General features: G+C 36.0%; 1 protein-coding gene across 1 annotated transcript; it reads left to right on the forward strand.

The window, feature by feature from the left end:
* Window positions 1–21,100: 21,100 nt before the first annotated feature.
* On the forward strand, window positions 21,101–85,124 carry LOC145271135 (heme A synthase COX15-like). The gene is made up of 9 exons (XM_080126672.1): window positions 21,101–21,494; window positions 41,671–41,831; window positions 50,706–50,828; window positions 54,728–54,920; window positions 63,067–63,225; window positions 67,117–67,198; window positions 76,332–76,486; window positions 78,531–78,644; window positions 84,817–85,124. Exons 1-9 carry the CDS (start codon window positions 21,324–21,326, stop codon window positions 84,946–84,948), a joined length of 1,290 nt encoding a protein of 429 aa, XP_079982798.1. The 5' UTR covers window positions 21,101–21,323; the 3' UTR covers window positions 84,949–85,124.
* The last annotated feature ends 59,055 nt before the right edge of the window (window positions 85,125–144,179 follow it).

Below are 144,179 nucleotides of genomic sequence, written 5' to 3' on the forward strand. Positions count from 1 at the left end.
CCTAACCCTAACCCTTACTCTAACCCTAACCTCAACCAAAACACTAATCATGCTAGATAACATTTTATCATTGGTTATTGTTCATACAAGTGGAGATTAATAATGAAGTTTAAAAAAAAAGATGCTAACCCTAACCCCAACCCTAACCTGAATCCTAACCCTAACCCTTACTCTAACCCTAACCTCAACCAAAAAACTAACCATGCTAGATAACATTTTATCATTGGTTATTGTTCATACAAGTGGAGATTAATAATGAAGTTAAAAAAAAAGATGCTAACCCTAACCCCAACCCTAACCTGAATCCTAACCCTAACCCTTACTCTAACCCTAACCTCAACCAAAACACTAACCATGCTAGATAACATTTTATCATTGGTTATTGTTCATACAAGTGGAGATTAAAAATGAAGTTAAAAAAAAAGATGCTAACCCTAACCCCAACCCTAACCTGAATCCTATCCCTAACCCTTACTCTAACCCTAACCTCAACCAAAACACTAATCATGCTAGATAACATTTTATCATTGGTTATTGTTCATACAAGTGGAGATTAATAATGAAGTTAAAAAAAAAAGATGCTAACCCTAACCCCAACCCTAACCTGAATCCTAACCCTAACCCTTACTCTAACCCTAACCTCAACCAAAACACTAATCATGCTAGATAACATTTTATCATTGGTTATTGTTCATACAAGTGGAGATTAATAATGAAGTTAAAAAAAAAAGATGCTAACCCTAACCCCAACCCTAACCTGAATCCTAACCCTAACCCTTACTCTAACCCTAACCTCAACCAAAACACTAACCATGCTAGATAACATTTTATCATTGGTTATTGTTCATACAAGTGGAGATTAATAATGAAGTTAAAAAAAAAAGATGCTAACCCTAACCCCAACCCTAACCTGAATCCTAACCCTAACCCTTACTCTAACCCTAACCTCAACCAAAACACTAATCATGCTAGATAACATTTTATCATTGGTTATTGTTCATACAAGTGGAGATTAATAATGAAGTTAAAAAAAAAAGATGCTAACCCTAACCCCAACCCTAACCTGAATCCTAACCCTAACCCTTACTCTTACCCTAACCTCAACCAAAACACTAAACATGCTAGATAACATTTTATCATTGGTTATTGTTCATACAAGTGGAGATTAATAATGAAGTAAAAAAAAAAGATGCTAACCCTAACCCCAACCCTAACCTGAATCCTAACCCTAACCCTTACTCTAACCCTAACCTCAACCAAAACACTAATCATGCTAGATAACATTTTATCATTGGTTATTGTTCATACAAGTGGAGATTAATAATGAAGTTAAAAAAAAAAGATGCTAACCCTAACCCCAACCCTAACCTGAATCCTAACCCTAACCCTTACTCTAACCCTAACCTCAACCAAAACACTAACCATGCTAGATAACATTTTATCATTGGTTATTGTTCATACAAGTGGAGATTAATACTGAAGTTAAAAAAAAAAGATGCTAACCCCAACACCAACCCTAACCTGAATCCTAACCCTAACCCTTACTCTAACCCTAACCTCAACCAAAACACTAATCATGCTAGATAACATTTTATCATTGGTTATTGTTCATACAAGTGGAGATTAATAATGAAGTTAAAAAAAAAAGATGCTAACCCTAACCCCAACCCTAACCTGAATCCTAACCCTAACCCTTACTCTAACCCTAACCTCAACCAAAACACTAACCATGCTAGATAACATTTTATCATTGGTTATTGTTCATACAAGTGGAGATTAATAATGAAGTTAAAAAAAAAAGATGCTAACCCTAACCCCAACCCTAACCTGAATCCTAACCCTAACCCTTACTCTAACCCTAACCTCAACCAAAACACTAATCATGCTAGATAACATTTTATCATTGGTTATTGTTCATACAAGTGGAGATTAATAATGAAGTTAAAAAAAAAAGATGCTAACCCTAACCCCAACCCTAACCTGAATCCTAACCCTAACCCTTACTCTAACCCTAACCTCAACCAAAACACTAACCATGCTAGATAACATTTTATCATTGGTTATTGTTCATACAAGTGGAGATTAATAATGAAGTTAAAAAAAAAAGATGCTAACCCTAACCCCAACCCTAACCTGAATCCTAACCCTAACCCTTACTCTAACCCTAACCTCAACCAAAACACTAACCATGCTAGATAACATTTTATCATTGGTTATTGTTCATACAAGTGGAGATTAATAATGAAGTTAAAAAAAAAAGATGCTAACCCTAACCCCAACCCTAACCTGAATCCTAACCCTAACCCTTACTCTAACCCTAACCTCCACCAAAACACTAACAATGCTAGAAAACATTTTATCATTGGTTATTGTTCATACAAGTGGAGATTAATAATGAAGTAAAAAAAAAAAGATGCTAACCCTAACCCCAACCCTAACCTGAATCCTAACCCTAACCCTTACTCTAACCCTAACCTCAACCGAAACACTAACCATGCTAGATAACATTTTATCATTGGTTATTGTTCATACAAGTGGAGATTAATAATGAAGTGAAAAAAAAAAAGATGCTAACCCTAACCCCAACCCTAACCTGAATCCTAACCCTAACCCTTACTCTAACCCTAACCTCCACCAAAACACTAATCATGCTAGATAACATTTTATCATTGGTTATTGTTCATACAAGTGGAGATTAATAATGAAGTTAAAAAAAAAAGATGCTAACCCTAACCCCAACCCTAACCTGAATCCTAACCCTAACCCTTACTCTAACCCTAACCTCAACCAAAACACTAATCATGCTAGATAACATTTTATCATTGGTTATTGTTCATACAAGTGGAGATTAATAATGAAGTTAAAAAAAAAAGATGCTAACCCTAACCCCAACCCTAACCTGAATCCTAACCCTAACCCTTACTCTAACCCTAACCTCAACCAAAACACTAACCATGCTAGATAACATTTTATCATTGGTTATTGTTCATACAAGTGGAGATTAATAATGAAGTTACAAAAAAACGATGCTAACCCTAACCCCAACCCTAACCTGAATCCTAACCCTAACCCTTACTCTAACCCTAACCTCAACCAAAACACTAATCATGCTAGATAACATTTTATCATTGGTTATTGTTCATACAAGTGGAGATTAATAATGAAGTTAAAAAAAAAGATGCTAACCCTAACCCCAACCCTAACCTGAATCCTAACCCTAACCCTTACTCTAACCCTAACCTCAACCAAAACACTAATCATGCTAGATAACATTTTATCATTGGTTATTGTTCATACAAGTGGAGATTAATAATGAAGTTAAAAAAAAAAAGATGCTAACCCTAACCCCAACCCTAACCTGAATCCTAACCCTAACCCTTACTCTAACCCTAACCTCAACCAAAACACTAATCATGCTAGATAACATTTTATCATTGGTTATTGTTCATACAAGTGGAGATTAATAATGAAGTTAAAAAAAAAAGATGCTAACCCTAACCCCAACCCTAACCTGAATCCTAACCCTAACCCTTACTCTTACCCTAACCTCAAGGTAAACACTAAACATGCTAGATAACATTTTATCATTGGTTATTGTTCATACAAGTGGAGATTAATAATGAAGTAAAAAAAAAAGATGCTAACCCTAACCCCAACCCTAACCTGAATCCTAACCCTAACCCTTACTCTAAACCTAACCTCAACCAAAACACTAACCATGCTAGATAACATTTTATCATTGGTTATTGTTCATACAAGTGGAGATTAATAATGAAGTTAAAAAAAAAGATGCTAACCCTAACCCCAACCCTAACCTGAATCCTAACCCTAACCCTTACTCTAACCCTAACCTCAACCAAAACACTAATCATGCTAGATAACATTTTATCATTGGTTATTGTTCATACAAGTGGAGATTAATAATGAAGTAAAAAAAAAAAGATGCTAACCCTAACCCCAACCCTAACCTGAATCCTAACCCTAACCCTTACTCTAACCCTAACCTCAACCAAAACACTAATCATGCTAGATAACATTTTATCATTGGTTATTGTTCATACAAGTGGAGATTAATAATGAAGTTAAAAAAAAAAGATGCTAACCCTAACCCCAACCCTAACCTGAATCCTAACCCTAACCCTTACTCTAACCCTAACCTCAACCAAAACACTAATCATGCTAGATAACATTTTATCATTGGTTATTGTTCATACAAGTGGAGATTAATAATGAAGTTAAAAAAAAAAGATGCTAACCCTAACCCCAACCCTAACCTGAATCCTAACCCTAACCATTACTCTTACCCTAACCTCAACCAAAACACTAAACATGCTAGATAACATTTTATCATTGGTTATTGTTCATACAAGTGGAGATTAATAATGAAGTAAAAAAAAAAGATGCTAACCCTAACCCCAACCCTAACCTGAATCCTAACCCTAACCCTTACTCTAAACCTAACCTCAACCAAAACACTAACCATGCTAGATAACATTTTATCATTGGTTATTGTTCATACAAGTGGAGATTAATAATGAAGTTAAAAAAAAAGATGCTAACCCTAACCCCAACCCTAACCTGAATCCTAACCCTAACCCTTACTCTAACCCTAACCTCAACCAAAACACTAATCATGCTAGATAACATTTTATCATTGGTTATTGTTCATACAAGTGGAGATTAATAATGAAGTTAAAAAAAAAAGATGCTAACCCTAACCCCAACCCTAACCTGAATCCTAACCCTAACCCTTACTCTAACCCTAACCTCAACCAAAACACTAACCATGCTAGATAACATTTTATCATTGGTTATTGTTCATACAAGTGGAGATTAATACTGAAGTTAAAAAAAAAAGATGCTAACCCCAACACCAACCCTAACCTGAATCCTAACCCTAACCCTTACTCTAACCCTAACCTCAACCAAAACACTAATCATGCTAGATAACATTTTATCATTGGTTATTGTTCATACAAGTGGAGATTAATAATGAAGTTAAAAAAAAAAGATGCTAACCCTAACCCCAACCCTAACCTGAATCCTAACCCTAACCCTTACTCTAACCCTAACCTCAACCAAAACACTAACCATGCTAGATAACATTTTATCATTGGTTATTGTTCATACAAGTGGAGATTAATAATGAAGTTAAAAAAAAAAGATGCTAACCCTAACCCCAACCCTAACCTGAATCCTAACCCTAACCCTTACTCTAACCCTAACCTCAACCAAAACACTAATCATGCTAGATAACATTTTATCATTGGTTATTGTTCATACAAGTGGAGATTAATAATGAAGTAAAAAAAAAAAGATGCTAACCCTAACCCCAACCCTAACCTGAATCCTAACCCTAACCCTTACTCTAACCCTAACCTCAACCAAAACACTAACCATGCTAGATAACATTTTATCATTGGTTATTGTTCATACAAGTGGAGATTAATAATGAAGTTAAAAAAAAAAGATGCTAACCCTAACCCCAACCCTAACCTGAATCCTAACCCTAACCCTTACTCTAACCCTAACCTCCACCAAAACACTAACCATGCTAGATAACATTTTATCATTGGTTATTGTTCATGCAAGTGGAGATTAATAATGAAGTAAAAAAAAAAAGATGCTAACCCTAACCCCAACCCTAACCTGAATCCTAACCCTAACCCTTACTCTAACCCTAACCTCAACCGAAACACTAACCATGCTAGATAACATTTTATCATTGGTTATTGTTCATACAAGTGGAGATTAATAATGAAGTGAAAAAAAAAAAGATGCTAACCCTAACCCCAACCCTAACCTGAATCCTAACCCTAACCCTTACTCTAACCCTAACCTCCACCAAAACACTAATCATGCTAGATAACATTTTATCATTGGTTATTGTTCATACAAGTGGAGATTAATAATGAAGTAAAAAAAAAAAGATGCTAACCCTAACCCCAACCCTAACCTGAATCCTAACCCTAACCCTTACTCTAACCCTAACCTCAACCAAAACACTAATCATGCTAGATAACATTTTATCATTGGTTATTGTTCATACAAGTGGAGATTAATAATGAAGTTAAAAAAAAAAGATGCTAACCCTAACCCCAACCCTAACCTGAATCCTAACCCTAACCCTTACTCTAACCCTAACCTCAACCAAAACACTAACCATGCTAGATAACATTTTATCATTGGTTATTGTTCATACAAGTGGAGATTAATAATGAAGTTAAAAAAAAACGATGCTAACCCTAACCCCAACCCTAACCTGAATCCTAACCCTAACCCTTACTCTAACCCTAACCTCAACCAAAACACTAATCATGCTAGATAACATTTTATCATTGGTTATTGTTCATACAAGTGGAGATTAATAATGAAGTTAAAAAAAAAAGATGCTAACCCTAACCCCAACCCTAACCTGAATCCTAACCCTAACCCTTACTCTAACCCTAACCTCAACCAAAACACTAATCATGCTAGATAACATTTTATCATTGGTTATTGTTCATACAAGTGGAGATTAATAATGAAGTTAAAAAAAAAAGATGCTAACCCTAACCCCAACCCTAACCTGAATCCTAACCCTAACCCTTACTCTAACCCTAACCTCAACCAAAACACTAATCATGCTAGATAACATTTTATCATTGGTTATTGTTCATACAAGTGGAGATTAATAATGAAGTTAAAAAAAAAAGATGTTAACCCTAACCCCAACCCTAACCTGAATCCTAACCCTAACCCTTACTCTTACCCTAACCTCAACCAAAACACTAAACATGCTAGATAACATTTTATCATTGGTTATTGTTCATACAAGTGGAGATTAATAATGAAGTAAAAAAAAAAGATGCTAACCCTAACCCCAACCCTAACCTGAATCCTAACCCTAACCCTTACTCTAAACCTAACCTCAACCAAAACACTAACCATGCTAGATAACATTTTATCATTGGTTATTGTTCATACAAGTGGAGATTAATAATGAAGTTAAAAAAAAAGATGCTAACCCTAACCCCAACCCTAACCTGAATCCTAACCCTAACCCTTACTCTAACCCTAACCTCAACCGAAACACTAACCATGCTAGATAACATTTTATCATTGGTTATTGTTCATACAAGTGGAGATTAATAATGAAGTGAAAAAAAAAAAGATGCTAACCCTAACCCCAACCCTAACCTGAATCCTAACCCTAACCCTTACTCTAACCCTAACCTCCACCAAAACACTAATCATGCTAGATAACATTTTATCATTGGTTATTGTTCATACAAGTGGAGATTAATAATGAAGTTAAAAAAAAAAGATGCTAACCCTAACCCCAACCCTAACCTGAATCCTAACCCTAACCCTTACTCTAACCCTAACCTCAACCAAAACACTAATCATGCTAGATAACATTTTATCATTGGTTATTGTTCATACAAGTGGAGATTAATAATGAAGTTAAAAAAAAAAGATGCTAACCCTAACCCCAACCCTAACCTGAATCCTAACCCTAACCCTTACTCTAACCCTAACCTCAACCAAAACACTAACCATGCTAGATAACATTTTATCATTGGTTATTGTTCATACAAGTGGAGATTAATAATGAAGTTAAAAAAAAACGATGCTAACCCTAACCCCAACCCTAACCTGAATCCTAACCCTAACCCTTACTCTAACCCTAACCTCAACCAAAACACTAATCATGCTAGATAACATTTTATCATTGGTTATTGTTCATACAAGTGGAGATTAATAATGAAGTTAAAAAAAAAAGATGCTAACCCTAACCCCAACCCTAACCTGAATCCTAACCCTAACCCTTACTCTAACCCTAACCTCAACCAAAACACTAATCATGCTAGATAACATTTTATCATTGGTTATTGTTCATACAAGTGGAGATTAATAATGAAGTTAAAAAAAAAAGATGCTAACCCTAACCCCAACCCTAACCTGAATCCTAACCCTAACCCTTACTCTAACCCTAACCTCAACCAAAACACTAATCATGCTAGATAACATTTTATCATTGGTTATTGTTCATACAAGTGGAGATTAATAATGAAGTTAAAAAAAAAAGATGTTAACCCTAACCCCAACCCTAACCTGAATCCTAACCCTAACCCTTACTCTTACCCTAACCTCAACCAAAACACTAAACATGCTAGATAACATTTTATCATTGGTTATTGTTCATACAAGTGGAGATTAATAATGAAGTAAAAAAAAAAGATGCTAACCCTAACCCCAACCCTAACCTGAATCCTAACCCTAACCCTTACTCTAAACCTAACCTCAACCAAAACACTAACCATGCTAGATAACATTTTATCATTGGTTATTGTTCATACAAGTGGAGATTAATAATGAAGTTAAAAAAAAGATGCTAACCCTAACCCCAACCCTAACCTGAATCCTAACCCTAACCCTTACTCTAACCCTAACCTCAACCAAAACACTAATCATGCTAGATAACATTTTATCATTGGTTATTGTTCATACAAGTGGAGATTAATAATGAAGTAAAAAAAAAAAGATGCTAACCCTAACCCCAACCCTAACCTGAATCCTAACCCTAACCCTTACTCTAACCCTAACCTCAACCAAAACACTAACCATGCTAGATAACATTTTATCATTGGTTATTGTTCATACAAGTGGAGATTAATAATGAAGTTAAAAAAAAACGATGCTAACCCTAACCCCAACCCTAACCTGAATCCTAACCCTAACCCTTACTCTAACCCTAACCTCAACCAAAACACTAATCATGCTAGATAACATTTTATCATTGGTTATTGTTCATACAAGTGGAGATTAATAATGAAGTTAAAAAAAAAAGATGCTAACCCTAACCCCAACCCTAACCTGAATCCTAACCCTAACCCTTACTCTAACCCTAACCTCAACCAAAACACTAATCATGCTAGATAACATTTTATCATTGGTTATTGTTCATACAAGTGGAGATTAATAATGAAGTTAAAAAAAAAAGATGCTAACCCTAACCCCAACCCTAACCTGAATCCTAACCCTAACCCTTACTCTAACCCTAACCTCAACCAAAACACTAATCATGCTAGATAACATTTTATCATTGGTTATTGTTCATACAAGTGGAGATTAATAATGAAGTTAAAAAAAAAAGATGTTAACCCTAACCCCAACCCTAACCTGAATCCTAACCCTAACCCTTACTCTTACCCTAACCTCAACCAAAACACTAAACATGCTAGATAACATTTTATCATTGGTTATTGTTCATACAAGTGGAGATTAATAATGAAGTAAAAAAAAAAGATGCTAACCCTAACCCCAACCCTAACCTGAATCCTAACCCTAACCCTTACTCTAAACCTAACCTCAACCAAAACACTAACCATGCTAGATAACATTTTATCATTGGTTATTGTTCATACAAGTGGAGATTAATAATGAAGTTAAAAAAAAGATGCTAACCCTAACCCCAACCCTAACCTGAATCCTAACCCTAACCCTTACTCTAACCCTAACCTCAACCAAAACACTAATCATGCTAGATAACATTTTATCATTGGTTATTGTTCATACAAGTGGAGATTAATAATGAAGTAAAAAAAAAAAGATGCTAACCCTAACCCCAACCCTAACCTGAATCCTAACCCTAACCCTTACTCTAACCCTAACCTCAACCAAAACACTAATCATGCTAGATAACATTTTATCATTGGTTATTGTTCATACAAGTGGAGATTAATAATGAAGTTAAAAAAAAAAGATGCTAACCCTAACCCCAACCCTAACCTGAATCCTAACCCTAACCCTTACTCTAACCCTAACCTCAACCAAAACACTAATCATGCTAGATAACATTTTATCATTGGTTATTGTTCATACAAGTGGAGATTAATAATGAAGTTAAAAAAAAAAGATGCTAACCCTAACCCCAACCCTAACCTGAATCCTAACCCTAACCCTTACTCTAACCCTAACCTCAACCAAAACACTAATCATGCTAGATAACATTTTATCATTGGTTATTGTTCATACAAGTGGAGATTAATAATGAAGTAAAAAAAAAACGATGCTAACCCTAACCCCAACCCTAACCTGAATCCTAACCCTAACCCTTACTCTAACCCTAACCTCAACCAAAACACTAATCATGCTAGATAACATTTTATCATTGGTTATTGTTCATACAAGTGGAGATTAATAATGAAGTTAAAAAAAAAAGATGCTAACCCTAACCCCAACCCTAACCTGAATCCTAACCCTAACCCTTACTCTAACCCTAACCTCAACCAAAACACTAATCATGCTAGATAACATTTTATCATTGGTTATTGTTCATACAAGTGGAGATTAATAATGAAGTTAAAAAAAAAAGATGCTAACCCTAACCCCAACCCTAACCTGAATCCTAACCCTAACCCTTACTCTAACCCTAACCTCAACCAAAACACTAATCATGCTAGATAACATTTTATCATTGGTTATTGTTCATACAAGTGGAGATTAATAATGAAGTTAAAAAAAAAAGATGCTAACCCTAACCCCAACCCTAACCTGAATCCTAACCCTAACCCTTACTCTTACCCTAACCTCAACCAAAACACTAAACATGCTAGATAACATTTTATCATTGGTTATTGTTCATACAAGTGGAGATTAATAATGAAGTAAAAAAAAAAGATGCTAACCCTAACCCCAACCCTAACCTGAATCCTAACCCTAACCCTTACTCTAAACCTAACCTCAACCAAAACACTAACCATGCTAGATAACATTTTATCATTGGTTATTGTTCATACAAGTGGAGATTAATAATGAAGTTAAAAAAAAAGATGCTAACCCTAACCCCAACCCTAACCTGAATCCTAACCCTAACCCTTACTCTAACCCTAACCTCAACCAAAACACTAATCATGCTAGATAACATTTTATCATTGGTTATTGTTCATACAAGTGGAGATTAATAATGAAGTTAAAAAAAAAAGATGCTAACCCTAACCCCAACCCTAACCTGAATCCTAACCCTAACCCTTACTCTAACCCTAACCTCAACCAAAACACTAACCATGCTAGATAACATTTTATCATTGGTTATTGTTCATACAAGTGGAGATTAATAATGAAGTTAAAAAAAAAAGATGCTAACCCTAACCCCAACCCTAACCTGAATCCTAACCCTAACCCTTACTCTAACCCTAACCTCAACCAAAACACTAATCATGCTAGATAACATTTTATCATTGGTTATTGTTCATACAAGTGGAGATTAATAATGAAGTAAAAAAAAAAAGATGCTAACCCTAACCCCAACCCTAACCTGAATCCTAACCCTAACCCTTACTCTAACCCTAACCTCAACCAAAACACTAACCATGCTAGATAACATTTTATCATTGGTTATTGTTCATACAAGTGGAGATTAATAATGAAGTTAAAAAAAAAAGATGCTAACCCTAACCCCAACCCTAACCTGAATCCTAACCCTAACCCTTACTCTAACCCTAACCTCCACCAAAACACTAACCATGCTAGATAACATTTTATCATTGGTTATTGTTCATACAAGTGGAGATTAATAATGAAGTAAAAAAAAAAAGATGCTAACCCTAACCCCAACCCTAACCTGAATCCTAACCCTAACCCTTACTCTAACCCTAACCTCAACCGAAACACTAACCATGCTAGATAACATTTTATCATTGGTTATTGTTCATACAAGTGGAGATTAATAATGAAGTTAAAAAAAAAGATGCTAACCCTAACCCCAACCCTAACCTGAATCCTAACCCTAACCCTTACTCTAACCCTAACCTCCACCAAAACACTAACCATGCTAGATAACATTTTATCATTGGTTATTGTTCATACAAGTGGAGATTAATAATGAAGTTAAAAAAAAAAGATGCTAACCCTAACCCCAACCCTAACCTGAATCCTAACCCTAACCCTTACTCTAACCCTAACCTCAACCAAAAAACTAACCATGCTAGATAACATTTTATCATTGGTTATTGTTCATACAAGTGGAGATTAATAATGAAGTTAAAAAAAAAGATGCTAACCCTAACCCCAACCCTAACCTGAATCCTAACCCTAACCCTTACTCTAACCCTAACCTCAACCAAAACACTAACCATGCTAGATAACATTTTATCATTGGTTATTGTTCATACAAGTGGAGATTAATAATGAAGTAAAAAAAAAAGATGCTAACCCTAACCCCAACCCTAACCTGAATCCTAACCCTAACCCTTACTCTAACCCTAACCTCAACCAAAAAACTAACCATGCTAGATAACATTTTATCATTGGTTATTGTTCATACAAGTGGAGATTAATAATGAAGTTAAAAAAAAAGATGCTAACCCTAACCCCAACCCTAACCTGAATCCTAACCCTAACCCTTACTCTAACCCTAACCTCCACCAAAACACTAACCATGCTAGATAACATTTTATCATTGGTTATTGTTCATACAAGTGGAGATTAATAATGAAGTTAAAAAAAAACGATGCTAACCCTAACCCCAACCCTAACCTGAATCCTAACCCTAACCCTTACTCTAACCCTAACCTCAACCAAAACACTAATCATGCTAGATAACATTTTATCATTGGTTATTGTTCATACAAGTGGAGATTAATAATGAAGTTAAAAAAAAAAGATGCTAACCCTAACCCCAACCCTAACCTGAATCCTAACCCTAACCCTTACTCTAACCCTAACCTCCACCAAAACACTAACCATGCTAGATAACATTTTATCATTGGTTATTGTTCATACAAGTGGAGATTAATAATGAAGTTAAAAAAAAAAGATGCTAACCCTAACCCCAACCCTAACCTGAATCCTAACCCTAACCCTTACTCTAACCCTAACCTCAACCAAAAAACTAACCATGCTAGATAACATTTTATCATTGGTTATTGTTCATACAAGTGGAGATTAATAATGAAGTTAAAAAAAAAGATGCTAACCCTAACCCCAACCCTAACCTGAATCCTAACCCTAACCCTTACTCTAACCCTAACCTCAACCAAAACACTAACCATGCTAGATAACATTTCATCATTGGTTATTGTTCATACAAGTGGAGATTAATAATGAAGTTAAAAAAAAAAGATGCTAACCCTAACCCCAACCCTAACCTGAATCCTAACCCTAACCCTTACTCTAACCCTAACCTCAACCAAAAAACTAACCATGCTAGATAACATTTTATCATTGGTTATTGTTCATACAAGTGGAGATTAATAATGAAGTTAAAAAAAAAGATGCTAACCCTAACCCCAACCCTAACCTGAATCCTAACCCTAACCCTTACTCTAACCCTAACCTCAACCAAAACACTAACCATGCTAGATAACATTTTATCATTGGTTATTGTTCATACAAGTGGAGATTAATAATGAAGTTAAAAAAAAACGATGCTAACCCTAACCCCAACCCTAACCTGAATCCTAACCCTAACCCTTACTCTAACCCTAACCTCAACCAAAACACTAATCATGCTAGATAACATTTTATCATTGGTTATTGTTCATACAAGTGGAGATTAATAATGAAGTTAAAAAAAAAAGATGCTAACCCTAACCCCAACCCTAACCTGAATCCTAACCCTAACCCTTACTCTAACCCTAACCTCAACCAAAACACTAATCATGCTAGATAACATTTTATCATTGGTTATTGTTCATACAAGTGGAGATTAATAATGAAGTTAAAAAAAAAAGATGCTAACCCTAACCCCAACCCTAACCTGAATCCTAACCCTAACCCTTACTCTAACCCTAACCTCAACCAAAACACTAATCATGCTAGATAACATTTTATCATTGGTTATTGTTCATACAAGTGGAGATTAATAATGAAGTTAAAAAAAAAAGATGCTAACCCTAACCCCAACCCTAACCTGAATCCTAACCCTAACCCTTACTCTTACCCTAACCTCAACCAAAACACTAAACATGCTAGATAACATTTTATCATTGGTTATTGTTCATACAAGTGGAGATTAATAATGAAGTAAAAAAAAAAGATGCTAACCCTAACCCCAACCCTAACCTGAATCCTAACCCTAACCCTTACTCTAAACCTAACCTCAACCAAAACACTAACCATGCTAGATAACATTTTATCATTGGTTATTGTTCATACAAGTGGAGATTAATAATGAAGTTAAAAAAAAAGATGCTAACCCTAACCCCAACCCTAACCTGAATCCTAACCCTAACCCTTACTCTAACCCTAACCTCAACCAAAACACTAATCATGCTAGATAACATTTTATCATTGGTTATTGTTCATACAAGTGGAGATTAATAATGAAGTTAAAAAAAAAAGATGCTAACCCTAACCCCAACCCTAACCTGAATCCTAACCCTAACCCTTACTCTAACCCTAACCTCAACCAAAACACTAACCATGCTAGATAACATTTTATCATTGGTTATTGTTCATACAAGTGGAGATTAATACTGAAGTTAAAAAAAAAAGATGCTAACCCCAACACCAACCCTAACCTGAATCCTAACCCTAACCCTTACTCTAACCCTAACCTCAACCAAAACACTAATCATGCTAGATAACATTTTATCATTGGTTATTGTTCATACAAGTGGAGATTAATAATGAAGTTAAAAAAAAAAGATGCTAACCCTAACCCCAACCCTAACCTGAATCCTAACCCTAACCCTTACTCTAACCCTAACCTCAACCAAAACACTAACCATGCTAGATAACATTTTATCATTGGTTATTGTTCATACAAGTGGAGATTAATAATGAAGTTAAAAAAAAAAGATGCTAACCCTAACCCCAACCCTAACCTGAATCCTAACCCTAACCCTTACTCTAACCCTAACCTCAACCAAAACACTAATCATGCTAGATAACATTTTATCATTGGTTATTGTTCATACAAGTGGAGATTAATAATGAAGTAAAAAAAAAAAGATGCTAACCCTAACCCCAACCCTAACCTGAATCCTAACCCTAACCCTTACTCTAACCCTAACCTCAACCAAAACACTAACCATGCTAGATAACATTTTATCATTGGTTATTGTTCATACAAGTGGAGATTAATAATGAAGTTAAAAAAAAAAGATGCTAACCCTAACCCCAACCCTAACCTGAATCCTAACCCTAACCCTTACTCTAACCCTAACCTCCACCAAAACACTAACCATGCTAGATAACATTTTATCATTGGTTATTGTTCATACAAGTGGAGATTAATAATGAAGTAAAAAAAAAAAGATGCTAACCCTAACCCCAACCCTAACCTGAATCCTAACCCTAACCCTTACTCTAACCCTAACCTCAACCGAAACACTAACCATGCTAGATAACATTTTATCATTGGTTATTGTTCATACAAGTGGAGATTAATAATGAAGTTAAAAAAAAAAGATGCTAACCCTAACCCCAACCCTAACCTGAATCCTAACCCTAACCCTTACTCTAACCCTAACCTCCACCAAAACACTAACCATGCTAGATAACATTTTATCATTGGTTATTGTTCATACAAGTGGAGATTAATAATGAAGTTAAAAAAAAAAGATGCTAACCCTAACCCCAACCCTAACCTGAATCCTAACCCTAACCCTTACTCTAACCCTAACCTCAACCAAAACACTAACCATGCTAGATAACATTTTATCATTGGTTATTGTTCATACAAGTGGAGATTAATAATGAAGTAAAAAAAAAAAAGATGCTAACCCTAACCCCAACCCTAACCTGAATCCTAACCCTAACCCTTACTCTAACCCTAACCTCAACCGAAACACTAACCATGCTAGATAACATTTTATCATTGGTTATTGTTCATACAAGTGGAGATTAATAATGAAGTTAAAAAAAAAAGATGCTAACCCTAACCCCAACCATAACCTGAATCCTAACCCTAACCCTTACTCTAACCCTAACCTCCACCAAAACACTAACCATGCTAGATAACATTTTATCATTGGTTATTGTTCATACAAGTGGAGATTAATAATGAAGTTAAAAAAAAAAGATGCTAACCCTAACCCCAACCCTAACCTGAATCCTAACCCTAACCCTTACTCTAACCCTAACCTCAACCAAAACACTAATCATGCTAGATAACATTTTATCATTGGTTATTGTTCATACAAGTGGAGATTAATAATGAAGTTAAAAAAAAAAGATGCTAACCCTAACCCCAACCCTAACCTGAATCCTAACCCTAACCCTTACTCTAACCCTAACCTCAACCAAAACACTAATCATGCTAGATAACATTTTATCATTGGTTATTGTTCATACAAGTGGAGATTAATAATGAAGTTAAAAAAAAAAGATGCTAACCCTAACCCCAACCCTAACCTGAATCCTAACCCTAACCCTTACTCTAACCCTAACCTCAACCAAAAAACTAACCATGCTAGATAACATTTTATCATTGGTTATTGTTCATACAAGTGGAGATTAATAATGAAGTTAAAAAAAAAGATGCTAACCCTAACCCCAACCCTAACCTGAATCCTAACCCTAACCCTTACTCTAACCCTAACCTCAACCAAAACACTAATCATGCTAGATAACATTTTATCATTGGTTATTGTTCATACAAGTGGAGATTAATAATGAAGTTAAAAAAAAAAGATGCTAACCCTAACCCCAACCCTAACCTGAATCCTAACCCTAACCCTTACTCTAACCCTAACCTCAACCAAAACACTAATCATGCTAGATAACATTTTATCATTGGTTATTGTTCATACAAGTGGAGATTAATAATGAAGTTAAAAAAAAAAGATGCTAACCCTAACCCCAACCCTAACCTGAATCCTAACCCTAACCCTTACTCTAACCCTAACCTCAACCAAAACACTAACCATGCTAGATAACATTTTATCATTGGTTATTGTTCATACAAGTGGAGATTAATAATGAAGTAAAAAAAAAAAGATGCTAACCCTAACCCCAACCCTAACCTGAATCCTAACCCTAACCCTTACTCTAACCCTAACCTCAACCAAAACACTAATCATGCTAGATAACATTTTATCATTGGTTATTGTTCATACAAGTGGAGATTAATAATGAAGTAAAAAAAAAAAGATGCTAACCCTAACCCCAACCCTAACCTGAATCCTAACCCTAACCCTTACTCTAACACCAAACCTCAACCAAAACACTAATCATGCTAGATAACATTTTATCATTGGTTATTGTTCATACAAGTGGAGATTAATAATGAAGTTAAAAAAAAAAGATGCTAACCCTAACCCCAACCCTAACCTGAATCCTAACCCTAACCCTTACTCTAACCCTAACCTCAACCAAAACACTAATCATGCTAGATAACATTTTATCATTGGTTATTGTTCACACAAGTGGAGATTAATAATGAAGTTAAAAAAAAAAGATGCTAACCCTAACCCCAACCCTAACCTGAATCCGAATTCCTTAGGAGATAGGAAGGATCAATGCGCCGTACCCCTGATTGGTCAGTATGTTGCTAAATAGCACAGGGGAGAGGCATTGATTTGCGGAGGAAGAAAAAAGTTCCGTTTATTTCTGCTACAAGATTTTCTCTGGTCCCAAATTAGAGCCTGTGTTAAAGTACAGTGGAACCTGGATATAAGAAACGCGTGTGTGCGTGTGCTGTGTGTGTGTGTGTGTGTGTATGAAGAAGTCTCTTATATCTGGGTTCCATTGTAGTAGTAGCAGTAGTTGTAGTAGTAGTGGTAGTAAACAACCAACCACATCAAAGCAAAGATGCAAATGCAGACTCTGTAGACAAAGAGACGAGAAGATAAGCCACATAATAAGTGAATGCAGCAAACTGTCCCAAAAGGAATACAAGAACGGGCACGCCCAAATGGGAAGGGCAGCGCACTGGGAATTATGCAAACAGCTGCATCTCAAACGCACAGACAAGTGGTGCAAACACAAGCCGGCAACAGTACTTGAAAACGAGAATCACAAAGTCCTATGGACATAAAAAACTGATAAACCCATCCAAGCAAGAAGACCAGCTGTCGTAATAATTAACAAGAAAGAAAAATCCTGTCAAAGCGTAGATTTTGCTGTTTCAGCTGACCGCAGGGTGAATATCAAAGAAAAGGAGAAACAGAGCAAATACACAGAGCTAGCCAGAGAGCTGTGGGGGGATATGGAAGATGAAGAAAATCAAAATAATACCTATAATAGTAGGAGCACTAGGAACAATCCCGAAAACTTAGAAAAAAGTATAGGAAAAATTGGAATCAGAGGAATGACTGGAAAAATACAACGAACAACAATCATGAAAACAGCTGAAATATTAAGAAAAACCCTTGAATGCGGAAACTAACAGACAGGAGCAACAGTTGCAGGCCAAACAAACTGCTGCAAAGGCAAAACATTAAACACTACATGGAACCAAGAACACTGGAATCGCATTTCTATAAGTTCTCTAACCCAACCCTACCCCCATTGCCACATAACCCCCCCTCCCAAAAAAAGAGCGAGACCAAATAACCAAGTAGAGCCAAGGAGGAAGGAAAGACCGATGAACTGACCAGACCTCAGCCGAGAAGAGAACTGGGACTTTGGGGAAGCTTATTGCCACTCTAATCTCAGCAAAGACCAATAGCTGCTGCCAACGTGAAATCAATAGCAAGCAGCTGTTGCGATAATGCAAATTTATTTGCAAATGTTATCGAAAGAGGTGGAGAGTACTGGAAACCTGGGGAGACTTGTTGTCACTCTGCTTCCAGGGAACACCACAGGCTGTTTTCAGGGAAATATCTCTGAAGACCTGTGTGAAAGCTCCTTGTGAGCCAATAATAATAATAAAAACTAGCAGGACCCGTGGAAATTGCACGGTAGTTAAAATCTTTTAAAACACATCAATAAGAAATTCCTTATTGTTATATTACCCCCCCCCCCTCCCAAAAAAAGAGCGAGACCAAATAACCAAGTAGAGCCAAGGAGGAAGGAAAGACCGATGAACTGACCAGACCTCAGCCGAGAAGAGAACTGGGACCTTGGGGAAGCTTATTGCCACTCTAATCTCAGCAAAGACCAACAGCTGCTGCCAACGTGAAATCAATGGCAAGCAGCTGTTGCGATAATGCAAATTTATTTGCAAATGTTATCGAAAGAGGTGGAGAGTACTGGAAACCTGGGGAGACTTGTTGTCACTCTGCTTCCAGGGAACACCACAGGCTGTTTTCAGGGAAATATCTCTGAAGACCTGTGTGAAAGCTCCTTGTGAGCCAATAATAATAATAAAAACTAGCAGGACCCGTGGAAATTGCACGGTAGTTAAAATCTTTTAAAACACATCAATAAGAAATTCCTTATTGTTATATTACCCCCCCCTCCCAAAAAAAGAGCGAGACCAAATAACCAAGTAGAGCCAAGGAGGAAGGAAAGACCGATGAACTGACCAGACCTCAGCCGAGAAGAGAACTGGGACCTTGGGGAAGCTTATTGCCACTCTAATCTCAGCAAAGACCAACAGCTGCTGCCAACGTGAAATCAATGGCAAGCAGCTGTTGCGATAATGCAAATTTATTTGCAAATGTTATCGAAAGAGGTGGAGAGTACTGGAAACCTGGGGAGACTTGTTGTCACTCTGCTTCCAGGGAACACCACAGGCTGTTTTCAGGGAAATATCTCTGAAGACCTGTGTGAAAGCTCCTTGTGAGCCAATAATAATAATAAAAACTAGCAGGACCCGTGGAAATTGCACGGTAGTTAAAATCTTTTAAAACACATCAATAAGAAATTCCTTATTGTTATATTACCCCCCCCCCCTCCCAAAAAAAGAGCGAGACCAAATAACCAAGTAGAGCCAAGGAGGAAGGAAAGACCGATGAACTGACCAGACCTCAGCCGAGAAGAGAACTGGGACCTTGGGGAAGCTTATTGCCACTCTAATCTCAGCAAAGACCAACAGCTGCTGCCAACGTGAAATCAATGGCAAGCAGCTGTTGCGATAATGCAAATTTATTTGCAAATGTTATCGAAAGAGGTGGAGAGTACTGGAAACCTGGGGAGACTTGTTGTCACTCTGCTTCCAGGGAACACCACAGGCTGTTTTCAGGGAAATATCTCTGAAGACCTGTGTGAAAGCTCCTTGTGAGCCAATAATAATAATAAAAACTAGCAGGACCCGTGGAAATTGCACGGTAGTTAAAATCTTTTAAAACACATCAATAAGAAATTCCTTATTGTTATATTACCCCCCCCCCTCCCAAAAAAAGAGCGAGACCAAATAACCAAGTAGAGCCAAGGAGGAAGGAAAGACCGATGAACTGACCAGACCTCAGCCGAGAAGAGAACTGGGACCTTGGGGAAGCTTATTGCCACTCTAATCTCAGCAAAGACCAACAGCTGCTGCCAACGTGAAATCAATGGCAAGCAGCTGTTGCGATAATGCAAATTTATTTGCAAATGTTATCGAAAGAGGTGGAGAGTACTGGAAACCTGGGGAGACTTGTTGTCACTCTGCTTCCAGGGAACACCACAGGCTGTTTTCAGGGAAAGATCTCTGAAGACCTGTGTGAAAGCTCCTTGTGAGCCAATAATAATAATAAAAACTAGCAGGACCCGTGGAAATTGCACGGTAGTTAAAATCTTTTAAAACACATCAATAAGAAATTCCTTATTGTTATATTACCCCCCCCCTCCCAAAAAAAGAGCGAGACCAAATAACCAAGTAGAGCCAAGGAGGAAGGAAAGACCGATGAACTGACCAGACCTCAGCCGAGAAGAGAACTGGGACCTTGGGGAAGCTTATTGCCACTCTAATCTCAGCAAAGACCAACAGCTGCTGCCAACGTGAAATCAATGGCAAGCAGCTGTTGCGATAATGCAAATTTATTTGCAAATGTTATCGAAAGAGGTGGAGAGTACTGGAAACCTGGGGAGACTTGTTGTCACTCTGCTTCCAGGGAACACCACAGGCTGTTTTCAGGGAAAGATCTCTGAAGACCTGTGTGAAAGCTCCTTGTGAGGCAATAATAATAATAATTCGTCCAAGAATATGATAACTTTATTCAGATAAAATGTTTCGTCAGGAACGCCAAATCAGCTATCACCGTCTAGAAAACAAGGGGAAGTAACGCAAGAATGAAATTTCACTAGAAATAAAGCGGGGGGGGGACGCCATATGTTTAAACAAGCAGGTTTCATTGTTTTTTTTTTTATATATATATACTGAAAAATAAATAGCTCGCCAAACCAATTTTAGGGTCTCAAAAGGTGAAGGACACTTTTTAAAAAATTTTATTTAAAAAAAAAAAAAAGGGGTCAAAGGTCAGAGGTTAAAAAAGTCAGCCTCGTTTTCGTATTTCGTAATATCCAAAATGGCGGCCGCCTTGCTTAGCCGTGCCGTTTGCCATTCTCCATGCTTTTCGACCGTTTTTCGGAGTTTCAGCGCCGCACCGAAATCTTTTCTCCGACCGCAGGGAAACTCGTGGACCAACAGAATACTCACAAGTCAAACATGGACCGCAAAATTTCCAACAAAACAAATGGTAAGTTAAATAAAAACACAAAAAAACGACATTGTTATGTAAAACCCGAAATTCGCCCAAGGTGAAAACATTTCTAATTTCCTGGTTAATTTATTAGTGTTCCTATTTACCTGGCTCCCCACGAGGGCAGAATTGGACACAAGGTGGGTTTTTAATGTGGGGGGGGGGATCCAGCCCCTCCCCCCCCCTAAAAAAAAAAGGAGGCACTCTCTCTGGATAGGAACAAAAATAAAAATTGTCTCAGTCATGAAGGATTTCTCCTGCCCGAGGACAGACAAATTGAAGTGTAGCAGTGAAGATAAAAGGCCAAAACTTCAAATACATAATGGATATTTAAAAAAAAAAAAGATAATTTTTTACGTATTATAAATACACCCAACCTCCCCATGTTAAGAACGGCTTTCGGAATAAACACCTCCAACCTCTCCATGTTTATAACGGTTTTCGGAATAACCCCCCCCCCCCAAGAAAAGTCTCATGTTAAGAACAGCTTTCGAGTTTATGCACGCACACACAAAAAAAAATAATTGTTTTAAAAGTTACGTAACACTTTTTCTTATGTAATCGGGCAAGATACTTAAAACGTTTTCATATAAAATTTGGGGTTTGTATTACTGTACACATAGATTCGAAAAAGTTGTCAAAAAACAAATATATAACAAATAAATGTTATCAAAGGCAAGATAAGTTACTTTTTCTGCCTAACTGGATATATTTTTTGTGTTTTTATTCAATTTAACATGTTTATTCAGCTCGAAAAACATGCAGTGTTTACCGATGTATTGGAAAATTCAAAATGGCACCCGACTCTCTCTTTAACACAGTAAGTTTGGGAAAAGGTATTATAAATAAACTAGACAAAATACTGTTAGAAATTCGCTCAATATATGTTACCGTGACATAGGTTGACATATATTCGTTTTTTTAATAGTATTTTGTCTAGTTTATTATTTAAACAACTTTTCCCAAACTTACCGTGTTAAAGAGAGAGTCGGGCGCCATTTTGAATTTTCCAATATATCGGTAAACACTGAATGTTTTTCGAGCTGAATAAACATGTTACATTGAATAAAAACACAAAAATTATATCCAGTTAGGTAGAAAAGTAACTTATCTTGCCTTTGATAACATTTATTTGATATACATTTGTTTTTTGACGTCTTTTTCGAATCTATGTGTACAGTAATACAAACCCAATGTGACATGTTTATTCAGCTCGAAAAACATACAGTGTTTATCGAGGTATTGGAAAATTAAAAATGGCGCCGGACTCTTTGTTGAATACGGTAAGTTTGGGGAAAGGAGTTAAAAATAAAATAACTATACAAAATACTGTTAGAAACCCACTAAATATATGTCAGCCTATGTCACGGTAACATATTGAGCGAGTTTTTAACCGTATTTTGTCTAGGTTTTTTATTTTTAACTCCTTTTCCCAAACTTACTGTGTCAAAAAGAGATTCGGGCGCCATTTAAAATTTTCCAATACATCGGTAAACACTGCATGTTTTTCGAGTTAAATAGACATGTTACATTGAATAAAAACACAAAAAATATATTCAGTTTGGATACAAGTGCTTGCAGTTTGTCAGAACATTCACGTTAAAGTACTTGTAGAGCAGGCAGAGGGATATATATATATATTATTCCTTAATTGGAATTCATTTTTGAGATGAGCATTATATATATTAATTTATTTTTATTTCGGACTATTATTCTCATCTTTATTAGTTGTTGTTTTTCATCTTTTTTTATTGGATTGTTTATTCACAACGTTTCGGCCAACTAATTCCTCTGGCCTTCGTCAGGTGGTAACCGCGACGGATAGGAACTTTGAATCTCCTAACTGCATTCTCAGCCATCACTGCCATCCGTAGTTGTTGTCGTCTCACCACATACAGTTCCAGATGAACATTGTCTGAAGATAGCGGTTTCAATTCTACCCAAAGCGTGCCAGAGGTTAATTGGCCAAAATAAAAATAAAGTAATAGGCAGAGGGATGCTACATTTCGTCAATGGGACAGAGGCTGAAGCTTGGATGGCAGTTCAGGATCAGGTTGGCGACTCTCTTTTGAACCTTGTCCAGGAGCGAGAGACTAGTAGCAGGTGCACCAGCCCAAATATATATGCAAGATTTTAATATTTTCCTTGCTTGCATGAATGCGAAACTTTTGGTGTAACATAATTTTTATATAATCTTTAAAAATAAAAAATATTAAAAATTAATTTAAAAACAGAAACAGAGAAAAATAGTTTGATTAAAAAATGATAATGATTATACAAATGTTTTTGATGCACATCTGAGGGGGGGGGTGAGGATATTAGCACTCTCTACCTCCCTTTAACTACCTGACATCATTTTCAGACAGCCTTTTGATTTTTGGACATTATGGGCTTCCACAGAATTCACATTTAGACGACTTCCATTTGCTTTTGCTTAAGCAAAGTTAGAATCTCTCGCTTTTGGGGGCTAATTAAGTTATTTTTTTGTACCAATAAGGTGTTTTTTGGGTACTCTTGCATAATTTGACTCCAATTCTCGTAAATTCCCGTCAAGCATGTGTTGGATTGTGTAGTAGACTTTCGGTCAGCGTTCAAGTTGTGGATAACTTGACCAAGACTAAAGTTAATATTTATTTTATTTGATAAAATAAAATTACACAAATAAAAATGTGGCACAAGGCCGAAAAAGGGGGGTGGGGGTTAATGTTGACCTAACTAACATAACGTTAACTTAACTAGATTCTTTCACCAAAATACCAGAATCACTCTGTGGACATCCTACTTAAAACCCGAAAGTTACAAATATATATACATGATGTGATGTGGGGGGGTTGGGGATAAAAATCTTATTTACAAAATTGGATGAAAAATATACAATGCTAAAAGGTGGTTAGTAAAAAGAACCCCCTCACTACTAATTGTGGCGGATAAAAAGTTTTGCCAGTCGAAAAGATGTAGGTCCCATGAAAACTGACTTTATACAAACACAACAAAAATAGCCCACATCTCTGGCAAAACAGTTTATCCGTCACCTAAGGGGCCGGGATTGGGGTTTATCGAACCAAAAGTGGGAGGAAGAAAAAAAAAAAAAAAAAAAAAAAAAAAAAAAAGGGGGACGCTGGGACAGGGAAAACCAAAAAAAGGGGGTTGGGGCGATGATAGCATGCATACTCTAGCTAAGTTAAAAGTCGAACAAAAATGCCTAACTAGCCTACTCTAGGAGGTCCGATGCATGTCTATGTTTGATCAAGTTACCCAAAATCCTTAAAAAACCTAAGCCACTCAAAAAAGAAATTCAAGATTAGCTCCATTCACTTTACACAATCGCGAAACTTTCACCCACCTGTCGTTGAAATTCACAATTGCCGGTGTCAGCCGAGCGTCGTAACAGACGCAGACTAATGAAAAAAAAAACGAATGCAGATAGTCAAAAATAACAAAAAAAACTACCTTGAAAAATGAAAATATATTTATTTCATTTTAGTATTTAATTTTTTTTTTTTTTTTTTTTTTTTTTTTTTTAAATATTTATCAACAAAGTTTTTTTGGGTTTTTTTTTTCTCCAAGAAAAGATTTTTTGGGGTTTGTATTACTGTACACATAGATTCGAAAAAGTTGTCAAAAAACGAATATATAACAAATAAATGTTATCAAAGGCAAGATAAGTTACTTTTCTACCTAACTGGATATATTTTTTGTGTTTTTATTCAATGTAACATGTTTATTCAGCTCGAAAAGCATACAGTGTTTACCGATGTATTGGAAAATTCAAAATGGCGGCCGATTATCTCTTTAACACGGTAAGTTTGGGAAAAGGTGTTATAAATAATAAACTAGACAAAATACTATTAAAAACCACCGAATATATGTCAAGTTATGTCACGGTAACATATATTGAGCGAATTTCTAACAGTATTTTGTCTAGTTTATTATTTATTACACCTTTTTCCAAACTTACCGTGTTAAAGAGAGAATCGGCCGCCATCTTGAATTTTCCAATACATCGGTAAACACTGTATGGTTTTCGAGCTGAATAAACATGTTAAATTGAATAAAAACACGAAAATTATATCCAGTTTGGTAGAAAAGTAATTTATCTTGCCTTTGATAACATTTATTTATATATTTGTTTTTTGACAACTTTTTCGAATCTATGTGTACAGTAATACAAACCCGTTTTTTTTAACTGTATAATTGTTAGGTGTAAGTACAAGTTTTTTTTTGTTTTCTCTTTTTTTCTTTTTTTGTAACTATTTTTTTTTGTTTTTTTTGTTTTTTGTTCTTTTTTTCTTTTTTTGTAACTGTATATTTTTTTGTTGTTTTTTTCTTTTTTTTTGTAACTGTATTTTTTGTTCTTTTTTTTCTGTTTTTTCTTTTTTGTAACTGTATTTTTTTTGTTGTTTTTTTTTGTTTTCAAGACTTGTTGTTCAGTCAAGTCCTTTTGATGGCACTCCCCATTTGTACATCTCCAGGAGAAACCATCCTTTACACACAATCTTTTTTTAAGTAAACATTTGTGTTTACAATTGTTGCTCCTCATTTTTGGGGACAGCAATTTCTTCTCCTGACAATCTGAGATTGTCTGCATCTATGTTTTCATTTCTTTTTCTAACATGTATAGATTTATTTTCTTGTCTGTCATTTATCTGTTTGGCGAGTTTGAAAATATATTTGCTTGTCAGCTTTTCTTTTTTTTTTTTTTTGGTTTAGTCGCTTTCTTCCAATTCGAATGTCTTCTGCTTCCATTTAGATAGCGCTTTTTCATTGGCTAATCAAACTCCCAAAAATTCAATTTAAAAAAAATAAGAAACTAATCAGAAAATAAAAAGTCACCCCCCGCCTTCTTAATATCACCTTAAAAATTACTAAAAACATAAAAGAAAAAAAAAATTAAATAAATAAAATACAAAGTCGATTTAGCGTTTCAACATTTGAACGATGCTCGGCTGACACCGATGATTGCCGGTCTCGCCCGATCCATGCTTGACAGGAATTCACGAGAATTCGGGTCAAATTATGCAAGCGTACCCAAAATTTTAAAAACAAGTTTTTATTTGATCGAACTATTGTTCTCATCTTGAATGTTATTTGTGCAACGTTTGTCGAATTGTCCTTCGACCGTCTTCAGGCATGTTGGTTGTTGATTTTAAAAGAAAAGAGAAAAGTTACTGGCTTTGTAGATATTTTCATATTCTGTGAGTTAATCTATTTTATATTTTTTTTACATAGGAGTCACCATATAAGCGTGAAAGAATGTACAGTAGTTAAGAATTTGTTACCATTGGACTTGAAGATGACTATATTGTAGTCAGCTGGAAAGCAGAAAAATGGACGAGAATTCCACAGGCGTGCACTTCTAAGAGAGAAGCTTTGTTCATGGAATCGACGTTTAGCTTTAGGCACAGATAAAGAGTGGGGGGAATTATTGATAGTGTTTTCAGCTAGACGAGGGTTTCTTGTGAAAGTTCGGTGAGAGGGGACCATAGATTGAAGCTCACTCGAGCACTTGCCATGAAAATAACGATAAAGCAGAGACAAACTCGCAACATCTCTTCTGTGAGATAAAGGTTGCAGAGAAGAGAAAAGGACATCTCCTACGAGGCTACGAAGTCTATTTTAAATTCTATCGGGGCAGAAGAAGTCCTTTCTAGCAGCTCCCGCCTAATGGTGACAACAGTACTCCATCCTTGGATGTATCTGGCTCTTATATAGGTAACATATAGATTTTACACAGCCATCACCACTTATCAGGGCCCAGAGACCACTCGAGGATAAGGGTTAAGAGTGTACAGTAGTCAATTGAACAATATAGTAGTTGTTAGTAATGGAAATTTGGTAAATTTGTAAACTTAAGCATCACCACATTATCAAGGCCAAGAGGCTACTCGAGGATAAGGGTATAAAGAGTGTACAGTAGAAATTGGACAATATAGTAATCATTAGTAATGAAAATTCGGTAAATTTGATAACTTATATGGAACGGCTCATCAAGAACTTATTTACGTTAGACTTGAACACAACCATATTGTAGTCAGCCGGAAAGCAGGAAAACGGAAGACAATTCCACAGGCGTGCAGTTCTAAGAAAGAAGCTTTGTTCATGGAATCTACGTTTAGGTTTAGGCATGTGAGCTGTTTCTTTAAGTTTTCTCACTTTCCAGTGGGTCTCTCTGTTTATTATTTTTACTTCATCCCATGACATGGTTGGCTATACCCGATTTCTCTGTCTCCCCTTTAGTTACTGTTTTTCTGTGTTCTTCCACCCTTACTTTGAGGGGGCGGCGTGTTTCACCCTTGTAAACCTTTCTGCAACTGCATGGGATGGAGTATATGCAGTTCTTGGTCATGTTCTCCTTGATGCGGGGCTTCACTCGTACCAGGTGTTGTCTGAGTGTTGACAGCTCACATGCTCGGACATAACAACCCAGATCACTGCATAAGGTCTTATGGTGTGGCTGCCAGACAGAGTGGCCATACTACTTAAGATAGGACGCACAAGGCTCTTGTAGGGTGGCACAAGGACTGTATTCGAGAGGAAGTCAAAAGTGCGGCGAATGATTTACGACAACTTTATTTGCTTTTGCGATGGATTTAGCTACATTTTCCTTGGAACTCGGTTTGTTGTCAATGTAGACGCCTAGATCCTCCTTTTTAATAAATAGGATTTCCCAATCGAATGGTTCATAACCTGGAAACCGTGACACATGTACATACGTTAATGGTGGTTTCAGCTGGACAAGTGTTTTTCGTGAAAGTTTGGCAAGGCTACCCGGCGTTGCTCGGGACCGTATAAACAATGAAAAAACGAAAGCAGATATTGAACATATGTTTTATTCTTAGGGGAGAGGAATCTTTCATCTCTATGTATTATTTGTTTTATCTACCCTAGGACTGGTATTGTTCATGTTTTATCCCTAGCATAGGTAATTTACAGCATGTATATGAAATTGTTTTACCTTAGGGAGAAGAGAACAGGTAATATACAACATAATGTGTCTATATTACATCCCTGGTTTTAGTTTCAAATTTGTGATGCCAGGTTGAAGGTCAGGTAACTCATATGCTAAAAAAAAAAAAATTACTAAGCAGACCAAGCCTAGATTTTAATAGCGTTTGGGAGCCTCTAATTGTAGGAAGAAAAAAAAAAAGCAAACGTTGGACACCCTTAAAAATCTGGCGATGAAAGGGAGATAACCCACTATCGATTTTTATTAGAGTTGCCTCCCTTTGTCCAGCAAACATATTTCACAAATTCGGAACTAAAACCATAAAAAAATAGATTAACTCACAGAAAATTTGGTAACTTAGATTCCTTAAGGGCAAAGGCTCATTAAGAATTTGTTTACATTGGACTTGAAGACGACCAAATTGTAGTCAGCTGGAAAGCAGGCAAATGGAAGAGAATTCTACAGACGTGCAGTTCTAAGAAAGAAGCTTTGTTCATGGAATCGACGTTTTGGTTTGGGCACAGATACGGAGTTGAGGAAATTATTGATAGTGTTTTCAGCTAGACGGGTGTTTCTTGTGAAAGTTTGGCGAGGGGGGGGGCATAGATTGAAGCTCAGTCGAGCACTTGCCATGAAAATAAATAAAGGCAGAGACAAACTCGCTACTTCTCTTCTGTGAGAAAGAGGTTGCAGGGAAGAGAAAAGGACACCTCCTACGAGGCTACGAAGTCTATTTTGAACTGTATCAAGGCAGGATAAGTCCTTTCTAGCAACTCCTGCCCAAATGTGATAACAGTATAGATTGGAGCTCAGTCGAGCACTTGCCATGAAAATAAATAAAGGCAGAGACAAACTCGCTACATCTCTTCTGTGAGAAAGAGGTTGCAGGGAAGAGAAAAGGACACCTCCTACGAGGCTACGAAGTCTATTTTTAACTCTATCAAGGCAGGATAAGTCCTTTCTAGCAACTCCTGCCCAAATGTGGCAACAGTATAGATTGAGGCTCAGTCGAGCACTTGCCATGAAAATAATGACAAAGCAGAGACAAACTCGCTACATCTCTTCTGTGAGAAAGAGGTTGCAGAGAAGAGAAAAGGACACCTCCTACGAGGCTACGAAGTCTATTTTGAACTGTATCAAGGCAGGATAAGTCCTTTCTAGCAACTCCTGCCCAAATGTGGCAACAGTATAGATTGAGGCTCAGTCGAGCACTTGCCATGAAAATAATGACAAAGCAGAGACAAACTCGCTACATCTCTTCTGTGAGAAAGAGGTTGCAGGGAAGAGAAAAGGACACCTCCTACGAGGCTACGAAGTCTATTTTGAACTGTATCAAGGCAGGATAAGTCCTTTCTAGCAACTCCTGCCCAAATGTGATAACAGTATAGATTGGAGCTCAGTCGAGCACTTGCCATGAAAATAAAGGCAGAGACAAACTCGCTACATCTCTTCTGTGAGAAAGAGGTTGCAGGGAAGAGAAAAGGACACCTCCTACGAGGCTACGAAGTCTATTTTGAACTGTATCAAGGCAGGAAAAGTCCTTTCTAGCAACTCCTGCCCAAATGTGGCAACAGTATAGATTGGAGCTCAGTCGAGCACTTGCCATGAAAATAAAGGCAGAGACAAACTCGCTACATCTCTTCTGTGAGAAAGAGGTTGCAGGGAAGAGAAAAGGACACCTCCTACGAGGCTACAAAGTCTATTTTGAACTGTATCAAGGCAGGATAAGTCCTTTCTAGCAACTCCTGCCCAAATGTGATAACAGTATAGATTGGAGCTCAGTCGAGCACTTGCCATGAAAATAAATAAAGGCAGAGACAAACTCGCTACATCTCTTCTGTGAGATAGAGGTTGCAGGGAAGAGTAAAGGACACCTCCTACGAGGCTACGAAGTCTATTTTGAACTGTATCAAGGCAGGATAAGTCCTCTCTAGCAACTCCTGCCCAAATGTGGCAACAGTATAGATTGGAGCTCAGTCGAGCACTTGCCATGAAAATAAATAAAGGCAGAGACAAACTCGCTACATCTCTTCTGTGAGAGTGATATTGGTTTCAGTTCGACGAGTGTTTCTTGTGAAAGTTTGGCAAGGGGGAGGGGCATAGATTGGAGCAATTTGTGTTGCAAGGTACTCGTATGCTAAAAAAAAAAAGGAAATATTACTAAGCTGACCAGGCCTAGATTTTAATAGCATTTGGTAGAAATCTGATCTTAAATGGAACACATACATTAAATCCGTTGCCAAGGCCGCTGGAAAAATGGTGGGATCTTTCTATCGATCCAGTAGACATCTCATTGCTGATGCAATTCTCTATCTATATAAGAGCCAGGTACATCCAAGGATGGAGTACTGTTGCCACATCTGGGCAGGAGCTGCTAGAAAGGACTTGTCCTGCCTTGATAGAGTTCAAAATAGACTTTGTAGCCTCGTAGAAGGTGTCCTTTTCTCTTCCCTGCAACCTCTATCTCACAGAAGAGATGTTGCGAGTTTGTCTCTGCTGTATCGGTATTTTCATGGAAAGTGTCCGACTGAGCTTCAGTCTATGGTCCCCCCTCGCCAAACTTTCACAAGAAACACTCGTCTAGCTGAAAACACTATCAATAATTCCTTCCCCCCCCCACTCTTTATCGGTGCCTAAACCTAAACATAGATTCCATGAACAAAGCTTTTTTCTTAGAACTGCACGCCTGTGGAATTGTCTTCTGTTCTCCTGCTTTCCAGCTGACTACAATATGGTTGTGTTCAAGTCCAACGTAAACAAGTTCCTGATGAGCCGTTCCACTTAAGTTAACAAATTTACCGAATTTCCATTACTAACGATTATTGTCCAATTTCTACTGTACACTCTTATCCTCAAGTGGCCGCTTGGCCTTGATAAGTGGTGATGCAATTCTCTACCTTTATATTTCTGTCATTAAACCTAAATGGCAAAACCATAAAGTAATCATTTCAAACTACTCAGGAATGTACATTTATTTTTATTTGACCGATCGTGGTTCTGCTTTTTTGTTTATTCATTTTAACATATAACGTACATCATTTCTCTCCGATAGGCTCATAAGAGTAGTGGTCGATTGACAAAAATCAGAGGCCTGCAGTATTAATGCTGGAGTCCCTCAGGGGTCCATCCTGGACCCAACGCTTTTCCTGATCTACATCAATGATCTCCCTAAACACATACTTAAATCATTCGTTGACATCTATGCTGATGACACGATCATCTACGGCAAACACATCAAAGGCTGTAAATGACAAGTTCTCTCTGATTCTCTCTCCTCTGATCTCGAGCGCGTGGTTCAGTGGGGGAAGTCGTGGCTGGTTACCTTTTAATGCATCTAAAACCAAGCTCCTATTTTTACATCATCAATGCTCTGATCCCCATCTGGCATCAATTGAAATGGATGGCTCTCGTCTAGGAGAAGCCCCATGTTTTGACAAGCTTCTGGGCCTGACCTTTACTCCTGAACTGAAATGGAACACATACATCAAGGCTGTTGCCAAGGTCGCTAGAAAGATGGTTGGATCCTTCTACCGCTCCAGAAGATATCTCATTACTGATGCAATTCTCTATCTATATAAAAGCCAAGTACGGAATACTGCTGCCATATCTGGGCAGGAGCTGCTAAAAACAGCCTATCCTGCCTTGACAGACTACAAAATAGACTTTGTGGCTTAGTGTGGGATGCTCTTTTCTTTTCCCTGCAACCTCTCTCCCACAGAAGAGACGTTGTGAGCCTATCTTTGTTTTATCGTTATTTCCATGGCAGGTGCTTGTCTGAGCTCCAGTCTCTAGCTAGTCCCCCCTCGCCAATCTTTTACGAAAAACACCCGTCTAGCTGAAAACACTGTCAAAAATTTCCCCCACTCTTTATCTGTGCCTAAATCCAAATGTAGATTCCATGAACAAAGCTTCTTTCTTAGAAGTGCACGCCTGTGGAACTCTGTTCTGTCTGCCCGCTTCCCACCTGACTACAACCTGGATATCTTCAAGTCCAACGTAAACAAATTCCTGTGGAACCGCCCCCCTTAAGTAGACACTTTTATTAAATCTCCACACTAACGTACTGTACATGCAATAACCTTTATCCCTGAGTGGCTTCCGGACCTTGATAAGTAGTGACCACCTTGTAAAAAACAAAAAAAAAGGCCTCTAATTGTAGGAAAAAAAAAAATGAAGTGTGCAGTAAATGAGGCATAAAACAATGACTGAGTTCAGCATTTACCTACCCCCCCTCCCTCCTCCTCATTCAAAAGTTCCCAAGGGACGTCATTTGAGTTCTGCAGACGTAGTGAACAGGAAATGACGTAAAAAAGGAAATATATGACATAAGGACAGGAGCAGATAACTCCCTCGGGGTTTTGTTTGCGGAGAAATCACGTATTTTGGAAACTTCCTCTCCCATTTAGCCCCCAAAGTCCCCAGGAGATGTCAAAAAAAAATAAATAAATAAAGAAATGACTAAGTTCAGCATTGCCCCCATTCAGCCCCTAAATTCCCCGAGGGCTTAACATATTTACCCCCCCCTCCCTCCTCCTCATTCAAAAGTTCCCAAGGGACGTCAAATCCTTGTGAAAATGAGCAAACAGTGTGGGTTTTAGGCCTTAGCATATGTAAATTTGAGTTCTGCACCATGCAAAAAAAAAAAAAATAAAAAAATAACCAAGCCCATCATTAACCCCCCCTCCCCATTTAGTCCCAAAAGTCCCCAAGGACTTAACATATTTAAATTTGAGTTTAGCACCATGCAAAACTACTAAATAGACATAGACAGAAAATTATGGACAAATATGGTAAACTAGTCACCAAAAATGGAGTGTTTTTATCATCCCTAAAAGAGCCCCTGGGGCACACCCAAGATTTAATAGAAATCAGTTAGTTACAACTTTTCAGAAAGTTTTATAAAAATCCAAAGGCTTCAACCCTGCTAAGGTTAATACCACCAGACTATGAAAAAAAAAAAAAAAAGCACCAAAACATTTTAACAAGGACAAATATGGTAAAATAGTCCCAAAAATGGAGTGTTTTTATTAGCCCTAAAAGAGCCCCTGGGGCACACCCAAGAGTTATCGCGAAGTATAGACAAACAAAATTATATAGAAATCAGTTAGTTACAAGTTTTCAGAAAATTTTATAAAAATCTAAGCAATTAATTTTTTTTTTAATAAGCACAAAAGTGTCAATTTTAGCCATTTTAACCCGAAAGGGGGGGGGGCAACCGTCGGTTTTTCCAGGAAAATCCGTTCTGTTACTTTTTTACTCATAGCATGTTTAATGTTTGTGCAAATTTTTTTTTGAATTCCAAGGCGTAGTTATTGAGAAAAGTGCGGACGGACAAGCTTAAATTTACAGGTCCCCCACCCTCCTTTGTTAGGTGAAAGTCCAAAATAGTTACAAAACACCATCCGCTCCCCATGTTAAGAATAGCTTTCTAAATGTTATTATTTCAGCATGGTAGCTTTCTCTGCATAAGTACCGCGTTTTGTTTATTAAATTGTTAGGTGAAAGTACAGAATAGTTACAAAACACCCTCCCCTCCCATGTTAAGAATAGCTTTCTCAATAATGTTATTTCAGCACAATACCTTCTCTGCATAAGTACCATCTTTAATTATATATATATATATATATATATATATATAAAAAATATCTTATTTTTCTTTTAATAATATTATTGGATATTTTCCCCCTATTCCATGGATTTCTGCCTTTGGATTATTTTGGACCATCTTCTTCCAATTACGTGATTTCTTTGGATTTTACTTGTGCAAATGGAAATTCAATTAATTTTCTTGAATTTATATTTTTGGATTTTACCGTCATTGGATTATTTATCTTCCACCAGACTATCCATTCACGTGAAATCACCTTTTTCTTCACCATATTCCCTCTGCTTCACTTTTTTGTTATCAAGTAAGATCTTTGACTTACTTGCAGTTTCATCAAATACTTTTGTATGCAAAATCCGATCCCGCATTTTGCTAATTCCTACCCTCTGATGAGAAGGAAAGTATTTCTTTGAAACTCGGTGGATTAAGGACTATCCACTTATCTAGTGTTTCCTTTTCAGATTAAATATGTTTTTAACTCATTTCAAAGTGTTTTTTAACATGTTTTATTAACTGTTTGCTCTTATATATATATAGTTTAATGTTATTATTTCAGCACAGTATCTTCTCTGCATAAGTACCATCTTTAATTATATATATATATACTAGACAAAAGTACCTGTCGTTGACTGGGTTCAAAAACAGCTTACAGAAAATGGACTCTAATTTATGAAAGTATGATAGGTTATGAAAAGGGAGGGTTGTAAATTTGGGTTGAATTTGGGGGTATCAAAACCAAAGCAAAATATGATGAAAGTAAAAATAAAATACATAAACCCCATAACTTATTATACCATACCTGTTCACATATATATATATATATATAATATATACAATATATATATAATATATATATATATATATATAATATATATAAAAGCGAAAATGTATGTATGTGTGTTCGCTTTTTCTGTATGTCTGTCGAAAGTTTTAGGCAAACATGCAAGTATACATACATACATGTATATATTTGTAGCTCAAATTTTCGACCCAAACTGATTAAAAAGCTTGCCTTATCTCTGAATACCCTTTATGTAAAATTTCAAATGTTTAGACCAGAAATTGTCTGAGTAATTTCGTAGAGACCGAAGCGGTCAAATTTTTTTAACTTTGACCCCTTTTATGACTCCCTTAACATTTATTGTTTTGGGCTCAAATCAAGTTATTATGTTAGATCCATGTCCAAGGAACCTATATCTAAAATTTCAAGTGTTTAGACCCAAAATTGTCGGAGGAGTTTGGTAGAGTTCTCAAAGGTCAAATTGTTGAACTTTGACCCCTTTACAGCCAAATTTTTATGGCCGAAAATGTATTACAAAGATTTTGCCAAATCTCAGAACCCTGTATATCAAATTTCGAGTCTGTAGGCTTTAAATTGACAGAGTTACTGCGTAGGGAAATGTACACAGACACACACACACATACACACTTTCACTTTTATATATATATATACTAGTGAGGGGTACCCGGCGTTGCCCGGGTGTTTTTCGGGTATGTGAAAAAAACCCGAAAATGTGAAAAAAAAAACAGGTGCCCATGAAAAAAAAAACGAAGCCTTCACGATGCGCAGTTGGAAAATAGTAAAGTGTTAAAAAACAGGTGCGCATTTTCGATTGACGTGACGGCGATAGCTATTCAGCAGTAAGCATTTTGTGCGGGACAGTTTTGAATGAGGTGAATAAATCGGTTTGTTTGTTTTTAAAAACCCGCTCCCTGTTTATTAGGAGGAGCGAAATGAAAGCTACAGTCTGATATGACAAAGTCGACATTGAACAAACGTTACTTAGCTCTCTTGAGACAACTGGCTTTCAGCTTGTGATTAGAGTCGAGTTTCGCTTTTTTTTTATACCGAAAACCGAATGTAACGCGTGCCGATGTGGGAAATGTGGAATAATTAACGTTTGAAAGTCAATAAAATTAAATAGACAGGCGAGCTCCGTGGGTAACTCTGAGATATTACAATTTATAGATTATATAAAAAGTTTTAAGAAGTTGTGAACCGAGCAAGCGCTTCTTTGAAAGAAGCCTTTCGTGGACATCAAGGAAAAGCGTACATATATACATACATTTTCGCTTTTATATATATATATATATAGAGAGAGAGATATATGTATACATATATATATACATACACTAGCAGGTCGGCCGGCCGGCCGGCCGGCATTGCCCAGTCATACAAAACGCTTAAATATAATATTTTAATTAATACAAATTTCGTATTATTATATTGAATCCAATATATAGTAATGATTTAAAAATTAAAGAAAAAAAATATGACTCGTGCGCCACCACCGAGAATCGAAACAAAAACGTTTAGTTTACAATTTACTTTTTTCTTTGACATTAATGCCTGAGCTATAGAGTCATGTTTGCTGCAAGGCTAAAAATTAAAACGTGAACCAATATTTATTACGTTACGCGTGCATATTCGTAATGCCATCGTTTGACCTTCACCTGGCAAATTCCATTCTTTTGTTTTTAATTTTCACCGATTTTCCTCAGCTAAAATTAAAATATAAAGTTTCGTATAGGTTCAAGTATCCTATATATTGAGTTTCATGTCTGTAGACCAAAGACTGATGGAGGTGTTTGATAGACAAAATTTTTTAAACAAAAATATATATATATATATTAAAGCTGAACGTCTGTGTGTATAGGCTCCTGTATGGTTGACTATTATAGGAAACTGATCACATATAATGATAGAAGATGTATCGAGACACAAGAATGGGTATGTTTGATCTGGCAGAACGGTGGTTCATTAAAATTGTGGAGGTCTGCATTCGCGCCTGGCCCCCAAAGTATGGAAATAAAAAATTTAAAATGAAAAAAAAAACGTTTACAAGTGTTTTTGATATAGATGTACATAATAATACTTTGATAAGTATGTTTTAACTTAAATAGAGATGGTATAATAAAATTGTGGGGTTTGCGTTCGCGCCTGGCCTCCATAGAATGGAAATAGGCACAAACTTTAATAAAGACTTTTCATATCTATCTGCGTAAATATACTTTGATAATTATGTTTCAGTTTGAAGAAATATGGTATAATAAAATTATGGGGTGTTCGTTCGCACCTGACCTCCATAGAATGGAAATATGTCACAAAGTTTAACAAGGTTTTTGAATATAGATCCACAGAATATTGTGATAAGTGTTTCAGTGTGAAGAGGTATGGTATAATAAATTATGGGGTTTATCTATTTTATTTTTACTTTCATCATAATTTTGCTTTGGTTTTGATACCCCCAAATTCGAAGCTATCTCTTTACAACTCTTCCTTTTCATAATCTAGCATACTTTCATAAATCGGAGTCCATTTTCTGTAGCTGTTTTTGAACCCAGTCAACGACGGGTACTTTTGCTAGTATGTATATACTCCGATAAATTTTTTTTGGTGTGTCTACACCTGGATGAATGAATATATATATATATATATATATATATATATATAATGTTAGTGTTTTCAACGTTTTTTTTTTTTTTTACTTTTTGGTAGGTGAAAGTACAAAATAACTACATTGCTTTGCCTTTTGGTCAAGATCAAAGTGTAGTATCTGTTCTTCAGATGCTGCACTTCCATTTCTTGTTCTCTTTCTGTGGAGGATCAGTCCTTCACGACTGAGACAATTTTTTATTTTTGTACCTTTTCTCCACGTTAAAAAACGACCCTGGTGTCTAACTCTGTCCCGTGGGGAGGCATAGTAAATAGGTACAAAATAACTACAAAACACCATCCGCTCCCCGTGCTAAGAATGGCTTTCTAAATGTTATTATTTCGGCACGGTAGGTTCCCTGCATAAGTACTATGTTTTGTTTATTAAATTGTTAGGTGAAAGTACAGAATAGTTACAAAACCCTCTCCTCTCTCTATGTTAAGAATGGCTTTCTAAGTAATAATGTTATCATTTCAGCATGCTGCCATCTCTGCATATGTATATTATTTTTTGTTTATTAGATTATTAGGTGAAAGTACAGAATAGTTACAAAACACCCTCCCCATGTTAAGAATGGCTTTCTAAGTGTTATTTTAGCACGGTAACATAGGTGCATAAGTACGTTTATCTCTACTTTCATGTAAAAGGAATCATTTACATAAATTGGGGTACACACATTCATAAACACACACACACGTGAACACACATGAACACAAACACATGCTCACACACATGCATTGGAATCTTGGGGATATCAATCATACCAGTTATCATATGTGCCACAGGGCTTATGAAGAAGAACCTGAAGTCCTACCTAATTAATATACCTGGTGAACCAAGTGCAAAAGAAATCCAGATAATTGCACTTTAGGGAACGACGAGGATACTAAAAAGAGCTCTCGGTTGGTTTCAATAAAATCCAGTATAGCAGCAAATCCTGGGAACATCAACCTGAAAGAACAGTTAGAAATGGCTTATATGCCATACATTACGACCATGTAATCCATACAGCCACCTACCTTGAAAATGCTGCTGTGAAACCTGACATAGTTATATGGAATAAGTCAGAGAGAGTAGCAACCCTGGTTGAAGTGAGTGTCCATAATGATGGAGGTCTTAACAGAGCTGAAAGGGAGAAACAGACCAAATACCAAGGTCTCATGTATGATATGAAGAGAAATTGGAATCTTAGGGAGATATCAATCATACCAGTTATTATAGGTGCCACAGGGCTTATGAAGAAGAACCTGAAGTCCTACCTAACTAATATTCCTGGTGAACCAAGTGCAAAAGAGATCCATACACTTGCACTTAAGGGAACAGCGAGGATATTAAAAAGAGCTCCCGGTTGGTTTCAATAAAAAGCCGGACAATGTTGGCAGATGGTTTAGCTGCCCCATACCCAGCATTACAATCTTTAAAGGAAGAAAAATGAAAAAAAAACAAAATAAATAAAATACACACACACATGCATTGGATTGGCCTAAAAAAAGGATCTCTCCAATATTTTTAGAAAGCCATTCTTAATATGATGAGAGGAGGGTGTTTTGTCACTATTCTATACTTTCATCTTATAATTTAATCTATATCTATAAAAGTGAAAATGTCTCTGTGTGTGTATACATATATTATCTATATAAAAACGAACGGGTCTGTATGTGTGTCTGTGTAGGTGTCTGTGTACATTTCCCTACGCATAACTCTGTCAATTTTCAGTCTACAGACTGGAAATTTGATATACAGAGTACTAAGATTTTGGAAAATCTTTTTAATCCGTTTTCGGCCGAAATTTGGCTGTTTAGGGGTCAAAGTTCAACGATTTGACCTTTGAGAACTCTACCGAACTCCTCCGACAATTTTGTGTATAAACACTTGAAATTTTAGATATAGGTTCCTTGGGCATGGATCTAACTTAATAACTTGATTTGAGCCCAAAGCAATAAATGTTAAGGGGTTATAATTGGGGGCAAAATTTAAAAAATTGACCTTTTTTTTTTTTTTTTTTTTTTTTGCTCAACATACAACTCCAAACACTCGGGCAACGCCTGGTTGAAATGCTAGTATATATATATATATATATATATATATATATATATATATATATATATATATATAAACACTTTAATATATATCTATAAAAGTGAAAATGTGTGTGTGTGTACATTTCCCTACCAAACTACTCTGTCAATTTTCGGTGTACAGACTCGAGATTTGACATGAGGTGTATTGAGATTTGGGAAAATCTTTTTTATCAGTTTTTGGCCAGATTTGACCTTTGAAAACTCTACCAAACTCCGCCTCCATCCCAAAACTTTAACACACACACACACAGAAATTACATAGTCACACACACAGACAATACAGACACATGCACACAGACACTTTGACACATAAATGAACACACACACAGACTTTTTGACACACACAAATTACATAGGCGCACACACACACACATTACATAGGCGCACACACACACACATTACATAGGCGCACACACACACACATTACATAGGCACACACACACACATTACATAGGCACACACACACACATTACATAGGCACACACACAGACACTTTGACACATAAATGAACACACACACAAACTTTTTGACACACACACACACACAGACCTCAAGAATTACTTAAAGAATATAAACCTGAAAATGATAAGAAAAGAAACTGGAATTTAAGGGAGATCTTAATCATACCAGTTATCAAGTAACTAATATTCCTGGTGAACCAAGTGCAAAAGAGATCCAGACAATTGCACTTAAGGGAACAGCGAGGATACTAAAAAGAGCTCTCGGTTGGTTTCAATAAAAAGCAGGGCAGTGTTGGCAGCTGGTTTGGCTGCCCCATACCCAACGTTACGATCTTAAAAGGAAGAAAATTTAAAAAAAAAAAAATAAGTGGGTTGTCTGTGCAGATGGCATGTCGAGGGATTTATGACCTCATCTGACTGATAAATAGAAAAAATGGTTTTCAATACAGACACACGGAATAAGTCAGAGTTGCAACCTTGGTTGAAGTCAGTGTTCCTAATGATGGAGGTCTGGACAGAGCTGAAAGGGAGAAAATAAAATAAAATACACACACACACACACATACATAAACACATATGCATGCACACAAACACACACACATGAACACATACATGCATACATGCACAAACACACACACACGTGCATACACACATAAACACACAAACACACACATGAATACAAACACACACATAAGCACATGCATATACAAACACACACACACACACACACACACACACACACATAAAGATCAACTAAAGTGTCTGCATCCGATGATGGAGTACTGTTGCCACATCTGGGCAGGAGCTGCTAGAAAGAACTTGGCCTGCCTTGATAGAGTTCAAAATAGACTTCATAGCATCGTAGGAGATGTCCTTTTCTCTTCCCTGCAACCTCTATCTCACAGAAGAGATGTTGCGAGTTTGTCTCTGATGTATCGTTATTTTCATGGAAAGTGTTTGACTGAGCTTCAGTCTATGGTCCCCCCCCCCTCGCCAAACTTTCACAAGAAACACTCGTCTAGCTGAAAACACTATCAATAATTCCCCCCACTCTTTATCTGTGCCTAAACCTAAACGTAGGTTCCATGAACAAAGCTTCTTTCTTAGAACTGCACGCCTGTGGAATTGTCTTCCGTTTTCCTGCTTTCCGGCTGAGTACAATATGATTGTGTCTAACGTAAATAAGTTCTTGATGAGCCGTTCCATATAAGTTTACCGAATTTTCATTACTAATGATTACTATATTGTCCAATTTCTACTGTACACTCTTTAACCCCTTATCCTTGAGTGCCTCTTGGCCTTGATAATGTGGTGATGCCTGTGTAAAAAAAAAAAATATTTATTTTTATAATATTTGTTTCATAATACCCATAACCTCTGTCTCATTATCAATTGAAAGTCAGTCTATAAATATTTCCCTATCCTAATATCCATAATCAAAACGGCACTCATCCTGTTATGATCACAGCGTAGTATCTGTGTTATGTTGTGACGGGCAATGCCAAAGGTCTGCACGATTATTATCATAGATTTCTTAACTGTTATGTAGAAAAGGTTATGCAGAGAGAATGTTTTGAAAGAAAGGAATGTTTGTGTTACAATCTAACGGGAGGAATTTTATCTATTTTTGTTTTTATTTTCAGTTTGTTGGCCGCTGTAAACCTGGCTTTCGACAGAAAAGCGCATTCGCAGCTGAATCCGCTCGAGTATCCGTCTCAATAACGACCAAAAGAGTGGTTGGGAAATGGCTTTTTGGCTGTGCAGGAATGGTTTTTGGTGCTGTCGTTTTAGGAGGAGTTACAAGGTATGAACCCGAGCTGTTTTATGGACAATACCTATATTTGACACCCCTGTCACGTTGTATATGTATAGCAATAATTTACTCTTAATAACGAAGTACGTCTAAGGATGGAGTATTGTTGCCACATCTGGGCAGAAGCTGCTAGAAAGGACTTATCCTGCCTTGATAGAGTTCAAAATAGACTTTGTAGCCTCGTAGATGTCCTTTTCACTTCCCTGCAACCTCTTTCTCACAGAAGAGATTGTAGTGAGTTTGTCTTTGCTTTATCGTTATTTCCACAGCAAGTGCTCGACTGAGCTTCAATCTATGATCCCCCCTTACCAAACTTTCACAAGAAACACTCGTCTAGCTGAAAACACTATCAATAATTCCCCCCATTCTTTATCTGTGCCTAAACCTAAACATAGATTCCATGAACAAAGCTTCTTTCTTAGAACTGCACGCCTGTGGAACTGTCTACTATTTTCCTGCTTTCCAGCTGTCTATAATATGGTTGTCTTCAAGTCCAACGTAAACAAGTTCTTGATGAGCCGTTCCATTTAAGCTAACAAATTTACCGGATTTCCATTACTAACGTTTACTATATTGTCCAATTTATTATTATACACTCTTTAACTCTTATCCTCGAGTGGCCTCTTAGCCTTGATAAGTGGTGATGCCTATGTAAAGAGAGTTAAACTGTATATATATACATATATATATATAGAGAGAGAGAGAAAGAGAGAGGGGACTGAAAAAAGTTGTCAACAGTCAGTGGAGCTTCGCGCTTCAAAGCGACAAGATGTAAGTCAGCGAAGGTCGGGGTGGCGAAGCCGGCGAAAGGCAACGACAGTGTGGTAGCGGCGTCGTGGAGGTAAATATCAACGACATCAGCTGATGTTGGCGGCGACGATAAAGATCTGTTTTGGTCAGCGGTCTAAGTTAGAATATTGACTCAACAAAAGAATAAACCCAGCGAAGGAAGTAACCATAGAGTAGTGAACCTTTTACTATAAATCAAGGGCTTCGATGAGCTTCGGAAAACGAATATTTGGAGCAATTAACATGCACGCGCGTAATGAAACATAAATAATCCGAAGGACAAAAATATGAAAATTAACCTGCACGCGCGTAATCAAACATAAACAATTTACAGGAAAGAAATATATATATTAAAAAAAGAGACGAAAGGAAGGTCACATTTCAAAGGACATTAAGTGAGTTTTTCAATCAAAACTTTCATTTCTCCAACATCTCTCTCTCACCTTTGTCTGTCCGCGCTGAACATTGAACATTGAACGGACATTTCCTTTGCTTTATGAAATACGGATGATGGTTTCTACTGGACTCCATTAACTAATTAAGAAGAGAACAGAGTTCCCTTCCCAAAAGGTCCTTCGTTTTTTTTTTTTTTTTTGCTGTTTTCCTATATGTTTTTATGAGTTAACAATGGGGGTTGCCTATTTAATTTGCCCGACTTTCAAAAGATAAATATTTCACATTTTTGGATCGCCGCGTGTTGCTATCACTTTCCTATATAAAAACAGCGATGTAAACGTCACTGGCAACTATCCCGCAGAAAAACGATTTGACCTCATTAAAAACTGCGGAACAGTATGATGTTTGACATTCACTTTTTAATCGCTCTTACATTGACTGTCGCTGTAGCACAGGTGTTCAGGCTCAACCTATGGGCCTCAAGGCTCCAGGTTCGAGCCGACTTGTCACCAAGCCCCCCCCCCCATTTTTTTTTTTTTTCATTTTTAAAATCGCTGTTAAAATATATTTTGTTTTGAAATTATTTTCTCGTTTTACACAGAGATTTTCAATAGTTCAAAATTTAACATATCTCCAACATCTCTCTCTCACCTTCGTCTGTCCGTGCTGAACATTGAACACTGAACGGACATTTCCTTTGCTTTATAAAATACGGATGATGGTTTCTATTCGACTCCATTAATTACATAAGAAGAGAACAGAGTTCCCTTCCCAAAAGGTCCTTCGGTTTTTTGTTTTTTTTTTGCTGTTATTCTATATGTTTTTATTTTATTTTATTTTCTCAACCCCTATTCTTTCAAACTCCTCGGCCTAACGTTCACAGGGAACATGAACTGGAATATATACATTGAGAGCATTGCCAAGGCTGCTGCAAAGAAGGTTGGCTCCCTCTACTGTGCTAGAAAACTACTTACGCCTGCCAGTATCCTATACCTCTATAAGGCAACCATTCGCCCATGTATGGAGTACTGTTGTCACATCTGGGCTGGTGCATCTGCTGCTTGTCTCTCGCTCCTGGACAGGGTTCAAAAGAGAGTCGCCAACCTGATAGGTCCTGAACTGTCATCTAAGCTTCATCCTCTGTCCCATCGACGAAATGTTTCATCCCTCTGCCTGTTCTACAAATACTTTAATGGTGAATGCTCTGACGAACTGCAAGCACTTGTACCTCCTTGACGTGACTACCCCCGACAAACCCGACTAGCAACTAAGTTCCACCCCTTTACAGTAGAGATTCCTAGGTGTAAGAAAGCCTTTTACTCCAATAGTTTCTTCCCCAGAACTGCAGGTCTTTGGAACTCCCTTCCGGGATTCCGCTTTCCCAACTGTTTTTATTTTATTTTATTTTCTCAGCCCCTATTCTTTCAAAGGACATTAAGTGAGTTTTTCAACCAAAACTTACATTTCTTCAACATCTCTCTCTTACCCTAGAACCTGTATCTAATTGAGCAGACGATTTCTTGTTTTATGTGAACATTGACTGTTGATATATTTTCCTCTCGGTAGAATTTAAATCATTTAATTTAGTTAGGCATATTTAAGTTTGTTAATTTTTCAACGATATTTGTCCTCGTTATTTCTTATGTGATTTCGTTGTCCAGTACATTTCATTTTATTGTTGTCTTCGGGACGGTTGTCCCATTCCTATAACAACGCATTATCAAGGAACCTAGGAAACTTTTTTTTTTTTTTAATGTATTTCATTACGTCACCCATCTCTACCGTCCCCAGTAGGACTGGGATACGTCATAACAAGGGGGATTTGAAACGTTTTGATCAGTGCCCTTGCCATAAAACCTCTCCACACCCGGGCAATGCAGTATATGTATAATAATTAATAACATAATTAATAATTATGCTATAATTATAAAATAAATAATAATTAATAATGTATTATAATAATTAGCATAATAAATCTATCTATATATATAAAAGCGAAAATGTTTGTGTGTGCGTTTTCGTGTATGTCCGAGAAAGGCTTTTTTCTGACGCCTTCTCGTGGGTATCGCTTCTTAAAACTTTTTATATCACATCTAAATCATAATATGTACGAGTTAACAACGGGGGTTGCCTGTCTATTTAATTTGCCCGACTTTCAAAAGATAAATATTCCACATTTTTGGATCGCCGCATGTTGCTATCACTTTTCTATATAAAAACAGCGATGTAAACGTCACTGGCAACTATCCCGCAGTAAAACAGTTTGACCTCATAAAAAACTGCGGAACAGTATGATGTTTGACATTCACTTTTTAATCGCTCTTACATTGACTGTCGCTGTAGCACAGGTGTTCAGGCTCAACCTATGGGCCTCAAGGCTCCAGGTTCGAGCCGACTTGTCACCAAGCCCCCCCCCCCATTTTTTTTTTTTTCCATTTTTAAAATCGCTGTTTTTTATCGTTTTTGTTTTTTAAATATTTAAACAGGGTTAAGTTTCCTTTTTTTTGTTTTTCTTTGCCTTCCCCCTCCCCCAATGCACACACTTACAAGCACCCGGGCAATGCCGGGTACCTCCTGCTAGTATATCTATAAAAGTAAAAATGTCTGTCTGTGTACATTTCCCTACACAATAACTTGGCCAATTTTCGGTCTACAAACTCGAGATTTGACATAAGGGGTATTGAGATTTGGGAAAATCTTTTTAATCGGTTTTCGGCCAGAAATTTGCCTTTTAAGGGGTCAAAGTTCAACGATTTGACCTTTTAGAACTCTGCCAAACTCCTCCGACAATTTTGGGTCTAAACACTTGAAATTTTAGATATAGGTTTCTTGGACATGGATTAAACTTTATAATTTGATTTGAGCCCAAAACAATAAATTTAATGGATCATAATAGGGGTAAAAGTTAAGAAAAAATTTGACTGCTGCGGTCTCTACCAAATTACTCAAACAATTTCTGGTCTAAACATTTGAAATTTTACATAAAGGGTATTCAGAGATAGGGCAAGCTTTTTAATCGGTTTGGGTTGAACATTTGAGCTAGCAATATATAAACGAACTCACACACACACACACACACAGAGCAAAGTTATATATATTTATAGAGATTATAAATATATTATATATATATATATGTATACCTGGTGTTTTCAAGTAAGATCTTTGACTTACTTGTTGTTCCATCAAATACTTTTGCATGCAAAATCCGATCCCGCATTTTGCTAATTCCCACCCTCTGATGAGAAGGAAAGTATTTCTTCGAAACTCCGCGGGTTAAGGACTATCCACTTATCTAGTGTTTCCTTTTCAGATTAAATATGTTTTTAACTCTTTTTCAAAGTGTTTTTTAACATGTTTTATTAACTGTTTGCTCCTATTATATATATATATATACCGGTTGTATCGATTGGTTTCTTAGATGTAAATCCAATGAAACTTGCGTGATTATCAAAGAGTGCTCAATGCAGGACAGAGCTGGTATATAGTCTGTTTATTATATAAACATTGGTTACACATGTGCATACATGTTTCAGTGAATTGGGACTCTACTGAAACATGTGCACACATATGTAACTAATAACGTTTTTTTATAAAAACAGATATATACTAGCACGGAGACCTGACATTGCCCGGGATTGAATGATGATTAACGAATGTTTCACCATCCTATATTTTTATTGTCATCGAAATCCGTGAAATCGCCCAGGGAGAAGCTTCACGTGCCTCCATGCAATAACTTAGTCCAAAATATGTTATTCTACATTGCACTCTAGAAAACCTACTGTTTCTTTTATAAAATTATTTTATATAAACTTCTTTCCATATGACAAAAAAAAAAAAAAAAAAAAAAAACCCAAGAAATTTATGTGCGGGGTTTGAAACTACAGATCACGTCATGCAAAGTAACAGACAAAAACACGTAAATTTTCAAGTCTTATAAAATTCTGTGCAGTTAATGAAAGAAAATTAAGAAATTCACGTGCAGGGTTTGAACCTACAGACCAAATCATACAAAAAAAAAAAAAAAAAATCAAAACAAAAAAAATACACTATTAACTTACCCACAGTAGAATTTCCACGGCCCGTTGTTCTATCATTGTCACTAAGCGGCGACATGGAATAAATGGCTTTACCGATGATGGATAAATTAAAATAACGGTTTCGATTATCGGTAATTATCGGGAGTATTCTGAGACAAAACTTAACTAAGATCACTCTTAGACTTCTACACTAAAGTTCTGTAAATTTTAAAGTGAGTCTTTTCAGCTGTTTCGGAATCTATAAGGAATGAACTCAAACACACACACACACAAAGTTGTATTTATATATTTGTAGAGATTATAAATATATTATATTATATATAGACATTATAAATAAATTATATATATATATATATGCCTTTGGATTATTATGGACCATCTTCTTCCAATTACGGGATTTCCTTGGATTTTACTTGTGCAAATGGAAATTCTTTTAACTTTCTTGAAGTTTTACATTTGGATTTTACCGTCACTGGATTATTTATCTTCCACCAGACTATCCATTCATGTGTAATCACCTTTTTCTTCACCTTTCTTCACTTTTTTTGTTATCAAATAAGATCTTTGACTTGTTGTTTCATCAAATACTTTTGCATGCAAAATCCGATCCCGCATTTTGCTAATTCCTACCCTCTTATGAGAAGGAAAGTATTTCTTCGAAACTCCGCGTATTAAGGACTATCCACTTATCTAGTGTTTCCTTTTCAGATTAAATATGTTTTTAACTCTTTTTCAAAGTGTTTTTTAACATGTTTTATTAACTGTTTGCTCGTATTATATATATATATAGGGCAAGCTTTTTAATCGGTTTGGGTTGAACATTTGAGCTAGCAATATATAAACGAACTCACACACACACAGAGCAAAGTTGTATTATATATAGAGATTATAAATATATTATATATATGTATACCTGGTGTGTCGATTGGTTTCTTAGATGTAAATCCAATGAAACTTGTGTGATTATCAAAGAGTGCTCAATGTAGGACAAAGCTGGTATATAGTCTGTTTATTATACAAACATTATTGGTTACACATGTGCATACATGTTTCAGTGAATTGGGACTCTACTGAAACATATACACACATATGTAACTAATAAAATTTTTATAAAAACATAGATATATACTAGCAGGGTGACCCGACATTGCTCGGGTTGAATGATGATCAATGAATATTTCATATATATATTATTCCTTAATTGGAATTCATTTTTGAGATGAGCATTATATATGGTAAGACGACGACAACTACAGATGACGAAGGCCAGAGGAATAGTTGGCCAAAACGTTGTGAATAAACAAACCAATAAAAGATGAAAAGCAACAACTAATATTTCAGATCAGGAGTAAAGGTCAAACACAGAAGCTTGTCAAAACACGGGGCCTCACCCAGACGAGAGCCATCCATCACAATTGATGCCAGATGGGGATCAGAGCGTTGATGATTACTGCCATCCATAGTTGTTGTCAGCACGTTTTGGCCAAGTAAGCCTCTGGCCGGCTTCGGGTAGGATTGAAACCGCTATCTTCAGACAATTCTTACCAACGTCTCTATGCACTATGCCACGGGCACCGAAAGGCGATCAAGGCTGAATTTTTTTTATGTCTTATAAATCCATGTTTTATATTATCTGATCTTCCAAATGGTATATTATTTTAATTGCAATTCATTATTGAGATGAGGATGGATTTATAAGATCAAAGAATCCAACCTTGATCGCCCTTCGGGGCCCGTGGCGCAGTTGATAGACGAATCCAGATGAGCATTGTCTGAAGATAGCGGTTTCAATCCCACCCAAAGTGTGCCAGAGGTTTACTTGGCCAAAATGTGGTAAGACGACAACAACTACGGATGGCAGTGATGGCTGAGAATGCAGTTAGGAGATTCAAAGTTCCTATCCGTCGCGGTTACCACCTGACGAAGGCCGAAACGTTGTGAATAAACAAACCAATAAAAGATGAAAAACAACAACTAATAAAGACGAGAATAATAGTCCGAAATAAAAATAAATTACTGAATATTTCACACTCCTATATTTTTATTGTCATCGAAATCCGTGAAATCGCCTGGGGAGGAAGCTTCACATGCCTCTATGCAGTAACTTAGTCCAAAATATGTTATTCTACATTGCACTCTAGAGAACATATTGTTTTTATTATTGTTTCTTTTATTATAAATATATATTATTCAGTTGGAATTATTAGTTTATTTATCGTGGACTATTTTCCTCATCTTTCTTGGATGTTGTTCCAGCCAACTATTCCTCTGACCTTCGTCAGGTGGTAACCGCGACGGATAGGAACTTCGAATCTCCTAACTGCATTCTCAGCAATCACTGCCATCCATAGTTGTTGTTTCACCACGTTTTTGGCCAACTATTCCTCTGGTCGGCTTTGGGTAGGATTTGAAACTGCTATCTTCAGACGATTCTCACTTGGAACCATAGAGATTCAACGTCTCTATGCACTTGGCTTTTATATAGATAGAGAATTGCATCAGTAGTGAGATATCTTCTGGAGCGGTAGAAGGATCCCACCATCTTTCCAGCAACCTTGGCAACAGACTTCATGTACGTGTTCCATTTCAGATCAGGAGTAAAGGTCAAACACAGAAGCTTGTCAAAACACGGGGCCTCACCCAGACGAGAGCCATCCATCACAATTGATGCCAGATGGGGATCAGAGCGTTGATGATTACTGCCATCCATAGTTGTTGTCAGCACGTTTTGGCCAAGTAAGCCTCTGGCCGGCTTCGGGTAGGATTGAAACCGCTATCTTCAGACAATTCTTACCAACGTCTCTATGCACTATGCCACGGGCACCGAAAGGCGATCAAGGCTGAATTTTTTTTATGTCTTATAAATCCATGTTTTATATTATCTGATCTTCCAAATGGTATATTATTTTAATTGCAATTCAGATGAGTATTATTTATTAATTTATTGCGGACTATTATCCTCATCTTTCTTAGTTGTTTCACAACGTTTCGGCCAACTATTCCTCTGGCCTTCGTCAGGTGGTAGCTGCGACAGGATAGGAACTCTGAATCTCCTGACTGCTTTCGCAGCAATTACTGCCTTCCGTAGTTGTTGCCGTCTCACCACGTTTTGGGCAAGTAAGCCTCTGGCCGGCTTTGGGTAGGATTGAAACCGCTACCTTCAGACAATTCTCACCTGGAACCGTAGAGATTCAATGTATCTATCCACTGCGCCACAGGCCCCGAAGAATGATAGTTCGTGGATAGAGAGCCCTTTGGGACCAGCGGCACAGTCAATAGAGAGCCCTTAGCGTTGGGGTAATGTGTTAGGCTGTTTTTCCGCCTTAGCCTCAAGGCTTTAGGTTCAAGACTACTTCCCTACCAAAACTTTTTTTGTCTTTTACACCTGCAAACACCCGGGACACATTTTTTTTTTTTTTTTTTTTTTTTCAAACAGGGTTGTTTTGATCTAACAACCCTCCCCTCCCGCCCACATACACACCTTTAAACACCCGGGCAATGCCAGGCACCTCCGCTAGTTAAAAATAAAAAGTAAATAAAAACCAGCCCAGATCCGTAACAAAAATGATTTTTCATTTCTTTAAAATCAAGCGCTTTTTATTGAACTTAAAAAAAAATAAATATATATGTTCTTTTTTAGATTAACAGAATCTGGTCTTTCAATGGTTGATTGGAAATTACTGAAAGACATGAAGCCGCCACAAACACAACAAGAATGGATCGAAGAATTTGAAAAATATAAATTATTCCCAGAATATAAATTGTAAGTACAACCACATCTATAAATATATATATATATATATATATATATATATATATATATATATATATACTAGCAAAAGTACCTGTCTTTGACCGGGTTCAAAAACAGCCTACAGAAAATGGACTCTGATTTATGAAAGTATGATAGGTTATGAAAAGGAAGGGTTGTAAAGAGATAGCTTCGAATTTGGGTCACCCTATATATATATATATATATATATATATATATATATTTATGTCTCGGCAGTAGAGTGAAAAGCATATCTTATTTTTCTTTTATTAATATTATTTGAATTTTTTCCTTTTTTTTCCCTGTACACATTTTTGTGAATTATTCCATGGATTTCTGCCTTTGGATTATTATGGACCATCTTCTTCCAATTACAGGATTTCCTCGGATTTTACTTGTACAAATGGAAATTCTTTTAACTTTCTTGAAGTTTTACATTTGGATTTTACCGTCACTGGATGTTTTTATCTTCCACCAGATTATCCATTCATGTGTAATCACTTTTTTCTCCACCATATTCCCTCTGCTTCACTTTTTTTGTTTTCAAGTAAGATCTTTGACTTACTTGTTGTTTCATCAAATACTTCTGCATGCAAAATCCGTTCCCGCATTTTGCTAATTCCTACCCTCTGATGAGAAGGAAAGTATTTCTTCGAAACTCCGTGGATTAAGGACTATCCATTTATCTAGTGTTTCCTTTTCAGATTAAATATGTTTTTAACTCATTTCAAAGTGTTTTTAACATGTTTTATTAACTGTTTGCTCGCATTATAAGCTCTATCTCCTATTTGGTTTTATCGAGCTTTTACATCTGGCTGAGATAATTTTATAAATATTAATTCTTTAATATTTATAATATACTTTAGTTTTACCATCTTGGATCATTTTGGTAAATTTAATTGTAATTTTTATTTTATATATATATATATATATATATATATATATATATATACACACACACACATATATATATATATATATATATATATATATATATATATATATATATATATATATAGTAATTTATAAAATATATATGGCGATTAAGCTACACTGAATATTCTGCGTTTCATCCAACTATAGGATTCGTCAGGCTTATGCGCGAATTCTGTGGTTGTTTCTTGTTTTTATATATGTTGAGGATTTCTAGTTGGCCAATCAGCTTTCTAGTATCCACTGCGCCCCTTCCTATCAGTCAATGGGCATGCATTTTATCAATAATATAGCTATGCTTGCTGGGTGTGGGGATGTTTTTTAGCGATGTTTCGAAATTAACTCTTTCCATATCTATTTTTAATGTGGTGAAATAAATTCTTTTGAGAGTGCTCGACTGTTTTAGGAGCTAAGTATAACTACTTCATTTATTCACATAAATTTAATATACAAAAGTATAGATTTATGCGTAAACTTTACGTATTTACTTCAAAACTAGAAATCCTCAACATATATATATTTATTAACTGTTTGCTCGCATTATAAGCTCTATCTCCTATTTGGTTTTATAGAGCTTTTACATCTGGCTGAGATAATTTTATAAATATTAATTCTTTAATATTTATAATATACTTTAATTTTACCATCTTGGATCATTTTGGTAAATTTAATTGTAATTTATATATATAATATATATATATATACACACACACACATATATATATATATATATATATATATATATATATAGTAATTTATAAAATATATATGACGATTAAGCTACACTGAATATTCTGCGTTTCATCCAACTATAGGATTCGTCAGGCTTATGCGCGAATTCTGTGGTTGCTTCTTGTTTTTATATATGTTGAGGATTTCTGATTAGCCAATCAGCCAATGGGCATGCATTTTATCAAACAAAGGTGATAAAATGCATGCCCATTGGCTGATAGGAAGGGGCGCGGTGGATACTAGAAAGCTGATTGGCTAACCAGAAATCCTCAACATATATAAAAACAAGAAGCAACCACAGAATTCGCGCATAAGCCTGACTAATCCTATAGTTTGATGAAACGCAGAATATTCAGTGTGGCTTAATCGCCATATATATTTTATAAATTACTAACTAGCTCTACCTACGTATTGAGAACTTTTGAAGTAAATACTTTAAGTTTACGCATAAATCTATACTTTCGTATATTAAATTAATGTGAATAAATGAAGTAGTTATATATATATATATATATATATATATATATATTCACTGTTTTGGGGAAGGAATTTCATTAAAGTGCTTGATTACAAAAAAATAAAATTCAATATATATATTTAAAACTGTACAGAACGTCAGAAAACCATTGGTACCGTCGGTTTCAAGCCTAACATAAGGGGGACCAGTTAATGGTAAATAATGTAAGGCTCTCGTCAGCCGTATTATTTCTGTTTATCTTTCTGAGCAGGGCTCTACATTGCGAGTGAAACAGTCCTATTTGCGATTGATTTTTCACAGTGGCGATTAGAAATAATAAAAAGCTGATCTTTTGGCGATTGTATTTCTTTCAGCGACAAGCTCACTACTGAGTGAATAATATCTTTTCAATTTTATTTTAAATAATTCAAATAATTTAAACAATAAAAGGTTTAGCAAAAAGGGTTTGGATGTGGAATATCACTTAAAATGTAAGATCCCTTAGCACAATGAAAAAGAGTTTGGATGTGGAATATCACTTAAAATGTAAGATCCCTTAGCACAATGAAAAAGAGTTTGGATGTGGAATATCACTTAAAATGTAAGATCCCTTAGCACAATGAAAAAGAGTTTGGATGTGGAATATCACTTAAAATGTAAGATCCCTTAGCACAATGAAAAAGAGTTTGGATGTGGAATATCACTTAAAATGTAAGATCCCTTAGCACAATGAAAAAGAGTTTGGATGTGGAATATCACTTAAAATGTAAGATCCCTTAGCACAATAAAAAAGAGTTTGGATGTGGAATATCACTTAAAATGTAAGATCCCTTAGCACAATGAAAAAGAGTTTGGATGTGGAATATCACTTAAAATGTAAGATCCCTTAGCACAATGAAAAAGAGTTTGGATGTGGAATATAACTTAAAATGTAAGATCCCTTAGCACAATGAAAAAGAGTTTGGATGTGGAATATCACTTAAAATGTAAGATCCCTTAGCACAATGAAAAAGAGTTTGGATGTGGAATATCACTTAAAATGTAAGATCCCTTAGCACAATGAAAAAGAGTTTGGATGTGGAATATCACTTAAAATGTAAGATCCCTTAGCACAATGAAAAAGAGTTTGGATGTGGAATATCACTTCAAATGTAAGATCCCTTAGCACAATGAAAAATAGTTTGGATGTGGAATATCACTTAAAATGTAAGATCCCTTAGCACCATGAAAAATCGTTTGGATGTGGAATATCACTTAAAATGTAAGATCCCTTAGCACAATGAAAAAGAGTTTGGATGTGGAATATCACTTAAAATGTAAGATCCCTTAGCACAATGAAAAAGAGTTTGGATGTGGAATATCACTTAAAATGTAAGATCCCTTAGCACAATGAAAAAGGGGTTGGATGTGGAATATCACTTAAAATGTAAGATCCCTTAGCACAATGAAAAATCGTTTGGATGTGGAATATCACTTAAAATGTAAGATCCCTTAGGACAATGAAAAAGAGTTTGGATGTGGAATATCACTTAAAATGTAAGATCCCTTAGCACAATGAAAAATCGTTTGGATGTGGAATATCACTTAAAATGTAAGATCCCTTAGCACAATGAAAAAGAGTTTGTAATGTAAGAGGGGAGATATAATGTATGAGAAATATTTCGAATCAAGTCTCCCTTTGCTGTTATTTCAGATCATGTGAAAACCATTGATGTAAAAGAAATTGGCTGGTTGAGCCCTGTACAGTGAACTTTCCTTTCTTTTTCAGTGTTATATCCGAGCGAGAAATGACGTTAAACGATTTCAAATTCATTTATTATATGGAATATGCTCACCGTATGTGGGGTCGATTAATTGGGGTTGCATTCCTTCTTCCTGCTGCATATTTTTGGAGGAAGGGCTACTTCACAGCTAAGATGAAACCCCAAATCATGCTTATGACGTCACTTTTGGGATTTCAAGTGAGTATAACATGTTTTCTTTTTTCTTTTTTATTCCCTTTTTGTCTTTTTTTATTTTCCCCCTTTTTCTTTCCCCTTTTTCCTTCCCCCTTTTTCTTTCCCCCTTTTTTCCCCCTTTTTCTTCCCCTTTTTCCTTTCCCCCTTTTTCCTTCCCCCTTTTTCTTTCCCCCTTTTTTTTTCCCCCTTTTTTTTTCCCCATTTTTCTTTCCCCATTTTTCTTTCCCCCTTTTTCTTTCCCCCTTTTTCCTTCCCCCTTTTTCTTTCCCCCTTTTTCTTTCCCCCTTTCCCACTTTTTCTTTCCCCCTTTCCCACTTTTTCTTTCCCACTTTTTCTTTCCCCCTTTTTCTTTCCTCCTTTTTCCTTTCCCCTTTTTCTTTCCCCCTTTTTCTTTCCCCCTCTTTCTTTCACCCTTTTTCCTTTCCCCTTTTTCCTTTCCCTTTTTTTCTTTCCCTTTTTCCTTTCCCCCTTTTCCCTTCCCCCTTTTCCCTTCCCCGTTTTTCTTTCCCCCTTTTCCCTTCCCCCTTTTACTTTCCCCCTTTTTCCTTTCCCGTTTTTCTTTCCCCCTTTTTCCTTTCTCCTTTTTCTTTCCCCCCTTTTTCTTTCCCCCCTTTTTCTTTCTCCCTTTTTCCTTCCCCCTTTTTCTTTCCCCCTTTTTCCTTCCCCCTTTCTTTCCCCTTTTTTCTTTCCCCCTTTTTCTTTCCCCCTTATAATTGTTTAGTTTCGTTATATAAAAATGTCCCAGAGTTTTTCCTTGTTTCTCGCTTGCCGGCCTGAATGAAGATACAGTTTGTTTCAGATATCCCCCGACGCCAGATGATGCAGGAGACAGACTGGATCCAGCACAAAGCCAGAGTGACGGCCGAAATCGACAATGTTGCCACACGGACTTATGGTCATGCACGTTTCGCGTGCCGTGAGCAGCAGAAGATATTTCCAGTGACCAGTGAGAGTCTGGTCACCCTTGAGGGGTCCACCACTAGACAAGTAAGAATGTAGCCCTGCTGGGTTGCATCTATGGTCCTGTGAGCTGGGAGCGACGAACACGGCCAGAAGTACATCACAAGTATGCTCCAGTGAACCTGGATAGCGACGGATGCGGCCTTGCCCTCGGACGAGAGAGGGGTAAGGGTTATACTCACAGAAGAGACGTTGCGAGCCTGTCTCTGCTTTAATATCATTTTCATGGCAAGTGCCCGTCTGAGCTCCAATCTATGGTCCCCCCTTGCCAAACATTCATGAGAAACACTCTTGCTGAAAACACTATCAATAATTTCCCCCACTCTTTACCTGTGCCAGAGCCTGAACGTAGATTCCATGAACAAAGTTTCTTTCTTAGAACTGCACACCTGCGGAACTCCCTTCCGTTTTCCTGCTTTTCACTTTTGACTGCAATATGGTCGTGTTCAAGTCCAATGTAAACAAGTTCTTGATGAGCCGTTCCCCTTAAGTAATCCAATTTAATAAATTTCCACTACTAACAATTACTACAACATTTTTTTTTTTTTTTTTTTTTTTTTTTTTGTTAATTCAATTTTCACCCCAAACAAGGCACAGTTCCACTTTGAAGTAGGGAGCTACTATCGGTGACATAACTTGCAGGGATATTATAAAGGGAGTTGAGTAGCAAGATGTCTGTTCACATTGCACTTGAACTTCTGCATGTCAGTACAGCTGGCAAAGCAGAAAAGGAAGTTCCAAAGTCTCGCAGTTCTGGGGAAAAAAATTATTGGAGTAGAAGGCTTTCTTACACCTAGGGATCTCTACTGTGAAGGGGTGAGATTTAGCTGCTTGTCTGGTTTGTCGGGGGTATTCACGTTGAGGGGGTACAAGTGCTTGTTGTTCGTCAGAGCATTCACCGTTAAAATACTTGTAGAACAGGCAGAGGAATGCAACATTTCGTTAATGGGACAGAGGCTGAAGCTTAGATGACAGTTCAGGACCTATCAGGTTGGCGACTCTCTTTTGAACCCTGTCCAGGAGTGAGAGACAAGTAGCAGATGCACCAGCCCAGATGTGACAACAATACTCCATACATGGGCGAATGGTGGCCTTATAGAGGTACAGGATACTGTCAGGCGTAAGTAGTTTTCTAGCACGGTAGAGAGAGCCCACTTTCTTCGCAGCAGCCTTGGCAATGCTCTCAATGTATCTGTAACGCCATTAATAAGTAAATTTTTATTAAAAGAACATTATTTAACTGTAGACACAGGTTAACCTTCTCACACCATTCAAACACCTCCTGTAATAATTAACACATAATCTCAATCAATAAATTACATAAAAAACACTCATTTCATTTCTGTTACAAACCTATATTTGAATTTCAACAGATATATCTTTTTTTCCAGTAAGAATATTAACTGCGTTCATATTTTTAAAATTACATTAACGACTATATGACGTCACTAAAATTTCCCTCTCTTTAACAGCGCCAGCCCTCCCCACTCCTTTTTGAATTTCCAACGTCTTTTTCCGTTTTTCTGAAATAGAACGTAAAAGAGATATAAAAAAAATAGCAATTCTCTAAGTGCATTATTCTCTCATTCATTGCAGCATAATCATACCTTTGACTTTAAACAAGCAAAAGTAGTTAAATTTATTTCAAATAAACCGCGCTGGAGACTTCTTGAATCTGTGCTCATCGCAATTTCAAGCACTATTAAACAACGTGGAGGTTTCTATAACATAGCGCTATTAATAAGTAAACTTTTATTAAAAGAACATTATTTAACTGTAGACACAGGTGAACCTTCTCACACCATTCAAACACCCTCTGTAATAATTAACACATAATCTCAATCAATAAATTATATAAAAAACACTCATTTCATTTCTGTTACAAACCTATATTTGAATTTCAACAGATATATCTTTTTTCCAGTGAGAATATTAACCCATGTTCCCTGTAAACGTTAGGCTGATGAGTTTAAAGGAAGTATTGTCGGGTAATGTGTTCTTGGCCATTGTAATTGGTGGTAGAGAAGGTTTCTTGTAATTATTGAAGGAAACAAGTTTAGTCTTAGCAGCATTGAATGTGACCATCCAGTTTTGTCCCCATTCCACTACAGATCGGAGGTCATCCTCTAGTGTTTCTGCCATTTCTTTAGATATGTGTTCATTTGTTTTCCCCTCATGTCTGCTATAGGGCCTGGTGTCATCAGCAAACATACTCATCTCAGAAACAATTTTATCAGGGAGGTCATGATGATTTATGAATATCAGGAATAATATAGGTCGAAGGATAGACCCCTGAGGTACTCCCGCATTTATATCATATTGTTTAGATGTACGGCCATCGAGGACAACTTGGATTTTTCTCCTATTTAAGAAGGATTTAATTACATTATGAATTCTCCCAGTGATACCATATGATCTAATTTTCCTTAGAAGACCATCATGCCATACCTTGTCAAAAGTCTTAGATATATCGAGGGCTACCGCTCTACCCTCCCCTGTTTTGTCTAGTGAATGGTATATACATTCAGAGATTAGTTAGGATATCTGCTTTGGAACGGGCTTGCCTAAATCCATATTGATTGTCGGTGAGGAGTTCAGCGGTTGTAAAGTGATTAATTAAGGACTCAAATGTTTTGGCGAAAAGCGGGAGAAGGCTAATGGTGCGATAATTTGATGGGTCAGTTCTTTCGCCAAAAATCTTGAAACCTGGTACCACAGAAAGCGGTTTTCCAGCAGTTAGCAAAGCAAGATTCATTAAGGCATTTATCAATGCTTATCCTCGAGTAGCCTCTGGGCCTTGATAAGTTGACAGTATATGTATACCACATACCCAAAATTGTATTTGAATTATAAATGGCAACCGTTAATCTTTGGAATCTATCTATAAATATAAAAGCGAAAATGTATGTATGTGCGTTCGCTTTTTGTGTGTGTCTACAAAAGGCTTTTTTCAGAGAAGCGGTCGGTCGCCTAACGACTTTTTAAAACTTTTTATATCACATATAAATCGTAATATCTCAGAGTTGTCAACGGAGCTCGCCTGTCTATTTAATTTGCTCGACTTCGAGAAGATAAATATTCAACAGTTTTCACTTGCCGCATGTGGATTAAGCCTTTTCCTATAATTAATTCTGCCGTCATTTTTCCGGTTTCCCCTACCCCCGCGTTTCACAGTAAATGAAATGCTACTCTGCAGTCAACAGTTGACCTCATTAAGTCATTAAAACGTGCACCTACCAAATCTAAGTAATTAAATAAATTCAAACACGTTTCCGTTTGTATGTCGCGGTGATGCAATGGTTAACGTCGCAGGCTTTTTTTCACACTTCAATTTACAATTTTGCCTCAAGGGTTCCGGTTCGATCCTCATACTTACCTACCAAAACATTGTTTTTTTATTTTATACCCCCCCCCCCCCCCCCGGAGTTTTGATTTACCCAAAACCACAAACACCTGGGCAACGCTGGTTACCTCTCGCTAGTATATCTATAAAAGTAAAAGTGTCTGTCTGTGTGTGTACATTCCCCTATGCAATAACTCTGTCAATTTTCAGTCTACAGACTCGAAATTTGATATACAGGGTATGGAGATTTGGGAAAAACTTTGTAATCCGTTTTTGGCCAGAAATTTTCGATTGTCTAGCATTAATTTAAACCTACGTCACTTTCGGTTTGGCGGTGGTCATAACAGCAGAGACGTCACGTTTTTTTCCCCCGTTCTTTTCCTCCTTTGCGGTATGGGTTCGAGCCTGCTTGATTTGGGGAATCTTTTTGATCAGTTTTCGGCCAGAAATTTGGCTGTTAAGAGGTGAAAGTTCAACGATTTGACCTTTGAGAACTCTACCAAACTCCTCCACCGATTTAAGATCTAAACACTTGAAATTTTAGATATAGGTTCTTTATAATTTGATTTGAGCCCAAAGCAATACATGCAAGGGGGTCAAAGTTAAAAAAAAAAAAAAAAAAAAATGACCTCTGCAGTCTCTTCCAAATTACTCAGCCAATTTTTGGTCTAAACATTTGAAATTTTACATAAAGTGTATTCAGACATAGGGCAAGCTTTTTAATCGGGTTTTGACCGAAAATTTTGGCTGCCAATGGGTCAAAGTTCAAAAGATTTTACATTTGCGTTCTCTAGCATACTATTCAGCCAATTTTGGTTCTAAACATTTGAAATTTTATATAAAGGGTATTCAGACATGCAGCAAGCTTTTTAATCAGTTTTTGGGTGAAAGTTTCACTGCCAAGAAGTCAAAGTTGAAAGAGTTGACCTTTGCAGACTCTACTAAACTCCTCGGCTAATTTTGAGTCTAAACACTTGAAATTTTAGGTGTAGGTTACCTGGACATGGGTCAAACATTTTAATCTGACTTGAGCCCAAAACAATAAATGTTAAGAGGTCAAAATTGGGGTCAAAGTGTAAAAAAAATTTTTCCCTCTATTAACTTTTCTCTCTAGTAGTCAAAGAAGTGTATTATACAGAAGGGCATTTTTATTTATTGTTTCCAGGTTGATCCCAAAGCTTGCAATCCACGCTTGTGACAGGTGAAGTGGATTGTCTACTATAGCATTAAATGTCTGCGATCGGACTCCATCCCCAAAAATAACGTAGCATTCTGTGAAACTCTGTGGAATAAGGACTTTGTAAATTGTCTTTTGGAGTATTCAGTCGAACCGCCCCCTTAAGTAGACGCTTTAAATATCCACACTAACATACTGTACTGTTTATTTTATTTATTTTTTTTTTTTCACACTTTAATTTCCAACTTTGCCTCAAGGGTTTTGGGTTCGATCCTCATACTCACCTACCAAAACTTTTTTTTTTTTTTTATTATTTTACCCCCCCTCCCCTCGGAGTTTTAATTTACCTCCAAACACCCGGGCATCGCCGGGTACTCCACGCTAGTACTTTCATAAATCAAAGTCCATTTTCTGTAGGCTGTTTTTGAACCCAGTCAACGACGGGTACTTTTGCTAGTATATATATAAGAGAAAAAAAGTTAAAACTGTATTTTGTGACTGGATACTCCAAAAAACAGTTTACAATGTCCTTATCCGGCGGAGTTTCAAAGAATTCTTGTTATTCTTCTCATCAGAGGACATAAAGAAATCAGCAAATTATACTTGTAGCAATGCTAGAATTTGCTAGTTAAGGCATTAAGTGAAATATCCACACTAACATACTGTACTTACAATAATCCTTATCCCTGAGTGGCTTCCGGGCCCTGATAATTGGTGACCACCTTGTAAAAAAAAAAAAAAAAAAAGGCATTACCGTACATATGCACACAAAGTTATGAACAGTATATAGGGCCTGAGCAAAGCCGGGTGGAACTGCTAGTATACGTGTATGAGAGAAAGAAAATTAAAACGGTAAGTCGAAATTTACAATCAAAATTTATTGTTCGACTGAATACTCAAAAAAAAAAAAAAACAATTTGCAAAGTCCTTATTCCATGGAGTTTCAAAGAATGTCTGCGATCGGACTCCATCCAAAAAAATAATGTAGCGTTCTATGAAACTCTGTGAAATAAGGACTTTGTAAATTGTCTTTTGGAGTATTCAGTCGAACAATATATTTTGATTGTAAATTTCAACTTACCGTTTTAATTTTCTTTCTCTCATACACATATACTAGCATTATTTAATTTCTTTATAATAAGCTCTACTTTCTATTATTTGTGTATTGAGCTTTTTTATTTGGTTGGGAAAACCATACAAAATACTATTAAAAAACACCGAATATATGTCAACATATGTCACGGTAACATATATTGAGCGAGTTTTTAACAGTATTTTGTCTAGTTTATTATTTATAACACCTTTTTCCTGAACTTACCGTGTTAAAGAAAGAGTCGGCGCCATTTTGAATTTTCCAATACATCGATAAAACACTGTATGCTTTTCGAGCTGAATAAATATATATTTGTTTTTTGACAACTTTTTCGAATCTATGTGTACAGTAATACAAACCCACCCTTTTTTTTTTTTTTCCGATATTTTCATTTTTTAATGTCTTCATTAAACTGTACAAGTACCGAGTTTTCTCATGTTGCGGATAGTGCAGTAGTAGTAGTAGTCGTCGTGACTGACATGACAAGATTTTTATTTATTTTGTTATTGTTAGCAAAAACACTTTCTCTTTCAACAACAACAACCCCCCCCCCCCCCAGATGTTTTCGTTAATTAACGGTTTCATTTATTTATTTATTTTTTGGGGAAATAATAATTCAAAGTTTATAAAATAAATTTAATGCGGAAAAGAAACAAAAGGGGGGGAGGAAGCATTATACATGTTTTAGCCAATTTGTGAAAAACAAAAAAACATATTTAATTCTTTTATTCGGTTAATATTAATATGGTTTAATGGTTTTTGTAAATATTTTTTTTCCACACGAAGAAGTTTTATAAAACGTTGTTTAAAAAAAATAAAATCAAAACCTATGTTTATTTTTTTGGAGTGTTTTTATCGGCTCATTTTCATTCATAAAAATAATGCAATATTTTAAACAAGCAGAACGTGAAAATTTCAATACGATATATATATATAAGGTTTTAACATTTGTTTTCTTTCGATGTTTTAATATAAATACAGTCAGGTGATAATTATATTCAATTTTTAGAAAAGTAGAAAGAATGTCTTTCTTTCCCCCTTAAAATTTTTTTTTTTTTTTTCCAAAAATCCTTATCTATTTAAAGGAAAATTTATTACAAATTCACTGAAAGTTGTAAGTAATTAAACACTTAAAAAGTCCCCTTGAAATAAAAATTGTGTAAGCAATTCCTAAAAAAAATAATTGGATGAAAACGTTTTCCACAAATCTGAGAGATGCGGTCGTCTGTCGAACCAGACGACACAACCAATTCAACCATAAATAGCGCTTACCTTTACAATACAGGCATTTGTTTCCGCTGTTAAGACCGCGGCTACAGAATTGGAGAAACTGTCCAGAAAGAAATACCCCCAAAATGCAGTCGAATGGGGGAAAAATATATCTTTAACCCCCTTTTTTTTTCTCCTACAATTAAAAATAACGCATCGGTTTTGTTTTTTTTTCTCCCCAAAAATCCTTATCTATTCAATTTCAAACAAAATAAATATTTATTTTATAACAATACGTTGTTTTGGCTTCAAACATATCTTAATACATGTTTTATGTTATTGTTTATATTTTGTTTTAATCTTTAAGGGCTTTCTTGGTTGGTATATGGTCAAGAGTGGCCTGGAAGAAAATGAAGGAATCCCACGAGTGAGTCAATACAGATTAGCTGCTCATCTTCTCTCTGCATTCGTTTTGTACACCCTTTTCTTGTGGTCAGGGCTTAGTCACGTCAATTCCCCGCAACAGGTGAGACCCTAATCTTCTATTTTGGCGAAGATATTGTTGTAATATATATGTATTAATGGCCTGGCAAGGCCAGAGGGGAAATAACTGAAGCAGCAAAACTATTTTGGCGAAGATATTGTTGTATGTATTAATGGCCTGGCAAGGCTACAGGGGAGATAACTGAAGCAGCAAAACTGAAGCTGGCCTGGCAGGGCACTATATATACAAATTTGGGCATATTTTATTGGTTTAAAAATATAGGTTCTTTTGATGAATTGTCATAAAATTTTAACCGAAGAATAATATTATAATCTTCAAAGAGCCTGCAAATTTTTCATATATAGATATGTATGCATGTGTGTATGTATATATGCATATATATATGTATACACACACACACACACACATATATATATATATATACACAATTACTTCATTTAATCACATAAATTAATATACAAAGATATTTTATGCGTTAATTTTCAGTATTTACTTCAACAGTGCTCACAATATAGGTAGAGCGAGGTAGTAATTTATGAAAATATATATGGCAATTAAGCTACACAGAATATTCTGCGTTTCATTCTCATGAAAATTCGTCAGGCTTAAGCACTTACTACTATATGTGTGTGTATATATATATATATATATATATATTTATATAAAATGGGTTAAGAAATTCCAACGAAAGAAAGATGTATATTTAAATAAGGGAGTAGTCACCAACAATGTGTGTTTTTTTAACATTATTTTATTATTCCGTGTCTTGGTTTTTCATTGAGAATTATGTTTGGATCATTGTAATAATGTTCTAAAGTCATTGAAATCGTTTTTACGCGCATTTCAGACGTTCTGTGAAGCGTCCTCGTCAGAAATTATTTTCAAATGTGTTGGAGATGTAAAAATGGCAATTTTCGTGGTTAATTTGAAGTTTTTCCAACGGGTGGAGGCTTGTAAGCGTTTATTATTCATTGGCATGTTCAATTTTCATTACTCTTTTATTGGGCTAGTCGAGGGAGGCCGCTGACCTGGTTGTAGTCGCTGTCTCTTTCTGCTAATGTTTTTTTTTCTTTTCCTTTAGGGTGGGGTAGGGTGTGTGTGTGTGCATGTGTGTGTTTGCTTTTATTGGTTTGGGAATGTGTATATTGTTTTATAGTGTTATGAGGTTATTTGCTTCCTTAGGAAGGCGACTGTGATCCGAGGTCGTTACTAATGTGTATGTGTGAGGAGGGGGGGACCAGCTCTTCTGAAATAAGGGTAGGGGTGCTTTCATTCTAATTTGATATTTATTTTTTGGATTCTAGTATTGTGATTTTTCGTTTTAGTCTTTTCGGATATTCCTTATATTATGTTTGTTTAGAAAGGGATTTTTTAATGTTTCTATTTATTTGTCTCCCCATGTGGGTATGGCCAGACCTAGGATCGGTTCCTAGTGTGGGGAAGATTTTGTTCCCCAGAGGGGGGGGGGGGCATTGGAGGGGGTATAGGTATGGGAGGGGGATGATAGAAGGGATGATAGTTGTTTCAGTCATAGGAGGTTCTCCTCCACTGACTGAGGAGGGAGCGAGGTGTTGGAACAGATATTATACTATGGTTCTAGGTGTTGGTTTCGAGGTTAAGTAGGGTTGGTATTGTTCAGTGTGTTGTATTAGAGATAGGGGTGTTATGTCTGTGTGTGGTTGTATGCGCGCACGTGTGTGTGTTTTAATGTGTCGGTTCTGATTTATGTGTGGGTGTGTATATGTGTATGTATGGGTGTGCATGCGAGTGTACCTTGCATTTCATGTTTTTGTGTGATGGTATTAGGTTCTGTTCAGTTCAGGAGTGAATCTGGTGATGAAGTTTTTTTTTCCTGTGTAAGTAAATAAAAATAATTGTCTGTTTGGAAGATTGGCATTATCTTGAAGCTGTTTCCACTGCATGTGTGTACGTGTTTTGAAACCTCTGTTTTGCTAAAAAGAAAAAGAATTACTGAAAATGAAGTTTTGCTGAAAAAAAAAGAATTATTGAAAATGAAGTTTTGCTAAAAAAAAAAAAGAATTACTGAAAATGAAGTTTTGCTAAAAGAAAAAGAAAATAGAAACTGAAAAGTTTGACTTGTAAAAATGAAAGCAACTATTTTCTGAAAACTTGCAAAAATTAATTTTCACTAATTGTCTTCGAAAACTGTTTCATTAATAATTGTTTGACTGCTTTCTCAACTGTACCGACATGCAGAAGTTCAAGTGTTATGTGAACAGCCATCTGCCTGCTCAACTCCCTACATATTATCCCTACAACTTATGTCCCTGATAGTAGCCCCCCTCCCCTACATCAAAGTGGCACTCTGCCTATTTTGGGGCGAGAATAGAAGATAAAAAAAGGTGTTTCAGGTGTTAATGAAATTTTTTAAAAAAGAGCAATGCTCGGGACCGTATAAACGAGAAAATGTAAGTCGATTTTGAACATGTTCGGATAGAGGAATTTTTAATGTCTATGTATCATTAGCTTTTTCGATCAAAAGAATATTTTACCTACCCTAGGACGGGTATTACACGTATCAAATAATTGTACCTTATCTAGGATAAGTAATTTATACCATATATATGAAATAATGTTTCCTTTGCGAGGATGGGTAATATACAACACATATTTAAAATAATTTTACCTACCCTCGGACGGTTAATTAAAATACATACACGAAACGATTTCACATACTATCGATAGGTATTGTACAACATGTTAAATAATTTCTCTTTCCCCCAAGGCTACCATAATTTTAAGAAAACTGAAACAATTTTTAGAAAGTAGATCATTAGGCTTTCCAAATTAGTGCATAAATACATCATCTTGGTTAAGAATTAGGCAACCATTGCTTCATCATAAATTTCAATATCACTGGGTGTTTTCCTTCGTCACTAAATTGTAAGAAAAATTATGACATTTTTTTAACAAAGTCTCAGTAGGATTTTCAAATTTATGCATAAATACATTGGCACAGATAGTGATTAGACAACCGTTGCTTCATTATCAAATTACACATCTCTATATAAATAAAATGAACTCATTTTTTCCCGTCTGATTTTGACATTAATAGGATTAAAAATCAAGATATTTCATGCAAATATAATATGCACAAACGGCAGAACAATATCTGAGGTGTGTTATAGGCTTATTATTTCTCAAATTCCTCGATAATCTTAGATTTCTATACTTTTTCTGCTGAGAAGTCACGGCCAAAATCGGTTAGGATCAATGGAAGTGGTAAAATATTTTCTCTCTAATAAATTCCTCCTCCCCCTGCCACCACTTAACACCGTTTGGGGATCATTCACAAGGAACAGTTGAGAAGAGAACACTGGTTTGGCTTCGTAGTTCTTTCATGTGAAGTTATTTAAAATCACTAAACTAAGCTGCAGTGCTCTGTGGCATAGTGGTTAGCGTGCTGGACAATTCACATTATATTTTCACGTTCGCGCCGACCTACCGTAGTCGTTTTTTTTTTTTTTTTTTTTTCCTAAACAACTGGAATGGACTTTTCTTGGTGGCCGAACTGTTAACGTTGCAGATGTTTTTTTTTGTTTTGTTTTGTTTTTTTTTTTTCACACTTTATTTTCCTACTTTTACTCATGACTCCGGGTTTGATCCTTCCTACTTACCTACCATAACATTTTTTAAAACTCCCCCCCCCCCCCCCCGTCCCGGAAACAAACACTCGGGCAACGCCGGGTACCCCCGCTAGTTACTGAATAAAAGAAATGAAGAAAAAAAAAAATAGAAACTGAAAAGATTGACTTGTAAAAATGGAGGCAACTATTTTCTGAAAACTTGCAAAACTTAATTTTCATTAATTGTCTTCGAAAACTGTTTTCATTAATAATTAAATTGTTTGACAGATATGATGGAGTTGTCAAAATTTTTTTTTTAACACAGGTGCCAAAGACGTTGCAGATTTTACGGCTTCGAAATTTTTCCAAGGGTGTCATGGGCCTGGTGTTCGTCACTGCTTTGTCTGGTAAGGTCACGCCTTCATATATTCAACAATACAAACTTTTTTTTTTTTTATTCAATTTTCACCCCAAACAAGGCACAGTGCCACTTTGAAGCAGGGGGCTACTATTAGGGAATTAATTAGCCAGATGTTTTAGGGCAATCGTGAAGTTTAACTCATTGCAATCTATAGCAACGTAAACCGGAAGCCGGACAAGATGGTGGGGTTTGTATTACTGTACACATAGATTCGAAAAAGTTGTCAAAAAACAAATATATAACAAATAAATGTTATCAAAGGCAAGATAAGTTACTTTTCTACCAAACTGGATATATTTTTTGTGTTTTTATTCAATGTAACATATTTATTCAGCTCGAAAAACATAGTGTTTACTGATGTATTCGAAAATTCAAGATGGCGTCTCACACCCTCTTTAACACCGTAAGTATGGAAAAAGGTGTTATAAATAAAAAAATTATACAAAATACTATTAAAAACCCGCCGAATATAGTCAGCCTATGTCACGGTAACATATATTGAGCGAGTTTTTAACAGTATTTTATCCTTTTTTTTTATTTATAACATCTTTTCCCACACTTTTTTTTATTTTTTTATTCAATTTTCACCCCAAACAAGGCACAGTGCCACTTTGAAGCAGGGGGCTACTATTAGGGAATTAATTAGCGGGGTCATTATGAAGGGAGAAGAGTAGAAAGATGTTTGTTAACATTACACTTGAACTTCTGCATATCATTGCAGTTGGGAAAGCAGAATCCCGGAAGGGAGTTTCAAAGACCTGCAGTTCTGGGGAAGAAACTATTGGAGTAAAAGGCTTTCTTTCACCTAGGGATCTCTATTGTGAAGGGATGAGACTTAGTAGCTTGTCGGGTTTAGTTACGTCGGGGAGGTACAAGTGTTTGCAGTTCGTCAGAGCATTCACCATTAAAGTATTTGTAGAACAGGCAGAGGGATGCAACATCTCGTCGATGAGACAGAGGTTGAAGCCTAGATGACAGTTCAGGACCTATCAGGTTGGCGACTCTTTTTTGAACCCTGTCCAGGAGCGAGAGACAAGCAGCAGATGCACCAGCCCAGATGTGACAACAGTACTCCATACATGGGCGAATAGTTGCCTTATAGAGGTATAGGATACTGTCAGGCGTAAGTAGTTTTCTAGCACGGTAGAGGGAGCCAACCTTCCTTGCAGCAGCCTTGGCAATGCTCTCAATGTATCTATTCCAGTTCATATTCCCTGTAAACGTTAGGCCGAGGAGTTTAAAAGAAGTACTTTCAGGCAATGTGTTCTTGGCCATTGCTATTGGTGGTAGAGAAGGTTTCTTGTAGTTATTGAAGGAAACAAGCTTAGTCTTAGCAGCATTGAATGTGACCAACCATTTTTGTCCCCATTCCACACCAGCCCAGATGTTATTTAAACAGAAAAGAAAAAATGAATTTGAGCATCTATAATATAAAAGCGAAAATGTGTGTTTGCGTGTGCGATTTTTTTTGTATGTCCGGCAAAGGTTTAGGAGGTGGGGGGGGGGTCACCATTTCTTAGAACTTTTTATATACTCCGTAGATTATAATATCTACGATTTACGAAAGGATGTCGTGTCTATCTTTTATTTGAGCAACTTTTTTTTGATAGATTTTTAAAGTTTAAAAATTGAAAAATATTGAGTTCGTAAAATTCATTACTGTTCCTCTCATGGCAAAAAGAGATGAAGAAAAGGAAGGGAATCCTGGGATTGCATTCTGGTTGCTTTTTTGTGTGTATCCCTCCGTTTATAGCCAAATCACCTCTTGGCCATGCTGAAGCGGGGGAGGGACAACCGGGGCACTAAGAAATATAACTTACAAATGGATTAAAAAAAATGGCTGACCTACAACAACTACTTAGAACTTTTTATATACTCCATAGATTATAATATCTACGATTTACGAAAGGACATTGTAAATATCTTTTTATTTGAACGACTTTTATTTTATAAAATTCCTGCTATTCTGTTTGTTCGTGGTTTTTGTATAAAAGCGAAACTAAATCGAAAGCAAAGTCGTGTTCTCAGCCTTTTGTGCCGGGACGCCCAGAAAGCAATGAGCTTTGATCAATGTGGGGAAAACCCGTCATATCAGACAATTGCTATTCATTTGGACACTCCCATTTTTAAGGGGGGCTGGTTATTGCCAACATTTTTTTTTTTTTTATTACATTTTGACCCCAAACAAGGCACATTGCCACTTTGGTGGCAACAACTACTGGGGTACTATGTAGGGATTTGGGCAGCAAGATGTCGGTTCACGTTGGACTTGAACTTCTGCACGTCAGTACAGTTGGTGAAGCAGGGACCTGGAATGGAATTCTAAAGTCTAGCGGTTCTGGAGAAGAAACTACTGGAGTAGAAAGATCTTTTACATCTAGGGATCTCTACAGCGTGGGGGTGGGATTTAGCAGCCTGTCGGGTTTGTCGAGGGTGTTCACGTCGTGGGGGGCACAAGTGCTTGCATTCACCATTAAAATACTTGTATAACAAGCAGAGGGATGCAACGTTTCGTCGATGGGACAGAGGCTGAAGCTTAGATGCCAGTTCAGGGCCTATCAGATTGGCGACTCTCTTTTGAACCTTGTCTAGAAGCGAGAGACTAGTAGCAGATGCACCAGCCCAAATATGACAGCAATACTCCATACGTGGGTGAATGGTGGCCTTATAGAGGTACGGGATACTTTCGAGTGTTAGTAATTTTCTAGCACGGTAAAGAGAGCCCACTTTCCTTGCAGCGGCCCTGGCAATGCCTTCAATGTAATTGTTCCAACTCATGTCTTGGGGAAACAAACAAATATACAGAAAGCTTCAAGCTTAACTGGCTTGCAGCCAAAGTTAAGTGAGGGATGTTTATGCACCTGTGTCAACTAATTCACTTAACGTTCGTTTAATTTGAACAATTCTCCTCTGTCTTCTTCGCGTCACGGTAAGTTATCAAGTTTCTTTTCTGTCTTTGCCTCAATTCGATAATATATATATTAAAAAGGTAGATGATTTAATCTCTTACTCTCTCTCTCTCTCACTCTCTCTTACTCTCTCTCTCTCATTTTCACTCTCTCTCTCTCTTACTCTCTCTCTCTTTTACTCTCTCTCTCTTTTACTCTCTCTCTCATTTTCACTCTCTCTCTCTCTCTCTTTTACTCTCTCGCTCTCACTTTCACTCTCTCTCGCTTTCACTTTCACTCTCTCTCTCTCACTTTCACTCTCTCTCTCTCACTTTCACTCTCTCTCTCTCTCACTCACTTTCACTCTCTCTCTCTCACTCACTTTCACTCTCTCTCTCTCACTCACTTTCACTCTCTCTCTCTCTCTCACTTTCACTCTCTCTCTCTCTCTCACTTTCACTCTCTCTCTCTCTCTCACTTTCACTCTCTCTCTCTCTCTCACTTTCACTCTCTCTCTCTCTCTCACTTTCACTCTCTCTCTCTCTCTCACTATCTCTCTCTCACTTTCTCACTCTCTCTCTCACTTTCTCACTCTCTCTCTCACTTTCTCACTCTCTCTCTCACTCTCACTTTCTCTCTTTCTCACTCTCTCTCTCTCTTTTACGCTCTCTCTCTCTTTTACGCTCTCTCTCTCTTTTACGCTCTCTCTCTCTCTTACGCTCTCTCTCTCTCTCTCTTACGCTCTCTCTCTCTCTCTTACGCTCTCTCTCTCTCTCTTACGCTCTCTCTCTCTCTCTTACGCTCTCTCTCTCTCTTTTACGCTCTCTCTCTCTCTTTTACGCTCTCTCTCTCTCTTTTACGCTCTCTCTCTCTCTCTTTTACGCTCTCTCTCTCTCTCTTTTACGCTCTCTCTCTCTCTCTCTCTTTTACACGCTCTCTCTCTCGTTTACACGCTCTCTTTCTCTCTTTCACTCTCTCTTCCACTCTCTTTTTCACTCATATATCTATATATATATATATATATATATATATATATATATTAAATTGTAATTCAATGAATTTCAAAAAACTCTCATTGAAATGAAATGAAGTGGTTGAGTTTTATATCAAAGAATTTTTATTTTTTGAAATTCATTGAATTACAATTTAATATATTTGCTCTATCTTGCATATCGAGCAATTCTTGTTTAGTAATATTTTGTAAACCTACAATCTCACGTTTACATAACCACTGGCTGTTAAATAAAAACTATTCCGAAGTATGTATATATATATATATATATATATATATATATATATATATATATATATTTAGAATAGCAGTCGACTATTGATGTATTGATTATAAACGGTGGTAATCACTTGAAACTGTTATTAGTCCTATTAACAGCTTGTACAGGCTTGGTGTAACAACACACATTATTAATGAAAAACTTATAAGTAGTGTTCTTTATATTTCCCTTTGTTTACCTAATAAGTTTAAAGATTTTTTTAAACATTGGATTGGAGTAAAAGTGAAAAATATTAAAATGATCTTTTTAGTTTCCGTTCTTCATCTACCTTTTTAATATATATATATAACGACATTATATAAAATGTAATGCCAACAATAATAAAATATTTGTATGACTGGGGGGGCAGGTCAGTACTTTTTGACGGACCGTCTTTTTAAAAATCTACCAAAAATCAGGTAATTATCCGATCAATACGAAATTTTCAGCGATTATTAGGAGAAGAATGAACTTTATAACAGTGTACTTATTTTTCATAAACGATATTTATATATATATATTTTTTTGCTTACAAAACCCCCCTTTGTTTTGAAGTGGGAACAAATATGCTTAAAATAATCATCTGAAACTGAACACAAGATATTGTGTTGCTGTAAGGGACAGAATTATAGATTAAAAAAAAAAATTGTTTGCATACCTTATTTTGACGTCTGAATATCAGAACTTCGATTGTGTTTAATTATCCTGCTTTTGAGTTTTGAAGTGTGAAATTCGGTGAATATGTTAAGTAAAATAATTAATTTAAGTTAAGCAAAACAAAAAAATTTTTTTTAATATTTATACGAAAAAAGCCATTTTAAAATTTTTGATAAATAAATTAACAATTTTTTTTTAGCGAGCCGAATAATGCATGACCATTATTAAACAGGGCATGCTTTGAATAATCGATACAAAAAAAAAAAATTCAATAAATATTGTGCCCTTTGTGTTAAAAATAGCATCATTTTTTTCGATCCCGTTTAAAAACGTTTGCCGCCTTTCGACTACGGTGGACCAAACGCGCTGAAATAATTTTTTTTTATTCTGCTTTAAATTGCCCCCCCCCCCCATTTTGGGGAGCCTGGCCCCCACTCACATACACATTAAAAACCAAACTCATACAAATGGTCACCCATCTGGTACTGGCCAGCCTCAGCTTAATAATACATTGAAATTTTCGTCACTGAAAAATAAGTTTTTTTGGCCTGTTTGGTCTTCCATAGTTTTCTTCTTATCAAACGCAAACGGTGTCGATATAGACTCTAGATCAACGCGAAATATCTGGTTACCTATATGAATAAGTGGAATTATTTGAAATTCAGGTACTTATATTATAATATTTTTGCATATTCTCTTAGAAAATCGTCCTAAATCTTAGTTAGACAATAAATAAATAAATTAATTATTTCAAAAACCTTTTTTTTTAAATATTTAAGTACGTTTTTTGTGCAAGACAAAAAATGTCAATTGTTAACTTTTTGGGAAAATTTAACATTTAAAATTTAATTAAAAATAGTAGAAAAAGTTTTACATTATTCTGTTTTCTATATGATAAATTCAGGGTTTTATCTTTCTGAAAAAAAAAAAGTTACTCAGAAATAATGGATTTTAATAAATGTAATTTAGTTTTAAAAAACAACAACAACTTGATTTTGCGGCCATTTTTGGCGGTGCCTAATATATATATATATATATATATATTTAACATTTTTATTTATTTATTATTTTTAAAACAGTAATCTACGTACACGCGTGTTTCGAGGTCGTTACCTCTCGTCAGCGTAGTTCAACTGTTTCTAGGGATCGAACCTCAGACCATGTTTACCACAGTCCGGTGCCTTAACCGTTAGGCATAATCCCTAGATTAATTATACTGTTTATTTTTATCGCTTATAAATTTAGATTTTGTTATTGTTGTTTTTTCAAGCGATACATACGGTTAATATTGGCTCATTCTAAGTAAATAAAAAAATGAGCTTCGAGGCGGAGTCAATATTAACTGTATGTATCGCTTGAAAAAACAACAATAACAAAATATATATATATATATATATATATATAGTTCATCTTCAGTGTGTAGAAAAGATACTGACATCGTTATCGAAGTGAATATCAGTAAAATACCCTCCAGTAGTTAATAAATTCTGAATTTAAAGGTGTTTTTCTCCGAAAGTGAAAACGCTTTGGCGTGAATTCGAGCCTACCTGCAAAACTTTTTTTTCATACACATACAAACCTCTAAATACCCAGGCACTCTCGCTGGTCTATTCTATTTATAACTAGCGGGAGGTACCCGGCGTTGCTCAGGTGTTTGTAGGTGTGTGTATGGGGGGGGGGTAAGTAATAACCCTGCTTAAATATTATAAAAATGACAATGTTAAAAAAATTGAAAAAACCAAAACGGAAACAAAATGGCATAAATAAACCTGTCGGATCGAACCTGTGTGTATGGGGGGGGGGGGTTAAACTAAAGAATAAACAAAGTAATAAAAAAAAAAAAACTTAGCCCGGGTGTTTAAAGGTGTAAGAGAAAAAAAAAAAAAAAGTTTTGGTCGGGAGGTGGGATTGAACCCGGAAACCTTGACGCAGTGGTGGAAACAAAAGCCAACTACTTAACCATCTCGACCACGATTGAGAGTAATTGATTAGCGTGTTAAGGCTTATAAAGCGAGTGAAAGAGGTTTGATTGACAGGAAGACGCTAAATGCGGTCATCGCAGGGTCGTTACGATGACATGGCAGTATTTTTAGTTTTCGCTTCCCCAAGATGATTGGGGGGGGGGGGAAGCAGCTCCCCATTGTCCCAATCGATTAGCAATTGTCTGATATAAGGAGGAACTCCACATTGATCAAAAGCTGATTGCTTTCTGGACGTTTCGGAGTGAAAGCTGAGAAAACAAATCGTTTGAATTTAGTTTCAATGTCTTTATACTAAACAGAACGAAATGGCGCGAATCTTATAAAAGTCGATGTAAATGAAACTAGACCCCTATTTAGATACAAGCTCCCACCTGAAGGGGGCCAGAGGAATCGTTGGCCGAAACGTCATGAAACAACAACTAAGAAAGATGAGGTTAATAGTCCGCAATAAAATAAAATAATAAAGTAGTGAATGGAGTCAGGAGTTCCTATCCGTCGCGGTTACCACCTGACAAAGGCCAGAGGCTTACTTGGCCAAAAACATCGTGAAAAACAACAACCAATAAAGATGAAAACAAAAACTAATAAAGATGCGACTAATAGTCCGAAATAAAAATAAATTAATATGTATAATGCTCATCTCAAAAATGAATTCCAATTAAGGAATAATATATATGCCAATCAGTATATATAAAATATATTGCTGGTCAGAAAGTTTAAGGTTTACTATTTTTGTCTTGAAAGAAAAGTTAACAAAATTCTGACAAAAATAATCAGTATTAAATTAAATCGTTTTTCGTTTACATTTTTAAATTCCAATGCAATGTTAAAATCTATAACTTTATTACAAAATGCTTAATTTAAAAGCATCCATTTATTTTATTTTTTTTATTTTATTTATTTATTTTTTTTTTACATGTGTGAATCATATGTAAGGTGTGGTACCTATTATTTTTGTCATTTCATATATATATATATATATATATATATATATATATATATATATATATATATATATATATACGCACACTACTTACTGCCTTCCATAGTTGTGGTCGTCTCACCACGGTCCAGGTGAGAATAATCTGAAGATAGCGGTTTTAATCCCACCCAAAGCCGGCCAGAGGCTTACTTGGCCAAAAACGTCGTGAAAAACAACAACCAATAAAGATGAAAACAACAACTAATAAAGATGAGAATAATAGTCCGAAATAAAAATAAATTAATATATATAATGCTCATCTAAAAAAAAATGAATTCCAATTAAGGAATAATATATATAGCAATCAGTACGGACCCGACTATGGAAGATGGGGTTTGTATTACTGTTTTTTTAAAAGTATTTTGTCTAGTTTATTATTTATAACACCTTACCGAAACTTACCATATTAAAGAGAGAGTTGGGCGCCATCTTGAATTTTCCACTACATCAGTAAACACTGCTTGTTTTTCGAGCTGAATAAACATGTTACATTGAATAAAAACACAAAAAACATATCCAGTTTGGCAGAAAAGTAACTTATCTTGCCTTTGATAACATTTATTTGTTATATATTTGTTTTTTGACAACTTTTCCGAATGTATGTGTTAAAGAGAGAGTCGGGCGCCATTTTGAATTTTCCAATACATCGGTAAACACTGCTTGTTTTTCGAGCTGAATAAAATAAAATAAATATAAGATAAAAGCTCGATAAAACCAATAGAGCTTATAATACGATCTTCCACCAGACTATCCATTCATGTGTAATCACCTTCTTTTTCAGTATATTCCCTCTGCTTCACTTTTTTTTGTTTTCAAGTAAGATCTTTGACTTGTTGTTTCATCAAATACTTTTGCATGCAAAATCCGATCCCGCATTTTGCTAATTCCTACCCTCTGATGAGAAGGAAAGTATTTCTTCAAAACTCTGCGGATTAAGGACTATCCACTTATCTAGTGTTTCCTTTTCAGATTAAATATGTTTTTAACTCATTTTCAAAGTGTTTTTTAACATGTTTTATTAACTGTTTGCTCGTATTATAAGCTCTATCTCCTATTTGGTTTTATCGAGCTTTTACATCTGGCTGAGATAATTTTATAAATATTAATTCTTTAATAGTTATAATATACTTTAATTTTACCATCTTGGATCATTTTGGTAAATTTAATTGTAATTTTTATTATATATATATATATATATATAATTTAAAGGAGATTAGAACAATAGTCTAAAGAGCTAAGTGTTATCAATTAAAAAAAAATCTTTTTTTTCTTTTAGAAAGGAAAATGTCATGTTCCAAAAATCACATCAATTGAGCACGCTCCTTTTTTTTCTCTTCAGGTGCATTTGTTGCTGGTTTGGATGCTGGACTCGTCTACAATTCTTGGCCTAAAATGGCCGATCGTTGGATCCCTTCAGACATTGCAGCATTTGAACCAAAATGGAAAAACGTTTTTGAAAATCCGACAACAGTTCAATTTAACCATCGTTGGCTGGTAAGTATGGTTAGGATAAATGTCAGGTGTGTTCAATAAGTTTCCAGACTTTTTTTGTACAGGCATTTAAAATCGTCGTAGACTCTTGAAAATTCAGTATGTTATTTCTAAACATCTTATGAGATGACTGACCAATTTTTATGATTTCACATTCAAATGAACAGCTACTGCAGTAGTGTGAATACGAGGTGTCTTCAATAAGTTTCCAGACTTTTTGTACACGCATTTAAAATTGTCATAGACTTTTTAAAATTCAGTATGTTATTGCTATACATCTTATGAGATGACTGACCAATTTTTATGATTTCACGTTCAAATGAACAGCTACTGCAGTAGTGTGAATACGAGGTGTCTTCAATAAGTTTCCAGACTTTTTGTACATGCATTTAAAATTGTCGTAGACTTTTTAAAATTCAGTATGTTATTGCTATACATCTTATGAGATGACTGATCAATTTTTAGGATTTCACGTTCAAATGAACAGCTACAGCAGGACTTGGAATATACCTTACTAAAGTCTGATCGTCAAACATTTTAAAAAGTACAATCTGCACGCGAGGACAATTTAGAAGAACGATACGCAATAAAATTCTGTTTTAAACTTGGGATCAGTAATTGTATCGGAATCGGTAATTTAGTTAAAAGCAAATATTCCGCTGCTTGTATTGATAATAAAACAAATATTTATCGATTTTTTTTTTTTTTTTTTTTTTTTTTTTTTTTTTTTTATAACTAAAATCAATAGATTAATCCCCCTGCCCCCCACAAGTTTGTTTTTACGTTTGAGAAATTAGCTGCACATTTAACGTGTGTTTTTATGATGATTGGGATAAATAATAACACTATAGTTTAATATTTAGAGATTGAAGATAGAAGAATCGGAATTGGTAATTGTTTCGGAATCTGGAATTGTATCGGAATCGGGAATTTAGCAAGGAATCTGTTATTGTTTCTGAATCGGGAATTTTGTATGGAATCAGGAATTGTATCGGAATTGGGAATTTAGTAAGGGTTCGGTTATTGTATCGGAATCCGGTATTTAGTAAGGAATCTGTTATTGTTTCTGAGTCGGGAATTTCGTATGAAATCGGGAATTGTATCTGTAGTGGAGTCGGGAAATATGAAAGTGGGAAAACACGACGACTGGTGAGAATACGAAGAACATTTATATCCAGAACAGGGTTAGTGATACAGGAAGATTAGTAAGTCCATGGGGAGTCGTCTCTGTATGACGTCTGGATAGCTCTCATTGAGCGGTCTATACTTGCTGCTTATATGGCTAATGGATAAGTCCATCTTAGTGATTATAAGGGTGTGTATGTCTGTTGTATATTGGTTTATATTGGAGGAGATGATATATTAAAACGTGTCATGAGTTATCTAGTGGATGTAAGATATTGTTCTTTTAACAGACAGATAATAAACGTATAAATCGTATGTATGTTGTTTAGCTAGGAGGACATGATATTGACGTGTAAACCGAGTCATGTTGTATCAGACTTATCACACGGGATATTTTTACAGTTCATATATAAGAAGAATAATATATGCTTCATACCTTTTTCTTGAAGAGTTCTTCTATCTTGTCTAGACGTCTGTCTGCTCTGGTGGTCAATCCTCAAATCTCTGAATCTCTCCGAAACTAATTACGTGTCTCATACCAATCTAATCCATCTAGTCATTTGTTTATTCAAAACCCCAAAATAATGTTTACATATATTTTCTATTTTCACATTCTTTTTGCGATTCACACGTCAATCATTTCTTCCCCAATTTAATTGTTTATTCTTCTAATCATAATAACTGATCCAGCGACCATCAGTCGCTCAAATCAATTAATAAGAATACAATAACAATAATAATAATGTTTTGACCTTTGACCCCGCTTGCCACAGTTAACAGATACTACGCTATGATCACAGCCTAAAGGGTCATAACATTACATGTCTCCACAACAGTTATCGTAATTAGGAATTTAGTAACGAATATTGGAATTGTTCCATCACTATTTCCGTCTGAATTATTTTTTTTTCTCTCCCCCAAGGGTCAAACAACTGCTGCAAGTATCGTCACGCTGTGGTTTCTCTGTCGTAAAGCCCCTCTTCCTCCGAGGGCAAGGATCGCCGTAAACAGTTTACTCGGGATGGCATTTATTCAGGTGAGTTTCTGGAACATCATTAATCGATTAGGAGTATGGATATAGATGTACAATTTATATATTTTCTAAAACACAAATACCCTATACATGAAGTATCATTTCTGTAGACCAAAAACTGACAGAGGAGTTTGGTAGGCATAATTTTTTAAACAAATATATAAATATATGCATACATAAATATATATAGAAAGAGATTTGTTTTTACTATAAACTTTGTACGCAAATATTATGCCAGTATAAACCATGTAGAATATCTGCGTGAATATAATTACACGTAATAGTTAACTAAAGATGATCATCTATAAATATAAAAGCGAAAATGTATGTATGTATGTTCGCTTTTTGTGTATTTCTGTAAAAGGCTTTTTTTCGAGAAGCGGTCGGTCGGCTCACAACTTCTTAAAACTTTTTATATCACATATAAATCATAATATCTACGAGTTAAGAACGGAGCTCACCTGTCTATTTAATTTGAAAAGATAATAAATAATTGAATATTTTTCGCTCGCCGCATGTGGATTAGACTTTTTTGTATAATAAAAGCGGCACTAATTCTGGCGGTATTTTTTCGGTCGCGATCGCCGGAAATGTCTGAAAGCAAATAGATTTGATCAATGTGGAAATATTTTCCTTATATCAGACAATTGCAATTTGGACAATCCCCCTTTTATGGGGAGCTGGTCCCCCCAACATCTTGGGAAAATAAAAATAAAAAATGCGTTTCCGCAGTAAATAAAATACTGTCCCGCAATCAAAGTTGACCTCATTAAGTCATTAAAACGTGCACCTGCCAATTCTACATACTTAAATAAATTCAAACGTGTTTCTGTTAGTATTTCGCGGTGGCCCAATGGTTAACGTCGCACTTTTTTTTTTACACACTTTAATTTCCAACTTTGCCTCAAGGGTTCGGGTTCGATCCTCATACTCACCTACCAAAACTTTTTTTTTATTATTCCCCTCCCCTCTCCGGAGTTTTGATTTACCCAAAACGACACACACCTCCAAACACCCGGGCAATGCCGGGTATCCCCCGCTAGTCCCATAAGAAAATGATATGAGACAATTGCTCTTCTGGATATGACCTTAAACTATATCCAGTGGTGAGGCCCCAGCTTGTAGGCTTTGAGGAGTGTGGAGCCACCCTTTAATTACCATTGCTCCCAGGTCCACTCTGACCCCGGAGTGGTAGTACCTGTTAGGGTCTCAACTATGGGTTAAATAGAAACCGATGTGAAAACAACAAATATATTCTATTAAAAAAATTTTTTCTTCAAAATCTTTGGATTCGGCATTAAATAACCCGAAAAGGGTTGATATGCCGTAAAACAAAAACAACCAACCAACCAACCAATCCAGAGCTCCCCTTTTTGGAGGAAGCTGGTTTTCTCCAATATCGTTGAGAAAACGGCAGAAAGCGAAAAGCTTAACTGGCCTTAAGCCAGACGTTCACTCGAACGCTTTACACTTCCGGTCGCGTCATGGTGTAGCGTTAAGATGTCAGATTTTCTTTCACCTTCTTTTCCGACTTCGTGTCACGGGTTCAAGTCTGTCCCCCCCTACCAACATATTTTTTTTTGCGGCTCAGCAAACACCTCCAAACACTTGGGCAATGCCGGGCACCCTCGCTCGTACGATAATAAATACAAAATCTGCATTACTCAAAATATCATATTTAAGCGTATTTTACGACCGGGCAATGCCAGGTGCCCTGTTAGTAAATAAATAAAAGAATGGAGAATTACTGCCGACGTTGGAGGTATGTTTTGAACTGTTGAAATATGTTTTTTGGCCATAGTTGTCTGTATTTTTGAGATGAGGTGTTTTCATTGATTGAGATTGTCGGACTGACTTCCTCATCTTGGTTGTTATAGTCACAACGTTTCGGCTGATTTGGTCTCCCGATTTATCGGGGAGAGACCTATATTTCAGTGGCATCTTTACCTAACCCTAACCTCTGTTAGTTCGGACTATTGCCAGATAACCGTCTATTAGTTTTTCCTGAAATTTTGCCACAAATTGTATTTCATTAAATAGATATGCACAGTAAAAAAATTTTTTTTTTTTTTTTTTTTGAAAATTCCTGCTGCGTCCCCAGGAGCTCAAAAGAGGTCAAAAATTGCCAAAAATGACATGTTTTGCCCCTTAACTTTTGATCCATCCATTAGATTTTTTTGAAACTTGGCCAAAATGTGGAGCCCATTGTTCTTAATATAAATCCCGTATGGGTGATCCTGGCAAAATTCTGGTTTGCGTCCCCGGGGACTTTTAGTGCTTTTTTGTGGCTCTTTTTTCATGTTTCTCAACAAAAACTTGACATGTCTGACTATACAGTGGTTTTTCATGATAGTCAACTCAAATATACATGTGTTCAGGCCTTAAATTGCACCGTTATCCATTAACACTGGGATTTGGCGTCCCCAGGGACTCAAAAAAGATAAAAAAAATTACACTTTTTACCCGATAGCGTTTAATCCACCAATTAGATTTTCCTGAAACTTGGCCAAAATGTGGAGGCCATTGTTCTTAATATAAATTGAGTACGGGTGACCCTGGCAAAATTCTGGTTTGTATCCCTCTGGGATTTTTAGGGCTAAAAAACATGCCTTTTTGGAGCTTTTTTTTCATATTATTCAAAAACTTGATATATACAGTATCGGCCATCATATAAGGAACAGAAAAAAAATTTACAATTATTCATGTATATTTCAAAAATTAGAGCATGGATTTTTCTGAAATACTCAGAATAAACAAATAGAACCAATGTGTATAAACTAGTACCAAAAAATACGATTCAATATTCAGAAATATTTTAGTTTTAAATTATATCTGTATGTCTATATAGTGGTTTTGCATTGTGCTAAATTAAAATATACATGTCTTAAGGCATGAAACTGCACCGTTTGTCCATTTTTCACTGGGATTTGGCATTCCCAGGAGTTCAAAAGGGGTGACAAATGCCCCCAAATTGCAAAAAAATGACACTTTTTACCCCATAACTTTTACCCCATTCATTAGATTTTTCTGAAACTTGGTTAAAATGTGAAGGCAACGTTGGCCCTTCACATTTCTCACATTCAACATTTCTTCACTATTTTATTTCATAAACAACAGCAGAAGGGGGGGGCACGCACACGCAGCTTTCTTTTTTTCTTTTTTTTTTCTTTTTTTTTTCTTTTTTTTCTTTTTTTTTTCTTTTTTTTCTTTTTTTTTTCTTTTTTTTTCTTTTTTTTTCTTTTTTTTTCTTTTTTTTTTTTTTTTTCTTTTTTTCTTTTTTTTTTCTTTTTTTTCTTTTTTTCTTTTTTTTTTTTTTTTTTTTTTTTCTTTTTTTTTTTTCTTTTTTTTTTTTCGTTCCCCGACAAAAAGAGGGTGAACCTGTGAATTCAACCTTGTATGTTCATAGTTTTCTCATCTTGGACTTGGAATTTATTATCTGTAACACATGGAGACTATTGTTGCAATATTTGGGACTTGTAATGGGGTATGATCCCACACAGTTGGACGATTTTATTTATAAACGATGCTGCTAAGAACTGACAAATTAAATTAATTCACATTCTGCTACCAACCAATCAGAAACCAGAATTGCTTCATAAATGTTAAACCTTTTCTAGAGCAATGGTTTGACGTTTCCCCATATACTCAGTCCTTAGAATGTACTGTGCTGTGATGATCTCTTTTTGTGATATCGTTATGCATTCTTCAGGTGAATTTAGAAGTATGCTCCAGGTGTTATAACCCTTACATTTAATAATGCGTAAGGGTCTAAATCCTGCTGTGGCCAAAAGGTTGATGACGATGTCAGCAGTCGCTCTGATCACTTTTTTTGTTTTCCTATCCACAAAAAAATAGTGTAAGGCACTTTTTTCTAATCTCCTCTAATTTTGGCAGGTTGACAATTAAGCCGATGTCGTTGACAAGCTCCAGGCATTGTTTTGCTTTTTCAACGAAGTCCTTCACGTTGATGTCAGTTTTGGGGGGTTTAGACCAACTGTTAGGCATGGAAGGTGTGGCATTTTCCTGCTCCATTGTGTCGGCAATAATGGGCGTCTGGCTCGCAGCAGCGGCCATAGCCATAGCCGAACCGTTTAAAAACGGTTAAAAGAAGTCAAAAAAAACTTATAAAAAACAGCAAAACAGTAGGGAAAAAAAAGAAAATCCGACTCGGTGAAGAAGAAGAAAAGGAAAATGACAGAGAGGAGAGAATCAACTTACAATTTAACGCAGCACGGAATCAAAGCAACAGAAGAAGGGGGGGGGGCACGCACATGCAGCTTTAATCCACCTATTAGATTTTCCTGAAACTTGACCAAAATGTGGAGGGCATTGTTCTTAATATAAATTCAGTATGGGTGACCCTGGCAAAATTCTGATTCGCATCCCTCTGGGATTTTTAGAGCTTTAAAAAAACGTGCCTTTTTGGAGGTTTTTTTTTTTTTTTTTCATATTATTCAAAAACTTGATATATATATCTATATAGTGGTTTTCCATTGTACTAAATTAAAATATACGTGTCTTAAGGCATGAAATTGCATCATTTGGCCATTTTCACTAGGATTTGGCAGGAATATAAAAGCGAAAATATGTGTTTGTGTGTGCGTTTTTGTGTATGTCCACAAAAGACAAAAGGCTTGCTCCTTCTTAAATCATTTTATATCACGTCTAAATTGTAATATCTACAAGTTAACAATGGGAGTCGCCTGTCTATTTAATTTGCCTGACTTTGAAAAGCTAAATATTCCACATTTTTGGATCGCCGCGTTTGGTTTCAGCTTTCTCGTATAAAAGCGAAACTAATTCGAAGCTTATGTAAGACATCGTTCTCGACGCGATCGCTAGGAACGCCTAAAAGCAATCAGCTTTGATCAATGCAGAGTTTCTCCTTATATCAGACAATTGCTATTCAATTTGGACAATCCCGTCATCTAACATGCAGCACTAGGTGTATCAGAATTTTTGGTAGGAATTTTCGGAACCCCTAACACGAAACTGCGAATAAAATATAAAAAACTTGTAATTTCTCTTTTAAAAGTGGGTTGTTTATTTTCTTTATGGATTATACTTCCAAAATAAACTATTAAAGTTGTTTTAAAAGTAATAGAAATATTTTTTTTTTTTTAAACTAATGAAATTAATTGAATTTTACGAGCTCAGTATTTTTCAGTTTTTAAACTTTAAGAATCTATCAAAATTTTTCTATTGATTCAATTTTTACGATATTTTCAGGGTCAATGTGAAATTTTATGCTCTTTCCAATAAACTGAATATAATATTTTAGACAAACGTTTTTTTTTTTTAATTCACGCCCCCCCATTTTTAAATGTCTATTAAAAAGTAAATAATTAATTTACACACCAAAGGTTTATATATCACAAATTGAAGATAAAAGATCAATAAATAATATATTCAAATTTAAAACAGAAAAAAAGTGTTTTTTAGAAATTTACCTGTAAAGTCCGAAGTTTAAAACCTTTTTTAAAAAAAAAACACGTTTGTTTTTGTTTTGTTTTTTTTTAATGAAACCTTGGTCCTTGCTCCTTTAATTGAAAGAAAAAATTAGGGCTTGAATTACATTTTTCGAGTAGTTATTAGCTTGGAAAGACAGGGGGTCGAATAATTCACGCCTCTCATTTTGAAATGTCTATTAAAAAGAAATTTACCTGTAAAGTCGAAAGTTTAAAACCTTTTTTTAAAAAAAACATGTTTGTTTTTGTTTGTTTTTTTTAATGAAACCTTGGTCCTTGCTCCTTTAATTGAAAAAAAAAATTAGGGATTGAATTACATTTTTCGAGTAGTTATTAGCTTGGAAAGACAGGGGGTCGAATAATTCACGCCTCTCATTTTGAAATGTCTATTAAAAAGAAATTTACCTGTAAAGTCGAAAGTTTAAAACCTTTTTTAAAAAAAAACATGTTTGTTTTTTTGTTTTTTTTTTAATGAAACCTTGGTCCTTGCTCCTTTAATTGAAAAAAAAAAATTAGGGCTTGAATTACATTTTTCGAGGAGTTATAAGCTTGGAAAGACGGGGGGTCGAATTATTCAATATTTTTCACAAAATTTCTGACACACCTAATGCACCACCAAAGTAAGACCATAGAATTGTCCTTCATGCTTAAATGTGGTCTCTCTCTTCTTTTTGCAAATTTAATGTGAACGTTTCTTTCTCTTTTAGGTCGGGCTTGGTATCGGCACCTTGTTGAGTTATGTGGAGACTCCCCTTGCCGCAACTCATCAGTCTGGATCTTTGGTACTTCTCTCGATCGCCACCTGGCTTTGTCATGAACTACGCAGATTGCCGAAATAACAAAACGATAAAACCCCATAGAGTTAAAAAAAAAAAAAAATTTTTTTGGTAATAGTCAGCTAATGTACTTCCTAACTGCCAGCGTGGCTGCTACCGGAAGCCGTGACAAGGCAAATCAGTTCTTTCATCTCTATTGTTCTTGAGTATTTCTATTGAAATAAAATATAAAAAAAGGACATTATTGAAAGGTAAACATAAAAAATTCACAAAATTAGATATTTTTTTTTTAAGTTCTTGCACTCTTTTTTTTTTTTTTTAAAAAGAATCATTGAAAACTTATTTAAAAGTTTTAATTAAGAATTATTAAAATTTATTTTTTTTGTAAAGAATTATTGAAAATTTTTTTTTTTAAAAGAATTATTGAAAATATTTTTTTTTTAAAGAATTATTAGAAAATTCTTTTTTTAAAGAATTATTGAAAATATTTTTTTTTGAAGAATTATTGAAAATTTTTTTTTTTTAAAGAATTATTGAAAATATTTTTTTTTTAAAGAATTATTAAAAAAAATTTTTTTTTTTAAAGAATTATTGAAAATATTTTTTTTTTTGAAGAATTATTAAAACATTTTTTTTTTTTTTTTAAAGAATTATTGAAAATATTTTTTTTTTTTTTTTTTTGAAGAATTATTGAAAATATTTTTTTTTTTTTTTTTTTAAAGAATTATTAAAAAAATTTTTTTTTTTTAAAGAATTATTAAAAAAAATTTTTTTTTAAAGAATTATTGAAAATATTTTTTTTTTTTTGAAGAATTATTAAAAAAATTTTTTTTTTTTTTTTTTTAAAGAATTATTGAAAATATTTTTTTTTTTTTTTTTTGAAGAATTATTGAAAATATTTTTGCGCTTTTTTTATTTAAAAAAAAAATAGAATTATTGAAAACATATTTACAAATTTTAAGAATTATTGAGATTAGTTTGTTTTATTTACTACCTCACCTTTTTTTTATGTACAGAGTTAATGATTATTTATATAAGTATTTGCGGGTATTTTCTGATTTTTTTTTTATTATTATTAAAAAGATTTTTTTTTCCTAAAGAATTACTAGCAGTTCAGCCCAGCTTTGCTCGGACCCTTAACAGCCAAATTTCTGGCCGAAAACGGATTACAAAGATTTTCCCAAATCTCAGTACCCTGTATATCAAATTTCGAGTCTGTAGACTGAAAATTGACAGAGTTATTGTGTAGGGAAAATGTACACAGACAGACACTTTCACTTTTATAGACTTCAGCATTTCAGCCTGTCTTTGCTCGGGTACTATGCACCCGCGCGTATTAAGATGGCCACCAGCAATAACATAAAAAAGGGTCCTATGTATTGTTCATAACTTGCCCCATGTGTGAAGACACTTTATGTAAGATTTCAAATGTTGAGGCAAAGTTGTAAATTAAAGCGTGAAAAAAAAAAAAAACGTGCGACGTTAACCATTGCCCCACCACGAGATGCTAATGGAAACACGTTTGAATTTTTTTTATTACTTGGATTTAGCAGGTGCCCATTTTAATGAGCTAATGAGTTCAAGTTTGACTGCGGGATGGTATTCATTTACTGCGGAACGCTTTTTTTTATTTTTATTTTTCCCAAGATGTTATAGGAAAAAGACTAACCCACATGCGGCGAGCGACAAATGTTGAATATTTATCTTCCCGAAATCGAGCAAATTAAATAGACAGGTGAGCTTCGTTGTTAACTGTGAGATATTACGATTTATATGTGATATAAAAAGTTTTAAAAAGTTGTGAAGCGAACGACCGCTTCTCTGAAAAAAGCCTTTTGTAGACACACAGAAAAAGCAAACACACACACAAACATACGTTTTCGCTTTTATATTTATAGAATATAGATTGAAAACACTTTCTGCACTTTTGTTTAAAAACGAATTATTGAAAACGTGTAAAAAAGTCTTTTCATGTAATGAACTATTTAGTTTATGAAGTTAAGTATTTCTTATAAAATTTCAAGTAAAATCAAAACTTATTTTTAAAATTTTTTTTATTAAAATTGCAAATAAAGACTAATTGTGTTATTTTTAAATGTATAATTTTGTTAATTTTTTATTGTATATTTTACGATGTCAACACTTCCGGTAGCAGCCATGCTGGAAGTTAGAAGTATGTTAGCTGACTATAACCCACTTTTTTTTTTTTTTTAATGTACATAAGAGTTAATGATTATTTATATAAATATTTGCAGGTATTTTCTGCAGGTTTTTTTTTTTACAAAGATTAAATAAAAAAAATTTTAGGATAAAATATTTTTCTTTTTTTTTTTTTCTTTTTTTTTTTTTCTTTTTCTTTTTTCTTTTTTTTTTTTCTTTTTTTTTTTTCTTTTTTTTTTTTTTCGGCACTTGTACAGTTTAATGAAGACATAAAAAAATGAAAATATCGAGAAAAAAAAAAAAGGTTATATTGTACGTATCTGTTTTGGACTGAAGATCTCTGAAAAAAAAAATTTCATTTAATTTGATTGAGTAGTTTTTTTTTTTGTTTTTTTTTTTTACAGCGTAAAAATACGTTCTTATGAGCGCGTTGAAGTCAGTCATTGTGAAATTTATAGAATACTAGACCACCCGTGACCCGTTGGGTCAGTACGTTATATTAGCTATGGAATTCATGTATGAGCGTGACACTTGTGGCATAAAGAAAATATTTTTTTTTTATATAACAGAAGCATTTCTATGAAAGTATATTAAAATGAAAAAAGAATATAGATAGATTTCTATGAGTCGTTCTGTTTATTATAATTGTTATTTTTTTTTTTTAATTACAGTTACTGAATTATAAGTGGTTGGTCATACTTATCGGTAAATATGCACTGAACAGGTATCATAATCCTTATTATAGTTAATTCAAATTTTGATATATCATCTTTTAAATGAAATTGTTAGTTGAAAGTACAGAATAATAAAAAAAAAACACTCTCCACATGTTAATAATGGCTTTTTAAATAGAAAATGAAAATAAAATGTAACTTTTTTCATTTAATTTAAGCAAACATTCAGTACCCATTGTGTAAAGGAAAACACTATTTAATGTAATAGAAATGTGTGCATTTACCGATTCAGCTTTCCGTTTGGAAATGTAAGCAGACGACTTTAAAAAACATGGGAAGAAGAAAAAGAAATTTTTTTGTAATAACGCCCTCTAGTAAAAAGGTCTGCATTAGTTAAGGGGGATAACTCTATCCAGTTTTACATCGCTCTCTTTTTCTTTCTCTCACACATACACGTAACTATTTCTCGCGTACGTAACGAAAATAGAGGGAGTAGGAGTGTTGAAATCTATTAGAGGGAAAGTGAGAGGTGTTTTCTTTCCATAAATTGTATAGGGTAATATTTCATATTATCAATAGATTCATAGATAAATAGATTTTATAATATATATTATAATTATCTATGAATCTATGTATTATTTGTATATATAAATAACTATTTGATCAAATTAAATGAAATTGTTTGTATTAAAAGCGATATAAAAATTCCGGAATTGGAATAACGGATTGAAGACGTTGCTATTTACGCATGCGCAACCGGATGTTGAAAACCGGAAATCTGATTGCAAACATACAAGATCCATAGACTTTTAGTATTATATAGATAGATTGAAAACACTTTCTGCACTTTTTTTAAAACCGAATTATTGAAAACGTGTACAGAATGTACATAAGAGTTAATGATTATTTATATAAATATTTGCGGGTATTTTCTGGGGTTTTTTTTTTTTTTTTTTTTATTATTAAAAAGAGTAAATAAAAAAATTTTAGGATAAAATATTTTTTTTTTCTTCTTTTTTTTTTTTTTTTTTTTTTGGCACTTGTGCAGTTTAATGAAGACATTAAAAAATGAAAATATCGAAAAAAAAAAAAAAAGGTTATATTGTACGTATCTGTTTTGGACTCCGAAAAAAAGTTTCATTTAATTTGATAGTAGTTTTTTTTTTTTTTTTTACAGCGTAAAAATACGTTCTTATGAGCGCCTTTTAGTCAGTCATTGTGAAATTTGCTGAAGCTGAACAACATGCCACGGGGAGATAACTCCATGCATTGGACTTTTCAGAGCTTTCCCATCTACAGATGCATATGCAAATGCATGACGGAAAGACGCCATGCTCGAATGTTGTGAAAAATTCTGACTGCTTACCCACCGGCAATGGCTCGCAAACAAATGTCGACAGGACGAAGAAATCTAGAAAGAAACCTCATGTTTGTGAGGTTTGCGGTGCCGGTTTCTCGTGGAAATCCGATCTCACAGCTCATGTTCGCGTCCACACTGGAGAGAAGACGTTTCAATTATACCAGTCATCATAGGAGCAACTGGGCTTATGAAAAAGAACTTTAAAAAGTACATAGCAAGCATACCCGGTGAACCAAGTGCAAGTGAAATACAAACGATTGCACTGAAAGGGACGGCTAGAATCCTGAAAAGATCTCTTGGTTGGACTCACTAAAATAGGGGTAAATGTCAGACATCTGGTTGGATGTCCCATCCCCTAGAAGAAAAAGTTTAAGAAAAATGAAAAAAAAAAAAAAAAGAGAGAACAGGAAACATACAAATACCTCGAAACAAGTCCATCCAGCATTCAAAGATGAGAGAGAAACTAAGCCAAGAATATTTACGCCGGGTAAGAAAAATCTGAAAAACTGAAATCACAAACAAGAACAAAATTACGGCAATTAACCAACTTGCCATGCCAGTACTAACATATAGTTTTGGCATTATTGACTGGCCTCAGAAAGACATAAATTGGCTTGACACAAAGACAAGGAAAATGCTAACCTTGTACCGAGCTATTTATCGAAATCAGTGCATGCCTCGTTTGTACCTACCCAGGCGAGAAGGAGGTATGGGACTCTCGGAAGTCAATCATCAACACAGAGCCACAATCGTCAGCATAGGTCAGTACATAATAAGTTCCTGTAACCCCAAGCTTATGAAAATTAAAGACCATTATGAGAATCGAGCAAATAGTACAACATCTATAACACAACTTGCCACTCATTTTGGAAAGGATTGTCTTACAAATGATACTGAGAACCCAAACAAGCCTGCCACTGACATAGCCCAGAAAAGTCGGAAAAAATACACTAGCCAGTTCCATAGTGTTAAAACAGAAGAATGGACCAACCATAAACGGGCAAAATACCTACCGACTGAACTATCCCAAGAATATATTGATAGGGATGGACTGGATCAAAAGAGGATCCCTCCACTACGATCAAGAGAGGTTGATATTGGCTGCACAAGACCAGGGCCTCATGACAAACGCCTTCAAAAAGATGTGTGGTCTAAGCAACAATAATAAATGCAGGTTCTGTAGCACTGAGGTTTAGAGTGTGGGCCACCTGATTTCTGGTTGCAAAGTCCTACTTGGAGATGGTTAGTATACAGATCGCCATAACGGAGTTTGCAAATACCTTCACTGGAAGATATGTAAGAAACTCAACATTCAGTATAGTAAAAAATCCTGGGAACATATACCCGAACGAACAGTTGGGAATGACAACTACACTATTCACTATGACTACATAATCCCTACTGCTACATATCTAGAAAACGCAGCTGTTAAACCAGATATAGTGATTTGGGACAGAGCAAACAAAAAAGCGACCGTAATAGAGGTCAGTGTACCCAATGATACAGGGCTTAACAGAGCTGAGAGGGAAAAGATAACAAAGTATCAAGGACTTATGTATGATATGAAACGAAATTGGAAATTAAAAGACGTTTCAATTATACCAGTCATCATAGGAGCAACTGGGCTTATGAAAAAGAACTTTAAAAAGTACATAGCAAGCATACCCGGTGAACCAAGTGCAAGTGAAATTGTCATAGGAGAACATATTTTCTCCTATGATTGGATTAAGAAATATATAAATATTTCTTATAATATATAAAAATGTTTATTGATATATTAATTAAAACATAAAGACGTTTCTAGAATGTCGTTATTCATAAACATAAATTCTAGAGACTCCAAAAAAGAACAAAAAGGCGTAGAACGCCTTTTTGTTCTTTTTTGGAGTCTCTAGAACGTTCCAGGAAGTTCCTTGAAAACTCATATAAAAGAAACGCTATTGGTGGGTAAAGTCAGTTCGTGACATATTTTTGGGATGTACACATATAGGCAACCAACGTCCGAATTCCGGCTTCCTCATAAAGGCCGTAAAAAAACAAAAATCTCACTGAAGGAAGAACTGCTGTTTGGATTCTGGTAAAGTTTTTATTTATTCTTTGAGTTTGTTGACCGAAAAGCACATATTACGTATAGAGCAAACCATTTCAAAACACAATACATAAAGAAATACTTTCTTTATAATCTAAGGGAGACAATTTTATTAGCGAGATGTCGCCCTTCAAAAAAATGATAATCTTTTTCTTTTTTCTTGTCAATTTATTTTTTTAATAAATTTCTTTTTCATTAAATCTTTTTCTTTTGTTTTAATTTTATTACATGTGGGTGCTGGTAAATCCCTAGAACATACGAGCTATCATCAGCACACGTATGTAATAAAATACAAACGATTGCACTGAAAGGGACGGCTAGAATCCTGAAAAGATCTCTTGGTTGGACTCACTAAAATAGGGGTAAATGTCAGACATCTGGTTGGATGTCCCATCCCCTAGAAGAAAAAGTTTAAGAAAAATGGAAAAAAAAAAAAAAAAAAGAGAGAGAAACCTTATTGTTGCAAAATCTGCGATGCTGCATTCACGAGGTCGTCCGGCTTGCGCATACACATGCAAAAACATACTGGTAGCAAGCATACCCGGTGAACCAAGTGCAAGTGAAATACAAACGATTGCACTGAAAGGGACGGCTAGAATCCTGAAAAGATCTCTTGGTTGGACTCACTAAAATAGGGGTAAATGTCAGACATCTGGTTGGATGTCCCATCCCCTAGAAGAAAAAGTTTAAGAAAAATGGAAAAAAAAAAAAAAAAAAGAGAGATAAACCTTATTGTTGCAAAATCTGCGATGCTGCATTCACGAGGTCGTCCGGCTTGCGCATACACATGCAAAAACATACTGGTAGCAAGCATACCCGGTGAACCAAGTGCAAGTGAAATACAAACGATTGCACTGAAAGGGACGGCTAGAATCCTGAAAAGATCTCTTGGTTGGACTCACTAAAATAGGGGTAAATGTCAGACATCTGGTTGGATGTCCCATCCCCTAGAAGAAAAAGTTTAAGAAAAATGGAAAAAAAAAAAAAAAGAGAGAGAAACCTTATTGTTGCAAAATCTGCGATGCTGCATTCACGAGGTCGTCCGGCTTGCGCATACACATGCAAAAACATACTGGTAGCAAGCATACCCGGTGAACCAAGTGGAAGTGAAATACAAACGATTGCACTGAAAGGGACGGCTAGAATCCTGAAAAGATCTCTTGGTTGGACTCACTAAAATAGGGGTAAATGTCAGACATCTGGTTGGATGTCCCATCCCCTAGAAGAAAAAGTTTAAGAAAAATGGAAAAAAAAAAAAAAAGAGAGAGAAACCTTATTGTTGCAAAATCTGCGATGCTGCATTCACGAGGTCGTCCGGCTTGCGCATACACATGCAAAAACATACTGGTAGCAAGCATACCCGGTGAACCAAGTGCAAGTGAAATACAAACGATTGCACTGAAAGGGACGGCTAGAATCCTGAAAAGATCTCTTGGTTGGACTCACTAAAATAGGGGTAAATGTCAGACATCTGGTTGGATGTCCCATCCCCTAGAAGAAAAAGTTTAAGAAAAATGGAAAAAAAAAAAAAAAAAAGAGAGATAAACCTTCTTGTTGCAAAATCTGCGATGCTGCATTCACGAGGTCGTCCGGCTTGCGCATACACATGCAAAAACATACTGGTAGCAAGCATACCCGGTGAACCAAGTGCAAGTGAAATACAAACGATTGCACTGAAAGGGACGGCTAGAATCCTGAAAAGATCTCTTGGTTGGACTCACTAAAATAGGGGTAAATGTCAGACATCTGGTTGGATGTCCCACCCCCTAGAAGAAAAAGTTTAAGAAAAATGAAAAAAAAAGGTTGAATGCCTACTAGACATTATCCTCGAGTGTCTAAGGTCTCTCTGTGCGGGAGTTTGTCAGAACAACCTGGCATGAGGATACTTTTTCCATAGAAGTAAACCCTGACCAAATATTCAAAATCACATAGTATTCGCTGCCCAAATAAGATCTCCTCACTATGGCTAACCCACATTAGCTTTTACGAGGAATGGTGCACCTTCTCCAAGTGATATTACCTCAAGTAATAGCACGAAGCTGGATACTCCACCAGATTAGATAAATTCTTGTCCTGGAATCCAGTAATACCAAGAGACCAAAATAAAAGATATACTACAACATATAAAAATGGTTAACTGGGGAGAGGAAAATTATGTTCTCAATTTCTTTACTAACTCAGTGCTTGAGAGATAAAGAACTTAAATGGAACATTCAAATATCTATGTATCTCATATAGAGTTCAAGTGTTAGCCCCATGTAGGGGGCCCCTTGATTTCTGAGAACTTCGACTGAAGTAAAATAAAACAAAAAAAGTAAGCGTCCCTTTACGTGCGACCTCTGTTCGGCTGGCTTTGCAAAAAGTGCTGAGCTGAAGGTGCGCATGAGGGTACACTCTGGGGAGAAAGCCGTTCTCTTGTGATCTTTGCGGCGCCGTCTTTGCACAAAAGGTAAATCTGAAAGTGCACACTCTAACTCACACAGGGGAAAAGCCACACACACACACACACCTACAAACATCCAGGCAATGCTGGGTATCCCCCGCTAGTCTATTATATAAATCTCACACCTGTTTGTTTAAATGTATGTATGTATGTATGCATGTCTGCCTAAAACTTTCGACAGGGGCAACAGATTTTCACAAGATTGGTATCGTTTTGAAGCTCGGCTAAAAACATTAATTCCTTCACCCTCAACTGGGAACTTTTCTACAGGGAGGAGTTGATTTTTTTTCACCAATATTTTTTAACGTTATCCTCTCTTTTCGATTGACTAGCCTTATTTTAAACCTTTGCTACTTCTGGTTTGGCGATGGACGCAATGGCAAAGTGAGAGTTGTGCAGTTTGGCATTCTCACACCTGATTACGACCACCGCCAAACTGGAAGCGACATAAGTTTAAATTAAGGCTAGACAATTGAAAAGGGAGATAACTCCATGTAAAGCGCCAACACTCCCTCCCCATCTTTATGACTAGCTTTTCTTCCTAAAACTCGAGCCTTTTGCTCGGTATCATAACAAATTGTTTTTTTCGCTGTAAAAAAAAAAAACGACTTGATGAAATTAAGTTTAAAATTTTTTTTTTTTTTTTTTTTTTTTTTTTTTTTGGAGAAAGCACGTTCTTATGAAGTCAGCCATTGTGAAATTTGCTAAAACTGAACAGCATGCCACGGGGAGATAACTCCAGTTAAAGCTCCGACACTCCCCCCCCCTCCCCATCTTTAATACTAGTTTTTCTTCCTAAAAATCGAACATTTTGCTCGGTATCATAAATTGTTTTTTCCGCTGTAAAATAAATAAATAAATAAAAAAAGATGCAATTAAGTTTAAAATTTTTTTTTTTTTTTTTTTTGGAGAACTTCGTTTCATAACGGATACGTGAAATATAACCTTTTTTCGATATTTTCATTTTTTTTAATGTGTTGATTAAACTGTACAAGTGCCTTTTTTTTTTTTTCTGTTACACCGGAATTATCCTGTACCTCTACAAGGCCACCATTCTACATAATTGTCGATGCAATAATTTATTTCAACCTATTTTCAAGCATCTAAACTAGACAATTACATTTTTGATACTGAAATAAAGAAAGAAAAAGGAATCGGGCCTGACGTATATAGTTTCGGTTAGTATATACTTTTATTCCTATGGAATTTTAGTCCTACTCACATAAAATTAATATACCAAAGTATAGATTTATGTGTAAACTTTAAGTATTTACTTCAAAAGTGCTCAATATGTAGGTAGAGCTAGTTAGTAAGTTATAAAATATATATGGCGATTAAGCTACACTGAATATTCCGCGTTTCATCCACTCTAGGACTCTTCAGGCTAATATATATATATATATATATATATATATATATATATATATACCTCTATAAGGCCACCATTCACCCATGTATGAAGTACTGTCGTCACATTTGGACTGATGCATCTGCTACTAGTCTCTCGCTCCTGGACAGGGTTCAAAAGAGAGTCGCCAACCCGATAGGTCCTGAACTGTCATCTAAGCTTCACCCTCTACCCCCATCGATGAAACGTTGCATCCCCCTGCCTGTCTTACAAGTATTTTAATGATGAATGCTCTGATGAACTACAAGCCCTTGTGCCCCCTCGAATGCTCCAACTAAGTACGGGCATAGACAGTTACTCAATAAAACCTTTTGTGACGGCTGATTGTCTCCTCTTCCCTCTCTCCATGTTGCGCTTAATGAGCGGGGGAAGCACGAGTGGAGGGGCATATGAACTTTCAAACTCCTCGGCTTAACGTTCACAGGAACATAAGTTGGAACACATAGATTGAGAGCATTGCCAGGGCTGCTGCGAGGAAGGTGGGCTCTCTCTAACATGCTAGAAAGTTACTTACGCCTGAAAGTATCCTATACATCGCCCATGTATGAAGTATTGTTGTCACATTTAGACTGATGCATCTGCTACTAGTCTCTCGCTCCTGGACAGGGTTCAAAAGAGAGTCGCCAATCTGATAGGTCCTGAACTGTCATCTAAGCTTCATCCTCTGCCCCATCGATGAAACGTTGCATCCCCCTGCCTGTCTTACAAGTATTTTAATGATGAATCGTGTAGGAAAACGCAGACACACACACACACACACACACACATTTTCACTTTTATAGATAGATAGATAGATAGATAACAATATATTCAATAATTACAAGAAACCTTCTCAACCACCAATAACTATCGCTAAAGATATATTACCTGCCTGAAAGTATTTCTTTTAAACTCCTCAAACATTGAGTTAGAACAGATACATTAAGAGCAATGCCAGAGTTGCTGCGAGGAAGATAGGCTCTCTATACCATGCTAGAAAACTACTTACGTCTGAAAGAATACTGTACTTCTACAAGGCCACCATTCGCCCACGTATGTTGTACTGTTGTCACATTTGGGCTGGTGCATCTTCTGCTTGTCTCTCGCTCCTGGACAGAGTTCAAAAGAGAGTCGCCAAGCCGATAGGTCCTGAACTGTCATCTAAGCTTCACCCTCTGCCCCCATCAATGAAACGTTGCATCCGTCTGCCTGTCTTACAAGTATTTTAATGATGAATCGTGTAGGAAAACGCAGACACACACACACACACATTTTCACTTTTATAGATAGATAGGTAGATAGATAGATAACAATATATTCAATAATTACAAGAAACCTTCTCAACCACCAATAGCTATCGCTAAAGATAAATTACCTGCCTGAAAGTATTTCTTTTAAACTCCTCAAACATTGAGTTAGAACAGATACATTAAGAGCAATGCCAGAGTTGCTGCGAGGAAGATAGGCTCTCTATACCATGCTAGAAAACTACTTACGTCTGAAAGAATACTGTACCTCTACAAGGCCACCATTCGCTCATGTATGGAGTATCGTTGTCACATTTGGACTGGTGCATCTGCTACTGGTCTCTCACTCCTGGACAGGGTTCAAAAAAAAGTTTTCAGCCTGATAGGTAATGAACTGTCATCTAAGCTTTCGATATTTGTTGTCCGAGACGTCGAGCTTCAAAATGATGCCGATCTTGTGAAAATCAGTCGCCTCTGTCAAAAGTTTTAGGCAGACATACATACATTCCATTTTGTTTTTTTTCTTTTCTTCTCTTTTTTTTTTTTTTGGCATTAAATTAAATATAGCCCACATTCGGATACTTTACCCCTATCAGCTATGTTCCGAAATTCACAATGATCGGCTAATTAGTTTAGGAGTGAATCCTTTACATAAAAATGCATATTTTTTTTATCGAAATTGCACGAAACAAGGCATGAAGCCACTTGATAGAATGAAAGATAATCACCGCAACTACAACAGAGAGCATTGCCAAGGCTGCTGCAGAGAAGGTGGGCTCCCTCTACCATGCTAGAAAGTTACTTACATCTGAAAGTATTCTGTACCTCTACAAGGCTACTATTCGCCCACGTATGGAGTATTGTTGTCACATTTGGGCTGGTGCATTTGCTACTGGTCTCTCACTTCTGGACAAGGTTAAAAAAAGAGTCGCCAACCTGATAGGTCCCGAATTGTCATTTAAGCTTCAACCGTCTGTCCCATCGACGAAATGTGGCATCCCTCTGCCTGTTCTACAAGTATTTTAACGGTGAATGCTCTGACGAACTGCAAGCCCTTGTACCACCTTGATGTAAAGACAAGCAGCAAAATCCCACCCTTTCACAGTCGAGATCCCTAGATCTAAGAAAGCCTTCTACTCTAATAACTAGAAAGTTACTTATGCCTGAAAACATCCTGTATCTCTACAAGGCTTCTTTTAAACTCCTCAACCTAACGTTTACAGGGAACATGAGTTGCAACGGATACATTGAGAGCATTGCCAAGGCTGCTGCGAAGAAGGTAAGGTCGACTCTCATCTACCGTGCTAGAAAATTACTTACGCCTGAAAGTATTCTGTACCTCTACAAGATCACCAATCACCCATGTATGGAGTATTGTTATCACATTTGAGCTGATGCATCTGCTGCTAGTCTCTCACTCCTAGATAGAGTTCAAAAAAGAGTCACCGACCTAAACAGTCATCAAAGCTACCATTCGCCCATGTATGGAGTATTGTTGTCATATTTTGGCTGGTGCACCTGCTACTAGTCTCTCGCTCCAGGACAAGGTTTGAAAGACAGTCGCCAACTCTTAACGTATATACCATTCACTGGACAAAGCAGTGGAGTTTCGAGCGGTAGCTCTCGATATATCTCAGGCTTTTGACAGAGTATGGCACGATGGTTTTCTAAGGAAAATCAGGTCATAGAGGTTGTCCTCGATGGTCGTACATCTAAACGATATTTCTACAAGTACTTTAACGGTGAATGCTCTGACGAACTGCAAAAACATGTACCCCTTGACGTAAATACCCCCGACAAACCCGACAAGCAGCTAAATCCCACCCCTTCACAGTAGAGATCCCTAGATGTAAGAGAGCCTTCTACTCCAGTAGTTTCTTCCCCAGAACAACTAGACTTTGGAATTCCCTACCGGATCCCTGCTTCCCCAACTGTACTGACATGCAGAAGTTCAAGTGCAGCGTGAACCGACATCTTGCTGCCCAACGCCCTACACACTACCACTGTGGTCTGTGTCCATGATAGTAGCCTCCTACAACAAAATGGCAATATGCCTTGTTTGGGGTGAAAATGTAATTCAAAAAAAAAAAAAAAGCGGGAGTACCTTAGGGGCCGATCCTGGGATCTTTATTATTCCAAATATTCATAAATGACCTCCCTGATAAAATTGTTTCGGAGATGGGTATATTTGCTGATGACACCAGACGCTATAGCAGGCACGAGGGGAAAACAAATGATAATAACATCAAATATTTGCTGGATATCTCCTCCAACCAAAGGAGAAACTAAGGAATTACATCCACATCAGATTGTTACATTCTATGGGTTGAATTACTTCCCCGACAAAACTGCCTCTGAGATGGGTATATATGCTGAGATACCACGCTCTATAACAGACACGACAGGAAAACAAATGAACACATATCTAAAGAAATGGCAGAAACACTAGAGGATGACCTCCAATCTGTAGTGGAATGGGGACAAAAATGGATGGTCACATTCAATGCTGCCAAGACTAAACTTGTTTCCTTCAATAATTACAAGAAACCTTCTCTACCAATAATAGCAATGGCCAAAGACTCTTTATCTGAAAGCACATCTTTTAAACTCCTTGGCCTAACCTTCACAGGAAACATGAGTTGGAACAAAAACATTCAATATTCAACATTTTACAGATGATGTGGTTGTATTTAAATGTCTTCTTCTCTGTTGCAAAAACTACATTTGTCATGCTAACATCCTTCATCTTATTAAAAGCGGCACGACAGAAAAACAAATGAACACATATTTAAATATAACCCTATATATATATATATATATATATATATATGACTAAACTTGTTTCCTTCAATAATTACAAGAAACCTTCTCTACCAATAATAGCAATGGCCCAAAACACATTACCTGAAAATACTTCTTTTAAACTCTTCAGCCTAACATTCACAGTGAACATAAGTTGGAACAGATACATTGAGAGCATTGCTAAGGCTGCTGCAAAGAAGTGGGCTCTCTCTACCATGCTAGAAAGCTACTAACTCCTGAAAGTATCCTGTACCTCTATAAAGCCACCATTTCTGATGACACCACTCTCTATAGCAGGCACAAGGGGAAACCAAATGAACACATATCTAAAGAAATGGCAGAAACACTAGAGGATGACCTTCAATCTGTAGTTGAATGGGGAGACAAAAATGGATGGTCACATTCAATGCTGCTAAGACTAAACTTGTTTCCTTCAATAATTACAAGAAACCTTCTCTACAGCCAATAGCAATGGCCAACAATCTGAAAGCACATAGATATGTATATATATATATGTATATATATATATATATATATATATATATATAGCCAGTAGAGTTTAGTTTCCTAGAAGTACATCCAATGAAACAACATGTGTCTACCAAAATAGTGCTCAATGAGTGAACAGAGCAGGTATATTAATTTTATTTATACAAACATTAATGGCTACATATGTGCATACATGTTTCTGTAATCACCCACGTTGGGGGATTACGTCTTCAGGCCAAGAATTACCGTCGAAAGTGATATTTCCACCAAATACATTTTCCCATTTCATTTATCAAGTTAGCATGCAACCTGGGTGGGAGTCATAAAAAACGGTAAAAGGATGAGTGAGGTCTTTTGAAGATAATAAACATCTTTTTTTTTTCTAAGCTAACTTTTGGTTTTTATGGCATAAGGTACTTGAGAATTTAGTTTTCTTGTCTTGGAGTCTGTAAGTTAAGAACCTTAGCGATGGTCAGCTAAGTACTGACCGGTGCCTTTTAATCTACATCCACCCACACACACAACGCTCTATAACAGACACGACAGGAAAACAAATGAACATATATCTAAAGAAATGGCAGAAACACTAGAGGATGACCTTCAACCTGTAGTGGAATGGGGACAAAAATGGATGGTCATATTCAATGCTGCCAAGACTAAGCTGGTTTCCTTCAATAATTACAAAATACTCTCCCCATATTAAGAACTAAAGACTAAACTTGTTTCCTTCAATAATTACAAGAAACCTTCAATATTCAACATTCTACAGATGATGTGGTTGTATTTAAATGTCTTCTTCTCTGTTGCAAAAACTACATTTGTCATGCTAACATCCTTCATCTTATTAGAAGCGGCACGACAGGAAAACAAATGAACACATATTTAAATATAACCCTATATATATATATATATATATATATACACGACTAAACTTGTTTCCTTCAATAATTACAAAAAACCTTCTCTACCAATAATAGCAATGGCCAAAGACTCTTTATCTGAAAATACTTCTTTTAAACTCTTCAGTCTAACGTTCACCGGGAACATGAGTTGGAACAGATACATGAAATTTAAAGATGACATTGTCTCCGAAATAGATAGACATAATACCGGTTGTGATTGGAGCTTAGTGAAAAAGAATCTTAAGAAGTACCTGGACACAATCCCTGGAAGACGAAGCTGTCATGAGATACAGATTGCAGCCATAAAAAGGAACAGCATCTATTCTAAAAAGAATCCTCGGATATAAATTCAAATCGTAATGAAATCACGTGTTTGCTCCAGGAGTAGTTAGCTCCCTTAATCTTTAAATTAATAAAATTATCAAGAAAAATAATAACAGAGCTGAACAAAAAAAAAAATAACAAAATATCAGGACCTAAAAAATGATCTAAAAACGACATGGTCTCTGAAAGAAATAAACATTACACCCATTGTGATAGGAGCAACTGGCTTAATAAAAAAGTATCTTCAGAAATACTTAAAAGCATTCCCTGGAAAACCAAATACAGATATATAAAGGGAACAGTGTCTATTCTTAAAAGAGCCTTCGGATATAAATTTAAATTATAATAGAATCAAGTGTTAGCTCCAGGAAGGAGGCCCTTGATCTCTTCAAACTAACAAAAGTAAAATAAAATAAAAAATTAGAGAGATTTCAGAGAAAGCGAAACGTTCCAAGAGTGTCATAGGCAGGGTTGTTAAATCCTACAATGATACTGGCAAAATTGTGCTTCTAAAACTGGCAGACTCCGCAAAACTTTGGCAAGAGAAAATCGAAACATATGTCATTAAAGGACCGTTTTAAGTCTTACACAAAAATTGAAAGAACTGCACTCATTATCGACATCACAGTTCCAAATGATTTTGGCTTTAACAGAGCTGAACGGGCAAAGATAACGAAATATCAGGACCTAAAAACATGTTCTCTAAAAGAAATAAACATTATACCGGTTGTGATAGGAGCAACTGGCTTAATAAAAAAGTATCTTCAGAAATACTTAGAAGCAATCCCTGGAAGAAGACCAGTTAATAAAACATGTTAAAAAACACTTTGAATCTGAAAAGAAAACACTTGATAAGTGGATAGTCCTTAATAACAAAGAAAACCGAAAAAAAGCTAATGGGGAATTAATTCAAATGTATGTTTAAAAGAATATGCAGATGAATGAACTGCACGCCTGTGGAACTCTGTTCCGTCTGCCTGCTTCCCTCCGGTCTATAGCTTGGATGTCTTCAAGTCCAATGTTAACAAATTCCTAATGAACCGCCCCCCCCCTTAAGTAAACACTTCATCAGATCTCCACACTAACGTAATGTACTTGCAATAATCCTTATCCCTGAGTGGCTTCCGGGCTTTGATAAGTGGTGACCACTGTGTAAAAAAAAAAAAAGGTTTTGAAAGCGCAAGCCATCTAATGTCTGCATGCCCAATCTTATTGGCAGATGGCCTTTATACTGCTCGTCACAACAAAGTATGCAAGTACCTCAATTGGAAGTCACAAACGACTTCGGCCTTAATAGAGCTGAACAGAAAAAGATAACAAAATATCAGGAACTAAAAGATGATCTAAAAACGACATGGCCTCTGAAAGAAATAAACATTATACCCGTTGTGATAGGAGCAACTAACTTAATAAAAAAAGAACCTTCAGAAATACTTGGACGCAATCCACGGAAGACCTAGTTGTAACGAAATACAAATAACAGCCATAAAGGGAACAGCATCTATTCTTAAAAAAGCCCTCAGATATAAATTTAAATCATAACGGAATCAAGTGTTAGCTCCAGGAGGGATTAACGACGTTAGGTTTTTGCAGCTTTTTGTAGGGAGGTGTCGACGTCCTCCTACATACAGCACTTGGTCTTCCCAAATTGGTGACCCATTTTAGTAATGACCAGGCTCAACGTTGCTTAATGTCGGTGATCTGACGGGAACCAGTGTGTCAACGTATATTAAGCCTGACATAGTGATATAGGACAGGAAAGAGAAAGTAGCAACCCTAGTTGAAGTCAGCGTCCCTAATGATGCTGGCCTTAACAGAGCAGAGAGGGAGAAAATAACAAAATACCAACGACTTACGTACACAATGAAAATAAACTGGAATCTTAAGAAGGTTTCAATCATGCCAGCCATTATAGGAGCCACCGGGCTAATGAAAAAGAATTTCAAAAACTATCTGGCGAATATACCTGGTGAACCAAGTGCAAGAGAAATGCAAAACAATAACATTTTAAAGGGGCGATTAGAATCTTAAAAAGATCTCCCGGTTGCAGAAACTAAACTAATGGGAGAATGTTTGGCATCCGGTAGAATGCCCCATCCCCAGCAAAAACAAAGTGATAAGAAAAATTAAACAAAAAGAGAAACAGGGTCTCTGAAAGAAATAAACATTATTACAGTTGTGATAGGTTGGTTGGTTGTTTTCGTTTTACGCCATATCAACCCTTTTCGGGTTATTTAATGCTGAATCCAAAGATTTTGAAGAAAACATTTTCTTAATAGAATATATTTGTTGTTTTCACGTCGGTTTCTATTTAACCAACAGTTGAGACCCTAACAGGTACTACCACTTCGGTTCAGAGTGGACCTGGGAGCAACGGTAATTAAAGGGTGGCTCCACACTCCCCAAAGCCCGCAAGCTGGGCCTCACCACTGGATATAGTTTAAGGTCATATCCAGAACCCCCATTAAAGGACTTTTACCCTCTGTAGGGGGGAGGGGCAGTCGGCGTATTCTAATGCCCCACCGACAGGGCCGGTTGTGATAGGAGCAACTGGCTTAATGAAAAAGAATCTTCATAAATACTTAGAAGTATATGGAAGACCAAACGGGGCTATTAAGCCTGACATAGTGACATAGAAGGAGAATGTGGCAACCCTAGTTGAAGTAAGCGCCCCTAATGATGCTGGCCTTAACAGAGCAGAGAGGGAGAAAATAACAAAATACCAACGACTTATGTACGACATGAAAATAAACTGAAATCTTAAGAAGATATCAATCATGCCAGTCATTATAGGAGCAACCAAGCTAATGAAAAAGAATTTCAAAAACTATCTGGCGAATATACCCCGTGAACCAAGTGCAAAAGAAATACAAACAATTGCACTTAAAGGGACAGTTAGAATCCTTAAAAAGATATCTCGGTTGGAGTAACGAAACTGCTAGGAGAACGTTTAGCATCCAGTAGAATGCTCCATCCCCAACAAAAACAAAGTGATGAGAAAAACTATCTGGCGAATATACCCCGTGAACCAAGTTGTAACGAAATACAAATAACAAAAAAAATAACAAAATAGTGGAATGGGGACATAAATGAATTGTCACATTCAATGCTGCTAAGACTAAACTTGTTTTCTTCAATAATTACAAGAAACTTTCTCTACCACCAATAGCAATGGCCAAAGATACATTACCTGAAAGTACTTCCTTTAAACTCCTCGGCCTTACGTTCACAGGGAACATGAGTTGGAACAGATACATTGAGAGCATTGCCAAGGCTGCTGTGAAGAAAGTGGGCTGTATTTATTTGCTTCCCCACTGAGCAAATTAGGCATAAGGCCGTTTTTTAATGTGGAGAGAGAGAAGGGGACGGGAAAAGGGGACCGGCTCCCGAGAGGTGGGAAATTGGAGCTGGATAGTGATTTGCCAGCTGGCCCAAGTAAGGTTGCCCCTACATGGACCCGAGGATTGCCACAAGGGCAATGATCTTTGATCGCAGCATCTGCCGGAACAGATGGTATTTATTTGCTCCCCCACCGAGCAAATTAGGCACAAGGCCGATTTTTAATGTGAGGAGTGAAGGGGAAATGGGGGAGTAGGGGAGCTGGATAGTGACAATTGGTATGAAGGGTTTCCCCTACATTGACCAAGGTCTTATATGTGGGGTTGCCCCCACATATGGTCTTTGCTTGCAGTATCTGCCGGAACAGATGGTGTTTATTTGCTCCCCCACTGAGCAAATTAGGCACAAGGCCGTTTTTAATGTGAGGTAAAAACCAGCTCCCCTAAAAGTAGGCAAAAAGGGGGCACTCTGGTTACCAAAAATAATAATTGTCCCAGTATAGAGGGTTTCCCCTCCATTGACTGGTACAAATTATCTTAAGTGCAGCATCTGCCGGAACAGATACTACACTTTGATCTTGGCCCGAATGCCACAAAGATCCTCCCGTGCAGGGGAGGTGGGCCTGCTGCGAAGAAGGTGGGCTCTCTATACCATGCTAGAAAGCTACTTACGCCTGAAAGTATCCTGTACCTCTATAAGGCCACCATTTGCCCTGGGCTGGTGCATCAAGTCTGTTGCCAAGGTCGCTGGAAAGATGGTGGGATCCTTCTATCGCTCCAGAAGATATCTCACTACTGATGCAATTCTCTATCTATATAAAAGCCAAGTACGTCCAAGGATGGAATACTGCTGCCATATCTGGGCAGGAGCTGCTAAAAACAGCCTATCCTGCCTTGACAGAGTACAAAATAGACTTCGTGGTTTAGTGGGGGATGCCCTTTTCTCTTTCCTGCAACCTCTCTCCCACAGAAGAGACGTTGCGAGCCTGTCTCTGTTTTATCGTTATTTCCATGGCAGGTGCTCGTCTGAACTCCAATCTCTGGTCCCCCCCCCCTCGCCAATCTTTCACGGAAAACACCCGTCTAGCTGAATCCACTGTGAAAAATTTCCCCCACCCTTTATCGCGGATTCCATGAACAAAGCTACTTTCTTAGAACTGTACGCCTGTGGAACGCTGTTCCATCTGCCTGCTTCCCTCTGGACTACAACTTCGATGTCTTCAAGTCCAATGTTAACAAATTCCTAATAAACCGCCCCCTTAAGTAAACACTTCAGCAAATCTCCACACTAACGTAATGTACTTGCAATGACCCTTATCCCTGAGTGGCTTCCGGGCCTTGATAAGTGGTGATCACTGTGTAGAAAAAAAAGAAAACCTAACTAAACTATTTCAATTTATTTTTTATTTCGGACTACTAGTCTCATCTTTATTAGTTGTTGTTTTTCATCTTTTATTGTTTTGTTTATTCACAACGTTTCGGCCAACTAATTCCTCTGGCCTTCGTCAGGTGGTAACCGCGACGTATAGGAACTTCGAATCTCCTAACTGCATTCTCAGCCATCGCTGCCATCCGTAGTTGTTGTCGTCTCACCACATTTTTGGCCAAGTAAACCTCTGGCACGCTTGGGGTGGGATTGAAACCGCTATCTTCAGACAATGTTCATCTGGAACTGTAGAGATTCAACATCTCTATCAACTGCGCCATGGGCCCCGAAGGGTGATCAAGGATAAAAGATGAAAAACAACAACTAATAAAGATGAGAATAATAGTCCGAAATAAAAATAAATTAACATATATAATGCTCATCTCAAAAATGTATTCCAATTAAGGAATAATATATATACCAATCGGTACGGACCCGACTATGGAAGATCGGGTTTGTATTACTGTACACATAGATTTGAAAAAGTTGTCAAAAAAACAAATATATAACAAATAAATGTTATCAAAGGCAAGATAAGTTACTTTTCTACCAAATTGGATATAATTTTCGTGTTGTTATTCAATGTAACATTTTTATTCAGCTCGAAAAACAAGCAGTGTTTACCGATATAGTGGAAAATTCAAAATGGCGCCCGACTTTCTCTTTAATACAGTAAGTTTAGAAAAAGTTGTTATAAATAATAAACTAGACAAAATACTGTTAGAAATTCGCTCAATATATGTTACCGTGATATTAGTTGACATATATTCGGTGTTTTTGTAATAGTATTTTGTCTAGTTTATTATTTATAACACCTTTTCCCAAATTTACCATGTTAAAGAGAGAGTCGGGCGCCATCTTGAATTTTCCACTACATCGGTAAACACTGTATGCTTTTCGAGCTGAATCAACATGTTAAATTGAATAAAAACACAAAAAATGTATCCAGTTTGGTAGAAAAGTAACTTATCTTGCCTTTGATAACATTTATTTGTTATATATTTGTTTTTTGACAACTTTTTCGAATCTATGTGTACAGTAATACAAACCCAAAAAACCTGAGTAATTTATCTTGCCTTTGATAACATTTATTTGTTATATATTTGTTTTTTTGACAACTTTTTCGAATGTGTACAGTAATACAAACCTGAAAGATGAGATAATAAATAAACGTGGATTTATAAAATCAAAGAATCCAACCTCGATCGCCAGAGGAATAGTTGGCTGAAACGTTGTGAAAAATAACAACCAATAAAGATGAAAACAACAACTAATAAAGATGAGAATAATAGTCCAAAATAAAAATGAATTAATATATATAATGCTCATCCCAAAAATGAATTCCAATTAAGGAATAATATATATGCCAGTCGGTACGGACCCAACTATGGAAGATCGGGTTTGCAGGAAGGCGTTAACTTGCAATGTTGGGCTGCTGGAATCAAGTGAGTTGGTGGTAGGTGACTACTGCTATTGCTGCTACTGAGTTCAGCTGCCATATTGTGTGGGCATGACTGCTGATTCTACTGGCCAAAAATGTGGTGAGACGACAACTATGGATGGCAGTGATTGCTGAGAATGCAGTTATGAGATTCGAAGTTCCTATCCCGTCGCGGTTACCACCTGATGAAGGCCAGAAGAATAGTTGGCCGAAACGTCGTGAAAAACAACAACCAATAAAGATGAAAACAACAACTAATAAAGATGAGAATAATAGTCCGAAATAAAAATAAATTAATATATATAATGCTCATCTCAAAAATGAATTCCAATTAAGGAATAATATATATGCCATGATCAGGATCAGATATACAGCACATTCCAACAATTCAGTGATTGCTAAGAATACAGTTGGGAGATTCGAAGTTTCTATAATAAAGATGAGAATAATAGTCCGAAATAAAAATGAATTAATATATATAATGCTCATCTCAAAAAATGAATTCCAATTAAGGAATAATATGTATACTAACTAAACTATTTTCACACATTTGCATGTATTTCTTTTTTTTTTTCTTTTGGATATTTTTACTTTTCTCGACTGAACGTCTGAATGTTCATTTCCTCACTGTAAGACATTTACAGTAAGAACTCATATTGCTACCATAAAAGGAAAATACTTTCTCTTATTATTATTCGATTAATCATTTCGAGGAACTAGATAATTGTCGATGTCTTTCCTGGACATATAATAGTATCTTTATGCTGACCAACCATTGCTGAGGATAGAAATGAACGTACTGTTTTATAAGTTATATCTATGAGTTACGAAGGGGGGTCACGTGTAGTTAATTTGCCCGACTTTCACGCACTATTTTTTTTTCCAGATTTTTAGATCGTTGCGTGTATCTTTCGCTTTTCAGTATAAAAAAGCAAAACTGGATTCGAATCAGCAGTTCCCGGTGGTCTCCGAAAAGCGATGTAAACATTTGGTTAATGTCGGCTTTTTAGCATCATATCAAACAATTGCTTTCATCTGGACACTCCCCTAATAAACAGGGAGCTGGTTTTTCCCAAAGTTGGGTAAAAATAAACAAACCATCAATAAGTGTGTTTTTGTGATGCATGGATCACATTCATGCCTAGATCATATAATTCTCGTTCATATTAGACCTTATTCAAATCAAAGAGACTTTCAGGGGGTTTAAATGTTATAATTACTATTTATTTCAACTAACCTTCCTAGATGGTAATATAAATACAAGCATATAATGTTAGATGGAAGCATTTGTTTAGTTGTAGTAACTCTGATCAAACAATCTTAACTTACCTATTCTGGTAAAAATTCCTTTAATAATAAGACAACCATCAATCCATAGCCCTTGAGTCCCTGGAGGGGCACGGGCCATCTACAACTTTTATAAATGTTTTTGCAGCGAGGAGGGTGAGGGTGCTGGCCCAACGCCCAACCTTCCCAGAAGGTACATTATTTTTTTTTTTTTTACACAGTGATCACCACTTATCAAGGCCCGGAAGCCACTCAGGGATAAGGGTCATTGCAAGTACATTACGTTAGTGTGGAGATTTGATGAAGTGTTTACTTAAGGGGGCGGTTTATTAGGAATTTGTTAACGTTGGACTTGAAGACATCCAAGTTGTAGTCAGGTGGGAAGCAGGCAGACGGAACAGAGTTCCACAGGCGTGCAGTTCTAAGAAAGAAGCTTTGTTCATGGAATCCGCATTTTGATTTAGGCACAGATAAAGAGTGGGGGAAATTTTTGACAGTGGATTCAGCTAGACGGGTGTTTTTCATGAAAGATTGGCGAGGTGGGACCAGAGATTGGAGTTCAGACGAGCACCTGCCATGGAAATAACGATAAAACAAGGACAGGCTCGCAACGTCTCTTCTGTGGGAGAGAGGTTGCAGGGAAGAGAAAAGGGCATCCCCCACTAAGCCACGAAGTCTATTTTGTACTCTGTCAAGGCAGGATAGGCTGTTTTTAGCAGCTCCTGCCCAGATATGGCAACAGTATTCCATCCTTGGACGTACTTGGCTTTTATATAGATAGAGAATTGCATCAGTAGTGAGATATCTTCTGGAGCGACCTTGGCAACAGATTTGATGTACGTGTTCCATTTCAGATCAGGAGTAAAGGTCAAACCCAGAAGCTTGTCAAAACACGGGGCCTCACCTAGACGAGAGCCATCCATCACAATTGATGCCAGATGGGGATCAGAGCGTTGACGATGTAAGGATAGGAGCCTAACCTTCCTAAATGGTCACCCATCTGGTACTGACCAGGCTTAACGTAGCTTAACTTTGGTGATCTGGCGAGAACTGGTGTGTCAGCGTGATTGTGCTGTACATAAGACCTCTGTGGGCCAAATTAAAGACTTTGGCGGGCTGGATCCGGCTTGCGGGCCGTAGTTTGGAGACTCCTGCCTTAAGTTGATTTTGAAACTGCTGTCCCCAACAAATGAGGGGCAACAATTGTAAACACAAATGTTTACTTAAAAAAAGATCGTGTGTAAAGGATGGTTTCTCCTGGAGATGTACAAAAGAACTTGACTAAACAGCAAGTCTTGAAAATAAAAAAAAAACAAGAAAAAAAAATACAGTTATAAAAAAGAAACTTGTACTTACACCTCCATGTAAAAAAAAAAATCTTAGAACCTATAATACAGATCAGCCGTAAATAGCAATGATTTACAAGTCAATCAAAACGAATAGTACAACAGAAAAAAAAAATACAGTTAAAAAAAGCTGACAAACAAATATATTTTCAAACTCGCCAAACAGAAAAATGACAGGCAAGAAAATAAATCTATGCATGTTAGAAAAAGAAATGAAAATATCGAGGCAGATAATCTCATATTGTCAGGAGAAGAAACTGCTGTCCCCAACAAATGAGGTGCAACAATTGTAAACATCAATGTTTACTTAAAAAAAGATTGTGTGTAAAGGATGGTTTCTCCTGGAGATGTACAAATGGACAGTGCCACCAATCGAACTTGAGTGAACAACAAGTCTTGAAAATAAAAAAAATAAAAAAAAATACAGTTACAAAAAAGAAAACAAAACAAAACAAAAAAACTTGTACTTACACCTAATAATTATACGGTTAAAAATATGGAAGCAGACGACATTCAAATTGGAAGAAAGCGATTAAACAAACAAAAAAAAAGCTGACAAACAAATATATTTTCAAACTCGCCAAACAGAAAAAATAATAAATAAATAATTATAAATAATTATATTATTTATAATATGTACATTTCCCTACCAAATTACTCTGTCAATTCTCAGTCTACAGATTCGATATTTGACATAAGGGGTATTGAGGTTTGGGAAAATCTTTTAGTCCGTTTTCGGCCAGAATTTTGGTTTTCAAGGCGTCAAAGTTCAATGATTTGACCTTTGAAAACTCTACTAAACTCCTCCGCCAATTTTGAATCGGAACACTTGAAATTTTAGATGTAGGTTTCTTGGACATGGATCAAACTTTTTAATTAATATTTATATAGAATAAATAATACATCAACATATTCTTATGTAACTTTTTTTTTTTTTTTTTTTACACAGTGATCACCACTTATCAAGGCCCGGAAGCCACTCAGGGATAAGGGTTATTGCAAGTACATTACCTTAGTGTGGAGATTTGATGAAAATTTTCGTTCACTCAACTAGTAATGCCTGTAGTAGTTATAAAATTTATAAAATATTTTGTTTAATTTCAGTGGGTAGCTAATCTGTATAAGTCCTGGAGATGAAAAAAGTTTTTGGTGCTGATCTGTATAAATCTAGAACTGAAAGATTTGAAGACAAAGAGCAAAGATCTTTCTTGTGTGGACATAAAAGAATTTATGTGCTTGAATTCTAAAGGAATCAATATTTTTATAAAGCAATTCCGGTTTCTGATTATGGCTCCATTTGATTGGTCAGTTCCTATTGCTAGCGTCTATAAGTAGAACCTTCCAATTTTCTTTAATCATGCCCTCTCATTATTCATAATGTTGGAGGATAAGTTTCGTTGCTGCTTTGGTTGCTTGGAGACTTGGATAGAAAGTACCAGTCTAGAATCTGTTCTTGACAATCAGCCCGACAGGTGGGGAGCCCAGTATCCATAATACAGGTCAGCCGTAAAATCCATTCAACTTTTGGGATTAAAGAGAGTCAGACGCCATCTTGAATTTTCCAATACATCGGTAAACACTGTATGTTTTTCGAGCTGAATAAACATGTTACATTGAATAAAAACACGAAAAATATATCCAGTTTGGCAGAAAAGTAACTTATCTTGCCTTTGATAACATTTATTTGCTATATATATTTGTTTTTTGACAACTTTTTCGAATCTATGTGTACAGTAATACAAACCCAAAAACATATCTTTCCTTTTTAGTTTTATTTTAACTTGAATCATCTGACGATATGGGCAGATAATTTTTATCCTGTCTGTTGAAACAATTTGTCATGAATTAAGTTAATACACTTTAGGTTGTAATAAAATACACCCACATATATTATATATATATATATATATATATACTAGCAGTTCCGCCCAGCTTTGCTTGAGCCCTATGTACTGTTCATAATTTGCCCTACTATAAATACTTTTGCAGTTTTAACAAAAAAGCTACAGTAATATCAGAGCTTGTTCATTTACACTGAACATCTTCAGAATACCAACATCAGTATATTACAAATGAATGAGTTATTGAATGAGTTATTATTGATCTTAAATGGAACACGTACATCAAATCTGTTGCCAAGGCCGCTGGAAAAATGGTGGGATCTTTCTATCGATCCGGTAAATATCTCACTGCTGATGCTATTCTCTATCTATATAAGAGCCAGGTACGTCCAAGGATGGAATATTGTTGCCACATCTGGGCAGGAGCTGCTAGAAAGGACTTGTCCTGCCTTGATAGAGTTCAAAATAGACTTCGTAGCCTCGTAGGAGATGTCCTTTTCTCCTCCTTGCAACCTCTATCTCACAGAAGAGATGTTGCGAATTTGTCTCTGATGTATCGTTATTTTCATGGAAGGTGTTCAACTGAGCTTCACTCCATGGTCCCCTCCTCGCCAAACTTTCACAAGAAACACTCGTCTAGCTGTACACACTATCAATAATTCCCCCCACTCTTTATTTGTGCCTAAACCTAAACGTAGATTCCATGATCAAAGCTTCTTTCTTAGAACTGCACGCCTGTGGAATTGTCTTCCGTTTTCCTGCTTTCCAGCTTTCTATAATATGGTTGTCTTCAAGTCCAACGTGAACAAGTTTCTGATGAGCCGTTCCACTTAAGTAAACAAATTTACCGAACTTCCATTACTATCGATTACTATATTGTCCTTTTGACTACTCTACACTCTTTAACCCTTATCCTTGAGTGGCCTCTTGGCCTTGATAAGTGGTGATGCCTATGTAAAAAAAAAAAAAAAATCTCTTTTTCTACATCTATTCGAGCAACTAAATACTCATAATGCAATAAGCATTTAAAATAATTAAACAAATTAGAAAACATACATCGCAATTATTTTTAGCTAGAAATTGATATCATTGACGGCTGTTTGTTAATGACCGTATTCAGAGCATGACATGATATCTATATATCTATAAAAGTGAACGTGTCTGTCTGTCTGTCTGTCTGTCTGTGTACATTTCCCTACGCAATAACTCTGTCAATTTTTAGTCTATAGACTCGAAATTTGAAATACCGGGTACTGAGATTTGGGAAAATCGGTGACGGGTGTCAGCCAGAAATTTGGCTGTTAAGGGGTCAAATTTCAACGATTTGACCTTTAAGAACTCTACCAAACTCCTCCGACAATTTTGGGTCTAGACACTTGAAGTTTTAGATATAGGTTCCTTGAACATGGATCTAACTTAATAAAGTGATTTGAGCCCGAAACTATAAATTTTAAGGGGTCATAATAGGGGTCAAATTAAAAAAAAAATTTACTCTTTTTTTTTTTTTTTTGCTCAGCATACACCTCCAAACACCCGGGCAACGCCGGGCTGAAATGCTAGTATATATATAAAAAAATTAAAAACTGAAAGAAAAGAAAAAAATGAATAAAAAGTGAATAAAAATAATTGCCCTCGTAATGAGGAATAAACAAAACCAGCCTCTTTTTGTTAATGACCGTATTCATTTTCTCTAATTATTCAGATAAATATTTTCCTACTTATATGTTGAGTTTAATATTTAAAAGAAAAATCATTATTTGGCTTGCTTGGTTGTCTGTGAATTCCAAAAACTTTAACGATTTTCAAACATCCAGCATTTGTTTTCACCAGATTCTCTCTCTCCTCCTCATTTAAGTAACTTAAAATCTTTAGTTTGTAATACTTTTTGAAGATCAGCCGTAAATAGCAATTTATATATTTCGTGGTCGTCGTCTTAGCTCAGTTGCTTAGAGCGCAGCCTCATTATCTAAAAGTTTTGGGTTCGAATCGTGGTGTGAGATGTCTTTTTTTTTTTTTTTCGATTTTTTAAATTTTAATATTGAAGCAGAGTTATTTAAGCCATTTTTCACGTGTTTTTCAGATTTTTTTAACGTTCGTCTTTCTGTTTTTTTTTTACTTCGCTTATTCTTAGGTTTTCATTAACACCCCCCACTTCCACTCGAACACACACACCCAAAAACACCCGGGCAACGCCGGGTACCCCCCCGCTAATATATATATATTTATATTGATATTTAGATGTTACCTATTGGATTTTTTTAGCACTTTTTCGACTCTCTGGATTGTAAAAGAAACTGAAAAATTCATTTCGGTGGACCTGTACAATGAAATAAATTTTGGAAAGACGGAACCAAACTTGACAAATTTGGTATCATATCGAAGCCCCATCACCCGGATGCCAAATATCGAAATTTCACGCCAAACGGACCACTAGAAGTTGCTCAACTGATCAGTTATCTTCGAGGGGGGCCCCCAAAAAACCTGTCATTATCTATATATATATAAAAGACAAATGTTTGTTTGTAAAGCTAAAACTTGAGATGAAAGATTCCTCTCCCCTAAGAATAAAACATATGTTCAATATCTGCTTTTGTTTTTTCATTGTTTATACGGTCCCGAGCAACGCCGGGTAGCTCTGCTAGTCTATATATATATATATATATATATATATATATATATAAAAGCGAAAATGTATGTATGTATGTACGCTTTTCCTTGATGTCCACAAAAGGCTTCTTTCAGAGAAGCGTTTGCTCGGTTCACAACTTTTTAAAACTTTTTATATCATCTATAAATTGTAATATCTCAGAGTTATCCATGGAGCTATAAAAGTCAATCAAAACGAAAAGTACAACAGAAAGAAATTCCAATATCCGTTAGTGGAATGCATCGCTCTTCTTCTCCTGGTAGAGGAAATATTTTTTTAGGGTTGCCATTTTCAAACTCCCATAAAGAAATGCTTTCTCTTTCTAACATGCATAGATTTATTTCCTTGCCTGTCATTTTTTTCCTGTTCGGCGAGTTTGAAAATATATTTGTTTGTCAGCTTTTTTTTGTTTTTTTTTTTTGGGTTTAGTCGCTTTCTCCCAATTCGAATGTCGTTTGCTTCCATTTTTTTAACCGTATAATTGTTAGGTATAAGTACAAGTTTCTTTTTTGTAACTATATTTTTTTTTCTTGTTTTGTTTTCTTTTTTGTAACTGTTTTTTTTTTTCTTGTTCTTTTTTTTTTTTCAAGACTTGTTGTTCAGTCAAGTTCTTTTGGTGGCACTGTCCATTTGTACATCTCCAGGAGAAACCATCCTTTACACACGATCTTTTTTTTTAAGTAAACATTTTTTTTTTACAATTGTTGCCCCTCATTTGTTGGGGACAGCAGTTTCTTCTCCTGACAATCTGAGATTATCTGCATCGATGTTTCCATTTCTTTTTCTAACATGCATAGATTTATTTTCTTGCCTGTCATTTTTCTGTTTGGCGAGTTTGAAAATATATTTGTTTGTCAGCTTTTTTTAACTGTATTTTTTTTTCTGTTGTACTATTCGTTTTGATTGACTTGTAAATCATTGCTATTTACGGCTGATCTGTATTATAGGTTCTAAGATTTTTTTTTTTTTGCATGGAGGTCACCACTTATCAAGGCCTGAAGGCCACTCAGGGATAAGGGTTATTGCGTGTACAGTAATCAATGAGATAGTATTGTAGTAATCATTAGTATTGGGGGTTTTGATAGAGTGTCTTACTTAAGGGGGCGGTTTGTCAGGAATTTGTTTATGTTGGACTTGAAGACGTCCAAGTTGTAGTTAGGTGGGAAACAGGCAAGCGGCAGAGAGTTCCACTGGCGTGCAGTTCTAAGAAAGAAGCTTTGCTCATGGAATCTACGTTTGGATTCAGATAAAGAGTGGGGAAATTGTTGACAGTAGTTTCAGCCAGACAGGTGTTTCTCGTGAAAGATTGACAAGGGGGGGACAAGGGATTGGAGCTCAGACGAGCACCTGTCTCTTCTGTTTTGTCCTTCTCCTGCCTTATCCAGTGTATGGTATGTATGGTCAGAGATTACAGTTAGAATATTTGCAACTGTAAGGTTGTGGACTAGAGCTTGATTAATTATGGACTCAAATATTTTGGTGAAAAGAGGAAGGAGTCTAATGGGGCAAAAATTTAATTGAATACTAAAGTAAATAAAGGGTTCCGCTCGAAATTCCGTCCAAATTCCCGAATTCGCAGAAACATTGACGAGTTCGCCAAGATAAACCTGAAGAAGGTCGGAGGTTACATCGACCGAAATGTTGTGGAAATCATTTACAACCTATCATACTTTCATAAATCAGAGTCAAATGCAGTTAGGAGATTCGAAGTTCCTATCCATCGCGGTTACCACCTGACGAATGCCAGAGGAATAGTTGGCCGAAATGTCGTGAAAAACAACAACCAATAAAAGATGAAAAGCAACAACTAATAAAGATGAGAATAATAGTCCGAAATAAAAATAAATTAATATATATAATGCTCATCTCAAAAATGAATTCCAATTAAGGAATAATATATATGCCAATCGGTACGGACACGACTATGGAAGATCAGATAATAAATAAAAACGTGGATTTATAAAATCAAACAATCCAACCTTGATCGCCCTTATGAGATTTTTATATTTTATTCGCAGTTTCGTGTTAGAGCTGTCAAAAATTCCTACAAAAATTCTGATACACCTATACCTACACTACGCAAGTTTTCTGCCCATGAGCAAGGTGCCTTTAAACGAAAAAAAATTGATGAAGAAAGGAAAAAATCAAAAAAAGATTAAAAAAAAAAAGGACACAGAAACTTTGTAAAATAATTGTAGAAAAAACTAAAATATTCATCTAAGTATTTTTTCTGGCCATGTTTCAAAATAAGCTCGTCTAATTTTGACAAACTTCAAGTGGCGATTGGAGTTAAGCCGCATGGCGAACCCCTCCTCGTCTGCGAAAGAAACAAGATGGCCGCGATCTCGTTAAAGTTTAATTTTCCTCTGTAAAAAAAAAAACAAAAACAAAACAAGCAAACAAACAAACAAAAAAAACCTACTTCATTAAATTAAGTGATTTTTTGGGTTTGTATTACTGTACACATAGATTCGAAAAAGTTGTCAAAAAAACAAACAAACAAACATATAACAAATTGGCACAGTTGATAGAGACGTTGAATCTCTACGGTTCAAGGTGGACATTGTCTGAAGATAGCGGTTTCAATCCTACCCAAAGCCGGCCAAAGGCTTACTTGGCCAAAACATGGTAAGACGACAACAACTACGGATGGCAGTGATTGCTGAGAATGCAGTTAGGAGATTCGAAGTTCCTATCCATTGCAGTTACCACCTGACGAAGGCCAGGGGAATAGTTGTCCGAAACGTTATGAAAACAACAACTAATAAAGATGAGAATAATAGTCCGCAATAAATAAACTTCCATAAACTATTATTCTCATCTTTCTTAAAGAAACTTCGAATCTCCCAACTGTATTCTCAGCAATCACTGAATGTGCTGTATATCTGATCCTGATCATGGCATATATATTATTCTTTAATTGGAACTCATTTTTGAGATGAGCATTATATATATTAATTTATTTTTATTTCGGACTATTATTCTCATCTTTATTAGTTGTTGTTTTCATCTTTATTGGTTGTTGTTTTTCACAACGTTTCGGCCATCGAGGTCGATCGAGGTTGGATTCTTTGATCTTATAAATCCACGTTTATTTATTATCTCATCTTCCAGGTTTGTAATAAAGATGAGAATAATAAAAACACAAAAAATTATCCAGTTAGGTAGAAAAGTTACTTATCTTGCCTTTGATAACATTTATTTTTTACAAGCAGGGGGTACCCGGCGTTGCCCGAGTGTTTGTTTCCGGGACGGGGGGGAGTTTTAACAAATGTTATGGTAGGTAAGTAGGAAGGATCAAACCCGGAGTCATGAGTAAAAGTAGGAAAATAAAGTGTGAAAAAAAAAAACAAAAAAAAAACATCTGCAACGTTAACAGTTCGGCCACCAAGAAAAGTCCATTCCAGTTGTTTAGGAAAAAAAAAAACGACTACGGTAGGTCGGCGCGAACGTGAAAATATAATGTGAATTGTCCAGCACGCTAACCACTACGCCACAGAGCACTGCAGCTTAATTTAGTGATTTTAAATAACTTCACATGAAAGAACTACGAAGCCAAACCGGTGTTCTCTTCTCAACTGTTCCTTGTGAACGATCCTCAAACGGTGTTAAGTGGTGGCAGGGGGAGGAGGAATTTATTAGAGAGAAAATATTTTACCACTTCCATTGATCTTAACCGATTTTGGCCGTGACTTCTCAGCAGAAAAAGTATAGAAATCTAAGATTATCGAGGAATTTGAGAAATAATAAGCCTATAACACACCTCAGATATTGTTCTGCCGTTTGTGCATATTGTATTTGCATGAAATATCTTGATTTTTAATCCTATTAATGTTAAAATCAGACGGAGAAAAAATGAGTTCATTTTATTTATATAGAGAAGAGATATATTTGTTTTTTGACAACTTTTTCGAATGTGTACAGTAATATAAACCTGAAAGATGAGATAATAAATAAACGTGGATTTATAAAATCAAAGAATCCAACCTCGATCGCCAGAGGAATAGTTGGCTGAAACGTTGTGAAAAACAACAACCAATAAAGATAAAAACAACAACTAATAAAGATGAGAATAATAGTCCGAAATAAAAATAAATTAATATATATAATGCTCATCTCAAAAATGAATTCCAATTAAGGAATAATATATAAACCATGATCAGGATCAGATATACAGCACATTCCAACAATGCTCTCAAGGAAGATCTACCACCCCTATACCGTGGCTAACGGGTAAGGGTACAGAATCCTGTGTCTGGAAGCTGGGATCCAGCGACTGTAGTATCCAAGGCAGATGGTCACTGCCCCTATCTCCTGGAGAATGTCAATGGGCATGTGCTGCGTAGAATCCGACAACACATAAGAAGTATTCCAGTGACGCCTACCCCACAAATGTCGCAAGACCTCTCCAACACAGCTTCGCAATAATGTACGACGTTTGTGGATCCACTTGTGTGTGCAGACCCAAATGACACTCAAAAATCTACTCGTAGTGGTAGGGTGGTACGACCAGCATCAAAAATGAATGAGGTCAATGTAATAACTTTTTATTAAAGGATTATTTAGTTTCATAAACATTGTTTCAAACTGCAAGTGCTAAACTTGTCTAGATTACAACTACAAATTTGCCTATGACATGTAAATACTGAAAAAAAAAAAAAAAACAATTTCCCTGGTTATAAAATGACTTTTATTTCTTGGATTTTCTATTCCTCCTACTCCAGTTGTTCCTTTAAATCATTTCCTCTTTCAATTTATTTTTCAATCTTCATTTCTGCTGCAATATTACTTGTTTGTTCTCTTACATTGCAAAATTTTATTTTTACAATAACAAATTCTGACAACGCATTTCTGAAAAAAATTACTTCCTCCTCCCAAGTATTACCTTCTTCATCACCAACTGAGCTTAGAGTAATTACTTTTTTCCTAAAACGATTTGAATTTAATTTTGTTTGAAAGAATATCACGAAAATATAGAATAGAATTTTATAGAAAAGCAAAATTATTTTTAATAGCTTTTATATGGTCAAATAATTTTTCGAAAAAGAACATGAAATAAAACACATATTTATTTTCTATATTTATTCATAACCTCCCAGCAAGCATCTCATGGGTCTGAATTTGCTGTAGCTGTTCAGGCAGTCTACCCTGGACCAGCTTTTCCACCCCGTCTGAAAAAAAAAAAAAAAAAGAGACAAAAGCCCTTCATGCGATACTGAGACCCACAACAGAACACGAAGCCATTATGAAGACGCGCAAGTCTAAGGACTATAAAAATTTGCTTGCATTCAAAACCGTACAAAAAAAAAAAAAAAAAGTTAGAGTATGCATCTTTGTTTTCAGAGAAAGAAAGACGTAATGATGTTGCTGCTCTTTCGTTTCGGTGACTTTTGTATAGATTCTTTCGTTCCAGTTTCCTGATTTTTTTTTTTTTACATGATGGTCGCCACTTATCAAGGCCCAGGAGCCACTCGGGGATAAGGGTTATTGTGTGTACAGTAATCAGTGGGATAGTATCGTAGTAATAGTATTAGGGATTTGATAAGGTGTCATTAATTAAGGGGGTGGTTTATCAGGAATTTGTTTATGTTGGACTTGAAGACATCCAAGTTGAATACGGGGGGTGGGGGGGGGGAAACAGGCAAGCGGCAGAGAGTTCCACAGCCGTGCAGTTCTAAGAAAGAAGCTTTGTTCATGGAATCTACGTTTTGATTTAGGCACGGTTATAGAGTGGGGAAAATTATTGACAGTGGTTTCAGCTAGTCGGGTGTTTTTCGTGAAAGATTGGCGATGAGGGTGAGGGGGGCCAGAGAATTGAGCTCAGACGAGCACTTGCCATGGAAATAATGATAAAACAGAGACAGGCTCCCAACGTCTCTTCTATGGGAGAGAGGCTGCAGGGAAGAGAAAAGGCATCCTCCACTAAGCCATGGAGTCTATTTTGTACTCTGTCAAGCATACACATAGCAATCTATTTAATAAAGTCGTATGCCATTATTCAGTGCCAGACACACGTGTTCCAAGTTTCATTATTACACATCCATACGCAATTCTAACCCTGACAACCAGATCCAGACGCTGAGCTTGCAGCCAAAATTCTACTACCACTGTTCACAGCAATTATCAAGGCCCAGAGACCACTCGAGGATAAGAGTTAAGAGTGTACAGTAGTCAATTGGATAATATAGTAATCGTTAGTAATGGAAATTCGGTAAATTTGTTAACTTAAGTGGAACGGCTCATCAAGAACTTGTTTCCTTTAGACTTGAAGACAACCATATTGTAGTCAGCTGGAAAGCAGGAAAAATGGAAGACAATTCCACAGGCGTGCAGTTCTCATGGAATCTACATTTAGGTTTAGGCACAGATAAAGAGCAGGGTGGGGTGGGGGGAATTATTGATAGTGTTTTCTGCTAGACGGGTGTTTCTTGTGAAAGTTTGGCGAGGGAGGGACCATAGATTGAAGCTCAGTCGAGCACTTGCTATCATAGCCCCAACGCCGCTGCATTGAATCTACTCAAAACAGAATATTGGCGCGCTGCCTCAACTGTAAAACCCAGTTGCGCGCGTGGATGTATAAATATTGTTTCAGTTGCGCGTACATTTCCCTTTCTCCACCCACGCAAAGTAGGTGAGCCTTAAGCAAAACTTCGCCCATTCACACAGACGTCGCAAGAAGCATCTCACGTCATGTTATTCTTTTCATCCAATCGGATTGCAAGGAAAACAAATTAAAAGAAATGTTTTTTCTGGAGGCCTCCGTGGAGCCGGTTGGAAATGTATAAAAAGGGCAGTCAACATCAGCACACACAGCTCGTTAACCTCGTATGCACCACACCATCATTTGATTCTCGATGTGGAGACCGTGTAAGTCCTTAATGGATTTTTTTAATCCTTTTCTATCTCTTGGCTAAAGTAAGCGTTTGGGCGCAAAAATGCCCTTTTTATATATTGTTACTACCGCGGGGGTACCCGGCGTTGCCCGGGTGTTTGTAGGTGTGTGTGAAAAAAACCCAAAGAAAAACAGGTGCCCGTGAAAAAAAAAAACAAAGCCTTGACAACGCGCAACAAATGAATCAGTCAACATCAGCACACACAGCTCGCCATAAGCAGACCGTTTGACTCCGTCACCGCAGACGTTAACCTCGTGTGCACTACACCGTCATTCGATTCTCGATGTGGAGATGGACTTTTTATCTTAATGGATTTTTTTTTATCCTTTTCTATCTCTTGGCTAAAGTAAGCGTTTGGGTGCAAAAATGCCCTTTTTATAAATTGTTACTACCGCGGGGTACCCGGCGTTGCCTGGGTGTTTGGAGGTGTGTGTGTTTTTGGATAAATGAAAAGAAAAATCATTGGCCAGGTGTCCCGGGTTTTTGTTTATAAAAAAAAAACGAAGCCTTGACACGCAATTGGAAAATAACAAACCGTGAAAAAAAACAAAAAACATGCAATGTTTAACGACAGGTGCCCGTTTTTGACGTCAACTTTGAGTGCGGGACAGTGTTTTACTTACCGCAAGTCTGTTCACTTCTTCTTTTATATGAAAAAGCTTAATTCACATGCGGCGATCGAAAATTGTTGAATATTTATCTTCTTAAAGTCGTGCAAATTAAATAGACAGGCGACCTCGTTTGTTAACTCGTAGATATTATCATTTAGGCGCGATATAAAAAGTTTTTTAAGAAGAAGTGAGTCGACCGATCGCTTATCAGAAAAAAGCCTTTCTTGGACATACACAAAAAGCGAACATACATACATACACACATTTTCGCTTTTATATTTAAAGACTAGCGAGGGGTACCCGGCGTTGCCCGGGTGTTTGTAGGTGTGTGTGAAAAAAAGCCGAAGAAAAACAGGTGCCCATGAAAAAAAAACAAAGCCTTGACGACGCGCAGTTGGAAAATAGTAAAGTGTGAAAAAAAAAACAGGTGTGCGTTTTTGATTGACGTGACGCCGATAGGTATTCAGCAGTTAGCATTTTGTGTGGGACAGTTTTTAATGAGGTCAATAAATCGGTTTGTTTGTTTTTAAAAACCCGCTCCCTGTTTATTAGGGGGAGTGTCTCGTCTCGAAATGAAAGCTACTGTCTAATATGACGGCCAGTAATTAGAGTCGAGTTTCGCTTTTTGTTTATACTGAAAACCGAATGTAACGCGTGCCGATGGAGGAAATGTGGAATAATTAACGTTTGAAAGTCAATAAAATTAAATAGACAGGCGAGCTCCGTAGTTAAGTGCGAGATATTACAACCTATAGATGATATAAAAAGTTTTAAGAAGTTGTGAAGCGAGCGAGCGCTTCTCTGAAAGAAGCCTTCTGTGGACATCGAGGAAAAGCGTACATACATACATTTTCGCTTTTATATACATAGATGTCTTCCTAAAAAGGAGACTGGTTATTTCTAACCAAGAACTCTTACTTGTCTCCTTCAAAACATTCAATTACCCCAGTCGAAGGATTTTTCTTGATTATTTCAATGCATAAAAAAAAATTCAATTACTTCTGTCCCCATACTTAAATGTATATAGGATGGACTGATAAAATTAGAAAAGCCGGCATGATTCCATGTCCGTTTGATGAAAACAGGTTTTCTTTCTTTTTTGTTGCAAACCACCTACTGGTAAGCCAGTTGTGTAGCCAAGAGTTAGTAGCTTTAACTAACGGAAGTTTTAGCCAAGTAAGCCTCTGCCCGGCTTTGGGTAGGATTGAAGCTGCTATCTTCCGACAATTCTCACCTGGAACCGAAGAGATTCAACGTTTCTATCAACTGTGTCACATGGTGAGACGACAACAACTACTGGAGGCAGGGTTCCTATCCGTCGCGGTTACCACCTCACCGAAACGTCGTGAAAAACAACTAAGAAAAGATAAGGATAATTGTCCGACAATGAATAAAAGTAATAAATAATACTCATCTCAATGACTTCCAATTAAGAAAAATTAACTGTTTAAATATTTAGAAAAAAATGTTGGAAATACCAGATATAAAGTTCTTTGTTAAAAAATAATGTCCTTTTCTCTTCCTTGCAACCTCTATCTCACAGAAGAGATGTTGCGAGTTTGTCTCTGATGTATCGTTATTTTCATGGAAAGTGTTCGACTGAGCTTCAATCTATGGTCCCCCCTCGCCAAACTTTCACAAGAAACACTCGTCTAGCTGTAAACACTATCAATAATTTCCCCCACTCTTTATCTGTGCCTAAACCTAAACGTAGATTCCATGAACAAAGCTTCTTTCTTAGAACTGCACGCCTGTGGAATTGTCTTCCGTTTTCCCGCTTTCCGGCTGACTACAATATGGTTGTCTTCAAGTCTAACGTAAATAAGTTCTTGATGAGCCGTTCTATATAAGTTATCAAATTTACCAAATTTTCATTACTAATGATTACTATATTGTCCAATTTCTACTGTACACTCTGTAACCCTTATCCTTGAGTGGCCTCTTGGCCTTGATAAGTGGTGATGCCTATGTACGAAAAAAAAAAGACAGAAAAGTCCACAAATCAAGAGAGTATTGTGAGAAGTTTAAACACAAGGAAAAAACTTCTAACGTTCGGAATGAAAAACTGTTAAGTCAACGAACTAGAACGAAGCGCTTTCTACAAGCTTAGTATTCTAAGAAAACAGAATACTGTTACTGTTCTTCTATATGAGAAGCACACCAAGGAGTCTGGAAGCGGTCCCGAGATCCTGTTTGCAACAAAGAAACAATCCCTAACGAGGAGCCGATAAAAAAACAATATATGCGTTGTATGTAAAAAAGAAAAGAAATACTGTCCAAGGGAGACAATTCAGCAGTAACAATATGGTTTCCGCTCTGCAAGATCTACCACAGATGTGCTGACGGTTATATCCCACAGGATTAGTGAATCTCTTGACAAAGGCTTCCTTTCTAGGGCAATTGCTCTCGACATATCAAAGGCCTTCGACAAGGTATGGCATAAGGGTCTACTTCACAAGATTTCCAGCTACGGTATAACTGGAAATGTTTTCTCAATCATTAAATCATTTCTCTCCGATAGGCTCATAAGAGTAGTGGTAGATGGACAAAAATCGGAGGCCTGCAATATAAATGCTGGAGTCCCTCAGGGGTCAATCCTGGGCCCAACTCTCTTCCTGATCTACATCAATCACCTCCCTAAACACATACTTAAATCATTCGTTGACATCTATGCTGATGACACGACCATCTACGGCAGCACATCAAACGCTGTAAATGACAAAGTTCTCTCTGATTCTCTCTCCTCTGATCTCGAGTGCGTGGTTCAGTGGGGGAAGAGGTGGGTGGTTACCTTTAATGCATCCAAAACCAAACTGCTATCCTTACATCATCAACGCTCTGATCCCCATCTGGCATCAATTGTGATGGATGGCTCTCGTCTGGGTGAGGCCCCGTGTTTTGACAAGCTTCTGGGTTTGACCTTTACTCCTGATCTGAAATGGAACACGTACATCAAGTCTGTTGCCAAGGTCGCTGGAAAGATGGTGGGATCCTTCTACCGCTCCAGAAGATATCTCACTACGGATGCAATTCTCTATCTATATAAAAGCCAAGTACGTCCAAGGATGGAATACTGTTGCCATATCTGGGCAGGAGCTGCTAAAAACAGCCTATCCTGCCTTGACAGAGTACAAAATAGACTTCGTGGCTTAGTGGGGGATGCCCTTTTCTCTACCCTGCAACCTCTCTCCCACAGAAGAGACGTTGCGAGCCTGTCCTTGTTTTATCGTTATTTCCATGGCAGATGCTCGTCTGAACTCCAATCTCTGGTCCCCCCTCGCCAATCTTTCACGAAAAACACCCGTCTAACTGAATCCACTGTGAAAAATTTCCCCCACTCTTTATCTGTGCCTAAATCAAAACGCAGATTCCATGAACAAAGCTTCTTTGTTAGAACTGCACGCCTGTGGAACTCTGTTCCGTCTGCCTGCTTCCCTCCGGACTACAACTTGGATGTCTTCAAGTCCAATGTTAACAAATTCCTAATGAACCGCCCCCTTAAGTAAACATTTCAGCAAATCTCCTCACTAACGTAATGTACTTGCAATAACCCTTATTCCTGAGTGGCTTCCGGGCCTTGATAAGTGGTGATCACTGTAAAAAAAAAAAAAAAAAAAAAAAAGAAAGAAAAAGAACATTTCTATAATTTCTCTCTGTTCTTTAAACTAAAAAATATTTTTCTCAAGTAAGATCTTTTATTCTCTATATTTTTTTCTATTCTGACTTTTACTCTTCCGACAAAGTTAACCTGCCTTTGGGCTAGCAAGATAGGACTATATTTTGCAGCAAATTTAGGAGGATAAGGGTTAGGAGGTATGTATTGTGATTTTAGCGGAGTAAACATTAGTGGGAATTTTGTAACTTGGATTACTTAGGGGGACGGTTCAATAAGAACTTGTTTACGTTGGACTTGAAGACAATCAGATTGTAGTCAGCTGGAAAGCAGGCAAATGGAACAGAGTTCCACAGGCGAGCAGTTCTAAGAAAGAAGCCGTGTTCGTGGAATCTACGTTTAGGTGTAGGCACGGATAAAGAGTGTGGGTAATTGTTGATAGTGGTTCTGGAAAGACGAGTGATGGGGGACCATAGATCGAAGTTCAGATGAGCACCTGCCATGAAAATAACGATAAAGCAAGGACATGCTCGCTACGTCTCTTCCGTGGGAATAATGTAACTTAACAGAAAGATACGGTAACAAAAAATAAAACGTATATATATATATATATATATATATATATATATATATATATATATATATATACAGAGAAAAAGAATTCGTCGAAACATACTTTTACATGTTGAATATACAATTAACCGTTAGGAAAACATCAATTCACCGTTTTTTTTTTGTTTTTTATTATTATTATTATGATTATGATTATGATGATGCTGAAGAAGTGTTATATATTCGTTATCATCGAGGTTATCCTAGAGGGGCACCAAATTGAACTTTTGTTACATTGTTCATTTAGGGGTGCCATTTACGTTTTGGTGTATGACATCAAAAGATTCCGTATGATTGTCTCTAATATATATGGCAACAGACTTGATGTACGTGTTCCATTTCAGATCAGGAGTAAAGGTCAAACCCAGAAGCTTGTCAAAACACGGGGCCTCACCCAGACGAGCAAATAAATGTTACCAAAGGCAAGATAAGTCACTATTCTATTTTTTTGTGTATGTAATAACTCCTTTTAAAGTTTGGCTGACCGTAACGAGCTTCCCCCCCCCCTGCCTGCCGTAAAATTAATCCCTTTTCACATTCTTTTTGGATTATCGTCAATAATAGACTTAACAGGGAAAAGAATTTTCTTAAAGTTTATTTAATGACTTTGAAGGCGGGGGGGGGTCACTTTTCAATTATAATGTTGTATTAAATTGATATCCCACTTTGCAGTCGTTCTTCTGTTACATTGTTGCTCTATAATAAAGGGTTGAGTGTTTGATTATCTTATATATTTATGTTGTATCATAAAGGGAATCGTGTGTGTGACATGTAATTTCTGAACCTACCTCTGCTTCTTCAAAACGGACCATCTGGAAATTTCTCATCCTGGAGGGAGACTTGATACCTGTTTGATGAAGATTTATCACTCCAAGACGATGAATGTGTTTTATAGTTTTTTTATTTCACTTTCCCCAGAGGTCCTGCGGAAGTGGAAGTGAAATCTGCTTGTGTGGGTTCTTCTTCACACACGTCAGCGTTCGTCTCCCCCCTCCCCAGTTAAGAGGGGGAGACCACGGAAAAACGTCCGTCTTCTTCAACGCTCAAATCAAATCTCACAGATCTAGCCAACCACCACATCACACATACGTAATTTGGTCAGCTGACCTTCGGTTCTGGTAAACATGTCTACCTCCACGTTTACTCTCCTCTCTCTCTCTCTCTCTCTCTCTCTCTCTCTCTCTCTCTCTCTCTCTGTAACAGAAGAAAAAGACGAGAACGTTTGGAAGAGAAAAGGGCATCCCTTACTAGGGTACAAAGTCTATTTTGAACTCTGTTAACACAGGATAAGATGTGGCAACAATACTCCATCGTTGGCTGAAGCTGGCCTTTTGTTTTTCAACTTCCTTTTGCAAAACTTAATTACGTTCTGCAAAACCATGTGTGTGTGATGCCAGATGGGGATCAGAGCGTTGATGATGTAAAGATAAAATCTTGGTTTTAGATGCGTTAAAAGTAATTAATTATGAAATGTCATGGAAAGGTCCTTTCAGGTTGATTGATTGTAAAATGCCCTGGAAATGTCCCATCTAGTTGAATGATAGAGAATCTACTAACCCCTTTCTCTCTTCTACTAGTGCTACTAATGCAGATAACAAATAAAGTTGTTTATTAATAGAAACTGAAACATCCATTGCGTTTCTCTCATCTCTATAGTTTCTTGTAATTATTGAAGGGAACGAGCTTAGTTTTCGCAGCATTGAATGTGACCATTCATTTTTGTCCCCATTCCATTGACCCTTTCTGCGCCTGTATTCGCTCAACCCATGGTTTCCCACGATTAAACTTTGTTATTTCACTAGATAGATAGATGAATAATGTTTCCTAGCCGGCATAATTACGATTACATAACATTTCTCCGTCCATATTTGATTCAGTCCGACCACCTCCCTACGATCTTCACTGATAGCAAGCCCTGCGTTGAACGAGACCAGTTCTCAACCAGCCCTGGTGCTACCAGATCAGGCTGTCTGGAGATAATGGCTTCCTGAGACGAAATGCACCTTTTCCCCCGCTTTTTCTTTTTTTTTTTTTTTTCCATTTTTCCCCTTTCTATCTCCTCCCACTTCCGGGCTGGTTTCCTAACTTAAAATTTTGTAGTAGTAGTAGTACTAGATCAGGCTGTCTGAAGATATTGGCTTCCCGAGACGAAATGCACCTAACATTGATGCTTTTTTAGTTGTTTTCACTACTGCCTTTTGCAAAACTTAATTACGTTCTGCAAAACCAAAAGCAAAAACAAAGACCCGCCTTCCCCCTTCTTCCCCCCCCCCACTTCCTGACTGGTTTCCTAACTTTAAACGTCCCAAACATTAATACCGTAACCCTTTTTCTCTCTCCCATTTCAAAACTCATTCATGTCCTGCAGAGCAATGAACAAAAACGATAAAAATCCACTATAAAACAACCAAGCCAAACACTACAAACAAGCGATTGAAAATACAAAAAAGCTTGAAGAATGAAAATCTTCTACAAATTAACTGGATGCAACACGAATACTATTTCCAAAATAAATGGATTCGGCATTAAATAATCCCGAAAGGGGTTGATATGTCATAAAAAGAACACAAAAAAAAAAAATGATTTCTGCAAACACAAAGACCCACCTTCCCCCTTCTTCCCCCCCCCCACTTCCTGACTGGTTTCCTAACTTTAAACGTCCCAAACATTAATACTGTAACCCTTTTTCCCTCTCCCATTTCAAAACTCATTCATGTCCTGCAGAGCAATGAACAAAAACGATAAAAATCCACTATAAAACAACCAAGCCAAACACTACAAACAAGCGATTGAAGATACAAAAAAGCTTGAAGAATGAAAATCTTCTACAAATTAACTGGCTGCAACATGAATACTATTTCCAAAATAAATGGATTCGGCATTAAATAATCCCGAAAGGGGTTGATATGTCATAAAAAGAACACAAAAAAAAAAAAAAAAATGAATCGGAGGGAAGTGCAAATTGCATTGTTATGATGACTGAACTTATGCATTCAGAACCTGAAAGTTTCATTTCTCTGTTGCAGATGTCGACGGTATGCTAAGCCAAAAACAATAACCCACCTTTCCTCCCTTTTTCTTTCTTCCTATTTCTCTCTCTATCTCCCCCCCCCCACTTTCTGACTGGTTTCCTAACTTAAAATGCACCAAACATTAATACTGTGACCCTTTTCCCTCTCCAATTGCAAAACTCGTTCATGTTCTGCAGGGACAAGAAGGATAAAATCCACTATAAAACAAACCAAACCAAACCAAACCAAACCAAAGACTTCAAACTGGGGACTTTTTGTTATTCCCTAAGCTCAAGGAAAACTTTAGAGGCATCAAGACAATTTCTCATTTTCACCCCCTCTGGTGCTATCAGATGAGGCTGTCTGAAGATATTGGCTTCCTGAGACGGAATGCACCGAACATTACGTTCTGCAACCCCCACCCACAAAAAAAAAACCACAACCCACCTTTTCTCCTTCTTCCCATTTTTCTTTCTATTTCTCTCACTTCCTGACTGGATTCGGCATTAAATAACCTTTAAAGGGTTGATATGCCGTAAAACAAAAACAACCAAACATGTATCGTTTTCTTCATGGAAAGTGTTCGACTGAGCTTCAATCTATGGTCCTCCCTCGCCTAACTTTCACAAGAAACACTCGTCTAGCTGAAAATACTATCACTAATTCCCCCCACTCTTTATCTGTGCCTAAACCTAAACGTAGATTCCATGAACAAAGCTTCCTTCTTAGAACTGCACGCCTGTGGAACTGTCTTCCGTTTTCCTGCTTTCCGGCTGACTACAATATTTTTTTTTTTTTTTTTTTTTTTTACATAGGCATCACCACATTATCAAGGCCAAGAGGCCACTCAAGGATAAGGGTTAAAGAGTGTACAGTAGAAATTGGACATTATAGTAATCATTAGTAATGAAAATTTGGTAAAGTTGATAACTTATATGGAACGGCTCATCAAGAACTTATTTACGTTAGACTTGAACACAACCATATTGTAGTCAGCCGGAAAGCAGGAAAACGGAAGACAATTCCACAGGCGTGCAGTTCTAAGAAAAAAGCTTTGTTCATGGAATCTACGTTTAGGTTTAGGCACAGATAAAGAGTGGGGGGAATTATTGATAGTGTTTACAGCTAGACGAGTGTTTCTTGTGAAAGTTTGGCGAGGGGGGACCATAGATTGAAGCTCATTCGAACACTTTCCATGAAAATAACGATACATCAGAGACAAACTCGCAACATCTTTTCTGTGAGATAAAGGTTGCAAGGAAGAGAAAAGGACATCTCCTACGAGGCTACAAAGTCTATTTTGAACTCTATCAAGGCAGGCCAAGTCCTTTCTAGCAGCTCCTGCCCAGATGTGGCAACAGTATTCCATCCTTGGACATACCTGGCTCTTATATAGATAGAGAATTGCATCAGCAGTGAGATATCTACTGGATCGATAGAAAGATCCTACCATTTTTCCAGCAGCCTTGGCAACAGATTTGATGTACGTGTTCCATTTAAGATCAGGAGTAATGGTCACGCCAAGAAGTTTGTCAAAACTTGAGGCCTCCTGAAGACGAGAGCTATTCATTTCAATTGATGTCAGATGTGGATCAGAATGTTGATGATGTAAAGATAGAAGCTTGGTTTTAGATGCATTAAAAGTAACCAGCCATTCTTTACCCCATTGTACTACGTGCTCAAGATCAGAGGAGAGAGAATTGGAGAGAACTTGGTCGTTTACTGTCTTAGATGTGCTACCATAAATGGTAGTGTCGTCAGCATAGATGTCTACAAATGATGTAAGGATGTGATTTGGAAGATCATTAATGTAGATCAGGAAAAGAGTTGGGCCCAGGATGGACCCCTGAGGGACACCGGCATTAATACTGTGAGCTTCTGATTTTTGCCCATCAACTACTACTCTTATGAACCTATCAGAAAGAAATGATTTAATAATTGAGAAGACATTTCCAGAAATACCATAGCTAGAGATCTTATGAAGTAAACCTTTATGCCATACCCTATCAAAGGCCTTAGATATGTCAAGAGCAATTGCCCTAGAAAGGTTGCCTCCGTCGAGAGATTTGCTAATCCTATGCGATATAACTGTAAGCACATCTGCTGTAGATCTAGCAGAACGGAAACCATATTGAGTGTCACTAAGAAGGTTATTTTTGTTGAGATGGTTGATTACTTCTGTATTTAACACAGATTCCAGCAACTTACTCATGACGCACAGGAGACTTATTGGCCTGTACTGAGAGGGGGATGAGCGATCACCTGAATTCTTAAATACAGGGCATACTGATGAAATTTTCCAGGGAGATGGGAAACTATTCTCCTTAAGACAACGTTTAAACAGTTTTGTAAGTATGGGCGCTAGTTCAGGTTGAAGGTTTTTGAGTACTATAATTGGAATACCGTCAGGGCCAGTTGCTTTACTGGAATCAAGGTTTTTGATTAGCTTGGCAACATCACGTACAGATATACGTATATCACATAGCGTGTTTTCTGATACAGGAGGAAATATTGGGGGTTGGCAGCCTTGATCGCAAAGGGTAGAATTAGCTGCGAAGTTCTTGACAAAGAGTTTGGCTTTGTCTGATGCTGACGAGATTACCTCAGGTCCATTGATAATAGTTGGGATGGAGCACACGCTTCTGTTCATGATTCTGTTTGCTATTTGCCAAAACTGGTGGGAACCAAGCCGCTGCTCAGCTACTTTGGACTTAACAGATTGAGCATACAACTCTCTTGAATTCTTTATTACTTTCTTACAATGGTTGCTGGCAGTCCTGAAAGCGGCTTTAGATATGCTTTGAAAGATAGTAACTCCGCTGTTGTGGGGGCGATAGAGAGTAAATATAAATGCCGTAGTGTGAGCTAAAGCAACCCGGAAGCACATATAGGGTAAGTTAGGATCTTCCCGGGAGATGTCCCTACCACATGGAAAGTTATCCCTAATATAGGCACAAATTCCATGCCCATGGCGATCTTGGGGGTCAGATTTAGAAGTTAAGTTAGAGTATCTTTTAATTGTGAACTCTTCTAGGGAAATAGCCTGTCCAATGCCAGTTTCACTTAAAAATAAAAGGTCTGGTTTAGTCTCCTGTAATTGGGTTTCAACCTCTAGAAGGTTAAAACGTAGACCCTGATGTTGGAGAAGGAGACATGGTAGTAGGGGTCTACGTTGGAAGTTGGAGAACCGGGTTTAATCGTGTATTTTTTCTTGAAACTTGTCATGATGAATTTTTGGAATTTGTGGACTAGGTCGTCAGATTTACTTAGAGCAGGACAGAGAGGGGAAACTAAGAGAGAAAAAGAAACGAAGAATTTTTTTTTTTTAATTTGTAGCTAATGATAAGGTAAAGCCGTAACAATTACCCACTAGTATGGCATCGAGAGGCCACACCAGAAGCTACTGCATAGTCCAGAATCCATTCACCAAATGGCAATACAGCAGCTCCAGTACTTTGCACCTGCTGATAGGATAGCCTCCTTGGTGGTTAATCCAAGGTTCGGGTCCCTGACTATCAGGCGGATAACGTCAGCCCAGACAAAACGTTTACCTCCAGCACCCTTACATGGCTACAAGGATAGACATAGAAACAGAAAATTCCCGCCATATCTGCCAACTGTTCGCGCAAAATACTGCCAACCTAGAAAACAGCTTTTTCTTCTCCCTTTGTCAGAAAAATCACTCATTAAAAAATGAGGACTGAGGGACAAATAAGAAGAAGCGAGAGTAACAGGAGCTGCCGATAACGCATCCACAATGCGTTTTCTACTCTCCATTAAAAAAAAAAAAAAAAAAAAAAATTATTAAGTATTGTACTTAATAAAAGTCCAACAGACGTGTTTAAGGGAAAGTATGGTGATAGATTCCCCTCACACGAACTAAAAATGAGTACAATTCGTAATCTATTTTTGCAATCAACTTGGTAGATAAATAAACATTTATGGACGAGAAAAAAAGCTAGCATTACTTAAAACAGAAATACATAAATTAAATACTGAAATAAAATGGAGTTATTAATATTTGAATCTAAAAATAAAAAGTATGATTAAAATTGAAAACACTTATCTCAACAAAAACACGGCCGATTCCAAAATGTAAACTGAAATAAGGAATTTTAAGTTAACAGCGTTCAAACAGATTTTTTTTTGTTTTGTTTAAATTAACCGTTAAAAGAAAGCGTGATTTTATTCTGAACTTTAGCTAGTCACGTTATAAGAAATTTACGATAAAAAAGAAAAGCGTATGGGGGGGGGGGGGTTCTTCCGAAAGTTACATGAATTAAATACTGAAATAAAATGGAGTTATTAATATTTGAATCTAAAAATAAAAAGTATGATTAAAATTGAAAGCACTTATCTCAACAAAAATACGGCCGATTCCAAAATGTAAGCTGAAATGAGGAAATTTAAGTATATGGTTGTGTTCAAGTCTAACGTAAATAAGTTCTTGATGAGCCGTTCCATATAAGTTATCAAATTTACCGAATTTTCATTACTAACGATTACTATATTGTCCAATTTCTACTGTACACTCTTTAACCCTTATCCTTGAGTGGCCTCTTGGCCTTGATAATGTGGTGATGCCTGTGTAAATAAAAAAAAAAAAAACTCTTTCTATCTCCCCCACTTCCTGACTGGTTTCCTAACTTAAAATGCACCAAACATTAATACTGTGACCCTTTTTCTCTCTCCCATTGCAAAACTCATTCATGTTCTGCAGGGACAAAAACGATAAAATCCACTATAAAACAAACCAAAGACTACAAACTAGCGACTTTTTGTTATTCCCTAAGCTCAAGGAAAACTTTAGAAGCATCAAGATAATTTCTCAATTGTCCCCCTCTGGTGCTATCAGATCAGGTTGTCTTAAGATATTGTCTATTCTTTTCTATAATAATTTATTTACATAGACTTGCGACAGGTGCAAACTAGGAAAGATGAATTGCTTTGAGGAAGAAACGAACAACGTGTTAAATTGAATTTTTTTTTTTTTTTTTTACACGGTGGTTACCACTTATCAAGGCCTGGAAGCCACTCAGGGATAAGGGTTATTGCAAGCACAGTACGTTAGTGTGGAGATTTGATGAAGTGTTTACTTAAGGGGGCGGTTCATTAGGAATTTGTTAACGTTGGACTTGAACACATCCAAGTTGTAATCAGGTGGGAAGCAGGCAGACGGAACAGAGTTCCACAGGCGTGCAGTTCTAAGAAAGAAGCTTTGTTCATGGAATCCACGTTTTGATTTAGGCACAGATAAAGAGTGGGTGAAATTTTTCACAGTGGATTCAGCTAGACGGGTGTTTTCCGTGAAAGATTGGCGAGGGGGGGGACCAGAGATTGGAGTTCAGACGAGCACCTGCCATGGAAATAATGCTAAAACAAGGATAGACTCGCAATGTCTCTTCTGTGGGAGAGAGGTTGCAGGGTAGAGAAAAGGGCATCCCCCACTAAGCCATGAAGTCTATTTTGTACTCTGTCAAGGCAGGATAGGCTGTTTTTAGCTGCTCCTGCCCAGATATGGCAGCAGTATTCCATCCTTGGACGTACTTGGCTTTTATATAGATAGAGAATTGCATCAGTAGTGAGATATCTTCTGGAGCAGTAGAAGGATCCCACCAGCTTTCGGGCGACCGGGGCAACAGACTTGATGTATGTGTTCCATTTCAGATCAGGAGTAAAGGTCAAACCCAGAAGCTTGTCAAAACACGGGGCTTCTCCTAGACGAGAGCCATCGATTTCAATTGATGCCAGATGGGGGATCAGAGCGTTGATGATGTACGGATAGGAGTGAAGCGAGGTGCTCGCTGGGCAAAACAACAAACAGCTCACTTAAAATTAATTTTTCAGAAAACATTAATAAGAAAAAATCAATTAATTTAGAAAAATCAATTAAAAACAAATAATCAGACTTGGCTGGTTATTTGTTTTTATGTTTGGTTATAATAGGTGTAAATTTATGTTTGGTTATAATAGGTGTAAATTTATTTGCCCTGGTGTATCACACTCGTGTTTATTTTGAGTCCGAAAAAAAAGAAGAAGAAATCCTTCCCGACTGGTCAAATGTTTTTGGCGTTAAGTTGGAAAGAAACGATAAATTAATTTTCTTTAGAAAAGCCGTTCGGGTAAGGAGCGGAGTGAATAGATAAGAAGAATGTTTTTCCTTTTTTTGTGTGGTTTCACCATTGGAACCGGCACAGGGTGTGTCACGCACGAGCGACAGAGCGTGGCAGTAACGCGTCTTACTCCTCTGGTGTTCGCGAGCAAAAAGAGAGCGAGAGACTCCTCGAATTTAGCGCCACGGCTTTTTTTTGTCTTTTTTTGGAGCTCTCCGGAAACGGTGAATGTTCAATGTCACTGTCAAAATTAGTTCCGGGGTAGACGCTACAGGAGTTTGGTTTTAGATGCATTAAACGAACTGGAAAGGAAAGGGTATAGCACGCGTTTAGTTTGGCGGGCGTCTCTCGCTGTTAACTGGTGAGAAGGAAAGTCTATTGTTGTAGAGAGAGAGAGAGAGAGAAAATCAATCCAGGCCATGGAGATAGAAAGCGTGTAAAGTGTACGTACTGTCTGTTGACTCTTGCCCCACACATAGTAGCAGGTGGCGTGAGGCGCGCGGGTGCGCGCACCCCGAAAGGGAGGCGGCTGGTCTGTCGACCTCTCAGCTCGGAAGCCGAATTGAAAAAGGAAGCAGTTTGTCTCTTGCTTTTATAGTTGTTTGCGCATGTGGAGATTTCCTTGCTCATGTGTGTGTACGTGTGCGTATATGTGAGTACATGTGTGTACGTTAGCGTGTGTGTATATGCACGTGAATGTGAGTGTATGTATGCGAACATGAATATATGTACGTGTGTGTATGTGCGTGCGTATGTTTGTGTGCGCGTATGTGTATGACAAGAAAAATGGCTTGAGATGTGAACGCGTGTTTTTGTGTGAGGCTAGAAAAGGCTCGCGCAATACTCCCCTTCCCAGGAAAAAAAAATATGTACAGCTAGTGTGTGTGTGTGTATATATATATATATATATGATGGATTCTCCGTCGATTTTCGACGTATGAGACTCCGACAATTGACCTGAAATCTAGAACTCAGTGTGTCGACATTCACTTAGACGTATGTGGCACTTTAGTCCTGCTAGAGACTTGCAATGGCGACCGCAGTGGTGACAGACATATAAATGCGAGAATTTAGCTCCACACTGCTCAGTATTATTTTTTGACTTGACTCTCGCTTCTTTTAGTTTTTCGATGCAAAATGCCGAGAACTCCTTGATTTTTCTGTCACACATTTCTATCCACTTCCTTCTGTCTTTTGCAGTTAGCTCAATGTTGTTATATTCAATATTTAGAACCTGCAAATTAGACTTTATTTTGTCTTTGTAACGCAACCATGGTTGTCCCACGTTTCGATGGCCTCTGTCTAATTGACCATACAGGAGTTGCTTCGGTATCCTATCATTATCCATTCGCATCACATGACCCGCCCATCGAAGCTGCGACTGGATTAAGAAGCTTTCGATATTGCTGATTTTACAAAGTGTGAATAATTTCGCATTTGATATTTTGTCTTTCAAAGTAAAACCGCAAATGGCACGTAGACATCTCTCATGGAAGACGTCAAGTTGCGAAATTTGTTTTCAGTACGGGTCCACGTCTCCGAGGCATACAAAAGTGTGGCAATATATATATATATATATATATATATATATATATATATATATATCTAATTTAAAGGAGATTAGAACAATAGTCTAAAGAGCTGAGTGTATTTTAATGTAACAGTGTAATTACTAGTTTAATTAAAATACAGGAAATAGAAAGTGCTCGTTGTAATTTAGATATATAATAAGCTCGATAGTTAAATGTCCTAGAGCTAATTCAATATTAAGCAATGTGATTGATAATTTAAAATTTAAAAATCAAATTATAATTAAATTAAAAATCCGTTTGATAAGAAGGAACAACAACAAAATCAATTATCCATACGATCGTTTCGGAAAACAATGCTTTTTATTGTGGTAGACATCAAGTTACGTACAATAATTATTACATATGAAACGGATTTTTAATTTAATTATAATTTGATTTTTAAACTTTAAATTATCAATCACATTACTTAATATATATATATATATATTTTTTTTTAAAGTAATGTTTAGATCAGCTGACTGATCCTCCTGTTTTTGTGCTGTTGGTGTGGTTGTTTTAAAAAAACGTCAAAAACGGAGTGTGTTCGTAAAAATAAGGCGTTTACTCTTTTTTTAGGCTGACATTTTTTTGTTTTTTTTATTTGTGCTGACATGTGCAACGAGTTGCTTGGACAGTGAAGTGAATTGTTTGTTTGGAAGGAAAATTTTCTCGTGTTGACATCGTGTGTGTAGTTGCCAGTGTCTTCACAAGTGAGTCTACGGTAGTGTGTATACATTGTTTGTACGAGCGCTAGTTGCACATTCGTTCATGTTGTGGTTGCCGGCTGTCAACGAAACTTCCAAGTTGTGAGTTTATCAGTGTGCGTTGTGCATCTCAACTCGTATTGTTGATTCAACTTCTTCCTATGTGTTAATAGGGATGTCCTGTTATTGTTACTCTGTTGTTGCCTCTGCTGTGTGGGAGAGAATTGTATAGGCGTACGTGATTTTGCTCCTCGCGTTTGTTGCAGGGTAATGTCAGGAAACCGTGAAAAATGTTTGTCGAGTTCGAATTTTTCTTTATATTCAGTATGAAGTCGACAGCTCCGTGTTTATTTTTCTGCCGAGTCTGACGAGGGGTTTCGTCATTGTAGTTTGTTGAGATTCTTGTCGGTAGTAGTTCACTTGTTTTTTCTTTGTTGAAATGTTCGTTTTTTTTTGTTTTTTTTATCAAACAAAATGCGCGTCTCGCTCAACAAAACAATTAATTTCAAAAAGGTAGGGTCACCATGCGTGTTTGTTTCACGTCAGTCGGTCGCCGGTTTGCGATTGAGATATGCAATCACAAAATTGATACAATACTTCTGCAATTCTTAAAAACTGCTTGCTTATATATTTGGACAAAAAAAAAAAAGATTTTCGTTTGTTAATATATTTTTGGGTTTGTATTACTGTACACATAGATTCGAAAAAGTTGTCAAACAAACAAATATACAACAAATAAATGTTACCAAAGGCAAGATAAGTTACTTTTCTCCCTAACTGGATAATTTTCTAGTGTTTTTATTTAATGTAATATGTTTATACAGTTCAAAAAACATACAGTGTTTACCGATGTATTGGAAAATTTTAAATGGCGTCCGCACACGATAAGTTTGGGAAAAGGAGTTATAAATAAAAAACTAGACAAAATACTGTTAAAAACTCGCTTAATATATGTTACCGTGACATAGGCTGATATATATTCGGTGGGTTTTTAACAGTATTTGGCATATTTTTTTTATTTTTAATTCATTTTCCCAAACTTACCGTGTGAAAGAGAGAGTTAGGCGCCATTTTAAATTTTCCAATACATCAGTAAACACTGTATGTTTTTCGAGTTGAATAAACATGTTACATTAAATAAAAACACTAAAAACATATCCAGTTAGGTAGAAAAGTAACTTATCTTGCCTTTGATAGCATTTATTTGTTATATGTTTGTTTTGTGATAACTTGTTCGAATCTATCTGCACAGTAATATAAACCCATATTTTTTTCTAACATATTTACGTTTTCTTTTTTAAATGTACTATATTTAAATATATTTTATTTACCTACACTAGGTGTGTCAGAAATTTTGTGTAAATAGTGAATAATTCCACCCCATCTTTCCAAGCTTATAACTCCTCGAAAATGCAATTCAAGCCCTAATTTTTTTTTTTCAATTAAAGGAGCAAGGACCAAGGTTTCATTAAAAAAGCAAAAAAAAAAAAAACAACGTGGTTTTTTTTAAAAAGGTTTTAAACTTCGGACTTTACAGGTAAATTTCTAAAAAACAGTACTTTTTGTTGTTGTTTTAAATTTGAATATATTATTTATTGACCTTTTCTCTTCAATTTGTGAGTAAATTAATTATTTACTTTTCGGTGACTAAATTAATTATTTACTTTTTAATAGACACTTGAAAATGGGGGGGGGGTGAATTTAAAAAAAAAAACGTTTGTCTAAAATATTATATTCGATTTATTGGAAAGAACATCAAATTTCACATTGACCCTGAAAATATCGTAAAAATAGAATCAATAGAAAAATTTTGATAGATTTTTAAAGTTTAAAAATTGAAAAATATTGAGTTCGGAAAATTCATTACTGTTTAAAAAAAAATATTTCTATTACTTTTATACAACTTTAATAGTTTATTTTGGAAGTATAATCCATAAAGAAAATAAATAACCCACTTTTAACAGAGAAATTACGAGATTTTTATATTTTATTCGCAGTTTCGTGTTAGAGCTGTCAAAAATTCCTACAAAAATTCTGATACACCTATACCTACACTACGCAAGTTTTCTGCCCATGAGCAAGGTGCCTTTAAACGAAAAAAAAATTGATGAAGAAAGGAAAAAATCAAAAAAAGATAAAAAAAAAAAAAAGGACACAGAAACTTTGTAAAATAATTGTAGAAAAAACTAAAATATTCATCTAAGTATTTTTTCTGGCCATGTTTCAAAATAAGCTCGTCTAATTTTGACAAACTTCAAGTGGCGATTGGAGTTAAGCCGCATGGCGAACCCCTCCTCGTCTGCGAAAGAAACAAGATGGCCGCGATCTCGTTAAAGTTTAATTTTCCTCTGTAAAAAAAAAAACAAAAACAAAACAAGCAAACAAACAAACAAAAAAAACCTACTTCATTAAATTAAGTGATTTTTTGGGTTTGTATTACTGTACACATAGATTCGAAAAAGTTGTCAAAACAACAAATATATAGCAAATAAATGTTATCAAAGGCAAGATAAGTTACTTTTATACCTAACTGGATATATTTTTTGAGTTTTTATTCAGTGTAACATGTTTATTCAGCTCGAAAAACATGCAGTGTTTACCGATGTATTGGAAAATTCAAAATGGCGGCCGACTCTCTCTCGGAGAGGGTAAGTTTGTGAAAAGATATTATAAATAATAAACTAGACAAAATACTGTTAGAAATTCGCTCAATATATGTTACCGTGACATAAGTTGACATATATTCGGTTGTTTTTTAATAGTATTTTGTCTAGTTTATTTTTTATAACATCTTTTCCCAAACTTACCGTGTTAAAGAGACAGTTGGACGCCATTTTGAATTTTCCAATACATGTTACATTGAATAAAAACACAAAAAATATATCCAGTTAGGTAGAAAAGTAACTTATCTTGCCTTTGATAACATTTATTTGTTATATATTTGTTTTTTGACAACTTTTTCGAATCTATGTGTACAGTAATACAAACCCGATTTTTTTTTTTTCGGAGAACTTCATTCCATAATGAGTACGTACAATATAACTTTTTTTTTTTTTTTTTTTTTTCAATATTTTCATTTTTTAATGTCTTGATTGAACTGTATAAGTACCAAAATCTGATTTTTTCCCCCCCCGTAAGCTTGCTCGTGTAAAGTTTTAAATAAAGTAAAATCTTATTTCATAAAAAAGGGGAAATTTTCTCCATTTTTTTTTCACTAAAGATTTATTTTAGTAAAAAATATAAAATAATAAAATAAAAATTGAGGAAAAAAAAAAGAAGGGCCACATAATTGCCCTTGATCGGAATTGAACTCGGTTTTCATGATTATACGAAAACTTATAGCCTCTAACCCAAAATTTCTCGAAGCTAACTTTTTTTTTTTTTATTCTTAATAATCATATTTATATATTATTTTATCTTTAATATTTTATATTCTTGTAAATCAAAGATGTAGTTGCAAAGAAGATTAATTTTTTTAAAATTATTATTTATTTTATTTAAATCTGTAGTACAACTATAAAAAAAAAAAAAAAAAAAATCTGTAAGACGTGAGAATAACAAAAAATGGCGGTTGGCTACGAGATCAAACGCGAGGTTTTAAGTAATTTAAAAAAAAAAAAAAAAAATAAATAAACTTATTTTTTTAAATTGATTATAGATATATGTTTATTTTTTAAATTGTTTGTTAGATTTTAGTATATATTAAAAAAAAGGAGGATTATGTAAAAAAAAAAAAGAATTTTTTTTTTTAATTTGACGATTGCTTTCGGAAACCGGAAGTTGCCGATTATATCCGAGTTGCTGATGGGGATAACAGACTCAGTTTCGAACTTGTTTTCACAACGGTTCGTAACGAAAATTTGGGGGTCGAATATTTAGTGTCGCGGTTGGATTTAAGACTTGTTTGACCGCTGAGAGCCTTCTTCCAGGTAAATTAACCTTTTATTTGCTAAGATTTCCACTTTATTTTATTTACTTTTACACCAGAAAAAACTTTATCCCCCCTCCCCTAAAAAAAAAAAATGAGGCACTGAAAACCGATTTTACCCCTAAAAAAAACCAAATCAACCTTTTGGGTTTCCTTGCAAATAATTGAACCTTTTTTTTTGCTTAATTTATAGAAAAAAAAAATATATACATCTATTAACTAAAAAATATATATTTCAGGTTTATTAAATATTTGATTCTTTGTTTTTTTTGTTATTTATTTAAAAAAAATTTTTTTTTAGCTGGATGTGTGTAAAGGGGGATCAGTTTTTAATGTATTTGTTATTGTGAATCGATCCCCCACTTCTTGTCCAGTTTTCACCCCCCTGTTGTAACCTATGATTTTGTTTAAAATTAAGAAAAATATATTTTATAATTCTTTTAAAATCATAAACTATCAGAAATTGTCTACCTGTATTTTAAATTTCTTTTAACAGGCAAAGATGATATACACTATATATATATATATATATATATATATATATATATATATATATATTAGTATATATAATTTCAGTTCACTCTTATACTCTATGATTTTCTTTTTATTTATAAATTAAAAAAAAAAAAACGAACAATTCCTCTTAAAATTATAAAATATCAAATGTTTAAATGGAAACTACCTGTAATTTAAATGCCTTTAAGATGCAAAGAAGATATATATATATATATATATATATATATATATATATATATATATAAATATATATATTAATTATAGAAATGTGTGTTTTGATTTAAAAGTCTTCCTAAAAAAATAAAATTATATTAAAAAAAAAATATATATATATATATATATATATTCCAAAGGTGTTTTTATTAAATACTTCTACAGTTTCGCTTTTTGAATTGTTAGGTGGAAGTACAGAATAGTTAACAGGGCACTTATTTCCCTTCCCCGCGTTAATAACGGCTTTCTAACCTAACCTTATTACTTTAGCGCGGTTCCTACATTGTAGAAGGATCTATTTATTTCATACTTCGCTCCCCCCTCCACTAGTAGCTTGTAGATCAATCTAGACAGGGTTTTAAATAGTATCCATAAGTGGGGGATCATTTCTCTGTTGATTTGTATAGTAAAAATGATCCCTGACTTTATTCACGAGGTATGATCTATTTTGATTTCCTTTAAAACTTGTTGGATTCGCTTCAAAAAAAAAAAAAAATAAAGGGGTGGGAAGTGGACGTTTAGGAAATTGACCCCCACCCACCCCCATGATTTACATTTTTTTTTTTTTTTTTTTTTTACATTAATCTCATCAAACTTAATTTCCAGATTAAAAAAAAAAATAATAAATAAATAAAATTTTTTACTTATCTCGGGGATCAGTTTTGAATTGTAACGTCCTACTAAATTGAACACCCACTTTGTGGCCATCTCTATCACGTGACCGGTGTGAATGTTACTACCGTCTTCAAAAAAAAGGGGGGGTGTTAAGGTCATTTTTTTGTTTTTTTACAAGGTGATCACCACTTATCAAGGCCTGGAAGCCACTCAGGAATAAGGGTTATTGCATGTACAGTATGTTAGTGGTTAGTGTGGGGATTTAATAAAAATGTCTACTTAAGGGGGCAGTTCATCAGGAATTTGTTTACGTTGGACTTGAAGACATCCAGGTTGTAGTCAGGCGGGAAGCAGGCAGGCGGAACAGAGTTCCACAGGCGTGCAGTTAAGAAAAAAGCTTTGTTCATGGAATCCGCGTTTTGGTTTAGGCACAGATAAAGAGTGGGGAAAATTTTTGACAGTGGTTTCAACTAGACGGGTTTCGTGAAAGATTTGCGAGGGGGGACTAGAGAATGGAGCTCGGACGAGCACCTTCCGTGGACACATAGACACGAAAAAATTATAAAAAATAACAAATATATAAATGTTTTTCGGTTCGAAAGAAAGTATTTATCGATATATTTGAGAAAGACAAATGGCGGCGAGATCTCTGGATGATACGTTAAGTTTGGGAAAATGAGTTCAAACTAAAAATTATACAAAATAGTGTTAGAGACTCACTCAATATATGTTAACCGTGACATAATCGGACATGGGGTTTGTATTACTGTACACACAGATTAGAAAAAGTTGACAAAAAAAAAACAAATATATAAAAAATAAATGTTAACAAAGGCAAGATAAATTACTTTTCTACCAAACTGGATATGTTTTCAGTGTTTTTTATTCAATGTAACATATTTATTGAGCTCGAAAAGCATACTTGGAAAATTCAAAATGGCGCCCGACTCTCTCTTTAACACAGTAAGTTTGGGAAAAGGTGCTATAAATATAAAACTAGACAAAATACTGTTAGAAACTCGCTCAATATATGTTACTGTGATATAGGTTGACATATATTCGGTGGGTTTTTAATAGTATTTTGTCTATTTTATTATTTATAACACCTTTTCCCGAACTTACCGTGTTTAAGAGAGAGTCGGCCGCCATTTTGAATTTTCCAATACATCGGTAAACACTGCATGTTTTTCGAGCTGAATAAACATGTTACATTGAATAAAAACACGAAAAATATATCCAGTTTGGTAGAAAAGTAACTTATCTTGCTTTTGATAACATTTATTTGTTATATATTTATTTATTTTTTTTGTCAACTTTTTCGAATCTATGTGTACACAGTGTACAGTAATACAAACCTCGGACAGGTATTCGGTGGGTTTTTAACGGTATTTTGTATAATTTTTTAGTTTGAAGTCATTTTCCCGAACTTAGCGTGTTCAACTCATGCCGCCATTTTTCTTTTTAAAATATATGGATAAACATTGCATGTTTTTCGAACCGATTCCGCGTTTTGGTAAATTTTTAGATCAGGTCCACCTCCACAATGTTCTTCTAAATGATGATTTTTATAGGTTTTCGGCTATGCTGAATACGGAAATCTCATTGCAATTTTGCAGAAATACGTAGTTATCGAGATATAAAAAGTTGTATTATGCTTGTATTCGTTGGCGGCCATCTTTTTTGTGCACGTG

Source organism: Euprymna scolopes, chromosome 46 (genome assembly GCF_053919585.1).
Source record: "Euprymna scolopes isolate OS-2025 chromosome 46, ASM5391958v1, whole genome shotgun sequence".
Classification (NCBI taxonomy): Eukaryota; Metazoa; Mollusca; class Cephalopoda; order Sepiida; family Sepiolidae; genus Euprymna; species Euprymna scolopes.

Coding starts and splice junctions, on each gene's coding strand:
- LOC145271135 (XM_080126672.1), top strand. CDS start 21,324: ATGGCGGCCGCCTTGCTTAGCCGTGCCGTTTGCCATTCTCCATGCTTT. Junction 41,832..50,705: donor GTTTTAGGAGGAGTTACAAG/GTATGAACCCGA, acceptor GTTCTTTTTTAG/ATTAACAGAATCTGGTCTTT. Junction 54,921..63,066: donor CGTCACTTTTGGGATTTCAA/GTGAGTATAACA, acceptor TTAATCTTTAAG/GGCTTTCTTGGTTGGTATAT.